We start from the raw sequence: 102,789 nt of genomic DNA, 5'->3' as shown, positions 1-102,789 counted from the left end.
CGGGCCTGGGACACTTGTCCCTTCTGTCCGCCCCTGTTGGCAGCCCTGTGTAAGATGATTTCCTGGATATTTTCAGGAATCTTCAAGCACCACCTTGAGAAAGGTCACACACCTGGACCGAAACGTCGGGTATTGTGTCTCTTCTTTCAATACACTTTTTTTGATCAATTCTGGAGTGCTACCTGTTGATTTCGTTTTCAAAAACGGTATCGTATTGCTTATTCTTCATTATAGGATCTGCACCCTCACCAGTGACTGTTATTACGGAGTGCCTTTTGTTCCAATGCTATGCTCTCTCTCTCTATATATATACAGCTCAACCCCGATATAACGTGATCTGTTGTAACGTGAAACCGCTTATAGTGCGGCTTATAGCGCGGCTCCCAATTTTCATATTTATGAAAACTTTACAACACGGTTATTGGTGTCTTAAATACTTTATTGTACAATGCAAACAATGGTACATTATTTCTAACGTGATCCGCTTATAACGCGGTGTGATTCTTTGGACCCCAAGCATAGCGTTATAAGGGGGTTGAGCTGTTCTTAATACACTTTCTTTTCTACATCTGCGGTGTGCTGTCTCAATTTGTTATCAGGATCCCCCTAGTTTCTACACGCTTATTTTTACGCTATGGGACAAGCATCTGCCTTCTACATAAACGTGAGTGTTAACTGCCATACCAATGACTATATATATATATATATATATATATATATATATACAGTGTTCGACAAACCTATACATTTGCTCGCCCCGGGCGAGTGGATTTAACCCCCGGGCGAGTAAATATTGGCCCAAGCAGCACACGTTTGGTACTAGGTGGCGAGTAGATTTTTTTGTGTGGCGAGTAGATTTTTTGGTGATTTGTCAACCACTGTATATATATATATATATAGTACTTGGTTTAAATGAAATATAAAATATATTGTATGTTGGCTCTATGTAGTAAAATGAGGATAAGGGAGATCCGGGATCTCAGTACTTTAATACAAAGACCTTTATGTTTTTTTTTTATCTTGTTTTACTCTGTTAAGTAAATGACCAATTAGAGCAGTGACCGTGAGCAGGAGAATGATAGGACAGATTTAATCAATTCTGGCAAAGTGCTCTGCTGGTCTTATTGAATAAACCATTTACAGTAACAACAACGAATAAGTCACTGAGCATAAAATATAAACGGACAATATATAAAGGTCACTTTCTTTATTTAGTGCAATCCATTGCCTAGCAGAATTCTGCATCATAGCGGTCACTCTGCCATCCGAATGTGCTCATTTTACCAGAATAATTCCCATTGGGATTTCATACAACAATTACAGCTCAACCCTGTTATAGCGCGATCCGTTACAACGCGGATCCGCTTATATAGCGATGCAAGCGTGGCTCCCAACTTTCGGATCTATAAATACTTTACAACGCGATTATTGGTGTCTTAAATACTTTATTGTACGATGCATACAATTGTACATTATTTCTAACGCGATCCGCTTATAACGCAATGTGTTTCTTTGGACCCCAAGAGCAGCGTTATAAGGGGGTTGAGTTGTAGTATGTTTCATTATGGCCTAGAAATAAATTCTGATTTTATTCTAAAGTCCGCCAGTCTTTCTCACCTTCTTTATTGCCCTGGGAATTGCCTCAACAATGTACCCATCTACGTTAAACAAGGTGAATAATAACAACGGCGACATTCTTGCCCGCCTTTGGTTCCACGCTCTGCATGAGTTTGTGTTATTCCAGGTGACATGATTTCAGAGTTTGTGACATTGTATGGCATCCCCCCTCCATTGTGATTATATTACATTGTGTTCCGCACTCATCGTGAGATAGAGAAGATATCTGTCCATTTTGGCTAATGGTCATCTCGTTGCCCAAAATGAAGCATAAATGAGAAAAAATAAACATATATTCATAGGCATTTCTTTCAGAAGATTATATGTGAGTCCCAAATTGTTGTTCGTTTCAAAACGCTATGTGTGTGTTTGGCTATTTTGGAATAATCGACTCCTATCACAGGGTTTTGGAAGGAGGGTCTACAAGAAGCCTGCCAGGGGTCTCTCTCACTTCAGAAGCAGATCAGTAAGTACAAACCAGAAACGGTGATTTCTGTATCACAGAATTAGCGCGCTGTGCTGATAAGGGGATTCTTCTGTTACTTTTGAATGGGTAGAGCCGGGCTCTTCTTCGGCAGGCGCCCGCAGCCTGCTAGCAGAGGGTGTGGGATGTGGTCCTTGGGGACCCTCTGCTGCATACTAGTTGCTTTGGCAGCAAAATGAAGGTTTCACACTGAAACTCACTTGAGGTCGTCCAGTAAATGTTTAGGGTATAGAAGTTATAAATGTTGACATGTAATAATTTTCATTAAATATATGTTAAAATGACGCTGTAATAAGCTTGTGGTCTTTAAACTGACCTGGCCTCTTGCTGATTATGCCACAGTAATAACACACACACACACACACACAAACACACACCATTCATTGAACAGGTTGCAAGGTGTCTTATAGCATAGCACTGCTTAGCAAATCTGCGCCATGATCTATAAGCAAGGTATACTATGCCACTTTACACAGACAGTAATCTCCTTTATTGATAGAATGGTGACCCAATTATTACTGTTTCCCTGTCCCAGAATGCAATTGTGAATCCTTGACAGTGCTACACGCTGCATATCTGTAAATCCGTGTGTCATCCAGCCTCCATGTGTCATACAGCGTCCGTGTGTCATGCAGCCTCCGTGTGTCATACAGCTGCTACAGCAAGGGGATCTTCCTTCATCCTGCGGTGAGAGGCAGATAGAAAGCCCTTGGCCTGCAAGGGAAGGGGTGGCATCACTTAAGGTAGAGGAGGGGTCCCTCCCCTAGGGGCAGTGAGGTTAGGCCAGGGATGGGGATAAGGAAGGGTACTTAAGGGGGGGAGGGATTTGAGGGATCTTACCTCCCTCTTTCTTCAAGGATCTAGTGGAGAAAACTTCCCACCCCCCGTGTTTTTAGGCGTGAAGGAGTGGGGCTTTTGGGTTGGGGGCTTTTAGTGGATGTTAGCGGAGCAATCTAGCTGGGTCTCTAGTTGGGATACAGTTATATGTATCTTGATGTTTCTTTGCTAGGATTAAAGCTGTGACCAATTTTCCACCCAAGAAGTGGGTGTGATGTGGTTAGTGGGAATGGGAGAGGGGTCCAGCTCGAGGCTGGGTAAGTCAAGACAAACATTGAGTGTGGGTCCCCCAGGGCGTCTCTTTTTCTCTCTGTTATACAAGGGGGTTGGGGGGTTGGGAGGAGGGTGGGGGATGGGGGGAGGGGGGATCAGACATACGTTACCTGGCAGGTTTACGTAGATAACACCACAAGGTCCTGGGATTTGGAAGCAGAAAAAACGACTCATCATTCTAATACTGAGAGTGAGCGTCCCCTGGCAGGAATGTGTGTGAGTGAGGAGTTAAATATGGGGGGTTATGGGTTGGTCTTTAAACATGGGGCTGTATGGTAGAGTTGGATTATTATCGGTATAAAGGAGTGTTACAGAGAGGTAGCGCTGCTCGGTATAAAGGAGTGTTACAGAGAGGTAGCGCTGCTCGGTATAAAGGAGTGTTACAGAGAGGTAGCACTGCTCGGTATAAAGGAGTGTTACAGAGAGGTAGCGCTGCTCGGTATTAAAGGAGTGTTACAGAGAGGCAGCACTGCTCGGTATAAAGGAGTGTTACAGAGAGGCAGCACTTCTCGGTATAAAGGAGTGTTACAGAGAGACAGCGCTGCTCGGTATAAAGGAGTGTTACAGAGAGGCAGCACTGCTCGGTATAAAGGAGTGTTACAGAGAGGTAGCGCTACTCAGTATAAAGGAGTGTTACAGAGAGGCATCGCTGCTCGGTGTAAAGGAGTGTTACAGAGAGACAGCACTGCTCGGTATAAAGGTGTGTTACAGAGAGGCAGCACTGCTCGGTATAAAAGAGTGTTACAGAGAGGTACAGTAGCGTTGCTCGGTATAAAGGAGTGTTACAGAGAGGCAGCGTTGCTCGGTATAAAGGAGTGTTACAGAGAGGTAGCGCTGCTCGGTATAAAGGAGTGTTAAAGAGAGGTAGCACTGCTCGGTATAAAGGAGTGTTACAGAGAGACCGCACTGCTCGGTATAAAGGAGTGTTACAGAGAGGCAGCGTTGCTCGGTATAAAGGAGTGTTACAGAGAGGCAGCACTGCTCGGTATAAAGGAGTGTTACAGAGAGACAGCGCTGCTCGGTATAAAGGAGTGTTGCAGAGAGGTAGCGCTGCTCGGTATAAAGGAGTGTTACAGAGAGGTAGCACTGCTCGGTATAAAGGAGTGTTAAAGAGAGGCAGCAGGGCTCGGTATAAAGGAGTGTTACAGAGAGGCAGCACTGCTCGGTATAAAGGAGTGTTACAGAGAGGTAGCGCTGCTCGGTATAAAGGAGTGTTACAGAGAGGTAGCACTGCTCGGTATAAAGGAGTGTTAAAGAGAGGCAGCAGGGCTCGGTATAAAGGAGTGTTACAGAGAGGCAGCACTGCTCGGTATAAAGGAGTGTTACAGAGAGGCAGCGCTGCTCAGGTATAAAGGAGTGTTACAGAGAGGTAGCGCTGCTCAGTATAAAGGAGTGTTACAGAGAGGTAGCGCTGCTCAGTATAAAGGAGTGTTACAGAGATGTAGCGCTGCTCAGTATAAAGGAGTGTTACAGAGAAATAGCGCTGCTCGGTATAAAGGAGTGTTACAGAGAGGCAGCACTGCTCGGTATAAAGGAGTGTTAAAGAGAGGTAGCACTGCTCGGTATAAAGGAGTGTTACAGAGAGGCAGCGCTGCTCGGTATAAAGGAGTGTTACAGAGAGGTAGCGCTGCTCAGTATAAAGGAGTATTACAGAGAGGTAGCGCTGCTCAGTATAAAGGAGTGTTACAGAGAGGCAGCACTGCTCGGTATAAAGAGTGTTACAGAGAGGTAGCGCTGCTCGGTATTAAGGAGTGTTACAGAGAGACAGCGCTGCTCGGTATAAAGGAGTGTTACAGAGAGACAGCGCTGCTCGGTATAAAGGAGTGTTACAGAGAGACAGCGCTGCTCGGTATAAAGGAGTGTTACAGAGAGGCAGCAGTGCTCGGTATAAAGGAGTGTTACAGAGAGACAGCACTGCTCGGTATAAAGGAGTGTTACAGAGAGGCAGCGCTGCTCAGTATAAAGGAGTATTACAGAGAGGTAGCGCTGCTCAGTATAAAGGAGTGTTACAGAGAGACAGCGCTGCTCGGTATAAAGGAGTGTTACAGAGAGGTAGCGCTGCTCGGTATAAAGGAGTGTTACAGAGAGGTAGCACTGCTCGGTATAAAGGAGTGTTAAAGAGAGGCAGCAGGGCTCGGTATAAAGGAGTGTTACAGAGAGGCAGCACTGCTCGGTATAAAGGAGTGTTACAGAGAGGCAGCGCTGCTCAGGTATAAAGGAGTGTTACAGAGAGGTAGCGCTGCTCAGTATAAAGGAGTGTTACAGAGAGGTAGCGCTGCTCAGTATAAAGGAGTGTTACAGAGATGTAGCGCTGCTCAGTATAAAGGAGTGTTACAGAGAAATAGCGCTGCTCGGTATAAAGGAGTGTTACAGAGAGGCAGCACTGCTCGGTATAAAGGAGTGTTACAGAGAGGCAGCGCTGCTCGGTATAAAGGAGTGTTACAGAGAGGCAGCGCTGCTCGGTATAAAGGAGTGTTACAGAGAGGTAGCGCTGCTCAGTATAAAGGAGTATTACAGAGAGGCAGCGCTGCTCGGTATAAAGGAGTGTTACTGAGAGACAGCGCTGCTCAGTATAAAGGAGTGTTACAGAGAGGCAGCACTGCTCGGTATAAAGGAGTGTTACAGAGAGGTAGCGCTGCTCGGTATTAAGGAGTGTTACAGAGAGACAGCGCTGCTCGGTATAAAGGAGTGTTACAGAGAGACAGCGCTGCTCGGTATAAAGGAGTGTTACAGAGAGACAGCGCTGCTCGGTATAAAGGAGTGTTACAGAGAGGCAGCGCTGCTCAGTATAAAGGAGTGTTACAGAGAGGCAGCGCTGCTCGATATAAAGGAGTGTTACAGAGAGGTAGCGCTGCTCGATATAAAGGAGTGTTACAGAGAGGTAGCGCTGCTCAGTATAAAGGAGTGTTACAGAGAGGCAGCGCTGCTCGGTATAAAGGAGTGTTACAGAGAGGTAGCGCTGCTCGGTATAAAGGAGTGTTACAGAGAGACAGCGCTGCTCGGTATAAAGGAGTGTTACAGAGAGGTAGCGCTGCTCGGTATAAAGGAGTGTTACAGAGAGACAGCGCTGCTCGGTATAAAGGAGTGTTACAGAGAGGCAGCGCTGCTCAGTATAAAGGAGTGTTACAGAGAGGTAGCGCTGCTCGGTATAAAGGAGTGTTACAGAGAGGCAGCGTTGCTCGGTATAAAGGAGTGTTACAGAGAGACAGCACTGCTCGGTATAAAGGAGTGTTACAGAGAGGTAGCGCTGCTCGGTATAAAGGAGTGTTACAGAGAGGTAGCGCTGCTCGGTATAAAGGAGTGTTACAGAGAGGTAGCGCTGCTCGGTATAAAGGAGTGTTACAGAGAGGTAGCGCTGCTCGGTATAAAGGAGTGTTACAGAGAGGTAGCGCTGCTCGGTATTAAGGAGTGTTACAGAGAGACAGCGCTGCTCGGTATAAAGGAGTGTTACAGAGAGGCAGCAGTGCTCGGAATAAAGGAGTGTTACAGAGAGGTAGCGCTGCTCGGTATTAAGGAGTGTTACAGAGAGACAGCGCTGCTCGGTATAAAGGAGTGTTACAGAGAGGCAGCACTGCTCGGTATAAAGGAGTGTTACAGAGAGATAGCGCTGCTCGGTATAAAGGAGTGTTACAGAGAGGCAGCGCTGCTCGGTATAAAGGAGTGTTACAGAGAGGCAGCGCTGCTCGGTATAAAGGAGTGTTACAGAGAGGCAGCACTGCTCAGTATAAAGGAGTGTTACAGAGAGGCAGCACTGCTCGGTATAAAGGAGTGTTACAGAGAGGCAGCGCTGCTCAGTATAAAGGAGTGTTACAGAGACGTAGCACTGCTCGGTATAAAGGAGTGTTACAGAGAGGCAGCGCTGCTCGGTATAAAGGAGTGTTACAGAGAGACAGCGCTGCTCGGTATAAAGGAGTGTTACAGAGAGGCAGCGCTGCTCGGTATAAAGGAGTGTTACAGAGAGGCAGCGCTGCTCGGTATAAAGGAGTGTTACAGAGAGGCAGCACTGCTCGGTATAAAGGAGTGTTACAGAGAGGCAGCACTGCTCGGTATAAAGGAGTGTTACAGAGAGGCAGCGCTGCTCGATAAAAAGGAGTGTTACAAAGAGGCAGCGCTGCTCGGTATAAAGGAGTGTTACAGAGAGGTAGCGCTGCTCGGTATAAAGGAGTGTTACAGAGAGGCAGCACTGCTCGGTATAAAGGAGTGTTACAGAGAGACAGCACTGCTCGGTATAAAGGAGTGTTACAGAGAGGCAGCACTGCTCGGTATAAAGGAGTGTTACAGAGAGGTAGCGCTGCTCGGTATAAAGGAGTGTTACAGAGAGGTAGCGCTGCTCGGTATAAAGGAGTGTTACAGAGAGGTAGCACTGCTCGGTATAAAGGAGTGTTACAGAGAGGTAGCGCTGCTCGGTATAAAGGAGTGTTACAGAGAGGTAGCGCTGCTCGGTATAAAGGAGTGTTACAGAGAGGTAGCACTGCTCGGTATAAAGGAGTGTTACAGAGAGGTAGCGCTGCTCGGTATAAAGGAGTGTTACAGAGAGGTAGCGCTGCTCGGTATAAAGGAGTGTTACAGAGAGGTAGCGCTGCTCGGTATAAAGGAGTGTTACAGAGAGGCAGTGCTGCTCGGTATAAAGGAGTGTTACAGAGAGGTAGCACTGCTCGGTATAAAGGAGTGTTACAGAGAGGTAGCGCTGCTCGGTATAAAGGAGTGTTACAGAGAGGTAGCGCTGCTCGGTATAAAGGAGTGTTACAGAGAGGCAGCACTGCTCGGTATAAAGGAGTGTTACAGAGAGGTAGCGCTGCTCGGTATAAAGGAGTGTTACAGAGAGGTAGCGCTGCTCGGTATAAAGGAGTGTTACATAGAGGTAGCGCTGCTCGGTATAAAGGAGTGTTACAGAGAGGTAGCGCTGCTCGGTATAAAGGAGTGTTACAGAGAGGCAGCGCTGCTCGGTATAAAGGAGTGTTACAGAGAGGTAGCGCTGCTCGGTATAAAGGAGTGTTACATAGAGGTAGCGCTGCTCGGTATAAAGGAGTGTTACAGAGAGGTAGCGCTGCTCGGTATAAAGGAGTGTTACAGAGAGGCATCGCTGCTCGGTATAAAGGAGTGTTACAGAGAGGCTGCGCTGCTCGGTATAAAGGAGTGTTACAGAGAGACAGCGCTGCTCGGTATAAAGGAGTGTTACAGAGAGGTAGCGCTGCTCGGTATAAAGGAGTGTTACAGAGAGGCAGCACTGCTCGGTATAAAGGAGTGTTACAGAGAGGTAGCACTGCTCGGTATAAAGGAGTGTTACAGAGAGGCAGCGCTGCTCGGTATAAAGGAGTGTTACAGAGAGGCAGCGCTGCTCGGTATAAAGGAGTGTTACAGAGAGGCAGCGCTGCTCGGTATAAAGGAGTGTTACAGAGAGACAGCGCTGCTCGGTATAAAGGAGTGTTACAGAGAGACAGCGTTGCTCGGTATAAAGGAGTGTTACAGAGAGGTAGCGCTGCTCAGTATAAAGGAGTGTTACAGAGAGTGCTCGGTATAAAGAAGTGTTACAGAGAGACAGCGCTGCTCGGTATAAAGGAGTGTTACAGAGAGACAGCGTTGCTCGGTATAAAGGAGTGTTACAGAGAGGTAGTGCTGCTCGGTATAAAGGTGTGTTACAGAGAGACAGCGCTGCTCGGTATAAAGGAGTGTTACAGAGAGGCAGCGCTGCTCGGTATAAAGGAGTGTTACAGAGAGACAGCGCTGCTCGGTATAAAGGAGTGTTAAAGAGAGGTAGCGATCCTCGGTATAAAGGAGTGTTACAGAGAGGCTGCGCTGCTCGATAAAAAGGAGTGTTACAAAGAGGCAGCGCTGCTCGGTATAAAGGAGTGTTACAGAGAGACAGCGCTGCTCGGTATAAAGGAGTGTTACAGAGAGACAGCACTGCTCGGTATAAAGGAGTGTTACAGAGAGGCAGCGCTGCTCGGTATAAAGGAGTGTTACATAGAGGTAGCGCTGCTCGGTATAAAGGAGTGTTACAGAGAGGTAGCACTGCTCGGTATAAAGGAGTGTTACAGAGAGGCAGCGCTGCTCGGTATAAAGGAGTGTTACAGAGAGGCAGCATTGCTCGGTATAAAGGAGTGTTACAGAGAGGTAGCGCTGCTCGGTATAAAGGAGTGTTACAGAGAGGTAGCGCTGCTCGGTATAAAGGAGTGTTACAGAGAGGCAGCAGTGCTCGGTATAAAGGAGTGTTACAGAGAGACAGCACTGCTCGGTATAAAGGAGTGTTACAGAGAGGCAGCGCTGCTCAGTATAAAGGAGTGTTACAGAGAGGCAGCGCTGCTCGGTATAAAGGAGTGTTACAGAGAGGCAGCGCTGCTCGGTATAAAGGAGTGTTACAGAGAGGTAGCGCTGCTCGGTATAAAGGAGTGTTACAGAGAGGTAGCGCTGCTCGGTATAAAGGAGTGTTACAGAGAGGCAGCACTGCTCGGTATAAAGGAGTGTTACAGAGAGACAGCGCTGCTCGGTATAAAGGAGTGTTACAGAGAGACAGCGCTGCTCGGTATAAAGGAGTGTTACAGAGAGGTAGCGCTGCTCGGTATAAAGGAGTGTTACAGAGAGACAGCGCTGCTCGGTATAAAGGAGTGTTACAGAGAGGTAGCGCTGCTCGGTATAAAGGAGTGTTACAGAGAGACAGCGCTGCTCGGTATAAAGGAGTGTTACAGAGAGACAGCATTGCTCGGTATTAAGGAGTGTTACAGAGAGGTAGCGCTGCTCAGTATAAAGGAGTGTTACAGAGAGTGCTCGGTATAAAGAAGTGTTACAGAGAGGTAGTGCTGCTCGATATAAAGGAGTGTTACAGAGAGTGCTCGGTATAAAGGAGTGTTACAGAGAGGCAGCACTGCTCGGTATAAAGGAGTGTTACAGAGAGACAGCGCTGCTCGGTATAAAGGAGTGTTACAGAGAGGCAGCGCTGCTCGATAAAAAGGAGTGTTACAAAGAGGCAGCGCTGCTCGGTATAAAGGAGTGTTACAGAGAGACAGCGCTGCTCGGTATAAAGGAGTGTTACAGAGAGTGCTCGGTATAAAGAAGTGTTACAGAGAGGCAGCACTGCTCGGTATAAAGGAGTGTTACAGAGAGACAGCGCTGCTCGGTATAAAGGAGTGTTACAGAGAGGTAGCGCTGCTCGGTATAAAGGAGTGTTACAGAGAGTGCTCGGTATAAAGGAGTGTTACAGAGAGGCAGCGCTGCTCGGTATAAAGGAGTGTTACAGAGAGGTAGCGCTGCTCGGTATAAAGGAGTGTTACAGAGAGACAGCGCTGCTCGGTATAAAGGAGTGTTACAGAGAGGTAGCGCTGCTCGGTATAAAGGAGTGTTACAGAGAGACAGCGCTGCTCGGTATAAAGGAGTGTTACAGAGAGGCAGCGCTGCTCGGTATAAAGGAGTGTTACAGAGAGGTAGCACTGCTCGGTATAAAGGAGTGTTACAGAGAGTGCTCGGTATAAAGGAGTGTTACAGAGAGGCAGCGCTGCTCGGTATAAAGGAGTGTTACAGAGAGGCAGCGCTGCTCGGTATAAAGGAGTGTTACAGAGAGTGCTCGGTATAAAGGAGTGTTACAGAGAGACAGCGCTGCTCGGTATAAAGGAGTGTTACAGAGAGGCAGCGCTGCTCGGTATAAAGGAGTGTTACAGAGAGACAGCGCTGCTCGGTATAAAGGAGTGTTACAGAGAGGTAGCGCTGATCGGTATAAAGGAGTGTTACAGAGAGGCAGCGCTGCTCGGTATAAAGGAGTGTTACAGAGAGGTAGCGCTGCTCGGTATAAAGGAGTGTTACAGAGAGGTAGCGCTGCACGGTATAAAGGAGTGTTACAGAGAGGTAGCGCTGCTCGGTATAAAGGAGTGTTACAGAGAGACAGCACTGCTCGGAATAAAGGAGTGTTACAGAGAGGCAGCGTTGCTCGGTATAAAGGAGTGTTACAGAGAGACAGCACTGCTCGGTATAAAGGAGTGTTACAGAGAGGTAGCGCTGCTCGGTATAAAGGAGTGTTACAGAGAGACAGCACTGCTCGGTATAAAGGAGTGTTACAGAGAGACAGCACTGCTCGGTATAAAGGAGTGTTACAGAGAGGCAGCGCTGCTCGGTATAAAGGAGTGTTACATAGAGGCAGCGCTGCTCAGTATAAAGGAGTGTTACAGAGAGGTAGCGCTGCTCGGTATAAAGGAGTGTTACAGAGAGTGCTCGGTATAAAGGAGTGTTACAGAGAGGTAGCACTGCTCGGTATAAAGGATTGTTACAGAGAGGCAGCGCTGCTCGTTATAAAGGAGTGTTACAGAGAGGCAGCACTGCTCGGTATAAAGGAGTGTTACAGAGAGGTAGCGCTGCTCGGTATAAAGGAGTGTTACAGAGAGGCAGCACTGCTCGGTATAAAGGAGTGTTACAGAGAGGCAGCTCTGCTCGGTATAAAGGAGTGTTACAGAGAGACAGCGCTGCTCGGTATAAAGGAGTGTTACAGAGAGGCAGCGCTGCTCAGTATAAAGGAGTGTTACAGAGAGACAGCGCTGCTCGGTATAAAGGAGTGTTACAGAGAGGTAGCGCTGCTCGGTATAAAGGAGTGTTACAGAGAGGTAGCGCTGCTCGGTATAAAGGAGTGTTACAGAGAGGCAGCGCTGCTCGGTATAAAGGAGTGTTACAGAGAGGCAGCACTGCTTGGTATAAAGGTGTGTTACAGAGAGGCAGCGCTGCTCGGTATAAAGGAGTGTTACAGAGAGACAGCGCTGCTCGGTATAAAGGAGTGTTACAGAGAGGTAGCGCTGCTCGGTATAAAGGAGTGTTACAGAGAGACAGCGCTGCTCGGTATAAAGGAGTGTTACAGAGAGGCAGCGCTGCTCGGTATAAAGGAGTGTTACAGAGAGGCAGCGCTGCTCGGTATAAAGGATTGTTACAGAGAGACAGCGCTGCTCGGTATAAAGGAGTGTTACAGAGAGGCAGCACTGCTCGGTATAAAGGAGTGTTACAGAGAGACAGCGCTGCTCGGTATAAAGGAGTGTTACAGAGAGGCAGCGCTGCTCGGTATAAAGGAGTGTTACAGAGAGACAGCGCTGCTCGGTATAAAGGAGTGTTACAGAGAGGCAGCGCTGCTCGGTATAAAGGAGTGTTACAGAGAGGTAGCACTGCTCGGTATAAAGGAGTATTACAGAGAGGCAGCGCTGCTCGTATAAAGGAGTGTTACAGAGAGGCAGCGCTGCTCGGTATAAAGGAGTGTTACAGAGAGGCAGCGCTGCTCGTATAAAGGAGTGTTACAGAGAGGCAGCGCTGCTCGGTATAAAGGAGTGTTACAGAGAGACAGCGCTGCTCGGTATAAAGGAGTGTTACAGAGAGACAGCGCTGCTCGGTATAAAGGAGTGTTACAGAGAGGTAGTGCTGCTCGGTATAAAGGAGTGTTACAGAGAGGCAGCACTGCTCGGTATAAAGGAGTGTTACAGAGAGGTAGCGCTGCTCGGTATAAAGGAGTGTTACAGAGAGGTAGCGCTGCTCGGTATAAAGGAGTGTTACAGAGAGGCAGCGCTGCTCGGTATAAAGGAGTGTTACAGAGAGGCAGCGCTGCTCGGTATAAAGGAGTGTTACAGAGAGGCAGCGCTGCTCGGTATAAAGGAGTGTTACAGAGAGGTAGCGCTGCTCGATATAAAGGAGTGTTACACAGAGACAGCGCTGCTCGGTATAAAGGAGTGTTACAGAGAGACAGCGCTGCTCGGTATAAAGGAGTGTTACAGAGAGGCAGCACTGCTCGGTATAAAGGAGTGTTACAGAGAGGCAGCGCTGCTCGGTATAAAGGAGTGTTACAGAGAGGTAGCGCTGCTCGGTATAAAGGAGTGTTACAGAGAGGCAGCGCTGCTCGGTATAAAGGAGTGTTACAGAGAGGCAGCGCTGCTCGGTATAAAGGAGTGTTACAGAGAGGCAGCGCTGCTCGGTATAAAGGAGTGTTACAGAGAGGTAGCGCTGCTCGATATAAAGGAGTGTTACACAGAGGCAGCACTGCTCGGTATAAAGGAGTGTTACAGAGAGGTAGCGCTGCTCGGTATAAAGGAGTGTTACAGAGAGACAGCGCTGCTCGGTATAAAGGAGTGTTACAGAGAAGTAGCGCTGCTCGGTATAAAGGAGTGTTACAGAGAGACAGCGCTGCTCGGTATAAAGGAGTGTTACAGAGAGGTAGCGCTGCTCGGTATAAAGGAGTGTTACAGAGAGACAGCGCTGCTCGGTATAAAGGAGTGTTACAGAGAGACAGCGTTGCTCGGTATAAAGGAGTGTTACAGAGAGGTAGCGCTGCTCAGTATAAAGGAGTGTTACAGAGAGTGCTCGGTATAAAGAAGTGTTACAGAGAGACAGCGCTGCTCGGTATAAAGGAGTGTTACAGAGAGACAGCGTTGCTCGGTATAAAGGAGTGTTACAGAGAGGTAGTGCTGCTCGGTATAAAGGTGTGTTACAGAGAGGCAGCGCTGCTCGATAAAAAGGAGTGTTACAAAGAGGCAGCGCTTCTCGGTATAAAGGAGTGTTACAGAGAGACAGCACTGCTCGGTATAAAGGAGTGTTACAGAGAGACAGCGCTGCTCGGTATAAAGGAGTGTTACAGAGAGGTAGCGCTGCTCGGTATAAAGGAGTGTTACAGAGAGGTAGTGCTGCTCGGTATAAAGGAGTGTTACATAGAGGTAGCGCTGCTCGGTATAAAGGAGTGTTACAGAGAGGTAGCGCTGCTCGGTATAAAGGAGTGTTACAGAGAGGTAGCGCTGCTCGGTATAAAGGAGTGTTACAGAGAGGCAGCGCTGCTCGGTATAAAGGAGTGTTACAGAGAGGCAGCGCTGCTCGGTATAAAGGAGTGTTACAGAGAGGTAGCGCTGCTCGGTATTAAGGAGTGTTACAGAGAGGTAGCGCTGCTCGGTATAAAGGAGTGTTACAGAGAGACAGCGCTGCTCGGTATAAAGGAGTGTTACAGAGAGGCAGCGCTGCTCGGTATAAAGGAGTGTTACAGAGAGACAGCGCTGCTCGGTATAAAGGAGTGTTACAGAGAGGTAGCGCTGCTCGGTATTAAGGAGTGTTACAGAGAGGTAGCGCTGCTCGGTATAAAGGAGTGTTACAGAGAGACAGCGCTGCTCGGTATAAAGGAGTGTTACAGAGAGGCAGCGCTGCTCGGTATAAAGGAGTGTTACAGAGAGGCAGCGCTGCTCGGTATAAAGGAGTGTTACAGAGAGACAGTGCTGCTCGGTATAAAGGAGTGTTACAGAGAGACAGCACTGCTCGGTATAAAGGAGTGTTACAGAGAGGCAGCGCTGCTCGGTATAAAGGAGTGTTACAGAGAGGCAGCACTGCTCGTATAAAGGAGTGTTACAGAGAGGCAGCGCTGCTCGGTATAAAGGAGTGTTACAGAGAGGCAGCGCTGCTCGGTATAAAGGAGTGTTACAGAGAGGCAGCGCTGCTCGGTATAAAGGAGTGTTACAGAGAGGCAGCGCTGCTCGGTATAAAGGAGTGTTACAGAGAGGCAGCACTGCTCGGTATAAAGGAGTGTTACAGAGAGGCAGCGCTGCTCGGTATAAAGGAGTGTTACAGAGAGGCAGCACTGCTCGTATAAAGGAGTGTTACAGAGAGGCAGCGCTGCTCGGTATAAAGGAGTGTTACAGAGAGGCAGCGCTGCTCGGTATAAAGGAGTGTTACAGAGAGGTAGCGCTGCTCGGTATAAAGGAGTGTTACAGAGAGGCAGCGCTGCTCGGTATAAAGGAGTGTTACAGAGAGGCAGCGCTGCTCGGTATAAAGGAGTGTTACATAGAGGTAGCGCTGCTCGGTATAAAGGAGTGTTACAGAGAGGTAGCGCTGCTCGGTATAAAGGAGTGTTACAGAGAGGCAGCGCTGCTCGGTATAAAGGAGTGTTACAGAGAGGCAGCACTGCTCGGTATAAAGGAGTGTTACAGAGAGACAGTGCTGCTCGGTATAAAGGAGTGTTACAGAGAGGTAGCACTGCTCGGTATAAAGGAGTGTTACAGAGAGGCAGCGCTGCTCGGTATAAAGGAGTGTTACAGAGAGGCAGCGCTGCTCGGTATAAAGGAGTGTTACAGAGAGGCAGCGCTGCTCGGTATAAAGGAGTGTTACAGAGAGACAGCGCTGCTCGGTATAAAGGAGTGTTACAGAGAGACAGCGTTGCTCGGTATAAAGGAGTGTTACAGAGAGGTAGCGCTGCTCAGTATAAAGGAGTGTTACAGAGAGTGCTCGGTATAAAGAAGTGTTACAGAGAGACAGCGCTGCTCGATAAAAAGGAGTGTTACAAAGAGGCAGCGCTGCTCGGTATAAAGGAGTGTTACAGAGAGACAGCACTGCTCGGTATAAAGGAGTGTTACAGAGAGGCAGCGCTGCTCGGTATAAAGGAGTGTTACATAGAGGTAGCGCTGCTCGGTATAAAGGAGTGTTACAGAGAGGTAGCGCTGCTCGGTATAAAGGAGTGTTACAGAGAGGCAGCACTGCTCGGTATAAAGGAGTGTTACAGAGAGGCAGCGCTGCTCGGTATAAAGGAGTGTTACAGAGAGACAGCGCTGCTCGGTATAAAGGAGTGTTACAGAGAGACAGCGCTGCTCGGTATAAAGGAGTGTTACAGAGAGACAGCGCTGCTCGGTATAAAGGAGTGTTACAGAGAGGCAGCGCTGCTCGGTATAAAGGAGTGTTACAGAGAGGCAGCGCTGCTCGGTATAAAGGAGTGTTACAGAGAGGTAGCGCTGCTCGGTATAAAGGAGTGTTACAGAGAGGTAGCGCTGCTCGGTATAAAGGAGTGTTACAGAGAGGCAGCACTGCTCGGTATAAAGGAGTGTTACAGAGAGACAGCGCTGCTCGGTATAAAGGAGTGTTACAGAGAGACAGCGCTGCTCGGTATAAAGGAGTGTTACAGAGAGGTAGTGCTGTTCGGTATAAAGGAGTGTTACAGAGAGGCAGCACTGCTCGGTATAAAGGAGTGTTACAGAGAGACAGCACTGCTCGGTATAAAGGAGTGTTACAGAGAGGCAGCACTGCTCGGTATAAAGGAGTGTTACAGAGAGGTAGCGCTGCTCGGTATAAAGGAGTGTTACAGAGAGGCAGCACTGCTCGGTATAAAGGAGTGTTACAGAGAGGCAGCTCTGCTCGGTATAAAGGAGTGTTACAGAGAGACAGCGCTGCTCGGTATAAAGGAGTGTTACAGAGAGGCAGCGCTGCTCAGTATAAAGGAGTGTTACAGAGAGGCAGCGCTGCTCGGTATAAAGGAGTGTTACAGAGAGGTAGCGCTGCTCGGTATAAAGGAGTGTTACAGAGAGGCAGCACTGCTTGGTATAAAGGTGTGTTACAGAGAGGCAGCGCTGCTCGGTATAAAGGAGTGTTACAGAGAGACAGCGCTGCTCGGTATAAAGGAGTGTTACAGAGAGGTAGCGCTGCTCGGTATAAAGGAGTGTTACAGAGAGACAGCGCTGCTCGGTATAAAGGAGTGTTACAGAGAGGCAGCGCTGCTCGGTATAAAGGAGTGTTACAGAGAGGCAGCGCTGCTCGGTATAAAGGATTGTTACAGAGAGACAGCGCTGCTCGGTATAAAGGAGTGTTACAGAGAGGCAGCACTGCTCGGTATAAAGGAGTGTTACAGAGAGACAGCGCTGCTCGGTATAAAGGAGTGTTACAGAGAGGCAGCGCTGCTCGGTATAAAGGAGTGTTACAGAGAGACAGCGCTGCTCGGTATAAAGGAGTGTTACAGAGAGGCAGCGCTGCTCGGTATAAAGGAGTGTTACAGAGAGGTAGCACTGCTCGGTATAAAGGAGTATTACAGAGAGGCAGCGCTGCTCGTATAAAGGAGTGTTACAGAGAGGCAGCGCTGCTCGGTATAAAGGAGTGTTACAGAGAGGCAGCGCTGCTCGTATAAAGGAGTGTTACAGAGAGGCAGCGCTGCTCGGTATAAAGGAGTGTTACAGAGAGACAGCGCTGCTCGGTATAAAGGAGTGTTACAGAGAGACAGCGCTGCTCGGTATAAAGGAGTGTTACAGAGAGGTAGTGCTGCTCGGTATAAAGGAGTGTTACAGAGAGGTAGCGCTGCTCGGTATAAAGGAGTGTTACAGAGAGGCAGCGCTGCTCGGTATAAAGGAGTGTTACAGAGAGGCAGCGCTGCTCGGTATAAAGGAGTGTTACAGAGAGGCAGCGCTGCTCGGTATAAAGGAGTGTTACAGAGAGGTAGCGCTGCTCGATATAAAGGAGTGTTACACAGAGACAGCGCTGCTCGGTATAAAGGAGTGTTACAGAGAGACAGCGCTGCTCGGTATAAAGGAGTGTTACAGAGAGGCAGCACTGCTCGGTATAAAGGAGTGTTACAGAGAGGCAGCGCTGCTCGGTATAAAGGAGTGTTACAGAGAGGTAGCGCTGCTCGGTATAAAGGAGTGTTACAGAGAGGCAGCGCTGCTCGGTATAAAGGAGTGTTACAGAGAGGCAGCGCTGCTCGGTATAAAGGAGTGTTACAGAGAGGCAGCGCTGCTCGGTATAAAGGAGTGTTACAGAGAGGTAGCGCTGCTCGATATAAAGGAGTGTTACACAGAGACAGCGCTGCTCGGTATAAAGGAGTGTTACAGAGAGGCAGCACTGCTCGGTATAAAGGAGTGTTACAGAGAGGTAGCGCTGCTCGGTATAAAGGAGTGTTACAGAGAGACAGCGCTGCTCGGTATAAAGGAGTGTTACAGAGAAGTAGCGCTGCTCGGTATAAAGGAGTGTTACAGAGAGACAGCGCTGCTCGGTATAAAGGAGTGTTACAGAGAGGTAGCGCTGCTCGGTATAAAGGAGTGTTACAGAGAGACAGCGCTGCTCGGTATAAAGGAGTGTTACAGAGAGACAGCGTTGCTCGGTATAAAGGAGTGTTACAGAGAGGTAGCGCTGCTCAGTATAAAGGAGTGTTACAGAGAGTGCTCGGTATAAAGAAGTGTTACAGAGAGACAGCGCTGCTCGGTATAAAGGAGTGTTACAGAGAGACAGCGTTGCTCGGTATAAAGGAGTGTTACAGAGAGGTAGTGCTGCTCGGTATAAAGGTGTGTTACAGAGAGGCAGCGCTGCTCGATAAAAAGGAGTGTTACAAAGAGGCAGCGCTGCTCGGTATAAAGGAGTGTTACAGAGAGGCAGCGCTTCTCGGTATAAAGGAGTGTTACAGAGAGACAGCACTGCTCGGTATAAAGGAGTGTTACAGAGAGACAGCGCTGCTCGGTATAAAGGAGTGTTACAGAGAGGTAGCGCTGCTCGGTATAAAGGAGTGTTACAGAGAGGTAGTGCTGCTCGGTATAAAGGAGTGTTACATAGAGGTAGCGCTGCTCGGTATAAAGGAGTGTTACAGAGAGGTAGCGCTGCTCGGTATAAAGGAGTGTTACAGAGAGGTAGCGCTGCTCGGTATAAAGGAGTGTTACAGAGAGGCAGCGCTGCTCGGTATAAAGGAGTGTTACAGAGAGGCAGCGCTGCTCGGTATAAAGGAGTGTTACAGAGAGGTAGCGCTGCTCGGTATTAAGGAGTGTTACAGAGAGGTAGCGCTGCTCGGTATAAAGGAGTGTTACAGAGAGACAGCGCTGCTCGGTATAAAGGAGTGTTACAGAGAGGCAGCGCTGCTCGGTATAAAGGAGTGTTACAGAGAGACAGCGCTGCTCGGTATAAAGGAGTGTTACAGAGAGGTAGCGCTGCTCGGTATTAAGGAGTGTTACAGAGAGGTAGCGCTGCTCGGTATAAAGGAGTGTTACAGAGAGACAGCGCTGCTCGGTATAAAGGAGTGTTACAGAGAGGCAGCGCTGCTCGGTATAAAGGAGTGTTACAGAGAGGCAGCGCTGCTCGGTATAAAGGAGTGTTACAGAGAGACAGTGCTGCTCGGTATAAAGGAGTGTTACAGAGAGACAGCGCTGCTCGGTATAAAGGAGTGTTACAGAGAGGCAGCGCTGCTCGGTATAAAGGAGTGTTACAGAGAGGCAGCACTGCTCGGTATAAAGGAGTGTTACAGAGAGGCAGCACTGCTCGGTATAAAGGAGTGTTACAGAGAGGCAGCGCTGCTCGGTATAAAGGAGTGTTACAGAGAGGCAGCGCTGCTCGGTATAAAGGAGTGTTACAGAGAGGCAGCACTGCACGGTATAAAGGAGTGTTACAGAGAGACAGCACTGCTCGGTATAAAGGAGTGTTACAGAGAGGCAGCACTGCTCGGTATAAAGGAGTGTTACAGAGAGGCAGCGCTGCTCGGTATAAAGGAGTGTTACAGAGAGGCAGCACTGCACGGTATAAAGGAGTGTTACAGAGAGACAGCACTGCTCGGTATAAAGGAGTGTTACAGAGAGGCAGCACTGCTCGGTATAAAGGAGTGTTACAGAGAGGCAGCACTGCACGGTATAAAGGAGTGTTACAGAGAGACAGCACTGCTCGGTATAAAGGAGTGTTACAGAGAGGCAGCGCTGCTCGGTATAAAGGAGTGTTACAGAGAGGCAGCGCTGCTCGGTATAAAGGAGTATTACAGAGAGGCAGCACTGCTCGGTATAAAGGAGTATTACAGAGAGGCAGCACTGCTCGGTATAAAGGAGTGTTACAGAGAGGCAGCGCTGCTCGGTATAAAGGAGTGTTACAGAGAGGCAGCACTGCTCGTATAAAGGAGTGTTACAGAGAGGCAGCGCTGCTCGGTATAAAGGAGTGTTACAGAGAGGCAGCGCTGCTCGGTATAAAGGAGTGTTACAGAGAGGCAGCGCTGCTCGGTATAAAGGAGTGTTACAGAGAGGTAGCGCTGCTCGGTATAAAGGAGTGTTACAGAGAGGCAGCGCTGCTCGGTATAAAGGAGTGTTACAGAGAGGCAGCGCTGCTCGGTATAAAGGAGTGTTACATAGAGGTAGCGCTGCTCGGTATAAAGGAGTGTTACAGAGAGGTAGCGCTGCTCGGTATAAAGGAGTGTTACAGAGAGGCAGCAGGGCTCGGTATAAAGGAGTGTTACAGAGAGACAGCGCTGCTCGGTATAAAGGAGTGTTACACAGAGACAGCACTGCTCGGTATAAAGGAGTGTTACAGAGAGGTAGCACTGCTCGGTATAAAGGAGTGTTACAGAGAGGTAGCGCTGCTCGGTATAAAGGAGTGTTACAGAGAGGCAGCACTGCTCGGTATAAAGGAGTGTTACAGAGAGGCAGCACTGCTCGGTATAAAGGAGTGTTACAGAGAGGCAGCACTGCTCGGTATAAAGGAGTGTTACAGAGAGACAGTGCTGCTCGGTATAAAGGAGTGTTACAGAGAGGTAGCACTGCTCGGTATAAAGGAGTGTTACAGAGAGGCAGCGCTGCTCGGTATAAAGGAGTGTTACAGAGAGGCAGCGCTGCTCGGTATAAAGGAGTGTTACAGAGAGGCAGCGCTGCTCGGTATAAAGGAGTGTTACAGAGAGACAGCGCTGCTCGGTATAAAGGAGTGTTACAGAGAGACAGCGTTGCTCGGTATAAAGGAGTGTTACAGAGAGGTAGCGCTGCTCAGTATAAAGGAGTGTTACAGAGAGTGCTCGGTATAAAGAAGTGTTACAGAGAGACAGCGCTGCTCGATAAAAAGGAGTGTTACAAAGAGGCAGCGCTGCTCGGTATAAAGGAGTGTTACAGAGAGACAGCACTGCTCGGTATAAAGGAGTGTTACAGAGAGGCAGCGCTGCTCGGTATAAAGGAGTGTTACATAGAGGTAGCGCTGCTCGGTATAAAGGAGTGTTACAGAGAGGTAGCGCTGCTCGGTATAAAGGAGTGTTACAGAGAGGCAGCACTGCTCGGTATAAAGGAGTGTTACAGAGAGGCAGCGCTGCTCGGTATAAAGGAGTGTTACAGAGAGACAGCGCTGCTCGGTATAAAGGAGTGTTACAGAGAGACAGCGCTGCTCGGTATAAAGGAGTGTTACAGAGAGACAGCGCTGCTCGGTATAAAGGAGTGTTACAGAGAGGCAGCGCTGCTCGGTATAAAGGAGTGTTACAGAGAGGCAGCGCTGCTCGGTATAAAGGAGTGTTACAGAGAGGTAGCGCTGCTCGGTATAAAGGAGTGTTACAGAGAGGTAGCGCTGCTCGGTATAAAGGAGTGTTACAGAGAGGCAGCACTGCTCGGTATAAAGGAGTGTTACAGAGAGACAGCGCTGCTCGGTATAAAGGAGTGTTACAGAGAGACAGCGCTGCTCGGTATAAAGGAGTGTTACAGAGAGATAGCGCTGCTCGGTATAAAGGAGTGTTACAGAGAGACAGCGCTGCTCGGTATAAAGGAGTGTTACAGAGAGGTAGCGCTGCTCGGTATAAAGGAGTGTTACAGAGAGACAGCGCTGCTCGGTATAAAGGAGTGTTACAGAGAGACAGCATTGCTCGGTATAAAGGAGTGTTACAGAGAGGTAGCGCTGCTCAGTATAAAGGAGTGTTACAGAGAGTGCTCGGTATAAAGAAGTGTTACAGAGAGGTAGTGCTGCTCGGTATAAAGGAGTGTTACAGAGAGTGCTCGGTATAAAGGAGTGTTACAGAGAGGCAGCACTGCTCGGTATAAAGGAGTGTTACAGAGAGACAGCGCTGCTCGGTATAAAGGAGTGTTACAGAGAGGCAGCGCTGCTCGATAAAAAGGAGTGTTACAAAGAGGCAGCGCTGCTCGGTATAAAGGAGTGTTACAGAGAGGTAGCGCTGCTCGGTATAAAGGAGTGTTACAGAGAGGCAGCACTGCTCGGTATAAAGGAGTGTTACAGAGAGACAGCGCTGCTCGGTATAAAGGAGTGTTACAGAGAGGTAGCGCTGCTCGGTATAAAGGAGTGTTACAGAGAGTGCTCGGTATAAAGGAGTGTTACAGAGAGGCAGCGCTGCTCGATATAAAGGAGTGTTACAGAGAGACAGCGCTGCTCGGTATAAAGGAGTGTTACAGAGAGGTAGCGCTGCTCGGTATAAAGGAGTGTTACAGAGAGACAGCGCTGCTCGGTATAAAGGAGTGTTACAGAGAGGCAGCGCTGCTCGGTATAAAGGAGTGTTACAGAGAGTGCTCGGTATAAAGGAGTGTTACAGAGAGGCAGCGCTGCTCGGTATAAAGGAGTGTTACAGAGAGGCAGCGCTGCTCGGTATAAAGGAGTGTTACAGAGAGTGCTCGGTATAAAGGAGTGTTACAGAGAGACAGCGCTGCTCGGTATAAAGGAGTGTTACAGAGAGGCAGCGCTGCTCGGTATAAAGGAGTGTTACAGAGAGACAGCGCTGCTCGGTATAAAGGAGTGTTACAGAGAGGTAGCGCTGATCGGTATAAAGGAGTGTTACAGAGAGGCAGCGCTGCTCGGTATAAAGGAGTGTTACAGAGAGGTAGCGCTGCTCGGTATAAAGGAGTGTTACAGAGAGGTAGCGCTGCACGGTATAAAGGAGTGTTACAGAGAGGTAGCGCTGCTCGGTATAAAGGAGTGTTACAGAGAGACAGCACTGCTCGGAATAAAGGAGTGTTACAGAGAGGCAGCGTTGCTCGGTATAAAGGAGTGTTACAGAGAGACAGCACTGCTCGGTATAAAGGAGTGTTACAGAGAGGTAGCGCTGCTCGGTATAAAGGAGTGTTACAGAGAGACAGCACTGCTCGGTATAAAGGAGTGTTACAGAGAGACAGCACTGCTCGGTATAAAGGAGTGTTACAGAGAGGCAGCATTGCTCGGTATAAAGGAGTGTTACAGAGAGTGCTCGGTATAAAGGAGTGTTACAGAGAGGTAGCGCTGCTCGGTATAAAGGAGTGTTACAGAGAGGTAGCACTGCTCGGTATAAAGGAGTGTTACAGAGAGGCAGTACTGCTCGGTATAAAGGAGTGTTACAGAGAGACAGCACTGCTCGGTATAAAGGAGTGTTACAGAGAGGTAGCACTGCTCGGTATAAAGGAGTGTTACAGAGAGGCAGCACTGCTCGGTATAAAGGATTGTTACAGAGAGGCAGCGCTGCTCGGTATAAAGGAGTGTTACAGAGAGGCAGCGCTGCTCGGTATAAAGGAGTGTTACAGAGAGGCAGCACTGCTCGGTATAAAGGAGTGTTACAGAGAGGTAGCGCTGCTCGGTATAAAGGAGTGTTACAGAGAGGCAGCACTGCTCGGTATAAAGGAGTGTTACAGAGAGGTAGCGCTGCTCGGTATAAAGGAGTGTTACAGAGAGGCAGCGCTGCTCGGTATAAAGGAGTGTTACAGAGAGGCAGCAGTGCTCGGTATAAAGGAGTGTTACAGAGAGGCAGCTCTGCTCGGTATAAAGGAGTGTTACAGAGAGACAGCGCTGCTCGGTATAAAGGAGTGTTACAGAGAGGCAGCACTGCTCGGTATAAAGGAGTGTTACAGAGAGACAGCGCTGCTCGGTATAAAGGAGTGTTACAGAGAGGTAGCGCTGCTCGGTATAAAGGAGTGTTACAGAGAGACAGCGCTGCTCGGTATAAAGGAGTGTTACAGAGAGGCAGCGCTGCTCGGTATAAAGGAGTGTTACAGAGAGGCAGCGCTGCTCGGTATAAAGGATTGTTACAGAGAGACAGCGCTGCTCGGTATAAAGGAGTGTTACAGAGAGGCAGCACTGCTCGGTATAAAGGAGTGTTACAGAGAGACAGCGCTGCTCGGTATAAAGGAGTGTTACAGAGAGGCAGCGCTGCTCGGTATAAAGGAGTGTTACAGAGAGACAGCGCTGCTCGGTATAAAGGAGTGTTACAGAGAGGCAGCGCTGCTCGTATAAAGGAGTGTTACAGAGAGGCAGCGCTGCTCGGTATAAAGGAGTGTTACAGAGAGGCAGCGCTGCTCGGTATAAAGGAGTGTTACAGAGAGGCAGCGCTGCTCGGTATAAAGGAGTGTTACAGAGAGGCAGCAGTGCTCGGTATAAAGGAGTGTTACAGAGAGGCAGCTCTGCTCGGTATAAAGGAGTGTTACAGAGAGACAGCGCTGCTCGGTATAAAGGAGTGTTACAGAGAGGCAGCACTGCTCGGTATAAAGGAGTGTTACAGAGAGACAGCGCTGCTCGGTATAAAGGAGTGTTACAGAGAGGTAGCGCTGCTCGGTATAAAGGAGTGTTACAGAGAGACAGCGCTGCTCGGTATAAAGGAGTGTTACAGAGAGACAGCGCTGCTCGGTATAAAGGAGTGTTACAGAGAGGTAGCGCTGCTCGGTATAAAGGAGTGTTACAGAGAGACAGCGCTGCTCGGTATAAAGGAGTGTTACAGAGAGGCAGCGCTGCTCGGTATAAAGGAGTGTTACAGAGAGGCAGCGCTGCTCGGTATAAAGGATTGTTACAGAGAGACAGCGCTGCTCGGTATAAAGGAGTGTTACAGAGAGGCAGCACTGCTCGGTATAAAGGAGTGTTACAGAGAGACAGCGCTGCTCGGTATAAAGGAGTGTTACAGAGAGGCAGCGCTGCTCGGTATAAAGGAGTGTTACAGAGAGACAGCGCTGCTCGGTATAAAGGAGTGTTACAGAGAGGCAGCGCTGCTCGTATAAAGGAGTGTTACAGAGAGGCAGCGCTGCTCGGTATAAAGGAGTGTTACAGAGAGGCAGCGCTGCTCGTATAAAGGAGTGTTACAGAGAGACAGCACTGCTCGGTATAAAGGAGTGTTACAGAGAGGCAGCATTGCTCGGTATAAAGGAGTGTTACAGAGAGTGCTCGGTATAAAGGAGTGTTACAGAGAGGTAGCGCTGCTCGGTATAAAGGAGTGTTACAGAGAGGTAGCACTGCTCGGTATAAAGGAGTGTTACAGAGAGGCAGCACTGCTCGGTATAAAGGATTGTTACAGAGAGGCAGCGCTGCTCGGTATAAAGGAGTGTTACAGAGAGGCAGCACTGCTCGGTATAAAGGAGTGTTACAGAGAGGTAGCGCTGCTCGGTATAAAGGAGTGTTACAGAGAGGCAGCACTGCTCGGTATAAAGGAGTGTTACAGAGAGGTAGCGCTGCTCGGTATAAAGGAGTGTTACAGAGAGGCAGCGCTGCTCGGTATAAAGGAGTGTTACAGAGAGGCAGCAGTGCTCGGTATAAAGGAGTGTTACAGAGAGGCAGCTCTGCTCGGTATAAAGGAGTGTTACAGAGAGACAGCGCTGCTCGGTATAAAGGAGTGTTACAGAGAGGCAGCACTGCTCGGTATAAAGGAGTGTTACAGAGAGACAGCGCTGCTCGGTATAAAGGAGTGTTACAGAGAGGTAGCGCTGCTCGGTATAAAGGAGTGTTACAGAGAGACAGCGCTGCTCGGTATAAAGGAGTGTTACAGAGAGGCAGCGCTGCTCGGTATAAAGGAGTGTTACAGAGAGGCAGCGCTGCTCGGTATAAAGGATTGTTACAGAGAGACAGCGCTGCTCGGTATAAAGGAGTGTTACAGAGAGGCAGCACTGCTCGGTATAAAGGAGTGTTACAGAGAGACAGCGCTGCTCGGTATAAAGGAGTGTTACAGAGAGGCAGCGCTGCTCGGTATAAAGGAGTGTTACAGAGAGACAGCGCTGCTCGGTATAAAGGAGTGTTACAGAGAGGCAGCGCTGCTCGTATAAAGGAGTGTTACAGAGAGGCAGCGCTGCTCGGTATAAAGGAGTGTTACAGAGAGGCAGCGCTGCTCGGTATAAAGGAGTGTTACAGAGAGGCAGCGCTGCTCGTATAAAGGAGTGTTACAGAGAGGCAGCGCTGCTCGGTATAAAGGAGTGTTACAGAGAGACAGCGCTGCTCGGTATAAAGGAGTGTTACAGAGAGACAGCGCTGCTCGGTATAAAGGAGTGTTACAGAGAGGTAGTGCTGCTCGGTATAAAGGAGTGTTACAGAGAGACAGCGCTGCTCGGTATAAAGGAGTGTTACAGAGAGGTAGTGCTGCTCGGTATAAAGGAGTGTTACAGAGAGGTAGCGCTGCTCGGTATAAAGGAGTGTTACAGAGAGGCAGCGCTGCTCGGTATAAAGGAGTGTTACAGAGAGACAGCGCTGCTCGGTATAAAGGAGTGTTACAGAGAGACAGCGCTGCTCGGTATAAAGGAGTGTTACAGAGAGACAGCACTGCTCGGTATAAAGGAGTGTTACAGAGAGGTAGCACTGCTCGGTATAAAGGAGTGTTACAGAGAGGTAGCGCTGCTCGGTATAAAGGAGTGTTACAGAGAGGCAGCACTGCTCGGTATAAAGGAGTGTTACAGAGAGGTAGCGCTGCTCGGTATAAAGGAGTGTTACAGAGAGGCAGCGCTGCTCGGTATAAAGGAGTGTTACAGAGAGGCAGCACTGCTCGGTATAAAGGAGTGTTACAGAGAGGCAGCGCTGCTCGGTATAAAGGAGTGTTACAGAGAGACAGCGCTGCTCGGTATAAAGGAGTGTTACAGAGAGACAGCGCTGCTCGGTATAAAGGAGTGTTACAGAGAGGTAGCGCTGCTCGGTATAAAGGAGTGTTACAGAGAGGTAGCGCTGCACGGTATAAAGGAGTGTTACAGAGAGGTAGCGCTGCTCGGTATAAAGGAGTGTTACAGAGAGACAGCACTGCTCGGTATAAAGGAGTGTTACAGAGAGGCAGCGCTGCTCGGTATAAAGGAGTGTTACAGAGAGACAGCACTGCTCGGTATAAAGGAGTGTTACAGAGAGGTAGCGCTGCTCGGTATAAAGGAGTGTTACAGAGAGTGCTCGGTATAAAGGAGTGTTACAGAGAGGCAGCGCTGCTCGGTATAAAGGAGTGTTACAGAGAGGCAGCGCTGCTCGGTATAAAGGATTGTTACAGAGAGGCAGCGCTGCTCGGTATAAAGGAGTGTTACAGAGAGGCAGCACTGCTCGGTATAAAGGAGTGTTACAGAGAGGCAGCGCTGCTCGGTATAAAGGAGTGTTACAGAGAGGCAGCGCTGCTCGGTATAAAGGAGTGTTACAGAGAGACAGCGCTGCTCGGTATAAAGGAGTGTTACAGAGAGGCAGCACTGCTCGGTATAAAGGAGTGTTACAGAGAGGCAGCGCTTCTCGGTATAAAGGAGTGTTACAGAGAGGCAGCGCTGCTCGGTATAAAGGAGTGTTACAGAGAGACAGCGCTGCTCGGTATAAAGGAGTGTTACTGAGAGACAGCGCTGCTCGGTATAAAGGAGTGTTACAGAGAGGCAGCGCTGCTCGGTATAAAGGAGTGTTACAGAGAGGTAGCGTTGCTCGGTATAAAGGAGTGTTACAGAGAGACAGCGCTGCTCGGTATAAAGGAGTGTTACAGAGAGGCAGCGCTGCTCGGTATAAAGGAGTGTTACAGAGAGACAGCGCTGCTCGGTATAAAGGAATGTTACAGAGAGACAGCGCTGCTCGGTATAAAGGAGTGTTACTGAGAGACAGCGCTGCTCGGTATAAAGGAGTGTTACAGAGAGGCAGCGCTGCTCGGTATAAAGGAGTGTTACAGAGAGGTAGCGCTGCTCGGTATAAAGGAGTGTTACAGAGAGGCAGCACTGCTCGGTATAAAGGAGTGTTACAGAGAGGTAGCGTTGCTCGGTAAAGGAGTGTTACAGAGAGGCAGCGCTGCTCGGTATAAAGGAGTGTTACAGAGAGGCAGCGCTGCTCGGTATAAAGGAGTGTTACAGAGAGGCAGCGCAGCTCGGTATAAAGGAGTGTTACAGAGAGACAGCGCTGCTCGGTATAAAGGAGTGTTACAGAGAGGTAGCGCTGCTCGGTATAAAGGAGTGTTACAGAGAGGCAGCGCTGCTCGGTATAAAGGAGTGTTACAGAGAGGCAGCTCTGCTCGGTATAAAGGAGTGTTACAGAGAGGCAGCGCTGCTCGGTATAAAGGAGTGTTACAGAGAGTGCTCGGTATAAAGGAGTGTTACAGAGAGGTAGCGCTGCTCAGTATAAAGGAGTGTTACAGAGAGACAGCGCTGCTCGGTATAAAGGAGTGTTACAGAGAGGCAGCGCTGCTCGGTATAAAGGAGTGTTACAGAGAGACAGCGCTGCTCGGTATAAAGGAGTGTTACAGAGAGACAGCGCTTCTCGGTATAAAGGAGTGTTACAGAGAGGCAGCGCTGCTCGGTATAAAGGAGTGTTACAGAGAGACAGCGCTGCTCGGTATAAAGGAGTGTTACAGAGAGGTAGCGCTGCTCGGTATAAAGGAGTGTTACAGAGAGGTAGCGCTGCACGGTATAAAGGAGTGTTACAGAGAGGTAGCGCTGCTCGGTATAAAGGAGTGTTACAGAGAGACAGCGCTGCTCGGTATAAAGGAGTGTTACAGAGAGACAGCACTGCTCGGTATAAAGGAGTGTTACAGAGAGGTAGCGCTGCTCGGTATAAAGGAGTGTTACAGAGAGACAGCGCTGCTCGGTATAAAGGAGTGTTACAGAGAGGCAGCAGTGCTCGGTATAAAGGAGTGTTACAGAGAGGCAGCACTGCTCGGTATAAAGGAGTGTTACAGAGAGGTAGCACTGCTCGGTATAAAGGAGTGTTACAGAGAGGCAGCAGTGCTCGGAATAAAGGAGTGTTACAGAGAGGTAGCGCTGCTCGGTATAAAGGAGTGTTACAGAGAGGCAGCGCTGCTCGGTATAAAGGAGTGTTACAGAGAGGCAGCGCTGCTCGGTATAAAGGAGTGTTACAGAGAGGCAGCGCTGCTCGGTATAAAGGAGTGTTACAGAGAGGCAGCACTGCTCGGTATAAAGGAGTGTTACAGAGAGGCAGCGCTGCTCGGTATAAAGGAGTGTTACAGAGAGGCAGCGCTGCTCGGTATAAAGGAGTGTTACAGAAAGACAGCACTGCTCGGTATAAAGGAGTGTTACAGAGAGGCAGCGCTGCTCGGTATAAAGGAGTGTTACAGAGAGGCAGCGCTGCTCGGTATAAAGGAGTGTTACAGAGAGGCAGCGCTGCTCGGAATAAAGGAGTGTTACAGAGAGGCAGCGCTGCTCGGTATAAAGGAGTGTTACAGAGAGGTAGCACTGCTCGGTATAAAGGAGTGTTACAGAGAGGCAGCACTGCTCGGTATAAAGGAGTGTTACAGAGAGACAGCACTGCTCGGAATAAAGGAGTGTTACAGAGAGGTAGCGCTGCTCGGTATAAAGGAGTGTTACAGAGAGGCAGCGCTGCTCGTATAAAGGAGTGTTACAGAGAGGCAGCGCTGCTCGGTATAAAGGAGTGTTACAGAGAGACAGCGCTGCTCGGTATAAAGGAGTGTTACAGAGAGACAGCGCTGCTCGGTATAAAGGAGTGTTACAGAGAGGTAGTGCTGCTCGGTATAAAGGAGTGTTACAGAGAGACAGCGCTGCTCGGTATAAAGGAGTGTTACAGAGAGGTAGTGCTGCTCGGTATAAAGGAGTGTTACAGAGAGGTAGCGCTGCTCGGTATAAAGGAGTGTTACAGAGAGGCAGCGCTGCTCGGTATAAAGGAGTGTTACAGAGAGACAGCGCTGCTCGGTATAAAGGAGTGTTACAGAGAGACAGCGCTGCTCGGTATAAAGGAGTGTTACAGAGAGACAGCACTGCTCGGTATAAAGGAGTGTTACAGAGAGGTAGCACTGCTCGGTATAAAGGAGTGTTACAGAGAGGTAGCGCTGCTCGGTATAAAGGAGTGTTACAGAGAGGCAGCACTGCTCGGTATAAAGGAGTGTTACAGAGAGGTAGCGCTGCTCGGTATAAAGGAGTGTTACAGAGAGGCAGCGCTGCTCGGTATAAAGGAGTGTTACAGAGAGGCAGCACTGCTCGGTATAAAGGAGTGTTACAGAGAGGCAGCGCTGCTCGGTATAAAGGAGTGTTACAGAGAGACAGCGCTGCTCGGTATAAAGGAGTGTTACAGAGAGACAGCGCTGCTCGGTATAAAGGAGTGTTACAGAGAGGTAGCGCTGCTCGGTATAAAGGAGTGTTACAGAGAGGTAGCGCTGCACGGTATAAAGGAGTGTTACAGAGAGGTAGCGCTGCTCGGTATAAAGGAGTGTTACAGAGAGACAGCACTGCTCGGTATAAAGGAGTGTTACAGAGAGGCAGCGCTGCTCGGTATAAAGGAGTGTTACAGAGAGACAGCACTGCTCGGTATAAAGGAGTGTTACAGAGAGGTAGCGCTGCTCGGTATAAAGGAGTGTTACAGAGAGTGCTCGGTATAAAGGAGTGTTACAGAGAGGCAGCGCTGCTCGGTATAAAGGAGTGTTACAGAGAGGCAGCGCTGCTCGGTATAAAGGAGTGTTACAGAGAGGCAGCACTGCTCGGTATAAAGGAGTGTTACAGAGAGGCAGCGCTGCTCGGTATAAAGGAGTGTTACAGAGAGGCAGCGCTGCTCGGTATAAAGGAGTGTTACAGAGAGACAGCGCTGCTCGGTATAAAGGAGTGTTACAGAGAGGCAGCACTGCTCGGTATAAAGGAGTGTTACAGAGAGGCAGCGCTTCTCGGTATAAAGGAGTGTTACAGAGAGGCAGCGCTGCTCGGTATAAAGGAGTGTTACAGAGAGACAGCGCTGCTCGGTATAAAGGAGTGTTACTGAGAGACAGCGCTGCTCGGTATAAAGGAGTGTTACAGAGAGGCAGCGCTGCTCGGTATAAAGGAGTGTTACAGAGAGGTAGCGTTGCTCGGTATAAAGGAGTGTTACAGAGAGACAGCGCTGCTCGGTATAAAGGAGTGTTACAGAGAGGCAGCGCTGCTCGGTATAAAGGAGTGTTACAGAGAGACAGCGCTGCTCGGTATAAAGGAATGTTACAGAGAGACAGCGCTGCTCGGTATAAAGGAGTGTTACTGAGAGACAGCGCTGCTCGGTATAAAGGAGTGTTACAGAGAGGCAGCGCTGCTCGGTATAAAGGAGTGTTACAGAGAGGTAGCGCTGCTCGGTATAAAGGAGTGTTACAGAGAGGCAGCACTGCTCGGTATAAAGGAGTGTTACAGAGAGGTAGCGTTGCTCGGTAAAGGAGTGTTACAGAGAGGCAGCGCTGCTCGGTATAAAGGAGTGTTACAGAGAGGCAGCGCTGCTCGGTATAAAGGAGTGTTACAGAGAGGCAGCGCAGCTCGGTATAAAGGAGTGTTACAGAGAGACAGCGCTGCTCGGTATAAAGGAGTGTTACAGAGAGGTAGCGCTGCTCGGTATAAAGGAGTGTTACAGAGAGGCAGCGCTGCTCGGTATAAAGGAGTGTTACAGAGAGGCAGCTCTGCTCGGTATAAAGGAGTGTTACAGAGAGGCAGCGCTGCTCGGTATAAAGGAGTGTTACAGAGAGTGCTCGGTATAAAGGAGTGTTACAGAGAGGTAGCGCTGCTCAGTATAAAGGAGTGTTACAGAGAGACAGCGCTGCTCGGTATAAAGGAGTGTTACAGAGAGGCAGCGCTGCTCGGTATAAAGGAGTGTTACAGAGAGACAGCGCTGCTCGGTATAAAGGAGTGTTACAGAGAGACAGCGCTTCTCGGTATAAAGGAGTGTTACAGAGAGGCAGCGCTGCTCGGTATAAAGGAGTGTTACAGAGAGACAGCGCTGCTCGGTATAAAGGAGTGTTACAGAGAGGTAGCGCTGCTCGGTATAAAGGAGTGTTACAGAGAGGTAGCGCTGCACGGTATAAAGGAGTGTTACAGAGAGGTAGCGCTGCTCGGTATAAAGGAGTGTTACAGAGAGACAGCGCTGCTCGGTATAAAGGAGTGTTACAGAGAGACAGCACTGCTCGGTATAAAGGAGTGTTACAGAGAGGTAGCGCTGCTCGGTATAAAGGAGTGTTACAGAGAGACAGCGCTGCTCGGTATAAAGGAGTGTTACAGAGAGGCAGCAGTGCTCGGTATAAAGGAGTGTTACAGAGAGGCAGCACTGCTCGGTATAAAGGAGTGTTACAGAGAGGTAGCACTGCTCGGTATAAAGGAGTGTTACAGAGAGGCAGCAGTGCTCGGAATAAAGGAGTGTTACAGAGAGGTAGCGCTGCTCGGTATAAAGGAGTGTTACAGAGAGGCAGCGCTGCTCGGTATAAAGGAGTGTTACAGAGAGGCAGCGCTGCTCGGTATAAAGGAGTGTTACAGAGAGGCAGCGCTGCTCGGTATAAAGGAGTGTTACAGAGAGGCAGCACTGCTCGGTATAAAGGAGTGTTACAGAGAGGCAGCGCTGCTCGGTATAAAGGAGTGTTACAGAGAGGCAGCGCTGCTCGGTATAAAGGAGTGTTACAGAAAGACAGCACTGCTCGGTATAAAGGAGTGTTACAGAGAGGCAGCGCTGCTCGGTATAAAGGAGTGTTACAGAGAGGCAGCGCTGCTCGGTATAAAGGAGTGTTACAGAGAGGCAGCGCTGCTCGGAATAAAGGAGTGTTACAGAGAGGCAGCGCTGCTCGGTATAAAGGAGTGTTACAGAGAGGTAGCACTGCTCGGTATAAAGGAGTGTTACAGAGAGGCAGCACTGCTCGGTATAAAGGAGTGTTACAGAGAGACAGCACTGCTCGGAATAAAGGAGTGTTACAGAGAGGTAGCGCTGCTCGGTATAAAGGAGTGTTACAGAGAGGCAGCGCTGCTCGATAAAAAGGAGTGTTACAGAAAGACAGCACTGCTCGGTATAAAGGAGTGTTACAGAGAGGCAGCGCTGCTCGGTATAAAGGAGTGTTACAGAGAGGTAGCACTGCTCGGTATAAAGGAGTGTTACAGAGAGGCAGCACTGCTCGGTATAAAGGAGTGTTACAGAGAGGTAGTACTGCACGGTATAAAGGAGTGTTACAGAGAGGCAGCACTGCTCGGTATAAAGGAGTGTTACAGAGAGGCAGCGCTGCTCGGTATAAAGGAGTGTTACAGAGAGGCAGCGCTGCTCGGTATAAAGGAGTGTTACAGAGAGGCAGCACTGCTCGGTATAAAGGAGTGTTACAGAGAGGCAGCGCTGCTCGGTATAAAGGAGTGTTACAGAGAGGCAGCGCTGCTCGGTATAAAGGAGTGTTACAGAGAGGCAGCGCTGCTCGGTATAAAGGAGTGTTACAGAGAGGTAGCACTGCTCGGTATAAAGGAGTGTTACAGAGAGGCAGCAGTGCTCGGAATAAAGGAGTGTTACAGAGAGGTAGCGCTGCTCGGTATAAAGGAGTGTTACAGAGAGGCAGTGCTGCTCGGTATAAAGGAGTGTTACAGAGAGGCAGCGCTGCTCGGTATAAAGGAGTGTTACAGAGAGACAGCGCTGCTCAGTATAAAGGAGTGTTACAGAGAGGTAGCGCTGCTCGGTATAAAGGAGTGTTACAGAGAGGCAGCGCTGCTCGGTATAAATTAGTGTTACAGAAAGGTAGCGCTGCTCGGTATAAAGGAGTGTTACAGAGAGGTAGCGCTGCTCGGTATAAAGGAGTGTTACAGAAAGACAGCGCTGCTCGGTATAAAGGAGTGTTACAGAGAGACAGCGCTTCTCGGTATAAAGGAGTGTTACAGAGAGATAGCGCTGCTCGGTATAAAGGAGTGTTACAGAGAGACAGCGCTGCTCGGTATAAAGGAGTGTTACAGAGAGGCAGCAAGGAGTGTTACAGAAAGACAGCACTGCTCGGTATAAAGGAGTGTTACAGAGAGGCAGCGCTGCTCGGTATAAAGGAGTGTTACAGAGAGGCAGCGCTGCTCGGTATAAAGGAGTGTTACAGAGAGGCAGCACTGCTCGGTATAAAGGAGTGTTACAGAAAGACAGCACTGCTCGGTATAAAGGAGTGTTACAGAGAGACAGCGCTGCTCGGTATAAAGGAGTGTTACAGAGAGACAGCACTGCTCGGTATAAAGGAGTGTTACAGAAAGACAGCGCTGCTCGATATAAAGGAGTGTTACAGAGAGACAGCGCTGCTCGGTATAAAGGAGTGTTACAGAGAGACAGCGCTGCTCGGTATAAAGGAGTGTTACAGAGAGACAGCACTGCTCGGTATAAAGGAGTGTTACAGAGAGGCAGCGCTGCTCGGTATAAAGGAGTGTTACAGAGAGACAGCGCTTGCATGGTATAAAGGAGTGTTACAGAGAGGCAGCACTGCTCGGTATAAAGGAGTGTTACAGAGAGGTAGCGCTGCTCGGTATAAAGGAGTGTTACAGAGAGGTAGCGCTGCTCGGTATAAAGGAGTGTTACAGAGAGACAGCACTGCTCGGTATAAAGGAGTGTTACAGAGAGGCAGCGCTGCTCGGTATAAAGGAGTGTTACAGAGAGGCAGCGCTGCTCGGTATAAAGGAGTGTTACAGAGAGGCAGCGCTGCTCGGTATAAAGGAGTGTTACAGAGAGACAGCGTTGCTCGGTATAAAGGAGTGTTACAGAGAGACAGCGCTTCTCGGTATAAAGGAGTGTTACAGAGAGACAGCGCTGCTCGGTATAAAGGAGTGTTACAGAGAGGCAGCACTGCTCGGTATAAAGGAGTGTTACAGAGAGGTAGCACTGCTCGGTATAAAGGAGTGTTACAGAGAGGCAGCGCTGCTCGGTATAAAGGAGTGTTACAGAGAGGCAGCGCTGCTCGGTATAAAGGAGTGTTACAGAGAGACAGCGTTGCTCGGTATAAAGGAGTGTTACAGAGAGGCAGCACTGCTCGGTATAAAGGAGTGTTACAGAGAGGCAGCGCTGCTCGGTATAAAGGAGTGTTACAGAGAGACAGCGCTTCTCGGTATAAAGGAGTGTTACAGAGAGGTAGCACTGCACGGTATAAAGGAGTGTTACAGAGAGACAGCGCTGCTCGGTATAAAGGAGTGTTACAGAGAGGCAGCGCTGCTCGGTATAAAGGAGTGTTACAGAGAGGTAGCGCTGCTCGGTATAAAGGAGTGTTACAGAGAGACAGCGCTGCTCGGTATAAAGGAGTGTTACAGAGAGACAGCGCTGCTCGGTATAAAGGAGTGTTACAGAGAGACAGCGCTGCTCGGTATAAAGGAGTGTTACAGAGAGGCAGCAGTGCTCGGTATAAAGGAGTGTTACAGAGAGGCAGCGCTGCTCGGTATAAAGGAGTGTTACAGAGAGGCAGCGCTGCTCGGTATAAAGGAGTGTTACAGAGAGACAGCGCTGCTCGGTATAAAGGAGTGTTACAGAGAGGCAGCGCTGCTCGGTATAAAGGAGTGTTACAGAGAGGTAGCGCTGCTCGGTATAAAGGAGTGTTACAGAGAGACAGCGCTGCTCGGTATAAAGGAGTGTTACAGAGAGACAGCGCTGCTCGGTATAAAGGAGTGTTACAGAGAGGCAGCAGTGCTCGGTATAAAGGAGTGTTACAGAGAGGCAGCGCTGCTCGGTATAAAGGAGTGTTACAGAGAGGCAGCGCTGCTCGGTATAAAGGAGTGTTACAGAGAGGTAGCGCTGCTCGGTATAAAGGAGTGTTACAGAGAGACAGCGCTGCTCGGTATAAAGGAGTGTTACAGAGAGGCAGCACTGCTCGGTATAAAGGAGTGTTACAGAGAGACAGCGCTGCTCGGTATAAAGGAGTGTTACAGAGAGGTAGCGCTGCTCGGTATAAAGGAGTGTTACAGAGAGACAGCGCTGCTCGGTATAAAGGAGTGTTACAGAGAGACAGCGTTGCTCGGTATAAAGAAGTGTTACAGAGAGGTAGCGCTGCTCAGTATAAAGGAGTGTTACAGAGAGACAGCACTGCTCGGTATAAAGGAGTGTTACAGAGAGTGCTCGGTATAAAGAAGTGTTACAGAGAGGTAGTGGTGCTCGATATAAAGGAGTGTTACAGAGAGTGCTCGGTATAAAGGAGTGTTACAGAGAGGCAGCGTTGCTCGGTATAAAGGAGTGTTACAGAGAGGTAGCACTGCTCGGTATAAAGGAGTGTTACAGAGAGGTAGCACTGCTCGGTATAAAGGAGTGTTACAGAGAGACAGCGCTGCTCGGTATAAAGGAGTGTTACAGAGAGGTAGCGCTGCTCGGTATAAAGGAGTGTTACAGAGAGTGCTCGGTATAAAGAAGTGTTACAGAGAGGTAGTGCTGCTCGATATAAAGGAGTGCTACAGAGAGTGCTCGGTATAAAGGAGTGTTACAGAGAGGCAGCACTGCTCGGTATAAAGGAGTGTTACAGAGAGACAGCGCTGCTCGGTATAAAGGAGTGTTACAGAGAGGTAGCGCTGCTCGGTATTAAGGAGTGTTACAGAGAGACAGCGCTGCTCGGTATAAAGGAGTGTTACAGAGAGGCAGTGCTGCTCGGTATAAAGGAGTGTTACAGAGAGGCAGCGCTGCTCGGTATAAAGGAGTGTTACAGAGAGGCAGCACTGCTCGGTATAAAGGAGTGTTACAGAGAGGCAGCACTGCTCGGTATAAAGGAGTGTTACAGAGAGACAGCACTGCTCGGTATAAAGGAGTGTTACAGAGAGGCAGCATTGCTCGGTATAAAGGAGTGTTACAGAGAGGCAGCGCTGCTCGGTATAAAGGAGTGTTACAGAGAGGCAGCACTGCTCGGTATAAAGGAGTGTTACAGAGAGGCAGCATTGCTCGGTATAAAGGAGTGTTACAGAGAGGCAGCGCTGCTCGGTATAAAGGAGTGTTACAGAGAGGCAGCAGTGCTCGGTATAAAGGAGTGTTACAGAGAGGTAGCACTGCTCGGTATAAAGGAGTGTTACAGAGAGGTAGCGCTGCTCGGTATAAAGGAGTGTTACAGAGAGGTAGCACTGCTCGGTATAAAGGAGTGTTACAGAGAGGCAGCACTGCTCGGTATAAAGGAGTGTTACAGAGAGGTAGCGCTGCTCGGTATAAAGGAGTGTTACAGAGAGACAGCGCTGCTCGGTATAAAGGAGTGTTACAGAGAGACAGCGCTGCTCGGTATAAAGGAGTGTTACAGAGAGGCAGCGCTGCTCGGTATAAAGGAGTGTTACAGAGAGGCAGCACTGCTCGGTATAAAGGAGTGTTACAGAGAGGTAGCGCTGATCGGTATAAAGGAGTGTTACAGAGAGGCAGCGCTGTTCGGTATAAAGGAGTGTTACAGAGAGTGCTCGGTATAAAGGAGTGTTACAGAGAGGCAGCGCTGCTCGGTATAAAGGAGTGTTACAGAGAGGCAGCGCTGCTCGGTATAAAGGAGTGTTACAGAGAGTGCTCGGTATAAAGGAGTGTTACAGAGAGGCAGCGCTGCTCGGTATAAAGGAGTGTTACAGAGAGGCAGCGCTGCTCGGTATAAAGGAGTGTTACAGAGAGGTAGCGCTGCTCGGTATAAAGGAGTGTTACAGAGAGGCAGCACTGCTCGGTATAAAGGAGTGTTACAGAGAGACAGCGCTGCTCGGTATAAAGGAGTGTTACAGAGAGGCAGCGCTGCTCGGTATAAAGGAGTGTTACAGAGAGGCAGCGCTGCTCGGTATAAAGGAGTGTTACAGAGAGACAGCAGTGCTCGGTATAAAGGAGTGTTACAGAGAGACAGCGCTGCTCGGTATAAAGGAGTGTTACAGAGAGACAGCGCTGCTCGGTATAAAGGAGTGTTACAGAGAGGCAGCGCTGCTCGGTATAAAGGAGTGTTACAGAGAGGCAGCACTGCTCGGTATAAAGGAGTGTTACAGAGAGGTAGCACTGCTCGGTATAAAGGAGTGTTACAGAGAGGCAGCGCTGCTCGGTATAAAGGAGTGTTACAGAGAGGAAGCGCTGCTCGGTATAAAGGAGTGTTACAGAGAGGCAGCACTGCTCGGTATAAAGGAGTGTTACAGAGAGGTAGCGTTGCTCGGTATAAAGGAGTGTTACAGAGAGGCAGCGCTGCTCGGTATAAAGGAGTGTTACAGAGAGGCAGCGCTGCTCGGTATAAAGGAGTGTTACATAGAGGCAGCGCTGCTCGGTATAAAGGAGTGTTACAGAGAGGCAGCGCTGCTCGGTATAAAGGAGTGTTACAGAGAGGCAGCACTGCTCGGTATAAAGGAGTGTTACAGAGAGGCAGCACTGCTCGGTATAAAGGAGTGTGACAGAGAGACAGCGCTGCTCGGTATAAAGGAGTGTTACAGAGAGGCAGCAGTGCTCGGTATAAAGGAGTGTGACAGAGAGACAGCACTGCTCGGTATAAAGGAGTGTTACAGAGAGGCAGCACTGCTCGGTATAAAGGAGTGTGACAGAGAGACAGCACTGCTCGGTATAAAGGAGTGTTACAGAGAGGCAGCGCTGCTCGGTATAAAGGAGTGTTACAGAGAGGCAGCGCTGCTCGGTATAAAGGAGTGTGACAGAGAGACAGCGCTGCTCGGTATAAAGGAGTGTGACAGAGAGACAGCGCTGCTCGGTATAAAGGAGTGTTACAGAGAGGCAGCGCTGCTCGGTATAAAGGAGTGTGACAGAGAGACAGCGCTGCTCGGTATAAAGGAGTGTTACAGAGAGGCAGCTCTGCTCGGTATAAAGGAGTGTTACAGAGAGACAGCGTTGCTCGGTATAAAGGAGTGTTACAGAGAGACAGCGCTTCTCGGTATAAAGGAGTGTTACAGAGAGACAGCGCTGCTCGGTATAAAGGAGTGTTACAGAGAGACAGCGCTGCTCGGTATAAAGGATTGTTACAGAGAGACAGCGCTTCTCGGTATAAAGGAGTGTTACAGAGAGACAGCGCTGCTCGGTATAAAGGAGTGTTACAGAGAGGTAGCTTGCTCGGTATAAAGGAGTGTTACAGAGAGGTAGCACTGCACGGTATAAAGGAGTGTTACAGAGAGACAGCACTGCTCGGTATAAAGGAGTGTTACAGAGAGGTAGCGCTGCTCGGTATAAAGGAGTGTTACAGAGAGGCAGCGCTGCTCGGTATAAAGGAGTGTTACAGAGAGGTAGCGCTGCTCGGTATAAAGGAGTGTTACAGAGAGACAGCGCTGCTCGGTATAAAGGAGTGTTACAGAGAGGTAGCGCTGCTCGGTATAAAGGAGTGTTACAGAGAGACAGCGCTGCTCGGTATAAAGGAGTGTTACAGAGAGACAGCGCTGCTCGGTATAAAGGAGTGTTACAGAGAGGCAGCGCTGCTCGGTATAAAGGAGTGTTACAGAGAGGCAGTACTGCACGGTATAAAGGAGTGTTACAGAGAGGCAGCGCTGCTCGGTATAAAGGAGTGTTACTGAGAGACAGCGCTGCTCGGTATAAAGGAGTGTTACAGAGAGACAGCGCTGCTCGGTATAAAGGAGTGTTACAGAGAGACAGCGCTGCTCGGTATAAAGGAGTGTTACAGAGAGTGCTCGGTATAAAGAAGTGTTACAGAGAGGTAGCACTGCTCGGTATAAAGGAGTGTTACAGAGAGGCAGCGCTGCTCGGTATAAAGGAGTGTTACAGAGAGACAGCATTGCTCGGTATAAAGGAGTGTTACAGAGAGGCAGCACTGCTCGGTATAAAGGAGTGTTACAGAGAGACAGCGCTGCTCCGTATAAAGGAGTGTTACAGAGAGGTAGCGCTGCTCGGTATAAAGGAGTGTTACAGAGAGGTAGCACTGCTCGGTATAAAGGAGTGTTACAGAGAGGCAGCGCTGCTCGGTATAAAGGAGTGTTACAGAGAGGTAGCACTGCTCGGTATAAAGGAGTGTTACAGAGAGACAGCGCTGCTCGGTATAAAGGAGTGTTACAGAGAGGTAGTGGTGCTCGATATAAAGGAGTGTTACAGAGAGTGCTCGGTATAAAGGAGTGTTACAGAGAGGTAGCGCTGCTCGGTATAAAGGAGTGTTACAGAGAGGCAGCGCTGCTCGGTATAAAGGAGTGTTACAGAGAGGCAGCGCTGCTCGGTATAAAGGAGTGTTACAGAGAGGTAGCGCTGCTCGGTATAAAGGAGTGTTACAGAGAGGCAGCGCTGCTCGGTATAAAGGAGTGTTACAGAGAGGCAGCGCTGCTCGGTATAAAGGAGTGTTACAGAGAGGTAGCGCTGCTCGGTATAAAGGAGTGTTACAGAGAGGCAGCGCTGCTCGGTATAAAGGAGTGTTACAGAGAGGTAGCGCTGCTCGATATAAAGGAGTGTTACAGAGAGGCAGCGCTGCTCGGTATAAAGGAGTGTTACAGAGAGGCAGCACTGCTCGGTATAAAGGAGTGTTACAGAGAGACAGCACTGCTCGGAATAAAGGAGTGTTACAGAGAGGCAGCACTGCTCGGTATAAAGGAGTGTTACAGAGAGGCAGCACTGCTCGGAATAAAGGAGTGTTACAGAGAGGCAGCACTGCTCGGTATAAAGGAGTGTTACAGAGAGGCAGCACTGCTCGGAATAAAGGAGTGTTACAGAGAGGCAGCACTGCTCGGTATAAAGGAGTGTTACAGAGAGGCAGCACTGCTCGGAATAAAGGAGTGTTACAGAGAGGCAGCACTGCTCGGTATAAAGGAGTGTTACAGAGAGGCAGCACTGCTCGGTATAAAGGAGTGTTACAGAGAGTGCTCGGTATAAAGAAGTGTTACAGAGAGGCAGCACTGCTCGGTATAAAGGAGTGTTACAGAGAGACAGCGCTGCTCGGTATAAAGGAGTGTTACAGAGAGGTAGCGCTGCTCGGTATAAAGGAGTGTTACAGAGAGACAGCGCTGCTCGGTATAAAGGAGTGTTACAGAGAGGTAGCGCTGCTCGGTATAAAGGAGTGTTACAGAGAGGCAGCACTGCTCGGTATAAAGGAGTGTTACAGAGAGACAGCGCTGCTCGGTATAAAGGAGTGTTACAGAGAGGTAGCGCTGCTCGGTATAAAGGAGTGTTACAGAGAGACAGCGCTGCTCGGTATAAAGGAGTGTTACAGAGAGGCAGCACTGCTCGGTATAAAGGAGTGTTACAGAGAGACAGCGCTGCTCGGTATAAAGGAGTGTTACATAGAGACAGCGCTGCTCGGTATAAAGGAGTGTTACAGAGAGGTAGCGCTGCTCGGTATAAAGGAGTGTTACAGAGAGACAGCGCTGCTCGGTATAAAGGAGTGTTACAGAGAGTGCTCGGTATAAAGGAGTGTTACAGAGAGGCAGCACTGCTCGGTATAAAGGAGTGTTACAGAGAGGCAGCACTGCTCGGAATAAAGGAGTGTTACAGAGAGTGCTCGGTATAAAGGAGTGTTACAGAGAGGCAGCGCTGCTCGGTATAAAGGAGTGTTACAGAGAGGTAGCGCTGCTCGGTATAAAGGAGTGTTACAGAGAGGCAGCGCTGCTCGGTATAAAGGAGTGTTACAGAGAGGTAGCGCTGCTCGGTATAAAGGAGTGTTACAGAGAGGCAGCGCTGCTCGGTATAAAGGAGTGTTACAGAGAGGTAGCGCTGATCGGTATAAAGGAGTGTTACAGAGAGACAGCACTGCTCGGTATAAAGGAGTGTTACATAGAGGCAGCGCTGCTCGGTATAAAGGAGTGTTACAGAGAGGCAGCGCTGCTCGGTATAAAGGAGTGTTACAGAGAGGTAGCGCTGCTCGGTATAAAGGAGTGTTACAGAGAGACAGCGCTGCTCGGTATAAAGGAGTGTTACAGAGAGGCAGCGCTGCTCGGTATAAAGGAGTGTTACAGAGAGGTAGCGCTGCTCGGTATAAAGGAGTGTTACAGAGAGACAGCGCTGCTCGGTATAAAGGAGTGTTACAGAGAGGCAGCGCTGCTCGGTATAAAGGAGTGTTACAGAGAGGCAGCGCTGCTCGGTATAAAGGAGTGTTACAGAGAGGCAGCACTGCTCGGTATAAAGGAGTGTTACAGAGAGTGCTCGGTATAAAGGAGTGTTACAGAGAGGTAGCGCTGCTCGGTATAAAGGAGTGTTACAGAGAGGCAGCGCTGCTCGGTATAAAGGAGTGTTACAGAGAGGCAGCGCTGCTCGGTATAAAGGAGTGTTACAGAGAGGTAGCGCTGCTCGGTATAAAGGAGTGTTACAGAGAGGCAGCGCTGCTCGGTATAAAGGAGTGTTACAGAGAGGTAGCGCTGCTCGGTATAAAGGAGTGTTACAGAGAGGCAGCGCTGCTCGGTATAAAGGAGTGTTACAGAGAGGCAGCACTGCTCGGTATAAAGGAGTGTTACAGAGAGTGCTCGGTATAAAGGAGTGTTACAGAGAGGTAGCGCTGCTCGGTATAAAGGAGTGTTACAGAGAGGCAGCGCTGCTCGGTATAAAGGAGTGTTACAGAGAGGTAGCGCTGCTCGGTATAAAGGAGTGTTACAGAGAGGCAGCGCTGCTCGGTATAAAGGAGTGTTACAGAGAGGCAGCGCTGCTCGGTATAAAGGAGTGTTACAGAGAGGCAGCGCTGCTCGGTATAAAGGAGTGTTACAGAGAGACAGCGCTGCTCGGTATAAAGGAGTGTTACAGAGAGGTAGCGCTGCTCGGTATAAAGGAGTGTTACAGAGAGACAGCGCTGCTCGGTATAAAGGAGTGTTACAGAGAGGCAGCACTGCTCGGTATAAAGGAGTGTTACAGAAAGACAGCACTGCTCGGTATAAAGGAGTGTTACAGAGAGGCAGCGCTGCTCGGTATAAAGGAGTGTTACAGAGAGGCAGCGCTGCTCGGTATAAAGGAGTGTTACAGAGAGGTAGCGCTGCTCGGTATAAAGGAGTGTTACAGAGAGGCAGCGCTGCTCGGTATAAAGGAGTGTTACAGAGAGGCAGCGCTGCTCGGTATAAAGGAGTGTTACAGAGAGGCAGCGCTGCTCGGTATAAAGCAGTGTTACAGAGAGGTAGTGCTGCTCGGTATAAAGGAGTGTTACAGAGAGGTAGCACTGCTCGGTATAAAGGAGTGTTACAGAGAGACAGCACTGCTCGGTATAAAGGAGTGTTACATAGAGGCAGCGCTGCTCGGAATAAAGGAGTGTTACAGAGAGGTAGCGCTGCTCGGTATAAAGGAGTGTTACAGAGAGGCAGCGCTGCTCGGTATAAAGGAGTGTTACAGAGAGGCAGCGCTGCTCGGTATAAAGCAGTGTTACAGAGAGGTAGTGCTGCTCGGTATAAAGGAGTGTTACAGAGAGGTAGCACTGCTCGGTATAAAGGAGTGTTACAGAGAGACAGCACTGCTCGGTATAAAGGAGTGTTACATAGAGGCAGCGCTGCTCGGTATAAAGGAGTGTTACAGAGAGGCAGCACTGCTCGGTATAAAGGAGTGTTACAGAGAGGTAGCGCTGCTCGGTATAAAGGAGTGTTACAGAGAGACAGCGCTGCTCGGTATAAAGGAGTGTTACAGAGAGGCAGCACTGCTCGGTATAAAGGAGTGTTACAGAGAGGCAGCAGTGCTCGGAATAAAGGAGTGTTACAGAGAGGTAGCGCTGCTCAGTATAAAGGAGTGTTACAGAGAGGCAGCACTGCTCGGTATAAAGGAGTGTTACAGAGAGGTAGTGCTGTTCGGTATAAAGGAGTGTTACAGAGAGGCAGTGCTGCTCGGTATAAAGGAGTGTTACAGAGAGGCAGCGCTGCTCGGTATAAAGGAGTGTTACAGAAAGACAGCACTGCTCGGTATAAAGGAGTGTTACAGAGAGGCAGCGCTGCTCGGTATAAAGGAGTGTTACAGAGAGACAGCGCTGCTCGGTATAAAGGAGTGTTACAGAGAGGTAGCGCTGCTCGGTATAAAGGAGTGTTACAGAGAGGTAGCACTGCTCGGTATAAAGGAGTGTTACAGAGAGGTAGCGCTGCTCGGTATAAAGGAGTGTTACAGAGAGGCAGCGCTGCTCGGTATAAAGGAGTGTTACAGAGAGGCAGCAGTGCTCGGAATAAAGGAGTGTTACAGAGAGGTAGCGCTGCTCGGTATAAAGGAGTGTTACAGAGAGGCAGCGCTGCTCGGTATAAAGGAGTGTTACAGAGAGGCAGCACTGCTCGGTATAAAGGAGTGTTACAGAGAGACAGCACTGCTCGGTATAAAGGAGTGTTACAGAGAGGCAGCACTGCTCGGTATAAAGGAGTGTTACAGAGAGACAGCGCTGCTCGGTATAAAGGAGTGTTACAGAGAGGCAGCGCTGCTCGGTATAAAGGAGTGTTACAGAGAGACAGCGCTGCTCGGTATAAAGGAGTGTTACAGAGAGGCAGCGCTGCTCGGTATAAAGGAGTGTTACAGAGAGGTAGCGCTGCTCGGTATAAAGGAGTGTTACAGAGAGGCAGCGCTGCTCGGTATAAAGGAGTGTTAAAGAAAGACAGCACTGCTCGGTATAAAGGAGTGTTACAGAGAGGCAGCGCTGCTCGGTATAAAGGAGTGTTACAGAGAGACAGCGCTGCTCGGTATAAAGGAGTGTTACAGAGAGGCAGCAGTGCTCGGAATAAAGGAGTGTTACAGAGAGGTAGCGCTGCTCGGTATAAAGGAGTGTTACAGAGAGGCAGCGCTGCTCGGTATAAAGGAGTGTTACAGAGAGGCAGCGCTGCTCGGTATAAAGGAGTGTTACAGAGAGGCAGCGCTGCTCAGTATAAAGGAGTGTTACAGAGAGACAGCGTTGCTCGGTATAAAGGAGTGTTACAGAGAGACAGCGCTTCTCGGTATAAAGGAGTGTTACAGAGAGACAGCGCTGCTCGGTATAAAGGAGTGTTACAGAGAGGCAGCACTGCTCGGTATAAAGGAGTGTTACAGAGAGGTAGCACTGCTCGGTATAAAGGAGTGTTACAGAGAGGCAGCGCTGCTCGGTATAAAGGAGTGTTACAGAGAGGCAGCGCTGCTCGGTATAAAGGAGTGTTACAGAGAGACAGCGTTGCTCGGTATAAAGGAGTGTTACAGAGAGACAGCGCTTCTCGGTATAAAGGAGTGTTACAGAGAGACAGCGCTGCTCGGTATAAAGGAGTGTTACAGAGAGACAGCGCTGCTCGGTATAAAGGATTGTTACAGAGAGACAGCGCTGCTCGGTATAAAGGAGTGTTACAGAGAGGTAGCTTGCTCGGTATAAAGGAGTGTTACAGAGAGGTAGCACTGCACGGTATAAAGGAGTGTTACAGAGAGACAGCACTGCTCGGTATAAAGGAGTGTTACAGAGAGGTAGCGCTGCTCGGTATAAAGGAGTGTTACAGAGAGGCAGCGCTGCTCGGTATAAAGGAGTGTTACAGAGAGGCAGCGCTGCTCGGTATAAAGGAGTGTTACAGAGAGGCAGCGCTGCTCGGTATAAAGGAGTGTTACAGAGAGACAGCGCTGCTCGGTATAAAGGAGTGTTACAGAGAGGTAGCGCTGCTCGGTATAAAGGAGTGTTACAGAGAGACAGCGCTGCTCGGTATAAAGGAGTGTTACAGAGAGACAGCGTTGCTCGGTATAAAGAAGTGTTACAGAGAGGTAGCGCTGCTCAGTATAAAGGAGTGTTACAGAGAGACAGCACTGCTCGGTATAAAGGAGTGTTACATAGAGGTAGCGCTGCTCGGTATAAAGGAGTGTTACAGAGAGACAGCGCTGCTCGGTATAAAGGAGTGTTACAGAGAGTGCTCGGTATAAAGAAGTGTTACAGAGAGGTAGTGGTGCTCGATATAAAGGAGTGTTACAGAGAGTGCTCGGTATAAAGGAGTGTTACAGAGAGGTAGCGCTGCTCGGTATAAAGGAGTGTTACAGAGAGGCAGCGCTGCTCGGTATAAAGGAGTGTTACAAAGAGGCAGCACTGCTCGGTATAAAGGAGTGTTACAGAGAGGTAGCGCTGCTCGGTATAAAGGAGTGTTACAGAGAGGTAGCGCTGCTCGGTATAAAGGAGTGTTACAAAGAGGCAGCACTGCTCGGTATAAAGGAGTGTTACAGAGAGGCAGCACTGCTCGGTATAAAGGAGTGTTACAAAGAGGCAGCGCTGCTCGGTATAAAGGAGTGTTACAGAGAGACAGCGCTGCTCGGTATAAAGGAGTGTTACAGAGAGGTAGCGCTGCTCGGTATAAAGGAGTGTTACAAAGAGGCAGCACTGCTCGGTATAAAGGAGTGTTACAGAGAGGTAGCGCTGCTCGGTATAAAGGAGTGTTACAGAGAGACAGCGCTGCTCGGTATAAAGGAGTGTTACAGAGAGGAAGCGCTGCTCGGTATAAAGGAGTGTTACAGAGAGTGCTCGGTATAAAGGAGTGTTACAGAGAGGTAGTGCTGCTCGATATAAAGGAGTGCTACAGAGAGTGCTCGGTATAAAGGAGTGTTACAGAGAGGCAGCACTGCTCGGTATAAAGGAGTGTTACAGAGAGACAGCGCTGCTCGGTATAAAGGAGTGTTACAGAGAGGTAGCGCTGCTCGGTATAAAGGAGTGTTACAGAGAGACAGCGCTGCTCGGTATAAAGGAGTGTTACAGAGAGGCAGCGCTGCTCGGTATAAAGGAGTGTTACAGAGAGGCAGCACTGCTCGGTATAAAGGAGTGTTACAGAGAGGTAGCGCTGCTCGGTATAAAGGAGTGTTACAGAGAGGCAGCACTGCTCGGTATAAAGGAGTGTTACAGAGAGGTAGCGCTGCTCGGTATAAAGGAGTGTTACAGAGAGACAGCGCTGCTCGGTATAAAGGAGTGTTACAGAGAGGTAGCGCTGCTCGGTATAAAGGAGTGTTACAGAGAGGCAGCACTGCTCGGTATAAAGGAGTGTTACAGAGAGACAGTGCTGCTCGGTATAAAGGAGTGTTACAGAGAGACAGCGCTGCTCGGTATAAAGGAGTGTTACAGAGAGGCAGCGCTGCTCGGTATAAAGGAGTGTTACAGAGAGGCAGCGCTGCTCGGTATAAAGGAGTGTTACAGAGAGACAGCAGTGCTCGGTATAAAGGAGTGTTACAGAGAGACAGCGCTGCTCGGTATAAAGGAGTGTTACAGAGAGACAGCGCTGCTCGGTATAAAGGAGTGTTACAGAGAGGCAGCGCTGCTCGGTATAAAGGAGTGTTACAGAGAGGCAGCGCTGCTCGGTATAAAGGAGTGTTACAGAGAGACAGCGCTGCTCGGTATAAAGGAGTGTTACAGAGAGGCAGCGCTGCTCGGTATAAAGGAGTGTTACAGAGAGGTAGCGCTGCTCGGTATAAAGGAGTGTTATAGAGAGGCAGCGCTGCTCGGTATAAAGGAGTGTTACAGAGAGGTAGCGCTGCTCGGTATAAAGGAGTGTTACAGAGAGGCAGCACTGCTCGGTATAAAGGAGTGTTACAGAGAGGTAGCGCTGATCGGTATAAAGGAGTGTTACAGAGAGGCAGCACTGCTCGGTATAAAGGAGTGTTACAGAGAGGCAGCACTGCTCGGTATATAGGAGTGTTACAGAGAGACAGCACTGCTCGGTATAAAGGAGTGTTAAAGAGAGGTAGCGCTGCTCGGTATAAAGGAGTGTTACAGAGAGGCAGCGCTGCTCGGTATAAAGGAGTGTTACAGAGAGACAGCGCTGCTCGGTATAAAGGAGTGTTACAGAGAGTGCTCGGTATAAAGGAGTGTTACAGAGAGGCAGCGCTGCTCGGTATAAAGGAGTGTTACAGAGAGACAGCGCTGCTCGGTATAAAGGAGTGTTAAAGAGAGGTAGCGCTGCTCGGTATAAAGGAGTGTTACAGAGAGGCAGCACTGCTCGGTATAAAGGAGTGTTACAGAGAGGTACAGTAGCACTGCTCGGTATAAAGGAGTGTTACAGAGAGGCAGCGCTGCTCGGTATAAAGGAGTGTTACAGAGAGACAGCGCTGCTCGGTATAAAGGAGTGTTACAGAGAGGCAGCGCTGCTCGGTATAAAGGAGTGTTACAGAGAGGTAGCACTGCTCGGTATAAAGGAGTGTTACAGAGAGGTAGCACTGCTCGGTATAAAGGAGTGTTACAGAGAGGCAGCGCTGCTCGGTATAAAGGAGTGTTACAGAGAGGCTGCGCTGCTCGGTATAAAGGAGTGTTACAGAGAGGCAGCGCTGCTCGGTATTAAGGAGTGTTACAGAGAGGCAGCGCTGCTCGGTATAAAGGAGTGTTACAGAGAGGCAGCGCTGCTCGGTATAAAGGAGTGTTACAGAGAGACAGCGCTGCTCGGTATAAAGGAGTGTTACAGAGAGGTAGCGCTGCTCGGTATAAAGGAGTGTTACAGAGAGGCAGCGCTGCTCGGTATAAAGGAGTGTTACAGAGAGGTAGTGCTGCTCGGTATAAAGGAGTGTTACAGAGAGACAGCGCTGCTCGGTATAAAGGAGTGTTACAGAGAGGTAGCGCTGCTCGGTATAAAGGAGTGTTACAGAGAGGCAGCGCTGCTCGGTATAAAGGAGTGTTACAGAGAGGCAGCGCTGCTCGGTATAAAGGAGTGTTACAGAGAGGTAGCGCTGCTCGGTATAAAGGAGTGTTACAGAGAGGCAGCACTGCTCGATATAAAGGAGTGTTACAGAGAGGCAGCACTGCTCGGTATAAAGGAGTGTTACAGAGAGGCAGCACTGCTCGGTATAAAGGAGTGTTACAGAGAGGCAGCACTGCTCGGTATAAAGGAGTGTTACAGAGAGGCAGCACTGCTCGGTATAAAGGAGTGTTACAGAGAGGCAGCGCTGCTCGGTATTAAGGAGTGTTACAGAGAGGCAGCGCTGCTCGGTATAAAGGAGTGTTACAGAGAGGCAGCGCTGCTCGGTATAAAGGAGTGTTACAGAGAGACAGCGCTGCTCGGTATAAAGGAGTGTTACAGAGAGGCAGCGCTGCTCGGTATAAAGGAGTGTTACAGAGAGACAGCGCTGCTCGGTATAAAGGAGTGTTACAGAGAGACAGCGCTGCTCGGTCTAAAGGAGTGTTACAGAGAGGTAGCGCTGCTCGGTATAAAGGAGTGTTACAGAGAGGCAGCGCTGCTCGGTATAAAGGAGTGTTACAGAGAGGCAGCACTGCTCGGTATAAAGGAGTGTTACAGAGAGGCAGCGCTGCTCGGTATAAAGGAGTGTTACAGAGAGACAGCGCTGCTCGGTATAAAGGAGTGTTACAGAGAGGCAGCGCTGCTCGGTATAAAGGAGAGTTACAGAGAGGTAGTGCTGCTCGGTATAAAGGAGTGTTACAGAGAGGCAGCGCTGCTCGGTATAAAGGAGTGTTACAGAGAGACAGCGCTGCTCGGTATAAAGGAGTGTTACAGAGAGACAGCGCTGCTCGGTATAAAGGAGTTTTACAGAGAGGTAGCGCTGCTCGGTATAAAGGAGTGTTACAGAGAGACAGCGCTGCTCGGTATAAAGGAGTTTTACAGAGAGGTAGCGCTGCTCGGTATAAAGGAGTGTTACAGAGAGACAGCGCTGCTCGGTATAAAGGAGTTTTACAGAGAGGTAGCGCTGCTCGGTATAAAGGAGTGCTACAGAGAGGCAGCGCTGCTCGGTATAAAGGAGTGTTACAGAGAGACAGCAGTGCTCGGTATAAAGGAGTGTTACAGAGAGGCAGCGCTGCTCGGTATAAAGGAGTGTTACAGAGAGGCAGCACTGCTCGGTATAAAGGAGTGTTACAGAGAGGCAGCAGTGCTCGGTATAAAGGAGTGTTACAGAGAGGCAGCGCTGCTCGGTATAAAGGAGTGTTACAGAGAGACAGCGCTGCTCGGTATAAAGGAGTGTTACAGAGAGGCAGCGCTGCTCGGTATAAAGGAGTGTTACAGAGAGGCAGCACTGCTCGGTATAAAGGAGTGTTACAGAGAGGTAGCACTGCTCGGTATAAAGGAGTGTTACAGAGAGGCAGCAGTGCTCGGAATAAAGGAGTGTTACAGAGAGGCAGCGCTGCTCGGTATAAAGGAGTGTTACAGAGAGGCAGCGCTGCTCGGTATAAAGGAGTGTTACAGAGAGGCAGCACTGCTCGGTATAAAGGAGTGTTACAGAGAGGCAGCGCTGCTCGGTATAAATGAGTGTTACAGAGAGGCAGCACTGCTCGGTATAAAGGAGTGTTACAGAGAGACAGCGCTGCTCGGTATAAAGGAGTGTTACAGAGAGGCAGCAGTGCTCGGTATAAAGGAGTGTTACAGAGAGGCAGCGCTGCTCGGTATAAAGGAGTGTTACAGAGAGGTAGCAGTGCTCGGAATAAAGGAGTGTTACAGAGAGGTAGCGCTGCTCGGTATAAAGGAGTGTTACAGAGAGGCAGTGCTGCTCGGTATAAAGGAGTGTTACAGAGAGACAGCGTTGCTCGGTATAAAGGAGTGTTACAGAGAGACAGCGCTTCTCGGTATAAAGGAGTGTTACAGAGAGACAGTGCTGCTCGGTATAAAGGAGTGTTACAGAGAGGCAGCACTGCTCTATATAAAGGAGTGTTACAGAGAGGTAGCACTGCTCGGTATAAAGGAGTGTTACAGAGAGGCAGCGCTGCTCGGTATAAAGGAGTGTTACAGAGAGACAGCGCTGCTCGGTATAAAGGAGTGTTACAGAGAGGTAGCGCTGCTCGGTATAAAGGAGTGTTACAGAGAGACAGCGCTTCTCGGTATAAAGGAGTGTTACAGAGAGACAGCGCTGCTCGGTATAAAGGAGTGTTACAGAGAGACAGCGCTGCTCGGTATAAAGGAGTGTTACAGAGAGACAGCGCTGCTCGGTATAAAGGAGTGTTACAGAGAGACAGCGCTGCTCGGTATAAAGGAGTGTTACAGAGAGACAGCACTGCTCGGTATAAAGGATTGTTACAGAGAGACAGCGCTGCTCGGTATAAAGGAGTGTTACAGAGAGGTAGCGCTGCTCGGTATAAAGGAGTGTTACAGAGAGGTAGCTTGCTCGGTATAAAGGAGTGTTACAGAGAGGTAGCACTGCACGGTATAAAGGAGTGTTACAGAGAGACAGCACTGCTCGGTATAAAGGAGTGTTACAGAGAGACAGCGCTGCTCGGTATAAAGGAGTGTTACAGAGAGTGCTCGGTATAAAGGAGTGTTACAGAGAGGCAGCACTGCTCGGTATAAAGGAGTGTTACAGAGAGGCAGCGCTGCTCGGTATAAAGGAGTGTTACAGAGAGGCGGCGCTGCTCGGTATAAAGGAGTGTTACAGAGAGGCAGCACTGCTCGGTATAAAGGAGTGTTACAGAGAGGTAGCACTGCTCGGTATAAAGGAGTGTTACAGAGAGGCAGCACTGCTCGGTATAAAGGAGTGTTACAGAGAGGTAGCGCTGCTCGGTATAAAGGAGTGTTACAGAGAGGCTGCGCTGCTCGGTATAAAGGAGTGTTACAGAGAGGCAGCGCTGCTCGGTATAAAGGAGTGTTACAGAGAGACAGCGCTGCTCGGTATAAAGGAGTGTTACAGAGAGACAGCGCTGCTCGGTATAAAGGAGTGTTACAGAGAGGCAGCGCTGCTCGGTATAAAGGAGTGTTACAGAGAGGCTGCTCTGCTCGGTATAAAGGAGTGTTACAGAGAGACAGCGCTGCTCGGTATAAAGGAGTGTTACAGAGAGGTAGCGCTGCTCGGTATAAAGGAGTGTTACAGAGAGGCAGCGCTGCTCGGTATAAAGGAGTGTTACAGAGAGGCAGCGCTGCTCGGTATAAAGGAGTGTTACAGAGAGACAGCGCTGCTCGGTATAAAGGAGTGTTACAGAGAGGTAGCGCTGCTCGGTATAAAGGAGTGTTACAGAGAGGCAGCGCTGCTCGGTATAAAGGAGTGTTACAGAGAGGCAGCGCTGCTCGGTATAAAGGAGTGTTACAGAGAGACAGCGCTGCTCGGTATAAAGGAGTGTTACAGAGAGACAGCGCTGCTCGGTATAAAGGAGTGTTACAGAGAGGCAGCGCTGCTCGGTATAAAGGAGTGTTACAGAGAGGCAGCGCTGCTCGGTATAAAGGAGTGTTACAGAGAGGCAGCGCTGCTCGGTATAAAGGAGTGTTACAGAGAGGCAGCACTGCTCGGTATAAATTAGTGTTACAGAGAGGTAGCACTGCACGGTATAAAGGTGTGTTACAGAGAGGTAGCGCTGCTCGTATAAAGGATTGTTACAGAGAGGCAGCGCTGCTCGGTATAAAGGAGTGTTACAGAGAGGTAGCGCTGCTCAGTATAAAGGAGTGTTACAGAGAGGCAGCACTGCTCGGTATAAAGGAGTGTTACAGAGAGGTAGCGCTGCTCGGTATAAAGGAGTGTTACAGAGAGGTAGCGCTGCTCGGTATAAAGGAGTGTTACATAGAGGCAGCAGTTCTCGGTATAAAGGAGTGTTACAGAGAGGTAGCGCTGCACGGTATAAAGGAGTGTTACAGAGAGACAGCACTGCTCGGTATAAAGGAGTGTTACAGAGAGGTAGCGCTGCTCGGTATAAAGGAGTGTTACATAGAGGCAGCGCTGCTCGGTATAAAGGAGTGTTACAGAGAGGCAGCAGTGCTCGGTATAAAGGAGTGTTACAGAGAGGCAGCACTGCTCGGTATAAAGGAGTGTTACATAGAGGTAGCACTGCACGGTATAAAGGAGTGTTACAGAGAGGTAGCGCTGCACGGTATAAAGGAGTGTTACAGAGAGGCAGCGCTGCTCAGTATAAAGGAGTGTTACAGAGAGGTAGCGCTGCTCAGTATAAAGGAGTGTTACAGAGAGACAGCGCTGCTCGGTATAAAGGAGTGTTACAGAGAGGCAGCAGTACTCGGTATAAAGGAGTGTTTCAGAGAGTTAGCGCTGCTCGGTATAAAGGAGTGTTACAGAGAGGCAGCAGTTCTCGGTATAAAGGAGTGTTACAGAGAGGTAGCGTTGCTCGGTATAAAGGAGTGTTACAGAGAGACAGCACTGCCCGGTATAAAGGAGTGTTACAGAGAGGTAGCACTGCTCGGTATAAAGGAGTGTTACAGAGAGGTAGTGCTGCTCGGTATAAAGGAGTGTTACAGAGAGACAGCGCTGCTCTGTATACAGGAGTGTTACAGAGAGGCAGCGCTGCTCGGTATAAAGGAGTGTTACAGAGAGGCAGCGCTGCTCGGTATAAAGGAGTGTTACAGAGAGGTAGCGCTGCTCGGTATAAAGGAGTGTTACAGAGAGGCAGCAGTGCTCGGTATAAAGGAGTGTTACAGAGAGTCAGCACTGCTCGGTATAAAGGAGTGTTACAGAGAGGCAGCGCTGCTCGGTATAAAGGAGTGTTACAGAGAGGTAGCGCTGCTCGGTATAAAGGAGTGTTACTGAGAGACAGCGCAGCTCGGTATAAAGGAGTGTTACAGAGAGGCAGCAGTGCTCGGAATAAAGGAGTGTTACAGAGAGGTAGCACTGCTCGGTATAAAGGAGTGTTACAGAGAGGCAGCAGTGCTCGGAATAAAGGAGTGTTACAGAGAGTCAGCACTGCTCGGTATATAGGAGTGTTACAGAGAGACAGCGCTGCTCGGTATAAAGGAGTGTTACAGAGAGACAGCGCTGCTCGGTATAAAGGAGTGTTACAGAGAGGCTGCGCTGCTCGGTATAAAGGAGTGTTACTGAGAGACAGCGCTGCTCGGTATAAAGGAGTGTTACAGAGAGGCAGCAGTGCTCGGAATAAAGGAGTGTTACAGAGAGGTAGCGCTGCTCGGTATAAAGGAGTGTTACAGAGAGGCATCGCTGCTCGGTATAAAGGAGTGTTACAGAGAGGCAGCGCTGCTCGGTATAAAGGAGTGTTACAGAGAGGCAGCGCTGCTCGGTATAAAGGAGTGTTACAGAGAGGTAGCGCTGCTCGGTATATAGGAGTGTTACAGAGAGACAGCGCTGCTCGGTATAAAGGAGTGTTACAGAGAGGCTGCGCTGCTCGGTATAAAGGAGTGTTACAGAGAGGTAGCACTCCTCGGTATAAAGGAGTGTTACAGAGAGACAGCGCTGCTCGGTATAAAGGAGTGTTAAAGAGAGGTACTGTAGCGCTGCTCGGTATAAAGGAGTGTTACAGAGAGGTAGCACTCCTCGGTATAAAGGAGTGTTACAGAGAGACAGCGCTGCTCGGTATAAAGGATTGTTACAGAGAGACAGCGCTTCTCGGTATAAAGGAGTGTTACAGAGAGACAGCGCTGCTCGGTATAAAGGAGTGTTACAGAGAGGCAGCGCTGCTCGTATAAAGGAGTGTTACAGAGAGGTAGCGCTGCTCGGTATAAAGGAGTGTTACAGAGAGGTAGCACTGCACGGTATAAAGGAGTGTTACAGAGAGACAGCGCTGCTCAGTATAAAGGAGTCTTACAGAGAGGCAGCGCTGCTCGTATAAAGGATTGTTACAGAGAGGCAGCGCTGCTCGGTATAAAGGAGTGTTACAGAGAGGTAGCACTGCACGGTATAAAGGAGTGTTACAGAGAGACAGCACTGCTCGGTATAAAGGAGTGTTACAGAGAGGTAGCGCTGCTCGGTATAAAGGAGTGTTACAGAGAGGTAGCGCTGCTCGGTATAAAGGAGTGTTACAGAGAGGCAGCAGTGCTCGGTATAAAGGAGTGTTACAGAGAGGCAGCAGTGCTCGGTATAAAGGAGTGTTACAGAGAGACAGCGCTGCTCGGAATAAAGGAGTGTTACAGAGAGGCAGCGCTGCTCGGTATAAAGGAGTGTTACAGAGAGGCAGCGCTGCTCGGTATAAAGGAGTGTTACAGAGAGGCAGCAGTGCTCGGAATAAAGGAGTGTTACAGAGAGGTAGCACTGCACGGTATAAAGGAGTGTTACTGAGAGACAGCGCTGCTCGGTATAAAGGAGTGTTACAGAGAGGCAGCACTGCTCGGTATAAAGGAGTGTTACAGAGAGACAGCGCTGCTCGGTATAAAGGAGTGTTACAAAGAGGTAGCGCTGCTCGGTATAAAGGAGTGTTACAGAGAGGCAGCGCTGCTCGGTATAAAGGAGTGTTACAAAGAGGTAGCGCTGCTCGGTATAAAGGAGTGTTACAGAGAGACAGCGCTGCTCGGTATAAAGGAGTGTTACAGAGAGACAGCGCTGGTCGGTATAAAGGAGTGTTACAGAGAGGCAGCGCTGCTCGGTATAAAGGAGTGTTACAGAGAGGCAGCACTGCTCGGTATAAAGGAGTGTTACAGAGAGGTAGCGTTGCTCGGTATAAAGGAGTGTTACAGAGAGACAGCGCTTCTCGGTATAAAGGAATGTTACAGAGAGACAGCGCTGCTCGGTATAAAGGAGTGTTACAGAGAGACAGCGCTGCTCGGTATAAAGGAGTGTTACAGAGAGGCAGCGCTGCTCGGTATAAAGGAGTGTTACAGAGAGGCAGCGCTGCTCGGTATAAAGGAGTGTTACAGAGAGGCAGCGCTGCTCGGTATAAAGTAGTGTTACAGAGAGACAGCGCTGCTCGGTATAAAGGAGTGTTACAGAGAGACAGCGCTGCTCGGTATAAAGGAGTGTTACAGAGAGACAGCGCTGCTCGGTATAAAGGAGTGTTACAGAGAGGCAGCGCTGCTCAGTATAAAGGAGTGTTACAGAGAGACAGCGCTGCTCGGTATAAAGGAGTGTTACAGAGAGGCAGCGCTGCTCGGTATAAAGTAGTGTTACAGAGAGACAGCGCTGCTCGGTATAAAGGAGTGTTACAGAGAGGTAGCGCTGCTCGGTATAAAGGAGTGTTACAGAGAGGCAGCACTGCTCGGTATAAAGGAGTGTTACAGAGAGACAGCACTGCTCGGTATAAAGGAGTGTTACAGAGAGGCAGCGCTGCTCGGTATAAAGGAGTGTTACAGAGAGGCAGCGCTGCTCAGTATAAAGGAGTGTTACAGAGAGGTAGCGCTGCTCGGTATAAAGGAGTGTTACAGAGAGGTAGCGCTGCTCGGTATAAAGGAGTGTTACAGAGAGACAGCGCTGCTCGGTATAAAGGAGTGTTACAGAGAGACCGCGCTGCTCGGTATAAAGGAGTGTTACAGAGAGGCAGCGCTGCTCGGTATAAAGGAGTGTTACAGAGAGGCTGCTCTGCTCGGTATAAAGGAGTATTACAGAGAGACAGCACTGCTCGGTATAAAGGAGTGTTACAGAGAGACAGCGCTGCTCGGTATAAAGGAGTGTTACAGAGAGGCAGCACTGCTCGGTATAAAGGAGTGTTACAGAGAGACAGCGCTGCTCGGTATAAAGGAGTGTTACAGAGAGGCAGCGCTGCTCGGTATAAAGGAGTGTTACAGAGAGGCAGCGCTGCTCGGTATAAAGGAGTGTTACAGAGAGACAGCGCTGCTCGGTATAAAGGAGTGTTACAGAGAGACAGCACTGCACGGTATAAAGGAGTGTTACAGAGAGGTAGCGCTGCTCGGTATAAAGGAGTGTTACAGAGAGTCAGCGCTGCTCGGTATAAAGGAGTGTTACAGAGAGGCAGCGCTGCTCGGTATAAAGGAGTGTTAAAGAGAGGCAGCGCTGCTCGGTATAAAGGAGTGTTACAGAAAGGTAGCGCTGCTCGGTATAAAGGAGTGTTACAGAGAGGCAGCAGTGCTCGGTATAAAGGAGTGTTACAGAGAGGCAGCGCTGCTCGGTATAAAGGAGTGTTACAGAGAGGCAGCGCTGCTCGGTATAAAGGAGTGTTACAGAGAGGCAGCACTGCTCGGTATAAAGGAGTGTTACAGAGAGGCAGCGCTGCTCGGTATAAAGGAGTGTTACAGAGAGACAGCGCTGCTCGGTATAAAGGAGTGTTACAGAGAGGTAGCACTGCTCGGTATAAAGTAGTGTTACAGAGAGACAGCGCTGCTCGGTATAAAGTAGTGTTACAGAGAGACAGCGCTGCTCGGTATAAAGGAGTGTTACAGAGAGGCTGCTCTGCTCGGTATAAAGGAGTGTTACAGAGAGGCAGCGCTGCTCGGTATAAAGGAGTGTTACAGAGAGGTAGCACTGCTCGGTATAAAGGAGTGTTACAGAGAGGCAGCGCTGCTCGGTATAAAGGAGTGTTACAGAGAGACAGCGCTGCTCGGTATAAAGGAGTGTTACAGAGAGACAGCGCTGCTCGGTATAAAGGAGTGTTACAGAGAGGTAGCGCTGCTCGGTATAAAGGAGTGTTACAGAGAGGCAGCGCTGCTCGGTATAAAGGAGTGTTACTGAGAGACAGCGCTGCTCGGTATAAAGGAGTGTTACAGAGAGGCAGCGCTTCTCGGTATAAAGGAGTGTTACAGAGAGACAGCGCTGCTCGGTATAAAGGAGTGTTACTGAGAGACAGCGCTGCTCAGTATAAAGGAGTGTTACAGAGAGGCAGCGCTTCTCGGTATAAAGGAGTGTTACAGAGAGGCAGCGCTGCTCGGTATAAAGGAGTGTTACAGAGAGGTAGCGCTGCTCGGTATAAAGGAGTGTTACAGAGAGGCAGCACTGCTCGGTATAAAGGAGTGTTACAGAGAGGCAGCACTGCTCGGTATAAAGGAGTGTTACAGAGAGACAGCGCTGCTCGGTATAAAGGAGTGTTACAGAGAGACAGCGCTGCTCGGTATAAAGGAGTGTTACAGAGAGGTAGCACTGCTCGGTATAAAGTAGTGTTACAGAGAGACAGCGCTGCTCGGTATAAAGTAGTGTTACAGAGAGACAGCGCTGCTCGGTATAAAGGAGTGTTACAGAGAGGCTGCTCTGCTCGGTATAAAGGAGTGTTACAGAGAGGCAGCGCTGCTCGGTATAAAGGAGTGTTACAGAGAGACAGCGCTGCTCGGTATAAAGGAGTGTTACAGAGAGACAGCGCTGCTCGGTATAAAGGAGTGTTACAGAGAGGTAGCGCTGCTCGGTATAAAGGAGTGTTACAGAGAGGCAGCGCTGCTCGGTATAAAGGAGTGTTACTGAGAGACAGCGCTGCTCGGTATAAAGGAGTGTTACAGAGAGGCAGCGCTTCTCGGTATAAAGGAGTGTTACAGAGAGACAGCGCTGCTCGGTATAAAGGAGTGTTACTGAGAGACAGCGCTGCTCAGTATAAAGGAGTGTTACAGAGAGGCAGCGCTTCTCGGTATAAAGGAGTGTTACAGAGAGGCAGCGCTGCTCGTATAAAGGATTGTTACAGAGATGCAGCGCTGCTCGGTATAAAGGAGTGTTACAGAGAGGTAGCGCTGCTCGGTATAAAGGAGTGTTACAGAGAGGTAGCGCTGCTCGGTATAAAGGAGTGTTACAGAGAGGCAGCGCTGCTCGGAATAAAGGAGTGTTACAGAGAGGCAGCACTGCTCGGTATAAAGGAGTGTTACAGAGAGGCAGCACTGCTCGGTATAAAGGATTGTTACAGAGAGACAGCGCTGCTCGGTATAAAGGAGTGTTACAGAGAGACAGCACTGCTCGGTATAAAGGAGTGTTACAGAGAGGTAGCGCTGCTCGGTATAAAGGAGTGTTACAGAGAGGCAGCACTGCTCGGTATAAAGGTGTGTTACAGAGAGGCAGCGCTGCTCCGTATAAAGGAGTGTTACAGAGAGGCAGCACTGCTCGGTATAAAGGATTGTTACAGAGAGACAGCGCTGCTCGGTATAAAGGAGTGTTACAGAGAGACAGCACTGCTTGGTATAAAGGAGTGTTACAGAGAGGTAGCGCTGCTCGGTATAAACGAGTGTTACAGAGAGGTAGCGTTGCTCGGTATAAAGGAGTGTTACAGAGAGGCAGCACTGCTCGGTATAAAGGAGTGTTACAGAGAGGTAGCGTTGCTCGGTATAAAGGAGTGTTACAGAGAGGTAGCGCTGCTCGGTATAAAGGAGTGTTACTGAGAGACAGCGCTGCTCGGTATAAAGGAGTGTTACAGAGAGGTAGCGCTGCTCGGTATAAAGGAGTGTTACAGAGAGGCAGCGCTGCTCGGTATAAAGGAGTGTTACAGAGAGGCAGCAGGGCTCGGTATAAAGGAGTGTTACAGAGAGGCAGCGCTGCTCGGTATAAAGGAGTGTTACAGAGAGGCAGCGCTGCTCGGTATAAAGGAGTGTTACAGAGAGGTAGCGCTGCTCGGTATAAAGGAGTGTTACAGAGAGGCAGCACTGCTCGGTATAAAGGAGTGTTACAGGGAGGTAGCACTGCTCGATATAAAGGAGTGTTACAGAGAGGCAGCAGTGCTCGGTATAAAGGAGTGTTACAGAGAGGCAGCAGTGCTCGGTATAAAGGAGTGTTACAGAGAGGCAGCAGTGCTCGGTATAAAGGAGTGTTACAGAGAGGTAGCGTTGCTCGGTATAAAGGAGTGTTACAGAGAGGTAGCAGTGCTCGGTATAAAGGAGTGCTACAGAGAGGCAGCAGTGCTCGGTATAAAGGAGTGTTACAGAGAGGCAGCAGTGCTCGGTATAAAGGAGTGTTACAGAGAGGCAGCAGTGCTCGGTATAAAGGAGTGTTACAGAGAGGTAGCAGTGCTCGGTATAAAGGAGTGTTACAGAGAGGCAGCAGTGCTCGGTATAAAGGAGTGTTACAGAGAGGCAGCAGTGCTCGGTATAAAGGAGTGTTACAGAGAGGCAGCAGTGCTCGGTATAAAGGAGTGTTACAGAGAGGTAGCGTTGCTCGGTATAAAGGAGTGTTACAGAGAGGCAGCACTGCTCGATATAAAGGAGTGTTACAGAGAGGTAGTGTTGCTCAGTATAAAGGAGTGTTACAGAGAGGTAGCGCTGCTCGGTATAAAGGAGTGTTACTGAGAGACAGCGCTGCTCGGTATAAAGGAGTGTTACAGAGAGGCAGCACTGCTCGGTATAAAGGAGTGTTAAAGAGAGGTAGCGATCCTCGGTATAAAGGAGTGTTACAGAGAGGCTGCGCTGCTCGGTATAAAGGAGTGTTACAGAGAGACAGCGCTGCTCGGTATAAAGGAGTGTTACAGAGAGGCTGCTCTGCTCGGTATAAAGGAGTGTTACAGAGAGGCAGCGCTGCTCGGTATAAAGGAGTGTTACAGAGAGGCAGCACTGCTCGGTATAAAGGAGTGTTACAGAGAGACAGCGCTGCTCGGTATAAAGGAGTGTTACAGAGAGACAGCGCTGCTCGGTATAAAGGAGTGTTACAGAGAGGTAGCGCTGCTCGGTATAAAGGAGTGTTACAGAGAGGCAGCGCTTCTCGGTATAAAGGAGTGTTACAGAGAGGCAGCGCTGCTCGTATAAAGGATTGTTACAGAGATGCAGCGCTGCTCGGTATAAAGGAGTGTTACAGAGAGGTAGCACTGCACGGTATAAAGGAGTGTTACAGAGAGACAGCACTGCTCGGTATAAAGGAGTGTTACAGAGAGGTAGCGCTGCTCAGTATAAAGGAGTGTTACAGAGAGGCAGCGCTGCTCGGTATAAAGGAGTGTTACAGAGAGGCAGCGCTGCTCGGTATAAAGGAGTGTTACAGAGAGGTAGCACTGCACGGTATAAAGGAGTGTTACAGAGAGACAGCACTGCTCGGTATAAAGGAGTGTTACAGAGAGGTAGCGCTGCTCGGTATAAAGGAGTGTTACAGAGAGGCAGCGCTGCTCGGAATAAAGGAGTGTTACAGAGAGGCAGCACTGCTCGGTATAAAGGAGTGTTACAGAGAGGCAGCACTGCTCGGTATAAAGGTGTGTTACAGAGAGGTAGCGTTGCTCAGTATAAAGGAGTGTTACAGAGAGGTAGCGCTGCTCGGTATAAAGGAGTGTTACTGAGAGACAGCGCTGCTCGGTATAAAGGAGTGTTACAGAGAGGCAGCACTGCTCGGTATAAAGGAGTGTTACAGAGAGGTAGCTATGCTCGGTATAAAGGAGTGTTACAGAGAGGCTGCGCTGCTCGGTATAAAGGATTGTTACAGAGAGACAGCGCTGCTCGGTATAAAGGAGTGTTACAGAGAGGTAGCGTTGCTCGGTATAAAGGAGTGTTACAGAGAGGCAGCACTGCTCGGTATAAAGGAGTGTTACAGAGAGGTAGCGTTGCTCGGTATAAAGGAGTGTTACAGAGAGGTAGCGCTGCTCGGTATAAAGGAGTGTTACTGAGAGACAGCGCTGCTCGGTATAAAGGAGTGTTACAGAGAGGTAGCGCTGCTCGGTATAAAGGAGTGTTACAGAGAGGCAGCGCTGCTCGGTATAAAGGAGTGTTACAGAGAGGCAGCGCTGCTCGGTATAAAGGAGTGTTACAGAGAGGCAGCGCTGCTCGGTATAAAGGAGTGTTACAGAGAGGTAGCGCTGCTCGGTATAAAGGAGTGTTACAGAGAGGCAGCACTGCTCGGTATAAAGGAGTGTTACAGAGAGGCAGCAGTGCTCGGTATAAAGGAGTGTTACAGAGAGGTAGCGTTGCTCGGTATAAAGGAGTGTTACAGAGAGGCAGCACTGCTCGATATAAAGGAGTGTTACAGAGAGGTAGCGTTGCTCAGTATAAAGGAGTGTTACTGAGAGGTAGCGCTGCTCGGTATAAAGGAGTGTTACAGAGAGGTAGCGCTGCTCGGTATAAAGGAGTGTTACTGAGAGACAGCGCTGCTCGGTATAAAGGAGTGTTACAGAGAGGCAGCACTGCTCGGTATAAAGGAGTGTTACAGAGAGGTAGCTATGCTCGGTATAAAGGAGTGTTACAGAGAGGCTGCGCTGCTCGGTATAAAGGAGTGTTACAGAGAGGTAACGCTGCTCGGTATAAAGGAGTGTTACAGAGAGGCAGCACTGCTCGGTATAAAGGAGTGTTACAGAGAGGTAGCGCTGTTCAGTATAAAGGAGTGTTACAGAGAGGCCGCGCTGCTCGGTATAAAGGAGTGTTATAGAGAGGTAGCACTGCTCGGTATAAAGGAGTGTTACAGAGAGACAGCACTGCTCGGTATAAAGGAGTGTTACAGAGAGGTAGCACTGCTCGGTATAAAGGAGTGTTACAGAGAGGTAGCACTGCTCGATATAAAGGAGTGTTACAGAGAGGTAGCGCTGCTCGGTATAAAGGAGTGTTACAGAGAGGTAGCACTGCTCGATATAAAGGAGTGTTACAGAGAGGTAGCGCTGCTCAGGAACAACACATCAAAATGATGCAAAAATCCATGGACGTTTCAAAAGCGATATAATAATTTCACATATGAAGCACTAGAGGCTTCCGCTTAAAGGTATCACTACCCGCAATCAATCTGCTTGGTGAAATGAATACAGCGATGAAATGCACACACACACGCACAATACACAGTATGACCTTAAAATGCACACACAATACAACAAATAAATACACAATACGACAATACTCAAAATACAGCGATGAAATACACACAATACGACAATGTGTGTATACACACAAATATGCCGATGAAAGAATTATACACACAAAATATGACAAAGAAATACAGAAAAGGACAATAAATACAAAGACAATATAACAATAAAATATACACACACAATACAACAATGAAATACACACACTTCAATGATGAAATACACAGCAGTACATGAAATACACATAAAATACAACAAAGAAATACACAGAACGACAATGAAATACACACACAATACGACAATGGCATATACACACAATACAACAATGAAATACACAACAGGAAAATGAAATACACACACAATACGACAATGAAATACACACACATACAATAGTGAAATACACACGCAATACAACAATGAAATACACACATACAATACAACAATGACATATACACACAATACAAGAAAGAAATACACAGCAGGACAATGAAATGCACACACAATAAGACAATGAAATACACAACAGAGCAATAAAATAGGGGATACGCGTAGAAGATTTGTTATTGGGATTCTTACATTAAGAATGTCGATGTTGGCGTCGCTAAAATCTATATTCATCAGCCGTGGGAGAGGGATTCCAGCTCCTACAACAGCTGCAATGCAACACAAGTGCGTTAGCGACATGGATACACACACACACACACAGTATATACAGAGTTTATATGAGTCATTAGTCATTTCTTTTAGTTTTGGCGTTCAGATGAAACTTAGTATAGCACTAAAAATTCAATTTACCGTGGTGTATTTATATATCAATCCTTGGGCTGATTATCTCTCTGCATACGTTGTATATAGATAAACAGAAGATATTGAGGTGTTGGGGAGATGCACTGGGAAGCTTCTTTTTAGGTATTGGCCTTTTGACTCCTATATCTTAACATTGCAAATATACGCCTTTTCCTCTGTCCTTCTACTACTAAAACCCTGACTCAGGCCCTCATTCTTTCCCGCCTCGACTACTGCAACCTCCTGCTGTCCGGCCTTCCTGCCTTTCCCCTGTCTCCCCTACAATCTATCCTAAACGCTGCTGCCAGAATCACTCTACTCTTTCTTAAATCTGTCTCAGCGTCTCCCCTGCTGAAATCACTCTCCTGACTTCCTATCAAATCCCCTATTACAGCTCAACCCCCTTGTAACGCTGTGCTTGGGGTCCAAAGAATCACATCACATTACAGTATTAGCGGATCGCGTTAGAAATAATGTACAATTGTATGCATTGTACAATAAAGTATTTAAGACCCCAATAACCGTGTTGTAAAGTATTCATAAATACGAAAATTGGGAGCCAGGCTTGCACCGCGTTATATGCGGATCCGCGTTGTAAACGGATCGCGCTATAACGGGGTTGAGCTGTACTTACAAACTTAGATCGTAAGCTCATGGCAGGGAGTCCCTTTCCTATTGTTACTTTTATGCCGAGCCCGCTTATTCCCATTGCGTGTTATATTATTATGTCTTGTGTGTACCAGGATGGTGATATATAAATACATTTAGAAAACACCACATTTAACAACAGCAAAGTAACAATGTGCAGTGGATTTAACACAATGTGCAGTGACATTCAGCGCTCCTTACTGTCCTGGAACAGGATTATCAATCTCTGCTCCCCCTGTTCCCCCCCTCCCCCCCCCTTCTTTGCAGCTCTGCCTGCTAGCCCTTTATTTAGAAGTACAGGTACTCCTCGCTATCCAACGTTTCACTTTACAACGAATGGCATATCCAGCGCTTTACAATGCAACCCTAAGGGCCGTTTTCCGACGCCAGAATGCGTTATCCAACGCTCACCGCCACTGATTAACATGGGACTCACTTTACAACGCTCCAACGCTCCTTCCAGAACGGGTTCTGTTGGATAACCGAGGACTGCCTGTACTTTCCCTGCAGTTATAATTCCCAGTGCAGGTGGAAATGGATACTTTTAGATATTTTCTCCATCACCTAGCTTGCTGGAGTTTGTTGCTATGACAACCCCCTTAATCCCCCTGGCATAGTGGTCTGTTCCATTGCCCCCTGCCTGTATTCAGAGTTTACTCAGCCCAGTCTCTCTTCCTGTGAGACACCCTCTGTTTTCTTTCTTTCTACCCCAGCAGGCTAAGTAAGCACTACTCATGCCTTCCACCTCTTGGTCAGAATATCGTTTTTTACTTTTTCCCCACTATAAGCACCCTCACTGTAGAGAAGCCCTCTCTCACTACACCACCATCTCTGCAAGTAACTTTGTATATCTGCTGCTTCCCAATAAAGTGAAGATAAGACAAAGAACTTGTGGTGCTTGCAAAAGGAACTAGTTAAGCTGTCTGGCCATACGTATACCCAGCGTGAACCCTTTGGCTCGAGAATACTTACTATTAACTGTTGGCAAGAAGGCCAAGTTGAAGATATTACCGACCAGTCCTTCTAGCACAGACACCTGTAAGAAAGGAAATGCCCGGGACACAAATAATAACGTCCTCTGAGGATACATCAACAGACAAAGAAAGATACACGCCACGTCCAGAGGTCATCTTAGAGGTCATCACTATGCGTTTTTTCTCTGTTCTCATTGTTTAGTTCAATCCTTTGGCCAAAACATGTCAAACCCGTGACCATATCAAGGTGACCTTATCCACAGGTCCTACACTACCAAGTATACTTATACGTCCCATGCCTGTGGCAACGGCAAAGGCTATGTCCCCCCCTCTCTCCTGGGGGAGGAAATCTCTCAATGCAGTAATCATTCACATGACCTGCTGAAGGGACCCTCTGTGTTCCTGGAGTTACAGGAAGGTACGTTAATAATAATTCCTCTTATTGTAGGAGAGGCCCGCACACCAATGGGAGCCAACCAGAATACTACAACAATTCATTCTTTAGCTCAGGAGCGGCCAACTCCAGTCTTCAGGGGCCACCAGCTGGTAAGGCTTTCAGGATATCCCTGATTCAGCACAGGTGGCTCAATCAGTGGCTCAGCCGAAGATTGAACCACCTGTGCTGAAGCAGGGAGATCCTGAAAATCTGATCTGTTGGTGGCCCTTGAGGACTGGAGTTGGCCAATGATTGACGGAGCCACTGATTGGGCCCCCTGTGCTGAAGCAGGGATATCCTTAATACCTGGCCTGTTGGGGGCCCTTGAGGACTGGAGTTGGCCACCCCTGCTTCAGCTCACGAAAAGCTTTAATGGAAACGTATATAAAATGTGTTATTTTGCTGAAAATACTTTATTAAATGATTGATAAACACCAAAAACCTGTTGGTTATTTGATTGTCTCAGTGAGACTGATCGGTTAAATCATTGTTGTGGGGAGGGACCCAATGCCTGACGCGTTCTGCACCGCAAGCTTCTGGGGATTTAAGTCTAACAGCCGCCTATTATTCTAACAACAGTTTGAATATTTAAGGCAGGGGTGCGCAAAGTGGGGGGGTGGGGGGGGCGCACGATTTTCGGCAGTTACAGAGGCCCCGCGCTTCCCCGAAGGCATTTAAGTGAAATCCTGAGGAGCGCGCGAGGCCTCCGCAACCTTAATTACCTTTACTTTCCAGCAACGCCTCGCCATGACAACCCGGCGTTAAATGGCGCCACGGGGTCATGTGACGAGACATCACATGACCCTGTGGCGTCATTTGACGCAGAGCCGAGCGGGGGGGGGGGGGGTGAGGCGTGAGCAGGGGGTGAGAGCAGGCAGGGGAGGCGCAGGGAGAATAGTTTGCGCCCCCCTGATATAAGGTTAATAGTTGTATCACGTCACTTACATCAACAGGTCCCACGGAGGAAGATGCCAAAGACAGATGAGAGCTGAAAATAGAAAGAGACAGTCAGGGGTGTGTTTCCTGCTCACACCTATCATTGCACTTTCTAAAGAGACACAGAGCATGAACACGAAGGCACTCTCTCATGGCATGTCATGACGTTATTGCATGGAAACGAAAGCACTCTGTCACAGCATGTCATTGCTTATCGATGCATGAAAACGAAGGCACTCTGTCACTGCATGTCATGACATATCGATGCGTGCAATTAAGGCACTCGAAGGCAGTCCATCACTGCATGTCATGACATGACATTGCATGAAAACGAAGGCACTCTGTCACTGCATGTTATATCGATGCGTGCAATTAAGGCACGCGAAGGCAGTCCATCACTGCATGTCATGACATGACATTGCATGAAAACGAAGGCACTCCGTCACAGCATGTCATTGCTTATCGATGCATGAAAACGAAGGCACTCGGAGGCCCTCCTCATTACACTCCTCATTACCAGTAACTGTTAGTTCAATCCCTGCCTGACTATAATAAAGCAGACCGCTAAAGCAATTATAGGACATGAACAAGAAAAACATTATCGTCTAGATCAGGGCCTGGCCAACTCCAGTCCTCAAGGGCCACCAACAGGTCAGGTTTTAAGGATACCGCTGCTTCAGCATAATCAGTGGCTCAGTAAAAGACTGCACCACCTTTGCTGAATCAGGGATATCCCCAATACCTGGCCTGTTGGTGGCCACTGAGGACTGGAGTTGGCCAATGACTGAGCCACTGATTGAGCCCCCTGTGCTGAAACAGGGATATCCCTAATACCTGGCCTGTTGGTGGCCCTCGAGGAATGGAGTTGGCCACCCAATAAATCAGTTCTGTACGATGAAAAAATACATGTAGCATTTAAAAAACAACAACTCTGAATGACATTTTGAATGTATTTTAATGTAACTAGTTTCTATAGCAACCATTCACAAAGTTACACCCCCTTCCTCATCTGAAACAGGCTCTGGCACACCCCTTTTTGAGCCTGCCCTCTCTCTAGCAGTGCACCAATTGTATCTAGTGACTGCCTGGTCACCTGATCTTCCCCACAGAACTTTGCATCTTTGGTCCTCTTCTGCTGCACTGACAACTATTTAGTGAACCCCCGAGCCGAATCTTCGTCGATCGATCACAGGAGAACGGAACGATCGGCAACTAAGCTAATTACTTATCCGTGTGTGGATTATACTGATGCATATATTAAAGGGGGAAAAATGAAGAATTTTTTTTTACGTCAGCTTGGACTGCTGCTTCAAAGTCAGGCAGTGGTTGAACTAACAGCACCTCTTACTGGTGATGAGGGGAAGTACATGATGTGTTTGCCCAGAGGAGATTTTAAGTATATAATAATTAGTTAGGTGTAGCATACTATACTACTGTATACTATTTTTTATAACATCTGTTGCAGAGGGTAAAAGTGAGATAATAATATAGTGTAAATAGTGTGGAGAAGATATAGGAGCACATTTATCAAGGTCATAATCACTGAATGTCGGTACAGTATGTCTTTGCTGTGAGCACACGGTATGTCATGACATATCAATTCATTAAAACGAAGGCACTCTGTCACTGCATGTCATGACATACTGTAACAATGCATAAAAATGAAGGCACTCCGTCACTGCGTGTCATGACATATCAATGCATGAAAATGAAGCCACTCCGTTACTGCATGTCATGACATGTCACTACAGGGTGCTTACCGATAAAAGGGGGGATTTACCTGTCCAAAGACAAAGAGATCTTCAGCTTATTTTCTCTCACAGAAAATTGTGCATTTAAACGTACATCCTGTAATGAGAAATACTCTGTTTATTGGGTGGTAAAAGCAGCCGGTAAAATTGTAATTCTACATAAAATCATGGTTACATGGTTACATAGTTACATGGTTACATGGTTACATAGTTGGTTATATAGTTACATAGTGAATGAGGTTGAAAAAAGACATGTCGATCAAGTTCAACCTATGCTATATTTAGATGACAGATACTTTATCCTATATCCGTACTTTATATTGATCCAGAGGAAACAAACACAAAACCCCAGTGATACATCATCTAACGATATCTCATAAGGGGGAAAATAAATTCCTTCCTGACACCCAGAGTTGGCAATCAGACCAGCTTTATAACACAAAGTAAATCCTTCAAAACAAATTGAGTCATTAAAGAAACGAAAAAGAACAGCAATCAGACCGAGTATGAAGTATAGCGATCTCAGTTACTGTACTTACAACACCAAGAACACAGAGCGATGTTTGTGAGGAGTCGGAATTGGGGACGAACACTTCGCACTGAGCAAATAACATCACGATTCCACGATTGTCCTGCAGCGAGACCACTGGGGCGCTGGGCACGGTTATATTCAGTACCAGTGGTCTTGCTTTTTTGTACATGAGCGAGACCTGCGTAAGAGGTACACTCAATGTACTCACAGTAACACCAGTGTTCCATGTATACAACATTCATGTTAATATTATATATCCCAATATAACTTGCGACATTATTGCTTTGATTACTCATGTCCAATTTGTTATCATAGTAACATAGTAGATGAGGTTGAAAAAATACTGCCGTCCATCAAGTTCAACCTAAATTTGCTAAATTTAGACAACAGATACTTTATCCTATATCTATACTTATTGATCCAGAGGAAGCAAACACAAAACCCCAGAATCACATCATCCAATGATATCTCATAAGGGGAAAAATAAATTCCTTCCTGACTCCAAGAATTGGCAATCGGATTAATTCCTGGATCAACATCCTTCCCATGTATACTTATTTGGTATATCCCTGTATACCTTTCCTATCTATAAAGATGTTCAACCTTTTTTTGAACAAATCTATTGTATCTGCCATCACAGTCTCCATAGGTAATGAATTTCACATTTAAACTGCCCTTATCCATGCAGATGCCTGGAACAAATCGTCTTACCTTTGGAATGAGACCACCCAGGACGGCTGTTGTGAGGGGTGGGATACCAGGCACCTGCAAAAAGGATCCAGTCACATCATTGGCACAGGTTTCAAGTCATTCTAAGCCTTGTCAGAGGTCTGCTGATTGTATCCCCTTAGAAACCACACGGGGGCCAGTGCACAATGTCACATTTCATTAGTAATATGTTGTCCACATTACGTTAACGCCAGAAGTGGAAATACTCACGTCTCCATCTGTTATTTCTATATCCATTAGACCCTCTTTTTGGAGAGCGGTTAATACACAGCCCAAGAAATTGGAAGACAGGCCAAGCTGGGATTCAGTTGCATCCATCATCGGTGGCATGGAGATTGGTGCTGCATGGTCTAGAGGGTAATCTATGAGGCCACCTCCTAACTGACTGACCACTGTCTGCAATGAAGGAGATTACTGTTAGGAGACATGAGCACTGGGGAAGGAAACCCCTGCTGTTACGTAGAGGAACTTACATTTAAATCCAGCTGAATAAACTGCCCAGTCACTATGGGGAGGCTTGACACGGTGTACTGGATGCTACCAATTAAACCAAGTGGAACCATAGCTGCAGAGAAACAAAGGGTAGACCCATGAGATTTGAAACTACACGTACCATCAACCAAGCTTCCACATGATCGTCTACAAGCCTTTGTGATGCCGACCCTTAAAGCCATTTAAATAATTCATGTTGGACATCCCCTACCCTACATCATGTCTGTATAACACGTCCCGAGATTTACTTACTGCATGTTAGTCATTGTGATACCCCCAAGAATCATGTGAAAAGGTAAAGAGTGGATCGCTCTATTGGAAACTTACAGTTGACGGAGAGCAGAAGTCCGTTGACCAAGCCAAGCACGACATTGACGACCGGACACAACTGCAGAGGACAATGATATCAATGTGTTGGCTGCCGTCACTAAACATTCATATTTGACATTACTTTCCTGGTAGTAAAACTTGGCCGTGTCTACATCAGGGATGGCCAACTCCAGTCTTCCATGGCCACCACCATGTCAGGTTTTTAGGATATCCCTGCTTCAGCACAGGTGGCACAATCAGTGTGAAAAAAAACTGATTGAGCCACCTGTGCTGAAGCAGGGATATCCCTAATACCTGGCCTGTCGGTGTCCCTTTAGGACTGGAGTTGTCCACCCCTGATCTAGACTATAATGTTTTGGAGCGCATTTATGTTTTCCTTGTTCATGTCCTATAATTGCTTTCCCCGTCTGCTTTATTAAAGTTCCGGCAGGGATTGAACCAACAGTGCCTGCTACTGGTAAAGAGGAGAAAGTACATGATGCCTTTGCCCAGAGGAGATGGTAAGTAGGTAATAATTAGTTAGGTGTAGCATATTCGATTCTGTTCTTCATTCCCTCTTTTGCAGAGGGTAAAAGTGAGATAATGATCTAAATAGTGTAGAGAAGATATAGGATCACATTTATCAAGGTCACGACCCTTGAATGTCGGTAAGTCTGCTGTGAGCGCACTGCATTTTTCACGCATGTTTAGTGCAGACATGGAACTGCAGATGATGAGAAGAGGAAGGACTCAATACTAAAGGTATTAAATCGTGTCAATGGTTTCTACAACAAACATAGCTTGGATTTCCGCCTTACCACTCCCGGTAGAACGCCACGAAGGAGACTATTGAGCAGCCCATCCAAAATTCCTGATAGCAATCTGTGTCAATGAAAAAGTGTACGTTATGGTCCAGAGCTGCTCTGTGCTGCTACAGAACTCTACAGGACCAGCAAAGCCATTGTTACCCAAGAGAATTGCTTACAGGAATGCTTTTAAATGCAGGAAAACATAAACTGTCTTTTTAAAATAGATTCTCTATCTTCACCTGGAAAAACATTTCAGGAGAGAGATATTGACAACAAATGGTTTCTTTCATTCACAACCTGTTCAAACATCTCTTGTTGATTATCAGGGACTTCAACAAACAATACTGTGGTTCCCGAATTAACATCTAGATTCCCACGCAAGAGCAGCTGTTTCTTTCCCCTCAGTATGTCGACCTCTCCAAAATCTATTGATAAATCTGGTATTTCTAGGTTCTTCCCACCATCTTCAAAGCAACACACACACAATTTGGTTTAAGCATACAGTACATCCTCAACCAATCAGAACCTCCTACATGTTGGCTATGAGTGTATGAACACACATTTAAACTAGGAAAGATTGTCAGTTAGTTAGTAGAGAAGGAGAAAGAGAAGTACAGGAGGAGAGAGAAAAGAGAAGCAGAGCTCAGAAGGTAATTATGATCATAATTCTAGTTATGGTCCAGAGCTGCTACTACAGAACTCTACAGGACCAGCAAAGCCATACAGGACCGGATCTAAAGATTGGTGATCCAAGAATCTATTCCTCCAAAATGTCCTTACATTACAATTTCTCAGACTACATTCAGTGTCTGATCTGATCCATTCATATCATATTAATGTTTAATGCCCGATATGCATGACTACTGTGAAAGTGTTATTTAAAACCAAAAACCCCACAGAATGAATATATATTAAAATAAACATTATACATGGTCTCAGGACGATAATGGCATGTTCTCCAAAAACTCATCTTTACTACAACTATAAGTATCCTCAATTTAGCTTATTAAATGGTATATCTGCCTAACAAAATAAAAACGTTTTCTGCAATATTGATGCGATTACTTAAACTCTTTTAGCGTTTTCGCTATTTCACTTAAATTACATTAGCGCACATTACATTTCCAGAGAACTAGTTATATCAGGAGGCAAAAGTAATATACAACCATTATTATAGTTGGGGATTGAGAATTGTTGTAGAGTTAAAGTGATGTCACTCACCCCTTTAACAGCCTCACATTTACGCCCCCCAAAAGCGCCTGGCAGTCCTCGATAACCAGTCTGGGCACTCCCGAGGCCTCCTGGGTCAGCCTGGTTCTGGCAGTGATGTTCACTTCCACCAAGATATCTAGGAGTCCTAACAGGCTTCAAGAAGTCAGAAAATGAGAACACAATTGGGAAGTCAGAGATAGCATTGACATTCGCCCCTCCGGGAGGAAGCTTTGTGCTAAGTGATAGAGTAGAGATGGATGATTTTTTTTGGCCGGGATTTGGATTTGCAGTGGATCGGTCGGTCCCTTTGGTCTGCTGATTTCCCGCGGATCAACATCGAATAGGGGGCTATTCGCGGTTTATGGATTTTTACATTATTATTGCCAACACGCTCCACGGATTTCCGCAACCAGTGGACGGGTCTGTGGAATAAAATCCGCGGATTTAGCAACCCGTCGGCGGATTTAATCCGTCAACTGATTGCTGATTCCGCGCATGGGATTCTACAAATTCGTCAACGGAGTATATCCAATCGCGTATTTTTGATGAATCCACCTGGATTAAAACCGACCAAATCCATTTGTGGATTTTACATGGCAAAACGGATTTGGGGTGGGGGGGGGGGGTGGGAGGGGGGATTGAGGGAATATCCACGAAAATACAGGAAACAGATTTGGGCTGATTGGCCGATCCCTAATTATGAGCAGAGTTAGTAGATGCAAGGTTGAATAGTCAATATATCAACTGACAGTGGAGAGGTGATACTGAAGGGGTACTGCGAACTGACTGGCAGACAATATTTACATCAGATGGGGGAAAAGACCAAAAGTTTGGTAAAAAAAAAAAGAGGTAAGATCGGAAGCAGAACTTGAACCAGTGAATTGTAAAAATGCTGATCCAAATTGCTGAAAGAAGATAGATGGTGTTATGCACGGGTCACGTTTCACTCTTACCTGTTACCATTAATTGCCACTTTGGTGTACAAGTTGAGGTGAACCCCAATTCCAGGCAGAAGACGCAGAGAAACTTTTGGAAGGGTAAGATCTATAATCCGTAAACTGAAACAGAAGTAGGAGAACTTGGATGTTCGCTAATTGGAAGAAGCACACAATTTACAAACCATGTTTAGCTATCTCACATCACAAGGTAACCCTTAACCCTGGGTGCTGGAGGATCTTGCTACACATGAGTTGGTGGTCAGGATCTCCCCTTGTGTAGGTCCCACCTGTCAGCCGACTTGTATATTTACAGAATAGCGTGGTGTTTCTCAACCCTCTGCTCGGGTCACCCCATCCAGGCCAGATTTGAGGAATAATCAATGAAACACAAAGCACACATCGGCACTTATCTGAAATGTGTGTGATTTGCTGGTTCTCTCTGAAACATGGCTTGGCCAGTTTGACCACAGGATAGGGCATTACCTACTCATTTGTTTTAACTGTTCTGCCTGTAAATATTTACTACAAGCAAAGATGCATTGAGTTTCACATCAAATGTCATCTTGTTCATGTATAAACAGGGTCCCATGTATACACAACATACATTTGCATGAGGACCAATATATTGAATTTCCTGGTATTTCTATGAATGTTAACTTGTGCAGATGAGAAGACCAATATCATATGAAATACTTGAAGAATAAAGTATGGATAACACTATACATAACTTACCCAGTGATCCCTTGTACTGTGCCAAGAATGCCTCCATTGCCAAGAATTCCAAGCACACCTCCTCCCCCGAGCAAACCACCCAGTAGTCCTCCATTTCCATGGATACCTCCATTCATTTGAGAACCTGTGTCACCATGAGCATCACCTCCATCAGCTCTGGGTACTCCACCACCAGCATTGCCACCTCCAAGTACACCTCCAAGAAGCCCCCCACCACCGCTGCCACCGCCAAGTAGACCTCCGAGAAGGCCTCCACCTCCATTTCCACCACCAAGTAGACCTCCGAGAAGGCCTCCACCACCGTTTCCACCTCCAAGTAGGCCTCCGAGAAGGCCTCCACCACCGTTTCCTCCTCCAAGTAGACCTCCTAGAAGGCCCCCTCCACCATCACCACCACCAAGGACCCCGCCAAGGAGACCACCACCTTCTCCACCACCAAGCAAGCCCCCTAAGAGACCTCCTCCGCTTCCGCCACCCAAAATACCACTCAGGAGGCCCCCACCACTCCCTCCACCAAGCAGACCACCAACCAGACCTCCAAGAAGGTCGCCACCACCATCAGCTGGTGCTGGCACGTTCTTCAGGGAACTGCTTCCCCTTATTGGCCCGGAGACAGCTGAAACATTAGCAAAAGAAAGATTTTTTTAAAGACCATTTGCGTCTGTACATTGCCTAACATGAGAATAACTTTATTTCTATTGTCTTGTGACTGATGTTGATCACAATACTTTGTACTATACTTGGTGTACAGTATATCCTCCATTGTCCTGAAATGGGTGTTTGGTCTGTTATGACCGAGACACAGTAAAGATATTAGTTTTAGATCTACAGTATGATATAATACTATTCATTGGACCAGCACGAGAACATTGATCACACCAGTTCCTTTCTTTGAATACTATCACAATATATTTTCTTCTCTAATGCTGTACAGCCGGGCTCTTCAACCAGTTATTTAAAGGGGTGAGATCAGAAAGACAGGTACGATTAGAAGGACCACAAGCTTAGTAAAATGTCCTTTATGATACTTTTAAAGACTTAAAAATGATAAAGTTTCAACATTTACCAAGTATTATTACATCTGTAATATATATATATAGGTATACGGTACCAGCAGGGATGATGGCACAAAGTCGACAGCACTCAATGAAGTAATCAAATGAAATTGTATTAAGAAGTAAGCAGCACAAATACAACGTTTCGATCCACACAGTGGGATCTTCATCAGGGGGGTCAGAGATCAGAGATCCCACTGTCCCTGTGCCATTATCCCTGCTGGTAACGTATACCTGTATTAGTTTATGGCCACAGCACCAGACCTATCAAGTTTATTTACTGGAGTTCTATTAACTTTTTTTCATACATATATATACTAGCTGATATACCCGGCGTTGCCCGTGATGTAATTTTGATGGGGCGGGCGACAGGGTTGGGCTTCCCCCCCCTTGACAGCTAGGTAGTGGCGGCTCACTGGGGGGGTGCGGGTGGGGGTTGGTGGGGGGTGCGGGTGGGAGTTGGTGGGGGGGCGGTAGTGTAGTGACTGAGTGGGTGACTGACTGACTGGGTGGGTGACTGGGTGGGTGACTGACTGGGTGGGTGGGTGACTGACTGGGTGGGTGGGTGACTGACTGGGTGGGTGACTGACTGTGTGGGTGACTGACTGTGTGCGTGACTGACTGGGTGGGTGACTTACTGACTGAGTGATTGACTGGGTGGGTGACTGACTGGGTGGGTGACTGATGAACTGGGTGGGTGACTGGGTGGGTGACTATCTGACTGGGTGGGTGACTGACTGGGTGGTTGACTGACTGACTGGGTGGGTGACTGACTGGGTGGTTGACTGACTGACTGGGTGGGTGACTGACTGGGTGGTTGACTGACTGACTGGGTGGGTGAAAGGGTGGGTGGGTGACTGACTGACTGGGTGAGTGGGTGGGTGGGTGACTTGGGTGACTTGACTGGGTGGGTGACTTGACTGGGTGGTGGGTGACTGATGACTGACTGGTTGGGTGACTTGGGTGACTTGACTGAGTGGGTGGGTGACTGAGTGGGTGGGTGACTGGGTGGGTGACAGAGTTGGTGGGTGACTGACTGCCTGGGTGCATGGGTGACTGACTGGGTGTGTGGGTGATTGACTGGGTGACTGACTGGGAGGGTGACTGACAGGTGGGTGACTGACTGGGTGGGTGACTGACTGGGTGGGTGACTGACTCAGTGGGTGACTTACTGACTGGGTGGGTGACTAGGTGTGTGTGTGACTGACTGGGGTTGTGACTGACTGGGTGGGTGACTGACGAACTGGGTGGGTGTCTGACTGACTGGGTGGGTGGGTGGGTGACTGGGTGGGTTGGTGACTGACTGGGTGGGTGACTGACAAACAGGGTGGGTGACTATCTGACTGGGAGGGTGACTGACTGGGTGGTTGACTGACTGGGTGGTTGACTGACTGACTGGGTGGGTGACAGGGTGGGTGGGTGACTGACTGACTGGGTGAGTGGGTGGGTGGGTGACTGATGACTGACTGGGTGGGTAACTTGGGTGACTTGACTGGGTGGGTGACTTGACTGGGTGGTTGGGTGACTGATGACTGACTGGGTGGGTGACTTGGGCGACTTGACTGGGTGGGTGACTTGACTGGGTGGGTGACTGGGTGAGTGACAGAGTTGGTGGGTGACTGACTGGGTGCGTGGGTGACTGACTGGATGCATGGGTGACTGACTGGGTGCATGGGTGACTGACTGGGTGCATGGGTGACTGACTGGGTGACTGACTGGGTGGGTGACTGACGGGTGGGTGACTGACTGGGTGGGTGACTGACTCAGTGGGTGACTGACTGGGTGGGTGACTGGGTGTGTGGGTGACTGGGTGTGTGGGTGACTGACTGGGTGGGTGGGTGGCTGACTGGGTGGGTGACTGACGAACTGAGTGGATGACTGGGTGGGTGACTATCTGGCTGGGTGGGTGACTGACTGGGAGGTTGACTGACTGACTGGGTGGGTGACTGACTGGGTGGTTGACTGACTAACTGGGTGGGTGGGTGACAGGGTGGGTGGGTGACTGACTGGGTGAGTGGGTGGCTGGGTGACTGATGACTGACTGGTTGGGTGACTTGGGTGACTTGACTGGGTGGGTGACTTGACTGGGTGGGTGACTAGGTGGGTGACAGAGTTGGTGGATGACTGACTGACTGGGTGCATGGGTGACTGACTTGGTGCGTGGATGACTGACTGGGTGCGTGGGTGACTGACTGGGTGCATGGGTGACTGACGGGTGGGTGACTGACGGGTGGGTGACTGACGGGTGAGTGACTGACTGGGTGGGTGACTGACTGGGTGGGTGACTGACTGGGTGTGTGGGTGACTGACTGGGTGGGTGACTGGGTGGGTGACTGGGTGGGTGATTGGGTGGGTGGGTGATTGGGTGGGTGGGTGATTGGGTGGGTGGGTGATTGGGTGGGTGGGTGACTGACTGAGTGGGTGGGTGACTGAATGACTGAGTGGGGTTGGTGGGGTTGGTGACTGGGGTGACTTACTGACTGGGTGGGTGACTAGGTGTGTGTGTGACTGACTGGGGTTGTGACTGACTGGGTGGGTGACTGACGAACTGGGTGGGTGTCTGACTGACTGGGTGGGTGGGTGGGTGACTGGGTGGGTTGGTGACTGACTGGGTGGGTGACTGACAAACAGGGTGGGTGACTATCTGACTGGGAGGGTGACTGACTGGGTGGTTGACTGACTGGGTGGTTGACTGACTGACTGGGTGGGTGACAGGGTGGGTGGGTGACTGACTGACTGGGTGAGTGGGTGGGTGGGTGACTGATGACTGACTGGGTGGGTAACTTGGGTGACTTGACTGGGTGGGTGACTTGACTGGGTGGTTGGGTGACTGATGACTGACTGGGTGGGTGACTTGGGCGACTTGACTGGGTGGGTGACTTGACTGGGTGGGTGACTGGGTGAGTGACAGAGTTGGTGGGTGACTGACTGGGTGCGTGGGTGACTGACTGGATGCATGGGTGACTGACTGGGTGCATGGGTGACTGACTGGGTGCATGGGTGACTGACTGGGTGACTGACTGGGTGGGTGACTGACGGGTGGGTGACTGACTGGGTGGGTGACTGACTCAGTGGGTGACTGACTGGGTGGGTGACTGGGTGTGTGGGTGACTGGGTGTGTGGGTGACTGACTGGGTGGGTGGGTGGCTGACTGGGTGGGTGACTGACGAACTGAGTGGATGACTGGGTGGGTGACTATCTGGCTGGGTGGGTGACTGACTGGGAGGTTGACTGACTGACTGGGTGGGTGACTGACTGGGTGGTTGACTGACTAACTGGGTGGGTGGGTGACAGGGTGGGTGGGTGACTGACTGGGTGAGTGGGTGGCTGGGTGACTGATGACTGACTGGTTGGGTGACTTGGGTGACTTGACTGGGTGGGTGACTTGACTGGGTGGGTGACAAGGTGGGTGACAGAGTTGGTGGATGACTGACTGACTGGGTGCATGGGTGACTGACTTGGTGCGTGGATGACTGACTGGGTGCGTGGGTGACTGACTGGGTGCATGGGTGACTGACGGGTGGGTGACTGACGGGTGGGTGACTGACGGGTGAGTGACTGACTGGGTGGGTGACTGACTGGGTGGGTGACTGACTGGGTGTGTGGGTGACTGACTGGGTGGGTGACTGGGTGGGTGACTGGGTGGGTGATTGGGTGGGTGGGTGATTGGGTGGGTGGGTGATTGGGTGGGTGGGTGATTGGGTGGGTGGGTGACTGACTGAGTGGGTGGGTGACTGAATGACTGAGTGGGGTTGGTGACTGGGTGGGTGGGTCGGTGATTGGTTGGGTGGGTAACTGATTGGGTGACAGACTGAGTGACTGAGTGGGTGGGTCGGTGACTGAGTTGACTGAGTGAGTGGATGAGTGGGTTTGTGTGACTGAGTTGACTGAGTGGTGGGTGGGTCGGTGACTGAGTGGGTGGGTGGGTCAGTGAGTGGGTGACTGAGTGGGTGGGTTGGTAACTGAGTGGGTGGGTGGGTCAGTGACTGAGTGGGTGGGTGATTGAGTGGGTTGTTGACTGAGTGGGTGGGTGACAGAGTGGGTGGGTGACTGAGTGGATGGGTGACTGGGTGGGTGACTGGGTGGGTGACTGGTTGGGTGGGTGACTGAGTTGACTGAGTGGGTGGGTGACTGAGTTGACTTAGTGGGTGGGTGACTGAGTGGGTGGGTGACTTGGTGGGTGACTGGGTGAGTGACTGGGTGGGTGACTGGGTAGGTGGGTTTGATGACTGTGTGGGAGGGTCAGTGGTTCGGTGACTGAGGGGGTGGGTGGGTGACTGAGTGGGTGGGTGACTGAGTGGGTGGGTGGGTCAGTGACTGAGTGGGTGGGTGACTGAGTGGGTGGGTGACGGGGTGGGTGACTTGACTAGGTGGGTGGGTGACTGGGTGGGTGACTGTGTGGGTGGGTCGGTGGTTCGGTGACTGAGTGGGTGAGTGGGTGGGTGACTGAGTGGGTGGGTGACTGAGTGGGTGGGTGGGACTTGGTGACTGAGTGCATGGGTGGGTGAGTGGGTCGGTGAGTGTGTGAGTGGATGGGTTGGTTGGGTCGGATGCGTGGGTGGGTCGGTGACTGAGTGGGTGGGTGTGACGGTGACAGAGTGGGTGGGTCGGTGACTGAGTGGGTTGGTGGGTCGGTGACTGAGTGGGTGGGTGGGTCGGTGACTGGGTGGGTGGATCGGTGACAGGGTGGGTGGGTCGGTGACTGGGTGGGTCGGTGACTGGCTGGGTGGGTCGATGACTTTGATGACTGGGTGGGTGGGTTGGTGACTTTGACTGGGTAGGTGGGTTGGTTGGTGACTTTTGGTGACTTTTGGTGACTTTGGTGACTGGGTGGGTGACTTTGGTGACTTTTGGTGACTGGGTTGGTGGGTGGATTGGTGACTGGGTGGGTGGGTGACTTTGGTGACTGGGTGGGTGGGTTTGGTGAAAAGGTGGGTGGGTGACTGGGTGGGTTGACTGAGTGGGTGGGTGGGGTCGGTGACTGACTGACTGGGTGGGTGGGTGAGTGACTGACTGACTGACTGACTGGGTGGTTGGGTGTGTGGTTTTGGGTGACTGACCTTGACTGACTGGGTGACTGACTGACTGGGTGGGTGACTGACTGACTGGGTGGGTGGGTGACTGACTGGGTGGGTGACTGACTGACTGGGTGGGTGACAGGGTGGGTGGGTGACTGACTGACTGGGTGAGTGGGTGGGTGGGTGACTGATGACTGACTGGGTGGGTAACTTGGGTGACTTGACTGGGTGGGTGACTTGACTGGGTGGTTGGGTGACTGATGACTGACTGGGTGGGTGACTTGGGCGACTTGACTGGGTGGGTGACTTGACTGGGTGGGTGACTGGGTGAGTGACAGAGTTGGTGGGTGACTGACTGGGTGCGTGGGTGACTGACTGGATGCATGGGTGACTGACTGGGTGCATGGGTGACTGACTGGGTGCATGGGTGACTGACTGGGTGACTGACTGGGTGGGTGACTGACGGGTGGGTGACTGACTGGGTGGGTGACTGACTCAGTGGGTGACTGACTGGGTGGGTGACTGGGTGTGTGGGTGACTGGGTGTGTGGGTGACTGACTGGGTGGGTGGGTGGCTGACTGGGTGGGTGACTGACGAACTGAGTGGATGACTGGGTGGGTGACTATCTGGCTGGGTGGGTGACTGACTGGGAGGTTGACTGACTGACTGGGTGGGTGACTGACTGGGTGGTTGACTGACTAACTGGGTGGGTGGGTGACAGGGTGGGTGGGTGACTGACTGGGTGAGTGGGTGGCTGGGTGACTGATGACTGACTGGTTGGGTGACTTGGGTGACTTGACTGGGTGGGTGACTTGACTGGGTGGGTGACTAGGTGGGTGACAGAGTTGGTGGATGACTGACTGACTGGGTGCATGGGTGACTGACTTGGTGCGTGGATGACTGACTGGGTGCGTGGGTGACTGACTGGGTGCATGGGTGACTGACGGGTGGGTGACTGACGGGTGGGTGACTGACGGGTGAGTGACTGACTGGGTGGGTGACTGACTGGGTGGGTGACTGACTGGGTGTGTGGGTGACTGACTGGGTGGGTGACTGGGTGGGTGACTGGGTGGGTGATTGGGTGGGTGGGTGATTGGGTGGGTGGGTGATTGGGTGGGTGGGTGATTGGGTGGGTGGGTGACTGACTGAGTGGGTGGGTGACTGAATGACTGAGTGGGGTTGGTGACTGGGTGGGTGGGTCGGTGATTGGTTGGGTGGGTAACTGATTGGGTGACAGACTGAGTGACTGAGTGGGTGGGAGCGAGGGGGGAGGAGGCTGGAGTTTGCGGCTGGGGCAGGAGGGCCGCGCCGCGCTTCCCCTCTGTTCCTCGTTGGGAGCGAGGTGGGAGGAGCCTGGAGTTTGCAGCTGGGGCAGGAGGGACACACCGCGCTTCCCCTCAATTCCTCGTTGGGAGCGATGGGGGAGGAGGCTGGAGTTTGCGGCTGGGGCAGGAGGGACACGCCGCGCTTCCCCTCAATTCCTCGTTGGGAGCGAGGGGGGAGGAGGCTGGAGTTTGCGGCTGGGGCAGGAGGGCCGCGCCGCGCTTCCCCTCTGTTCCTCGTTGGGAGCGAGGGGGGAGGAGGCTGGAGTTTACGGCTAGGGCAGGAGGGCCGCGCCGAGCTTCCCCTCCGTTCCTCGTTGGGAGTGCGGGGGGAGGAGCCTGGAGTTTGCGGCTGGGGCAGGAGGGCCGCGCCGCGCTTCCTCTCTGTCCGGGAGCCGGTGCAGGGCGGCGCACGTGAGTGTGATGGTGCGGCTGGGGATGTTGCGAAGTGTACGGGTTTGGGTGAGGCGGGAGGAGGGGTAGTTTTGCGGATGGGGAGGATGCGGAGCGTCCGGGTTTGGGTGAGGCGGGTGGTATTTGTGCGGATAGGGATGTTGCGGGGGGTGGGGGTAGATGTACATATCAGGCGTGAATAGGGTGGTACGGGCGAGAAGGCGGACATTTTGTGTGCGGAGCGGACTTTGTGAGTGTTATGATGAGGTGAAGGCGAAATGTTTGTGTGCAGAGCGGCGAGAGGGTGATGGTTATGGTAATGCGGACATTTTCAGTGCGTTGCGGGCGGTAAGGGAGTGTTGAGGGTGTGGGAAGGTGTACATTTTGAGGGTGATGATGAGGTGAAGGCGGACATTTTGTGTGCGGAGCGGCGACAGGGCGGGAAGGGAGTGTGTAGTGTCCGTGAATCCGGACATTGTAAGCGTTTAGCAGCCGACATGATGAGGTGGAAAATGTTATTGCGGAGCGGAAATTTTTCGCGTGTAGTGGGCGACATGATAAGGCGGAAAATTTTATTGCGGAGCGGACATTTTTAGCGTGTATTGGCGACAGGGTGTGAATCGTCCGTGAAGGGAGTGTGGAGGGCGGGCGGTATAATTTGAGTGCGGAGCAGCCGGGAAGGGAGTGTTCATCGGGCGGGAAGGTGGACATTTTGAGTGTGATGATGAGATGAAGTTGGAAATGTTGTGTTCGGAGCGATGAGAGGGTGACATTGCTGCCGGGAACGGGCGGAACATGGAGTGGGGAGCAGCCGTGAAGGCGCAAAATTTGAGGGGGTAGCGGCAGACAGGGTGCTGACTCCACAGGGGTGATAGTCTCAGGTGGGTTAAACTTACCAAGGTCACTGTGTGACTCCGCAGGTGGGATAGTCTCAAGTGACAGTCTCAGGGTGTGTGTGTGTGTGTGTGTGTGTGTGTGTCACAGTGGAGTAGGTGTGTCCGTTATGTCAGCGTACCTCTTGGCCAATGAGAGTCGTGGGGGAGCCAGGCCATGGGAGCGGGCGGACCGAGGGACCAATGAGAATCCCCACATCTACAACTAACAATCAAATACTTTTCAATTTTATATATATATTTGATATATTTGACAAAGGCCATTTGGCTGAAACGCGTCAAAGTGTGCTAGCTCTACATCGGTAGAAATAAAGTTTTTTCTAAGTCACCTGACCAGCCTTCATTCTGTGTACACGGTGGTGTATCGTGTCTCTCCTCTCCACGAGGTGCTTTCCCTTCAATTTTATATATATTAGATATATATATACAAAAGAAAAAAGAAAGCGCACGGCCCATAGCATAAAATCTTTAAACATTTAATGGAAAGGATAGGGGAAGGGGAGGAAACAGGCTCACTCACAAGAGATGCATATATTAAAGCAGTTGTGAACACAAATAGTCACCAGTGACACATAAAGGTCCTCTGTGGGCCACATTTGACCCGTGGCCACCCATTGAAGAGCTATTCTGTGCAGGTTGCTCACAGATCAAACTGGGGACGAAGGTAGAATTCCTTATAATAGACACGTAGTAACACACGGGGGAGAGGGAGTAGGGCGTATGATACTTTTTTTGGGACCAACAAATACTTGATATCTTACAAGCTTTCCAACCTCTCAGGGTCCTTCATCGGGTCCTACCCGAAGAGGTTGGAAAGCTTGTAACATATCAACTACTTGTTGGTCCTATAAAAGGTCTCATAACCCCTACTCCCGTTCCCTCCTTTGTTACTACATGGAAGAGAGGATCAACACGGCTCCCCACCCTTCTTTCTTTATAATAGACAATACTAAAATAACAATATGCTGAGAAATATTTCCCACTCATACATCCTTAAGGCTTGCACCATGAATATTGTACTTTCCGTCATTACCTGACACACTGGGAATACTGTACTTCCCTTCTTTAGCTGATACTTACACTGGGAATACTGTACTTCCCTTCTTTAGCTGATACTTACACTGAGAATACTGTACTTTCCTTCTTTACCTGACACACTGGGAAAACTGTACTTTCCTTCTTTACCTGACAACTACACTGGGAATACTGTACTTCCCTTCTTTACCTGACAACTACACTGGGAATACTGTACTTCCCTTCTTTACCTGACAACTACACTGGGAATACTGTACTTCCCTTCTTTACCTGTCACACTGAGAATACTGTACTTCCCTTCTTTAGCTGATACTTACACTGAAAATACTGTACTTCCCTTCTTTACCTGTCACACTGGGAATACTGTACTTCCCTTCTTTACCTGTCACACTGGGAATACTGTACTTCCCATCTTTACCTGACACTGGGAATACTGTACTTCCCTTCTTTACCTGACACACTCGGAATACTGTTCTTCCCTTCTTTACCTGATACTTACACTGGGAATACTGTACTTCCCTTCTTTACCTGTCACACTGGGAATACTCTACTACCCTTCTTTAGCTGATACACTGAGAATACTGTACTTCCCTTCTTTACCTGACACTTGCACTGGGAATACTGTACTTCCCTTCTTTACCTGACACTTGCACTGGGAATACTGTACTTCCATACTTTACCTGTCACACTTGGAATACTGTACTTCCCTTCTTTAGCTGATACACTGGGAATACTGTACTTCCCTTCTTTACCTGACACTTGCACTGGGAATACTGTACTTCCATACTTTACCTGTCACACTGGGAATACTGTACTTCCCTTCTTTACCTGTCACACTGGGAATACTCTACTACCCTTCTTTACCTGTCACACTGGGAATACTGTACTTCCCTTCTATAGCTGATACACTGGGAATACTGTACTTCCCTTCTATAGCTGATACACTGGGAATACTGTACTTCCCTTCTTTACCTGACACTTGCAATGGGAATACTGTACCTCCCTTCTTTACCTGACACTTGCCCTGGGAATACTGTACCTCCCTTCTTTACCTGACACGTGCAATGGGAATTCGGTTCCTCACCGTTGTTTAATGCTCCTTTAGCCACTCGAAGTACTGCCCCATTACTTCCAGCTGACCCAGCACTACCGATGCAATGAGACTGGATCAGCAGACTACAGACAAGTGAAACACGCCAGAACTGGAACATCTTCGGACTGAATACCTGTTGAGGACATCAGTGGTAAGTCCAATACTGTATATAACATCTCCTTATTTTTGCCTTTGGTTCAACACTTGTGACTTGGAGACGTGTTACTTGGTATCATCTCATGTTGATCCGTTCTGAACATACAGAAGCAGCCACCAGTATCTGGACCACTTGCCTGGGAAAATACTGTGGTTATCTCACAGTAAACGCTGCAACATTTCTGTGAGATTCTGCGGCTAGACTAATGGCCCATTGGATTAACACAGCGGGAGTCCCTACAGTCCTATTCATTAGTCTGGCTGCAGAATCTCACAGTATTTTCCCAGGCAGGTGGTCCAGATACTGGTGGCTGCATCTGCACTGTAAACTTCACAAGGGGCTACAACAGCAGCTAAAATAAGCTGCATTTCATGTATCCTGTCGGGATTTTTGGACGTTATAGCTCTGTGGTTATTAAATATTGTATTGTATTGTATGTCTTTATTTATATAGCGCCATTAATGTACATAGCGCTTCACAGTAGTAATACATGTGGTAATCAAATAAATAACAGATAATATAAATAACAGATCATGGGAATAAGTGCTTTAGACATAAAAGTAACATTAAGGAAGAGGAGTCCCTGCCCCGAGGAGCTTACAGTCTAATTGGTAGGTAGGGAGAACGTACAGAGACAGTATGAGGGAGTTCTGGTCAGTGCGTCTGCAGGGGGCCAAGCTTTATGTATCATGTGTTCAGAATATCCGCAGTGCTGCTATTCATATGCTTCTTTAAGCAAGTGTGGCTTAAGTTGGGTCTTAAATATGAAGAGAACACCAAATATTTCCTTGCTATTTTCTACCTTACCTTTTTAAATTCAGCTAATAAGTTGTGATGCCCATTGACACATCGTCCTCTCCGGTGTGGGGGGTGGGTGCTGTAAGAGGTCCTTATATGCAGTCCGTTGCTGCTAGATTTGTGACTCAGATCCATATAACATCCATTGTGGTTTTGCCAGTTTTCCAAGATAAACAATGAGTGATAACTCCGGAGAGATGATAAGAAAAGGTCAGGTGTCCACCCTGAATTCCGAGTTTATTCTTAATTCTGTATTAAAGGATTGAGGGTGTTCTTAGTAATTAACCTCTGCAGGTGATCTGTGGTTACAGTATCTGAGCAAAGGAATGGAAGCAGGCACACAGTCTTTCTAAAGGTGCAGTTTATTGTGCCACCAAAGGTCCGACGTTTCGGCAACCCAGTTGTGTATAAATTGTGGTATGTTTAGCATGTTCTGAAGCCCTCTCCTTAATAAAGGCAATCTATTTGCTGAAAATGTTGGACCTTTGGTGGCACAATAAACTGCACCTTTAGAAAGACCGTGTGCCTGCTTCCATTCCTTTGCTCGAGTACTTCTGGGATGTCTGGACCTCCCTGGATACAGCGCACCGGCAGATAAGTACCCCCCTCCAGCACCTACCAGTGGTGTGCATGTGCTTCTATATATGACTGTTACAGTATCTGAGACAGCTTGTTTAAACTGCTTGAACCTTGTGTAGTGGGTGCCAATGCCCATCTTGGTTTTGATGTACCATTGTTGAGCTTATTTCTGAATTTATGTACATTTGCAGATTTACACTTCTAGCAATAGAATCCATAATATATGGACGGAAGCAAATGATAGGACACAGTTTTCTTTGACCCCCTAAGCATAATCATAGTGTTTCTCTGAGGTGGTGTTTCCCAGTTAGTATATTTTACTGCCTTTTATCCGTCAAGAATTGACAAAGAATAAAATCTCAGCACTAATGGCATGTGTGTCAGGCGCAGGGAGTGTCAGGCGCAGGGAGTGTAAGGCGCAGTGAATGTCAGGTGTAGGGAGTTTCTGGCGCAGGGAGAGTCAGGAGCAGGGAGTGTCAGGCACAGGAAGTGTGAGGAGCAGGGAGTGTGAGGAGCAGGGAGTGTGAGGCGCAGGCAGTGTGAGGAGCAGGGAGAGTGAGAAGGAGAAGGGAGTGTGAGGCACAGAGAGTGTCAGGCGCAGGGAGTGTCAAGCACCGAGAGTGTGACTTTGAGTTTAGTGTCAGGCATATGGAGTTTCAGCCACAGGGAGTGTGATCTGTGTGTCAGGCATATGGAGTTTCAGGCAAATGGAGTGTGAGTTGAGTGTCAGGCACATACAGTAGAGTGTGAGTTGAGTGTCAGGCACATGGGGGCTCATTCAGGTAGCTTCGATAACTAACTCATCGAGCATTTGGAGCACTTCTCATACGATTTGGCAGACAGTATGTAGCTATACAAAAAGCTTCGATACCATGCCAAAATCGCTCGCGGCATGCTTCTCCCGAGCGGCAGCGCTCCTGCTCAGACAGACCCCGCAGGAGCTCACAAACAGCTCAAACTCACATTTATTGTGAAATCAACCTATTCTAGTAGCTCCGACAATCTCATCACGGCTGCAACTAGCGAGCAACTCGCAGGGTGGCGTGATGGGATTTGCAGTAGGACTTAGAAGAATTGGATTGAAGCCTGGAGTCTCCGGGGCTGATACACCTTATTACTTATTAACCCCCGGCTTCCATGCTACGTAATTAAAATACATTTACAGTAAGCTTCATTACCTTAGCGGTTTGCGTTAAGGTAATGAAGGAGTTAAATACCAATGTCCAGTTTATTGTGGGTAGAGGAGATGGGTGAAGGTGGGATTTGGCCCGTGGCGGGTGTTTATGCCTACTGGGAGGGTTGCGGGAGGAGTTAACCCCTTCATTACCTTAGCGGTTACTAACAATCAATGGCGGATTAATCAACATATGATCGTGGACTTCTTTGCATCGGCTGCTTGGAAGCATTGCATTGTGGGTCGAGATGATGCCCGAGTAGGATTCGGAGGGCGAAGATGGCAAAAGTAAGAAACACATTGATTGTATGTTATTTAATTGTGTATTTTTTTAGGTTGTCCATTGACTGCCATTGTGCTTATCTATGCCCCCTTTCTGTGTATAGGTAAGCACAGTGACAAGCAAAGCATTTTTAGGCAAATGCTTGTTTTTATTTCATTGTAATGTAATGTATTGCATTTTGTTATGTGTTTTTTGTTTAGGATGCCCATTCATTGCCATAGTGGCAATCCAGGTCCATATTGGGGGCATGGTTTACCACTGTGACAATCGATGGGTAGAGGGGGTGGGTTCCACTGGGGGGGGGTGGTTAGGCCTCTCGGGTGGGTAGTGGGAGGGGTTAACGCCTTAATTACCATAGCGGTTATGGTAGTGAAGGGGTTAACTCCTCTTGCAACCTTCCCGGTTAGCCTAAACACCCACCCTGGGACAACGACTCCCCCTTCTACCGACAAGAAACCAGGTACTTGGGTTTAACCCCTTCATTTCCATAGCGGCTTACCTGTTTTGTATTTTATTTTAATAACAACATATTGAAGCAGGGGGTCTCCAGAGCACAACCAGATTAATTGCAGATCTGGGGATCCCCTGCTTCCCGAATTACAAGCCCCGGTATGGGGTACCGAAATCTCCTTGCATTGTTTAAATCTCCCGCATCACGTGACCGGAACATTAATATGCACAGGCGATACCGGCACCCCATACCGGGGCCTGTAGCTTGGGAAGCAGGGGGTCCCCGGACCTGAAATTTATGCGGTTCAGCTCCGGAGACCCCCTGCTACAATACTGTGTTAGTAAAATGTAAATAAAAACAGCGCAATCGCCTGTAAGAGCTCTGCAGGGAGACGCAGCACTCTCTGTGCAGCTCTTACAGACTGCGGGAAGATCGCACGGGGGAGAATTAAGAAAAAGGCTGAGATACCATTGCTGCTGCCCCGAGTAGGGTCTCCGATATTGAACCGGACTGGCCTGTATTTGGATACTCTGTCCAGTAAAAAATGAGAGATACAGTAATACTGGACATGTGTGTGTCCGGTATTACCTCCCTGGACACAGTGACCTGACGCACCTTTCACCACTGAGCCCAGTATTTTCGGAGAAGCCACTTGGCAACCCTAGCCCTGAGCGGTATTGGCATTTTCCTACTTCTCGGTTTGTAACTTGCGGTATTGCTTTCTTGTTCTTTCTGAATACCGTGATAACACAAATGTCAAACCGTTCGGTGGGGTCATGTCAAACCGTTCGATTTGGCAGTGATTTTATCGAAGCTACCTGAATAGGCCCCATAAAGAGTAATCCTCTTACTCTGAACGTCTTTGCCAGCTTTATTTTCCAATTATCAGCAAAAACCATGCAGGTTATTTAGTAACCACTCCCAGCTGCAAAATAGGGGTGGGGGGGTGGGGGGTTGGGGGGGAGAGCAAACGCAGTGCAAACGCAGTGAAAACGCAGTGCAAACGCAGTGCAAACGCAGTGCAAACGCAGTGCCCTCGATCTATCAAAAGAAAAATTTCAGTTTTGGGTGTGATTCCTTATTTTAGATAAATAAGGTACCGTTATTCTGAACTGATTTTCCCCAGTTTTGCAGACATTTGTAAATAACCCTCCTCCCTTAATGAGCACATTGGAAGCCCTCATTTGGTAACGTATTCCCTGTAGCGTCCTAATCCATGTGCCAAACATGATACTGCAGTGGTGCAATCTGATAAGAAATGTTTGCTGTACAATTATGGTGAGATTATCTGCGCTTACATGGCTCCTAAAAGCAGATTAAATGTGCATCACACACACCACACACTTTGTCCCTGTGCCACCTGAGCGACCGGTTTCTCATTTCCAGATAAAATCAGCGTTAGCACATCCTGAGATAACGTAACCCAAAGTGTGCCTCTGCACAACACAATACTTTCTCTAATGCTCTGGTAATCCTTACTAATGCTTAAAGGAACACATTACAAATCCTCCCTAATTACTCTGCCTGGGTTAACCCTTTAGATTCACATTGTTTTTGTACCTTATAACTTACTAGCTCATAATATATTTCTTTTTTGCTTATTTGGTTTCCTCCTGCCGCCTGCTACGCTTTGCTCTTATCCTCTTTGTGTCGGTGTAGCGCTCTCTGGCTTGTTTTACTGGGAAATAACACCTTATTAAGACAAAGTGGGAATACTTCTAGCCCTGTATTCTCTGTGTAACCCCCTGTGTGAGGCACTCACAGCCGCACAGCACCCTGGCAGGTTCCTCTCCCACATGACTGTGCTGGACATGAGAGCAGGCGGTAATAATGGCTCTGGATGAGGAGGGACTATGAGTGTGGAGAGCCTTTAAAAAGGGGGCGGGCTGGACCACCGACAGGGGGGCAGAGACTGGAAAAGTGTCCTGGCCCCGGTGGCTGCGGGGAGCCTGGCTGCCAGTCCTCTCGTAGCCGCCGGGCCTTGGCTCTGATGAGAGGACCAGCAGCCAGGCCCAGCCAGAGGCCAGAGACCATCCCCAAGGTAAGTCTGTATTTTATATGTATTTGGGGAGGGGTGAGAGTGGGTTTTGGTATACATTTGAAGGGGGGCTGGTATGTGTTTGGGGGGCTGTTTTTTTTGTATGTATTTGGGGGGTAGTGTTTCTCACATAGTGAGGTACACAACATGCTGGGCGACACATAGTGACGTACACACAACACATACACATGTACAGCCATGTATCTGCCAGGGAGGACACAACAAGAATAAAGTAACAGACAGCGTGAAGCTATATGCAGTTGTAATTTTATTAATTTTAAATACATTATTTGTGGATTAAGATACAATTTAGTCGGGCTAATACATATTCTGTCTGGCTAGTGAAATGTCCCAGTATTTTCCCAGCACTGCTCTCCTAGGCCTTTACTCTCTCCCATCCCCTCATCCATTACATCCACAAGCGCCATTTTTCCACATTCCAACGTGGAAACTGAATGTTCACATAAGAAGTGGTATTTCTTCTTTTCATTTTGTAACGGTCGTTCGATTACACTAAAGCTCTCATCTTAATGAATATTAGGTTGATCTGGGTGCAAACAGGGGTGTGGATGAGAGGAGTAACCTCTAGCACCACACTATATTTCATAACTGTGAAAGATCGAGGATTTTAACGAGTGAAATGTGAGGTTTCAAGGCCGAGCATCCTTAACATTTTGATTCAATAATAATCACACCACATTGCAAAATATCCCAATTTATAACTGATTGTGTTTATGATTAAATGCTTATTCGAATTAGATGGAGGCCACCCATATTCGTATTCCAGCATGAGAAGTTCAAACGTTTTATTCTCTTAACCAAATACAAGCTGTTCCAGAAAAGTATGTTCAGCTTTAATAGACAAGTATTTAATAATTTTCATTAAAGTCACTTTGGGGATAAAACATCTCAAAAGTGCTTGGAGAGTTATAACTAGTTACAGTTTATTCAGAACCTCCCTCAAAGCCTTGACCATTATCATTCATCGTGAAGACTTCAGAAACGTAGGTGTTCTGCTGGTTTTCATAACCTCCATCAAAGTAATTTCCTGACATCACTTCAGACATGCCTGTAGTCCATTGTCCTCCATTCATGTTCATATCGACACTTCCTGTCAAATCTACTACATAATTGTCTGTATTCCATTGTCCTCCATACATGTTCATATTGTCACTTCCTGTCAAATCTACTACAGAATTGACTGTATTCCATTGTCCTCCATTCATGGTCATATAGTCACTTCCTGTCATATCTACTTCAGAATTGCCTATAGTCCACTGTCCTCCATTCATGTTCATATCGACACTTCCTGTCAAATCTACTACAGAATTGTCTGTATTCCATTGTCCTCCATACATGTTCATATTGTCACTTCCTGTCAAATCTACTACAGAATTGACTGTATTCCATTGTCCTCCATTCATGGTCATATAGTCACTTCCTGTCATATCTACTTCAGAATTGCCTATAGTCCATTGTCCTCCATTCATGTTCATATCGACACTTCCTGTCAAATCTACTACAGAATTGTCTGTATTCCATTGTCCTCCATACATGTTCATATTGTCACTTCCTGTCAAATCTACTGCAGAATTGACTGTAGTCCATTGTCCTCCATACATGGTCATATAGTCACTTCCTGTCATATCTACTACAGAATTATCTGTAGTCCATTGTCCTCCATTCATGTTCATATTGTCACTTTCTGTTATCTCTACTACAGAACTGTCCGTATTCCATTGTTCTATATCCATGTCCACCATGGTGTCACTTCCTGGAAAGACTACCTGTGCTTCATAATTGGCCATATTCCATTGTTCTAAATCAATTTCCTTATTGTCACTTCCTGGGACAACTACTTCAAAAGTGTCTGTATTCCATTCTCCTATATCAATTTCTATACTACCACTTCCGGGAGAGAATCCTTCAGGCATATCTGAATTCCATTGTCCATAACTTCCCTCATTGTAACTTCCTGGGGAGAATCCTTCAGGTATGTCTGTATTCGATTGTCCATAACTTCCCTCATCGTAACTTCCTGGGGAGAATCCTTCAGGCATGTCTGTATTCCATTGTCCATAACTTCCGTCATCGTAACTTCCTGTGGAGAATCCTTCAGGCATGTCTGGATTCCATTGTCCATAACTTCCCTCATCGTAACTTCCTGGGGAGAATCCTTCAGGCATGTCTGGATTCCATTGTTCATAACTTCCCTCATCGTAACTTCCTGGGGAGAATCCTTCAGGCATGTCTGGATTCCATTGTCCATAACTTTCCTCATCGTAAGTTCCCGGGAAGAAATCGTCAGGCATATCTGGATTCCATTGTTCATAACTTCCTTCATCGTAACTTCCTGGTAAGAATCCTTCAGGCATGTCTGGGTTCCATTGGTCAGAACTTCCCTCATCGTAACTTCCTGGGCTGTCCACTCCAGAATTATCTGGTGAACCTGATCCGAAAAGGTCCACTGGGATAAGACCTGCAAACGGAGAAACAAATCCATTCAGTTAGTGGGCTAACTTGCAAGACTCCAGTCATCTTAATTTGGGGCACCTCTATATTGTAATTGTTATCAAACATGAAATAGTTCTGTATCTACTTATTATCTGTAGAATCTTGTTGTTTTAATATGAAAAACGTACCTCCAGCCATGCCAATGGCAGTATTCAGAAGACCGAGACCCATCTCAAAAAGAGGACATACCTGTTACAGAATGGAAGAGAACTGGATCAGTATCTCATTTAAATAAAAAGTGCGGCCGCTAAGGAAAAAATAAAAATACACCGGAACACACTACAAATGATTTCACTTTTATCAGTAATAATAACTTTATTTAATATACAGTAGCACTTTTCTCCCAATAGGGCTCAATGACAGTATAGCGCGTGGTACGCAGCACATAGGAATGTAACAGACACTGTCTCTGCCCAGGTGAGCATACAATCTATGATTTAGGTGCCTGGGGCACAGGGAGATAAAGTGACTTGCCCAAGGTCACAGGGAGCTGACCCTGGGCCGCTCCTTCTCCCAATGGACAGAAATAGAAGATGGTACAGTGTTAGCCCATAGAAAAAAAACAAAGAAAAGGAAGGTATAAGTGATACAGCTCAACCCCCTTATAACGCTGTGCTTGGGGTCCAAAGAATCACATCGCGTTATAAGCGTATCGCGTTAGAAATAATGTACAATTGTATGCATTGTACAATAAAGTATTTAAGAGACCAATAATCGGGTTGTAAAGTGTTCATAAATACTAAATTGGGAGCTACACTTGCATCGCGTTATATGCGGATTCGCGTTGTAACGGATTGCGCTATAACAGGGTTGAGCTGTACCTTTAATAGCCATGATTAAAAAGAATTACAAGATTTCAGGACTTCAGAGGGCTATTCCTTCCTCCTGTCTCTGTATGTTCCTCCAACTTACCAATTCGATTGTAAGCTCTTCGGGGCAGGTACTCCTTTTCCTAAATGTCACTTATGTCTGAAGCACTTCTTCCCACTTTCTGTTATTGGTATTACTTGTTATTTATATGATTGCCACGTGTATTACTGCTGCGAAGCGCTATGTACATTAGTGCCGCTATATAGAGATCTACATACTGTACATACATACTGTACATACATTCCGGCAGAGTTTCCCAACCTGCAGATGGAACCCTTGGAGCCCTGAAACACTTCACTCTTTTTAACCCCCAGGCTACCAGCAACGGAGAGTCCAAAAATGTGCTGTGAACTGGATACTTACCAAACCAGGTGCAATTCCGTGCAGCATCCCCTCTGCTATATCAAGCACCCTAATAACGCGAGGAAACAGTAAGATAATAGATAAACCGGTGCAATGCCCAACACCCCAGGATATTTTAAAACCCATACTGTTGTCATCGTTCAGTACACCTTTGTCATTCCCTGTACAGTTGATCTAAGCACTCTTTTGTATGATGTAGCAATCTGCAGACATCTTCTTGACATTCGTAGAATGTTGGAGGGATAAAACAAAATGGCTGCCCTTTTCATTGGCCAACTACAGTCCTCAGCACAGGTTGTGCAGTCGAAGACTGAGCGACTGATTGAGCCACCTGTGCTGAAGCAGGGATATCCCTAATACTTGGCCCTGTTGTTGGCCCTTGAAGACTGAACCTGGCCACCCCTGTACTGGTGACATGTAGATTGATTTTTTATGTACACCCTTATCTATATATCGACTGGTGGATAATTATATTGCCTTTAAGTGGTCCTTGTTGTTGCACACCGGCAAAATGTACTGTATATACAGTATATACATATATATATATATATATTTTTACCATCGGACTTCAATCCAGGAATATATAAATAAATAAATAGTGGTACCTGGATTGAAGTCCGACGGTAAAGAGACGGCACACAAGCATGAAATGTATAAAAAAGTGTATTGTGGTAAGAGGGCACACAGAGCCGAAATTTCGGTCCTCACGGAGGGACCATTCTCATAGCACTGCCTTGAGAAAAGTCCCTCTGTGAGGACCGAAACGTCGATTGTGTGTGCCACTTACCACAATACACTTTTTTTGGACATTTCATGCTTGTGTGCTGTCTCTTTACCGTGGGACTTCAATCCAGGTACCACTATTTATATTACGTGTACCTATGGGACGAGCACCAACCTCTACTACAACCTTTGGGAGGGCCAACTGCTCTATATACTATATATATATATATATATATATATATTTATACTGTATATACTGTATATATAAATACATACCCTGTTGGGGAGAACATTATGGATTGAAGTGGCATTATTTTGTCTTTTTGCCCTGTTTCTGACTCACACGACTGAAATGCAGACATCTGCTAATTTGCTAATTTGTAATAACACCTCGTTACTCACAGAAATCCTCTTATCTTCATGCCGGTAAAAATAGTTGCACAGTCTCTAACCACCAACGTGAGTACACCATTCACTTCCACCATCTGGGCTATTAATGTGACGTTGGCTTCAATAGTTACACCCAGAAGACCTCCTGCCAACCTGAATAAGAAACAGTGATTACTTTATGGTGGGGTCCTTTTATGTAAGAATCCTTGGTTAAAAGAACTAGTTACAGTACATGTGTACAGACAGCGGAAAGAATTGGAGAAATATCTAATGAACTGTTGCCCCTTTATATGGCTTGGCCTCCCTTTTGCCCACCATTGTAACTCCAGGGGTGCAACCTCTCCCAGGGTAGGTGGAGAAGGAGGGGTGCATCATTAATTACAGAGTATTAATGAGACAGTATTCAATAACTAATAAGTAATTTCCCAGTGCTGGAGAACCATTAACTCCATCCAAATATTCTCCGGCGCACGGAAGGATCTTGGGCCTACAGCATTGAAGAGGTCCCTCATCTTGCAGGGTTCAAAAGCCAGAACTGGATGAGCTGCCCCCCCCCCCCCCACATTACAAATACAGGATGTCACTTACATATCACTTTTTTGATGGTCTATGTGGCACGTGCCACACTTATAATGCCTCATTGAAGACATTGATATGCTGTTATAAAGATCAATATACAGTTACAGGCTGATCGGTAAAGATTTGGGATTGGTTCCATAACATGGCGCGTGCGCGAGGTACGTGGGAGTAAGACACAAACGCCTTATACAGCAGCGACAAAGCTAATTCTAACACTTACCCGGTTTGTCCCACGACAGATTCCGGGCTGGCGCCAAATTTTCCCACGCGCCAGCCGGAACCTCTCAGATCGGTTCTCCGATTGATGCCTCTCCCCTCTGCTTCTCCGGGTCCACCAGGTCCCCCGGGCCCCCCACCGCCATCCCCACATCTCCCTTAACCAGGGCTCCCTTTGGGCAGCCCTGGGCACGCGCGCCACGCGCACACGCACCCGATGCAGCGTGACCGCGCATCAGTGACGCGTGGCACGCTGCGAAAAAAAATGACAAACCCGCGTCTTCACGCGGGTTGCGGCTCCAGCCGTGTTAAAATAAGCTTTGTCGCTGCTGTAAGAGCAGACTTTGGAAAGTAACCAGAGATATGCCTCTGGACCTTTTAAGATCTAAGGCTGTTTTATTATTTCACTGTCTGATATTGCAATGAATGTACCGATAGCGTCATAATCCGCAGGGCGAAACACAACCGTCCGTCCTGTAACACACTGAACGCGTGCAAATTCAAGGAAAGGCCCTAGTACAGGGGTGGTCAACTTCAGTCATCAAGGCGTCCAACGTGTGAGGTTTTCAGGATATCCCTGCTTCAGCGCAGTCAATGAGTGAACCACCTGAGCTGAAGCAGGGATATCATGAAAACATGACATGTTGGTGGCCCTTGATGACAGGAGGTGGCCACACCTGGTCTAAAATGATTTGTATTCCAGTGACACAAAACATCAGAATGGTATTTCTGTTCATCTAATATATTTATGCAAAGGAGCTGGAGGACCCCATTCAATTTATATAGAATGGAGGCTAAAGATGAATGTTCTAGGCATACAGTGCTGTGCATAGCAAGTATTCATCATAATCCATATGGTTTCTTTGACTTCTTTGTTGTGTCTAAGAAGGATTATAGTTTGTAGATGTGACTAAATTACTGACGGACCAAAGCCATTTCTGTTTTTCCAAAGTAATCAATATAAAAGATTGTATTCTTAACAATTACAATTAAAAAGCGTATGGGGAACTTTCATTGTGCAGGGTTTCTAGGATAAAGTGTAGACAGGGTATATGGTCAGCGCACAGTGGAGAGAAGTAGTGTTCTAAACCCTTCAAAGAGGAGTGATCAGCTGTCGAAAGATACCATTAAGAGACTCTGACTCACACAGGGCTGTGTGAGTAGCATTTGATTATAACTATTTTTATACTGCTGCATTGAGCCCTCTTTCATATTCAGCAAGAGATCGAAGTTCTCATGTACCCATACTGAATCTTTGTTTTTCACGACCTTTTTTCCACTACGTCTCTCCACTGTGCGCTGACCATATACCCTATCTACCCTACTCAAAAAGGATCAAGGGAAGATCCTGACCTGGTCAAGCTGCCAACCAACAGAGGGGCCATTATATTCATTCTGTATTACCTGGTTTGATCCTATTATTGTGTATAAACACTGAACACTATATCCACCAGGTAGCACCATAGTTATCTGTAGTATCCTTTGTAGGATAAAGGACTCACCCATCTCCCCCTACGGCAATTCTTGTATACAAAAACACCTCCAATCCAATGCCGTCTGTGGGTGTTATCTGAATCTGAGGGAATGTGAGATCGATCATTCCCAACCTGGGAAATAAAGCATGAGAGAAAACCTATCAATAGTCATCAAAGCTGCATAGTCCTATTAGATTCTGTCCTCCTTACATCACATGAACCTTATTTTATTATCATCTTACTGTACATATATCTCATAATGGTCTAGAAACATTTTTTTTTTAAATATGGGGAAGGATTGTGCTACAGTATTTAACACAGTGAACCCTTTCAAATGTAGTATTATGTGATGGGATCATTATCGTTTCTTGCTTGTTTCCCCATATTTATGTGGGACAAATACTTTCTCCAAATACTCTTATATGGGTTCCTTTCGTATGTATTACACAGTTCTGAATGATGCCAAAATATTAAAAAATATATACATGGTTGTAATATTCCTGAACAAATCATGTTTATGTTTAAATCATAAATGTGCTTCAGAATACTACTTGACTCACCCAAGGGTGCCTTTTATGATTCCAAATATGCCATCATCTCCAAGCAGACCACCTTCACCACCTAGAAGGCTTCCCAACAAATCGCCACCTAGAACTCCTCCCAGCAAATCCCCACCAAGAAGTCCTCCCACCAACCCTTCATCACCAAGAAGGCCTCCCAACAAATCACCACCAAGAAGGTCTCCAAGCAAATCCCCACCAAGAACTCCTCCCAGCAAATCCCCACCAAGAAGTCCTCCCAGCAACCCATCATCACCAAGAAGTCCTCCCAACAAATCACCACCAAGAACTCCTCCCAGCAAATCCCCACCAAGAAGTCCTCCCACCAACCCCTCATCACCAAGAAGTCCTCCCAACAAATCACCACCAAGAACTCCTCCCAGCAAATCCCCACCAAGAAGTCCTCCCACCAACCCATCATCACCAAGAAGTCCTCCCAACAAATCACCACCAAGAACTCCTCCCAGCAAATCCCCACCAAGAAGTCCTCCCACCAACCCATCATCACCAAGAATGCCCCCTAACAAATCACCACCAAGAACTCCTCCCAGCAAATCCCCACCAAGAAGTCCTCCCACCAACCCCTCATCACCAAGAAGTCCTCCCAACAAATCACCACCAAGAACTCCTCCCAGCAAATCCCCACCAAGAAGTCCTCCCACCAACCCATCATCACCAAGAAGTCCTCCCAACAAATCACCACCAAGAACTCCTCCCAGCAAATCCCCACCAAGAAGTCCTCCCACCAACCCATCATCACCAAGAATGCCTCCTAACAAATCACCACCAAGAAGTCCTCCCACCAACCCATCATCACCAAGAACTCCTCCCAACAAATCACCCCCAAGAACTCCTCCCAACAAATCACCCCCAAGAACTCCTCCCAACAAATCACCCCCAAGAACTCCTCCCAACAAATCCCCACCAAGAGCTCCTCCCAACAAATCACCCCCAAGAACTCCTCCCAACAAATCACCCCCAAGAACTCCTCCCAACAAATCACCCCCAAGAACTCCTCCCAACAAATCCCCACCAAGAAGTCCTCCCACCAACCCATCATCACCAAGAATGCCTCCTAACAAATCACCACCAAGAAGTCCTCCCACCAACCCATCATCACCAAGAACTCCTCCCAACAAATCACCCCCAAGAACTCCTCCCAACAAATCACCCCCAAGAACTCCTCCCAACAAATCACCCCCAAGAACTCCTCCCAACAAATCCCCACCAAGAGCTCCTCCCAACAAATCACCCCCAAGAACTCCTCCCAACAAATCACCCCCAAGAACTCCTCCCAACAAATCACCCCCAAGAACTCCTCCCAACAAATCCCCACCAAGAACTCCTCCCAACAAATCCCCCCCAAGAACTCCTCCCAGCACCCCATCATCACCAAGAACTCCTCCCAACAAATCACCCCCAAGAACTCCTGACAACAAATCACCCCCAAGAGCTCCTCCCAACAAATCACCCCCAAGAACTCCTCCCAACAAATCACCCCTAAGAGCTCCTCCCAACAAATCCCCACCAAGAACTCCTCCCAACAACCCCCCCCCAAGAACTCCTCCCAGCACCCCATCATCACCAAGAAGGCCTCCTAACAAATCACCACCAAGAACTCCTCCCAACAAATCACCCCCAAGAGCTCCTCCCAACACATCACCACCAAGAACTCCTTCCAACAAATCACCCCCAAGAACTCCTCCCAACAAATCACCCCCAAGAACTCCTCCCAACAAATCCCCACCAAGAACTTCTCCCAAGAACCCATCATCACCAAGAACTCCTCCCAACAAATCACCCCCAAGAACTCCTGACAACAAATCACCCCCAAGAGCTCCTCCCAACAAATCACCCCCAAGAACTCCTCCCAACAAATCACCCCCAAGAGCTCCTCCCAACAAATCACCCCCAAGAGCTCCTCCCAACACATCACCACCAAGAACTCCTTCCAACAAATCACCCCCAAGAACTCCTCCCAAAAAATCACCCCCAAGAACTCCTCCCAACAAATCACCCCCAAGAGCTCCTCCCAACAAATCACCCCCAAGAGCTCCTCCCAACAAATCACCCCCAAGAACTCCTCCCAACAAATCCCCACCAAGAACTCCTCCCAACAAATCCCCCCCAAGAACTCCTCCCAGCACCCCATAATCACCAAGAAGGCCTCCTAACAAATCACCACCAAGAACTCCTCCCAACAAATCACCCCCAAGAGCTCCTCCCAACACATCACCACCAAGAACTCCTCCCAACACATCACCATCAAAAACTCCTCCCAACAAATCACCACCAATAACTCCTCCAAACAAATCCCCACCAAGATATCCTGCTCCTCCTCCGAGGAAATCACCATCAAGAGCTCCTCCCAACAAATTACCCCCAAGAAATCCTCCCACCAACCCATCACCACCAATAACTCCTCCTAACAAATCACCCCCAAGAACTCCTCCCAACAAATCACCACCAATAACTCCTCCCAACACATCACCATCAAAAACTCCTCCCAACAAATCACCACCAATAACTCCTCCCAACAAATCCCCACCAAGATATCCTGCTCCTCCTCCGAGGAAATCACCACCAAGAGCTCCTCCCAACAAATTACCCCCAAGAAATCCTCCCACCAACCCATCACCACCAATAACTCCTCCTAACAAATCACCCCCAAGAACTCCTCCCAACAAATCACCACCAATAACTCCTCCCAACACATCACCACCAATAACTCCTCCCATCAAATCACCCCCAAGAAGTCCTCCTGATATTCCTCCCAACAAATCACCACCAAGATATCCTACTGCTCCTCCTTCGAGGAAATCACCACCAAGAAGTCCTTCTGTTACTCCTTCCAATAAACCACCATCAAGAAGTCCTCCTGTTACTCCTCCCAACAAATCACCATCAAGAAGTTCTCCTGTTATTCCTCTCAACAAACCACCTCCTAACAATCCGCCTTTACCTTTTTTAGCACCCTCTTTCTTATTTTTTACCATAGAAGATTTATCACCATCTGCAAAACTGTATTTTTCCCCACTATTTCCCACTTCAGGTGCCTTCACTTTCTGCTTTCCACCAAGGACACCACCAAGAACGCCGCCTTTTTTTGCACTAGCAAATTGAGATGTTTTCTCCAACTTGTTTCCACCAGACATACTACCCCCTACGCCTCCTATTTTTTCACCCCCAGGAACATCACCAAAATCAACACTTCCAAAGCTAGTTATTGTACCACCTTCGTTCGAACCACCACCAAAGCCAACTGCACCACCCATCATATCTCCACCCAACATGCCACCTCCTTTGGGAAAATTGTATGAACTTGTATCCCCATCATACATACTCCAGCTGAACCCAGGTTGATTTCCAGTCACTGTTTCCCCTCCTTCATATGTACCCCAGTTTGAAGTAGAAGTCACTTTGCCATTTCCATCCTCATACGTAACCCAGCTAGCACTAGGTTCACCTTTAACAGTAGTCATTTTACCACTACCAGAGTTAGGCATTTGCCAGCTACCAGATGAAGATTGGTCTTTCCCAAAGGTAAATTTATCATTGAACGCCCCTGTGCCTACATCATTTACACCCCAGCTCGAAATAAACTGTTTCCCCCCGGGTGCCCAGTTTTCTGCGCCATTTGTTTCCCAACTAAAACTAGGGAGGCCTTCAAATGTCATTGCTCCATTTTTGCCAGTTTCCCAGCCGGGAGCCTGGTTGCCAGTTCCAGATACAGTCCATCCACCAGATGATCCTGCTCCCGATGTTTTGCTTGGGGCTTTTGCTGAATTGTGGCTGGAGGTTACAGCTGGGAGAAGAAGGAAAACAATTAAAAAAATTAGATGTACAAAGAAAACATACGAGTATACTTTCTCCATGCTTCGGTGGGTTTTCACAATCTTTATCTAATGTCCTTTGGGAATAAGACTGTCTATCCCTCCTCCAAGCTGGGTGCGTTTATTTGCAGAGTAGTAATTACAGGAGTAGTATCAGGGAAGTCTGGATTTAAGCATAAGTGGTTAATAACCAAGCCTAAATCCAGGATCCCCAGAAATATGCAAACCATATTCAATTTTCACAAGATACAGATATATGAAATAGTTATTTTAATGCTGATTGAACCTTTGTCAGGCAGCCTATAAATTTAGATAAGCTATCTGAAAATGTTTTTGTTTTTTGATGGACTGTCCCTTTATCATGAGTAGAGTACATTGTGCCGTATTAAAACAAATTAGAGAGCCTTATAGCCAATGGTCATCTTGATAGTTAGAACGTGTGTCCTGCACGTCACATAAGGGACACATTCATTAAGCGCAGGTACGGATTAGCGCACAGGATCCGGCGTTATCACCCATTGATTTAAATCAGGTGAGCGAACCCAGGGGGGGTTCAACTCCAGTCATCAAGTTGTCCCCCCCAACCCCCAAGTGGTCAGATTTTCAGGATATCCTGGCTTCAGCCCAGGTGGCTCAATCAGTCCCTGCTTCAGCACAGGTGGCTCAATCAGCCCCTGCTTCAGCACAGGTGGCCCAATCAGCAGCTCAGTCTTTGACTGACTGAGCCACCTATGCTGAAGCTGGTATATCCTGAAAACCTGACCTGTTGGTCAGTTGAGGAGTGGCGTTGATCGCCCCTGAGCTAACCCATACTTAAGCTGGATGAATGTTCCCCATATTGCCATATTAACTATGCAGTCTTCTGCTAGAAGACACCTTCTCTTGGTGGAAGACACAGTAGAGCTCAGTGAAATGGACGGGCTGTTAGGTGCCTTATGGCAGAAGTAAATATGGGCCATAGCATTAGTGGCAAAAGTCTTCAAGGTCTAAATAAATGTTTGATATTCTGTCAGCATTTACGTTGTTACAATATTACATAAAGAACACCATGAAGACTGTGATGGCAGATACAATAGATATCTTTAAGAAAAGGTGGGGCATCTCTTTACAAAGGAAAGGGTTCTTTACAGTAAGGGCAGTTACAGTGTGGGTCAATACCCATGGAGACTGTGATGGCAGATACAATAGATATGTTCAAAAAAATGGTTGGACATCTTTTTAGAAAGGAAAGGTATACCGGGATATACCAAATAAGTAAACATGGGAAGGAAATTGATCCAGGGAGTAATCTGATTGCCAATATTTGGAGTCAGGAAGGAATTTATTTCCCCTTATGCGTTATCATTAGATGATATATCACTGGGTTGTTTTGTTTGCTTCCTCTGGATCAGTCATCTAAATTTCCCATACTGTAGGGTGAACTCTTCATCCAACCTCATTTACTTTGTAATACTTTCAAATGTATCCTGTATGGTGGGTACATTTTCCCTAAAGTGCGGATGTCTTGATTGGACTCCCACAAAAGCAGAGATCCCCTGGGAAGTACTGAGGATATCCTAGCCCGGGCACGGTAAGCACTACTCCTTTATTTTTCTTTAAGAATCCATTAAAAATATTCTGGTAACTAATGAGCGCCTTCCTAAAAATAGTCAAACATCTCAACATTTCTATGTATATGTATATCATTTCTATTTTCCAGTGGGAAGTATGCAATAAATAAGATATCCCTTTTTATGTCAGTGCATCGATATTTATGAACCCCAAATGCCGTGGGTAGTAAAGGCAGAGAGTGTTGTAGCTTCATTACAAAGTGCCTGACATACCATCGCCCCAAGTCTTGGGCTCCGCTGGGAACATTTTCGCAGCCGGTCTGGACACCACATAGTTCGGGGACAGGATCACCAAGCTCCAGAGAAGCAGCATTTTCCGTGGGGTCAACATCCTTTGTTCCTGCACCTTTAAAGAGAATGGGATGTAGGTCAACCAATAACTTACAGCACCGTAACCCATGCAAATTACTACATGCAGTATATCAAGGGCATGCAATGTTCTGTATAAAAGTGGCATTTACTATGGCCCCTTGCAGATGCACTTTCCTATTGTCTCTGTACATTCTCCCAATTTACCAATTAGATTATAAGCTCTTCGGGCTTTTCCTAATGTCTAC

General features: G+C 48.3%; 2 protein-coding genes across 2 annotated transcripts in view; both read right to left on the bottom strand.

The window, feature by feature from the left end:
- Window positions 1–2,423: 2,423 nt before the first annotated feature.
- LOC142466625 (BPI fold-containing family B member 4-like) lies at window positions 2,424–84,724 on the bottom strand. The gene is made up of 17 exons (XM_075571844.1): window positions 84,584–84,724; window positions 83,611–83,752; window positions 72,811–73,426; window positions 72,094–72,198; window positions 71,150–71,293; window positions 69,938–70,001; window positions 69,138–69,198; window positions 68,792–68,883; window positions 68,529–68,714; window positions 68,301–68,354; window positions 67,597–67,767; window positions 67,087–67,154; window positions 65,316–65,358; window positions 63,933–63,996; window positions 62,103–62,179; window positions 3,322–3,354; window positions 2,424–2,815 (listed from the first exon to the last, which is right to left on the bottom strand). Exons 1-16 carry the CDS (start codon window positions 84,707–84,709, stop codon window positions 3,331–3,333), a joined length of 2,037 nt encoding a protein of 678 aa, XP_075427959.1. The 5' UTR covers window positions 84,710–84,724; the 3' UTR covers window positions 2,424–2,815; window positions 3,322–3,330.
- A 4,625-nt stretch (window positions 84,725–89,349) lies between these two features.
- The window catches only part of LOC142466623 (uncharacterized), a 14,398-nt gene continuing 958 nt past the window's right edge, over window positions 89,350–102,789 (bottom strand). The window contains exons 2-8 of the mRNA XM_075571843.1: window positions 102,446–102,578; window positions 96,790–100,594; window positions 96,257–96,361; window positions 93,972–94,112; window positions 92,847–92,895; window positions 91,742–91,802; window positions 89,350–91,578 (exon numbers count right to left, since the gene is read on the bottom strand). Of these exons, the coding sequence (XP_075427958.1) occupies window positions 90,044–91,578; window positions 91,742–91,802; window positions 92,847–92,895; window positions 93,972–94,112; window positions 96,257–96,361; window positions 96,790–100,594; window positions 102,446–102,563 (5,814 nt within the window). The 5' untranslated portion in view covers window positions 102,564–102,578 and the 3' untranslated portion in view covers window positions 89,350–90,043. The remainder of the gene's footprint in view (window positions 91,579–91,741; window positions 91,803–92,846; window positions 92,896–93,971; window positions 94,113–96,256; window positions 96,362–96,789; window positions 100,595–102,445; window positions 102,579–102,789) is intronic.

This window comes from Ascaphus truei, chromosome 15 (assembly GCF_040206685.1).
Source record: "Ascaphus truei isolate aAscTru1 chromosome 15, aAscTru1.hap1, whole genome shotgun sequence".
In the NCBI taxonomy this organism is placed as follows: Eukaryota; Metazoa; Chordata; class Amphibia; order Anura; family Ascaphidae; genus Ascaphus; species Ascaphus truei.
The sequence above is the reverse complement of the archived record's forward strand: the minus strand, read 5'-3'. Positions and strand labels throughout refer to the sequence as shown.

Coding starts and splice junctions, on each gene's coding strand:
- LOC142466625 (XM_075571844.1), bottom strand. CDS start 84,709: ATGGATCTGAGTCACAAATCTAGCAGCAACGGACTGCATATAAGGACC. Junction 68,355..68,528: donor TAGAAATAACAGATGGAGAC/GTGAGTATTTCC, acceptor TCCTTTTTGCAG/GTGCCTGGTATCCCACCCCT. Junction 67,768..68,300: donor TGGGTGGTCTCATTCCAAAG/GTAAGACGATTT, acceptor CCTCTTACGCAG/GTCTCGCTCATGTACAAAAA.